Raw genomic sequence first — 122891 nt, 5'->3', positions numbered from 1 at the left:
ATAATCAGACATATTTTTCAGCACGCCCAACTTTAACATATCAGGCATACATATATCAGAGATATCTGTATGTTCAATGTTTTTCAGCATGCTCTTCGAGCGCATTACTTTAATATATCAGACATTTTTCAGCACGCCCTTCCTGTGCATGACTTTAATACACAAGACATATATATCAGAGATATCAGGATGTTTCATATTTTTCTCCGCGCCCTTCGGGCGCCATACTTTAATAAATCAGAGATATATGCAAGAGATATATTGATGTTTGCTAAGTGAAAGTGTACCGTTATGAAATCTATAGTTCATATGGAAAGCATGACAAATTCCTGATACTTTTCTGTTCTCTCTATGAGAATTCAGTATGAGAAAGCAACATGCACAAATATTTCACAATATATATTTGATACAGTGACTTATTTTAGAGATAGAAAAATGACAAGATATCTTTCGTTCTCATTGATGCAACTGTTTTCTTTTGTGTCTCAGGTTTTCTGTAGAATGATGCTTTTTTATGATCAAAATGACAGTCAAAAAAGGCAGTTTTTGTCATTATTAGCTGTGCTTTTATGGTCTCAATGTTATAAGAAAAGGCCATCTCAGACATTGCACACATCAGATTTGGATAAAATGCCTCTCTATGGCTCCTCAGGAAATTTAATTGGATGGCTGGCAAGTCTTAACACCCATCAAAGTTTTTGATTTACTGTTTTTTCCTCTTTGATATTAATGATTGACATCCATTCCTGTACAAGAGTTCAGGACATCTGGTTAAGCATAGAAAGTGTGAAATACATTCACAGCTAATTCAAAATGTACTGTATTCAAACTTTATGATTGACACTTTGAAATTCCTGTCTTACAACTGACATGCCAACAATTTCATTAAAACACAGAATGACTGTTAAAATATAAATGTATGTAAAATATAATATTATATATATATATATATATATATATATATATATATATATATATATATATATATATATATATATATATAATTTATGTCCACCTTTTGTTTTACGTGCCCTCACATGAAATATTTCTCCTCTCAGAAATAAATTTCGCTCTGAAGAAAAGTAAGTTAGACTTTTTCATCCTTCCTTTTTCGTTCTTTCTCGGTTCAGTTTTACCAAATTCTTAAACCACACTCATATGTAGAAAATATATCTTGAAGGAATTAGTTTTGTTGTCTTCAGAAAATAATTTCTCTCCATTGAGAAAAAAGTTTTATTCACTGTATTTCAATTTGCTTCTCTGAGAAAATCTTTTTTCCATAAAGAAATTAATTTTACTCTTGAAAAATATAACTTTTCTTTAAGAATTTAAGTTTTCTGCTCTAAAAACATAAGGTAATGTCATTTAAGTAACTTAGTTTGCGCTCAGCAAAAATCTTAAACTCTTGCTGTGAACAATTTTTACTTCTTTTCGAAATAAAAAACGTTTTTGAGAAACAAATATTTTGTTCAAAGTTAAAATTATTTTTCAAAAGTTAAAGTGTTTTTGTTAAAAGTTTTTAAAAACAGTTTACCCCAAAAATAAAGTTTCCCCTTTCAGAAATAAAAGTTTGCCGTGGAGAAATAAAATTTCTTACAAATATTAAATATATTGCCAAGAAATATGAGTTTATGTTCAAAAGTAATAAATTTCCATGACGTTTAGGGGAGTCTGTTGTCTTGAAAAAATTTTACTTTTGTTTTACAAAATAAAAAATACTTTTGAGAAACATATTTTCTTTATTGTTAAAACTAAAAATACTTTCGAGAAGTTAAAGTTAAGATAAAGTTAAGTTTATTTTTTAAAAGTTAAAGTTTTTTGTTCAAAGTGTTTTAAAACATTTTACTCTAAAAATAAATTTGCCCGTACAAAATTAAAAGTTTGCGGTGGAGAAATAAAATCTCTTACAAATATTAAAGATATTGTCAAGAAAAATTAGAGTTTATATTCAAAAGTAATAGAGTTCCGTGGCGTGTAGGGGCCACCGTATTGAATCGCCTCGGCCTAAATTGAATTTACTAATGAAGCCTGCTTACATAACGTTCGTAATCACGATGCGCGAGTAAGAGTAAAAAGAAGATCTTTAAAGTTCACACCGTAAAATAAACTCTGAAGAAGAATGTCGTTTATTGTGTTTTTGTTCGTTCAGTTTCTTTGGGGTTTTTTTGTATCTTCATGACCAACAAGGAAACTTTGTACATACGTGACTTCGTCGGTGCGATAATGTTTGTCGCAATGGCTGGGAGGCGCAGTTTGTCCTTTTCAAGGCGGAGGGTCCGTGTTTCTGATAATGCACGGATAGATCACAGACTAGGAGGAAACTCTCCTCCTACTTTTCGCATAATCTCATGTAATTATCAATTACGCTCGAAGTCTCCGAGAAGTCTGACACTTGTGAAGCTCACTCGAGACGACTTGACATCAAACGGCGTGCCGCGTTTTTAGTCTGTGTTTTTCCTCCTTCTCTGTGGATAGATGTAGAGGGTGTCAATCACGTGTTCGGCACGTGACTTGGACTGTCACTAATGTCATAGACATCAGGTCTTGTCATCTTCACAAACATTTCTGTCTTTTGTTAAATTTGATGGATGTTTCATTTGCTCATGGGATGACAATCAAGACAATAATCAGCCATCGCGGAAATTTTCACATTAAAGTTGGTACACAGTAAGAAAACATTGTTGAGAATTCAAAGATGCTGTTACTATGAGCTGGGACGATATACACACATTATTCATGTATATTCGTCCGAGGTTCGACCTCAGTCTCCAACTAACTACTTGATTTCGGGGAACATCAAGCTTCCCGGCAAGAGACCTTGGCAAATGACGATGACAATCAGGGTGATATGGTTATTGTTAATTGTTGGCAACTTCATTTTAATTCGGACTGGATAGAATGCTTTCTTCAGAAATGAAATGACAGCAAATTTACAATACTTAAAGGGAGTGGAGAGAGTTAACAACAATGCACGAACATTCCGTTCATCCATCGTGTGCATATAAATCAAGGGAAGGGCCGACAGTTTTTGTTCAATGATGTGTAAAATGACCAGTATTTTAAACCGCAGCACCCATGAATAAATGCACACGAATTCGAAGTACTAGTGATTGTATTTGTACTCTCAAATGTTGATTACGTTCAAGTAGATGAATTTTAAAACATAAAATCATTTTAAACAGTTAACGTTTCTCTTGTTTATCTTCTATTTCATAGAAACTAATTTGAAATTTGGCAGCCCAGGTCAGGTTTTCTTACGATAAATGATCGGACGCGTTACCTTTGAATCTGCGCAGTAGTGAGTTAGTTTCTGTCGGATTTCGGATGAAATCCACATGTATCGCTTTCATCTTGTCACGCCACGGCCACCCCCTGAGTAACCGTACGCTCACACCTTTCATGTGAAAACAGAACACAAATCACCACGTTCAAGCCACTAACACGTTCACACATCGCATACTTGAACCTGTTAAATACATGATCTGAATAAAAGTGAAAAAAGCATTGCTTTGTTTTATATCACTGATATCAGTTATAATTTTTTTGCAGAGTCTTTACCCCATTTTTACAAAATACATTTTGTGCAAATGTACCATACGGAAAACGTACTCTAAAACCAAGTACTGAATCAATGATTATCACTGATACCAAATCTACTGAGAAGACCATAAAACAAATGACAAATTTACTGGCGTAGTCTCTATTAATGCTAAACAGCGACATGTAAAAACCGACAACAAGAAATAATATACAAATGTATTCAGTCTTTACAATAATAGTCCCTCCATGTGCACCCACCAGTCTGGAAACAGCTCCTGTTTCTTTGTTCCGAACTACATTGCGGGTGAAAAATCATCCCGGTCTCTTGCTTCTCATTTACACAGTGCACAGACATGAACAGACAGTGTTGACAGGGCAATAATTTGGAGTTACTGTTGGAGGTGTAGAAAGTCTTCCCGGTGTGGCTGTCCACGGTTGGACATTTGTAAATTAAACTTAGCCGCACCTACGCGGCATCGGACACCGCGGCACCGTGCAAATCGGACATATTTTGTCAATGTTGCGCGCGAGCATAGCTGTTGTTGCTGTTGTTGTTGTTGTCTTAGTTGCAAATGTGTTCCGGGCAAGTGATCTTTACATCGGTAGTCACCCATTAAAATAGTTGTATTGTCGAAGTACTTGCATGCGTTATTTCACAAATGTAATCTAAATTTTCAGACATATTTATGCATAATAATACGAGAACCATGACGTTATTTGCAAACTGCATTGAAATCCAAACTATTTAGCATAGGGACTGACAACTATTTCTGGATCAAGGAGGACTTTTTGTGAAAGCAATCGAAGGAGGTTCGGTACTTTTAATTCATCTGTTCATCTTAATTAATCAGAATAAAAACTGGTATTCCATAGATTCTTCTGTCTGACACAAATGGCTAAGTGGCTGCTTCTTTCATTTCCCTCATTGTTTACCAATGTGTCTCAAAGAAAAACTGATCAGCATCCGTCCCTGCATTTCATTGTATTTTCTTCTACGGGAGTATTGGCTATTAGCAGCCAGCAGCAATCTGTTTAATATCATTAGCATGATAAGTATTCTGCACCTCTGTTGTGTGTTCTATCCAAACACTCAAATGAACCGGTTCTTTTTATCTACAAAACCTCTGTGCGACCATAGAGGGGGATCTTCCCGCCTCTACAGTCTATGGTGCAATGCGACCTTCAAAGAAGACCAGATATGAACTGTAAATGCTCACGTGTTTCATTATATATTGCAGTTATGTATAAATTTGAACATTTGCCACATGTTTGCAACTTCATTGAAAGTATTATGATCAACATAATAAACAATATTCACCACAGATTAACTCTATAGGTCATTAAGTATTAAAATATGTAATTAACTGAAATAAAAATAATTAATTTCTTTGACTGCTATAATTGTATTACCACTTATATAGCAAGTGTAATTGCCTTTGGTCAAGTCCTTCAAACTATATATTCCAAACTCATTAGATATGCAAACTATTAATTAGCTGACATGAAAACTTAAGTGCGAAATGACTTCCAATATTGGTATAACCTGGTATAATCATCAATGTCATAGCATGTTATGCCAACTTTGATCAAATAAATCCAAGTATATATCCCTAATTAGGAAGTTAATTAATATACACACATTAGGAATTGGCTGAAGCAAAAATGCTTAATGCCTTTCAATAATGTTAGCCTACATAATAGTATCTTTAATGTACATAGCAAGTTTCATCAATTTTGGTCATGTAAATTCAAATATATATCCCTAATTTCAAAAATTCATTAAATATGCAAATTAGGAGCTGGATGAAGTAAAAATGCTTAATGACTTTCAATAATGTCGTATCGTAGCATCTTTAATGTACATAGCAAGTTTTGTCAACTTTTGTTAGTCAATACAGATAAATATCCCTGATATGAAAGTTCATTAAATATGCAAATAAGGAATTGGCTAAAGTTCAAATGCTTAATGACTTTCAATAATGTTCTATCATAGTATCTTTAATGTACATAGCCAGTTTCATCAACTTTGGTCTCGTCAATTCAGATAAATACCCCAAATTAGGAAAGTTCATAAAATATGCAAATTAGGAATTGGCTGATGTAAAAATGCTTAATGACATTTAATAATGTTCTATCATAGTATCTTTAATGTACATAGCAAGTTTCATCAATTTTGGTCATGTAACTTCAAATATATATCCTTAATTTCAAAAGTTCATTAAATATGCAAATTAGGATTTGGATGAAGTAAAAATGCTTAATGACTTTCAATAAGGTTAAATCATAGCATCTTCAATATGCATACCAACTTTCGTCAATTTCGATGGAGTAAATTCAGATATATATACTCCTAATTAGGAAATTTCATTAAACATGCAAATTAGTAATTATCTTTCACGTCATCCCTTAATATCTTTTAAAGCTGATATATCTTGGTGTGATCAACATTTGTAGCGAATCTCATCAAATTGTGTGCAGTCGTTGTCAATATATATCAGTTTTTTCTAAAATCATTAATTATGCAAATGAGCAAAAAGTAAGCAAGCCACACACCCACCAAAACTAATCAGTTCTTGCCATTTGCAAACTTGATCTATGTACCAGATTTGATTCTGATCTGATGAGCCGTTTTTGGGATATTGACAGACAGACAGACGGACAGACAGACAGACAGACAGACACACAGACAGACAGACATCGCTGCGACATATGCCCACGTGTGTCAACACGTGAGCAAACGATACCTGAAACGCCGCATTCATCGCCAGAAATTTGGCAGAATGATATATGTTACGCTCCGTTTTTGGCTCACGTGTTGACACACGTGGAGCATATGTCGCAGCATGTCTGTCTGTCTGTGTGTCTGTGTGTCTGTCTGTCTGTCTGTTGGTCCGATATCTCAAAAACGGCTCATCAGATCAGAATCAAATCTGATACATAGATTCAGTTAGCAAATGGCAAGAACTGATTAGTTTTTGGTGGATCTGGCTTGCATACTTTTTGCTCATTTGCATAATTAATGATTTTAGAAAAAACGGATATTCATTAAAAACGACTACACACAATTTGATGAGATTTGCTACAAATGTTGATCACACCAAGATATATCAGTAGTGGGAACCATTAAGGGGTGACATGAAAGATAAATGCTAATTTGCATATTTAATGAACTTTCCTAATTAGGGATATATGTCTGATTTGACTCTATCAAAATCGACCAAACTTGGTATGTATATTAAAGATACTATGATTTAACATTATTGAAAGTCATTAAGCGTTTTAATTGCAGCCAATCCGTAATTTACATATTTAATGAACTTTGCTAATGAGAGATATATATTTAAATTGACTGGACCAAAGTTGATGAAACTTGCTACATGTATTGAAGCTACTATGATACAACATTTTTGAAAGTCATTAAACATTTTTACTTCAGCCAATTCCCAATTTGCATATTTAATAAACTTACCAAATTAGGGATATATATCTGAATTAACTTGATTGTAGTTATCGAAACTTGCTATATACATCAAAGATACTGTGAATATATATTATTGAAAATCAAAAAACATTTTTACTTCAGCCAATTCCTAATTTGCATATTAAATGAATTTTCATAATTAGGGATATTTATCTGAATTGACTTGATCAAAATTGATGAAACTTGCTATGTACATTAAAGACACTATATTACAATATTATTGAAAGTCATTGAGCATTTTCTCTTCAGCCAATTCCTAATTTGCATATTAAACGAACTTTCCTTATTAGAGATATATATCTGAATCAACTTGACCAAAGTTGACAAAACTTGCTACATATATTGCAGATACCATGATACAACATTGTTGAAAATCATTAAGCATTTTTACTTAAGCCAATTCCTAATTTACATATTTAATGACCTTTGCTTATTAGGGATATATACTGGATTTACTTGTTCAAAGTTGGCAAAACATGCTATGTACATTGATGATTATACCAGGTTAAAACAATATCAAAAGTCATTTCACATTTTCATGTCAGCTAATTTAGAATTTGCATGTCTAATGAGCTTTCACAGCTCGGCATATATGGCTTGAAGGACTTGGCCAACGGTAATTACACTTGCTATATAAAGTGGTGATACAATGACAGCAGTAAAAGAACTTTGATATTTTTATTTCAGCTAATTACATATTTGTATACTTCATGACCTAATCGGCGGTGATTATTGTTCATTACGTTGATCATAATATTTTCAATGAAGTTGCAAACATGTGGCAAAGGTTAAAATTTATACATAACTGCAATATATAATGAAACACGTGAGCATTTTCAGTTCATATCTGGTTTTCCTGCATGCTAACAAGTTCAAGTTATTTTGAGAGAGCGATAAGACCCCCCCCCCCCCCCCCCTCCGGATTGGTGATCGACGGAACAAATTAATGAATCGGATTAGGAAGGGAAATTAACAGATACTGACTGTTTTCTTTGAAATACTAAGCTTATAAAGATATAGCCAGGGCACACACGCACAACACAGGTCAGGCAAGGCAAGGCTACTTTATCAAAAAATGTTTGATGCATGACTTTTATTGATCATAGCCTAATTCTAAAATATCGCCTCCAATACCCCGTGATGGCAGTAAAAACAACCACAGATTCTCCGATCGTCGCTTTACAAAGCGCCCCGTGATATCTACAACAAATAATGAGTTGTATCAACGGGGCTTCACCAAGAGATGATCGGAGAGCCGGCGAAAATTCCGCCACAGTTACCTGTTTTCTATTCCGCTCTGGGCCTATGCGCCCCATAGACGTGTGTACCTATGCCTTGGTTCTTCTCGGGCATATGTTAGTCTATGGGGCGCATGGACACAGAGCGGAATAAACACAGGCGTTATGTTGACTGGGTAGTTCGTACAGTGTAGATTATGCTGTGAGTTTATGCCACATTCCGACCACTGTCACCTGTGGTCTATTCCGCTCTGCGTCAATATACGCGCGTCATAGACGTCTATGTGGCGCATATATCATAGGCGTAGGAACCGGGGGGGCGGCCGCCCCCCCCCCATGCTGAAGTTGGGGGGCAAAGGTATACTTTTGCCCCCCCCCCCCAACTTTTACAAATTTACATTGACTACGGCTAGCTGTCCCAACTATTGCTGAGTGCTATGTAGGGAGTTAAACAAACAACTGGAGTTAGGCGCCGTAAAATACATTCTTTGTTTAAATTTGCCGTCTGCGTTCGGGTAGGTTTTTGGACGAAATCTGAAAACAGTTTTTGGACGAAATCTGAAAAACAAACACAGATCGTATGATAGAAAATACGGCGGGATGTGCCCTTCCTTTGTTCGCGATGTCGCAGTAATTTATTTTAATCATAGACCCTCGAGAAAAACGTTTTTCTCGAGGGTCTATGCTTTAAGGTAAAATGCACCTCGAAAGTGAAAGACTTAAACTTTTGCTCAAACTTTCCTCAGTGAAACTTCAAACCATTCTCTTACCAAAGCAAGAATAAAAATCAGGGCTCACCGTGCAAACTTTGGTACTAGAGATACAAATAACTTGTGATTTCTCGATATTTGAAATCCAAAATTGCCGCCATCCCTGTGTTAACTCTGTGGGAAAAAAATAAAATTTTCGATTTTCGAAAAACTAAGACGGTGAAAACTTGTCTTTCACCAAGAGCTTCAAAATGAGCCCCCACAAGTGGTAAGTCAGAAAAAAATTGATAAAATTTGAAGGCCCGAATTTCTGTCGCCGAGGCGCGTTCTACCTTAATGTCGCAAAAACGCAAATGTCGTACGATCGTTTCCATACAAATTAGATTACCTACATCAACCGCTGTACGTCAAGTGTACATGTGCACCTCTTGTTGTAGCGGACTGCAGTGTACCGTAAATGAAGATCAATCGACCGTTTCACAAGTTGATTTCTCCCTTAAAGTTTTCAAATCGGCGGAAGTGCGTAAAATCTTTTGGGTCTCCATACAAGACGGATCGAAAACAATTCTTGACTGGTTTAGCTCGAATAAGAAACGGGACTGAATTTCCATCAGCTTTTCCACGATCCGCGAATGATCACGATGTTGGATCTGCACCGTGGCAAGCAGGTACCAACGGTGAAATGTTCGTTGTTGAATGCTCCAAAAATTCGTACGCGGTGGAAGTTGCCCTTAGGCCACTGAAAAAAAAAATTGTGTGTTTCCTGTAACATGCTCTTCAGAAATAGGGTAGGTAGGTAGGAATTTTTTTTTTGGTAATTTTTTTTTCTCTGCAAAAACGAAAATGGGAAAATTTTAATACTCTTCGACAAGAGTCGAGGCATCGTCATTGTCAACACAAAAGATTACATACACGAGAATGCGAAAGACAATTACGCAACACTCAGTATTATACACAACTAGACAGTGACGACACAGAACAAACAGTAAACAAAGTACACGAACTATTAAACAAAACAAAAGAAAATAGAGGGACTGTGACAAAATGAACGAGAACAAACACATCGACCATAATACTTACAAGTATCTCGATCCAAAAAACATAAAAATCCGTACCCCGCAGTGGTACTTATTGACTAAAATTCACAAACCGTCGCCTGAAAACTCAACGTTTGCAGGGAGACCAATAATTAGTGGCTGCTCCAGTCCCACCAACATAATTTCAGAATTCCTGGATTACTTCATAAAACCACTGGTCCAGCAACAACCGTCATATATAAAAGACACAACAAACTTCATACAAGAAATGGAAAAAATGTCCCCAAACATGCATTTCTTGTAACACTCGACGTGGTATCGATGTACACAAAGACAATTCACGACGAAGCGATTCGACTAGTCAGTGAAACATTAAACTCACAAACCTCGCTTCAAACAAATTACGGCATTAAAAAACCGCCCACGGAAGATTTAATACAAATGCTTTCACTAATTCTAAAGCATAACAGTTTTGAATTTAACAAGCAATACTTCCGCCAAACCCGCGGCTGCAGCATGGGATCGAATTCCTCGCCAGAGATAGCAGACATTGCTTTTCATGAACTTGAAAAGAAAATAATCGTAAACAACCACAACAACATTCACTTCTGGAAGAGATTCAGAGATGATGTCTTTGCAATCTTTCTGGGAACACAAACAAAACTCACTAACTTCATTCAAAAAATCAACACAATGCACCCAACGTTTAAGTTTAACGTTTAACGAAAACTCAACACAAGAAATTACATTCCTAGATGTTGTAGTTTTCAAAGGTGCAAGATACCACAAAGAATATATCCTCGACATCAAAACACATACTAAACTAACAGACACATTCCAATTTCTACATAGAGAATCGTGTCACCAAACAGCAACATTTAATGGCTTTATCAAAGGTGAAATCCTTAGATACGCTCGCACTTGTAACAACAATGACGACTTTACTAAAAAAGTCGCTTTCTTTAGAAACAAACTACTCGACAGAGAATACAAAAACAATGAAATCACGAATATAACAGAAAAAATAAACCACAGTATTCGTAATACACTAACAAACTGTACAAGTACATGTAAAGAAGCAACAAACAAACTCATCTTCAGTACAACATACAGCCCTTACATAAAAACAAAAGATCTTAAGGGAAGTCTTTTGAAACATTGGGCTGAACTGGAGAAGGACTCAACACTAAGGAATCTATTCCCAGAATCACCAATCATTGCTTACAAGAGAAACAAAAACCTAAAAGACGCACTAGTCAAAACAAAATTTACAGAAGTAAAGAAACAAAAAACAAACAAACCAGACCACCAAACGGACTCACAACGAGATCCAAACATTGATATTCTTGCCTCGCTATTCGAAGAGCAAGACCACTAAAATACATTAAAATACATTTTCACAAACACAAACTAAGGAAAGAATCTACATTGCGACTGATGAGAAACCACACTCGGGTTTTGAAACACATGCGTCAAAGGGCCACTCTATCAAATTTGTAACACCATAGGTCCGGCTGCGTCTCGCCATAGGCTTTCCCCACACAAACAAAACATTACCGTAGGCCTACACACTAATCCAAACTTCCCTACAAATATCCGAGACGAAACAAACATTTTCATTAACACAAACAATCGGATAAGAATGTAGGAACACATTTTTGAAACGAATCAAACACAAACTCGACACAAAAACATTTTGGATAGTTAGGTGGGGAGCCTCTTTCATACTTTTTACAATCGCCATAAGCTTTCCCCACACAAACAAAACATTACCGTACACACTAATCCAAACTTCCCTAAATATATCCGAGGCGAAACAAACATTTTCATTAACACAAACAATCGGATAAGAATGTAGGAACAGATTTTTGAAACGAATCAAACACAAACTCCACACAAAAACATTTTGGATAGTTAGTTGGGGAGCCTCTTTCACACTTTTTACATTTTTTCTTGAACGTGATCGCATTTCTCACATGTTACGGAAAACACGCTTGCACTAGCAGTACTACTGACATCGCGATCAGCGCTATTGGAATTCGGCTAAAAAAATAGTTGATACACAAAATTCAGAATAAATAGCCTACAATTAATGGAGCATTTAACTCAACAGAAACAGTGATCAGGATTAGTATTTATTTGACACTTAAAAAAGGAGGATTTGTACTCAAGACTGTTATGATTTGTTCGGCTATACCCACTCTTCTTACTGTAAAAATTGTAATTTTATGGAAGAGATAGTAGTTTCACCTTTTACCAAGATGTTTAGCATTTGTTTTCTGAGTGACAACAATACTTTTTTATACTCAGTAACTTTCCCAGTTTTATATTTGGAATTTTCAGGTTTTACAAGAACACCTCTTTGTTCTAAACTTACCCCAAAATTTACTACTTGTTTTCATTACCTGATCTTCGCCTGCTTTTACTCATGGACTCGTCTTAGCTTGCTCAGAGGTGCTGGTAATCTTCGATTGACTACACGAGATGTTCAGAGTTCGTTGGTACTACACAGACTTTATTTCTCGGTAGACAAGCTTGACAGCTGCCATCGCCCAAGATACGCTTCTCCAATTGTCTGTCCTCCTGCCCTGTCATTTGTATTTTTCTCTCTTGTCCTTTGTATTCCCTTTCCCGTATTATTTTAGAATGGGGTTTTAAACGTTATGTTTAAGGCTTGGTTTGGATCATATGATAGATATGAATTAAAGATGGAAATATACGTCCAATCATAAACATCAATACAGATCTCGATCTTAAATGTCACTTAGACACGTTGCAAAATTGAAGCCATTGCGTAAACGGTGAAGTTCTTATGTTCCTTCATTAGGTGTTGATTCAAATAGATTTTGTTTTCTTCAAAACTTCGTAAACATCGTCATAATACGTAATTTGCATCTTTTACATTTGTCGCAAATATGCTTTGTATTCATAATTGAGATCTTGTTATTTTAAGGCCATCGTCTTGGCTAATGTCGGTCAAAATGCTCAAAAAATCAAATTTTATTTTTCCTTCATTGTCACCCTCGACATGTATACTTTCAAATAAGCTATATCATTCTTCAAAAAATATTAACTAAAATCGAGAAAAATCGCGTTTTTTTCCCACTGACCCCTGGTCAAATTTTATTTACTCAAATTATATATTCAAAACAGGTAAATCGCTATTTTTGGTTGCCTAAAAACTTTGTTGAGTTATGGCATCATGTATGAAGTAGTGACCATTTGCTTGCTTATTGAAGCAGCTTTTTCAGAGGTAAAATATGGCGTTGTGGACATTGTGAGTTTGAGACTAATTGCAGTCTAAAAAAACCAGATCAATGAGTAATCGGGAAGAAATTTGCAACAAATGATTCTGTTTTATATTTTGTGTGGATATTACTGTAAGGCATATGAAGATTTTCATTCAGGTATAGCAATTAAACCAGAAAACAAACCATATTAGACGTTATGGTGTCCATATACATAACAAGTAAAGAATCTCACATGAATTTCATTATCATGCTGATTATAAAATCAATGTTTTTTTGATAATTAACAGTTCATTTTTCACTAAGAAAGCAATTACAACCAGGCTTTTGTAAATAGAATTCTAACTGACAATTTAAACTTGTCCAATACCCTATTTTGAGGTCGTAAACTTTGCATGAAGTATGAGTATCACCTTTATGTTGTAAACATTTCAATCCAATATTCCTAACAATTGTGTTTTGTACTGCATTCGTTTCTTGTGGCAGTAATAACTCTTGAAAGAATGGTTGGAATGCGACTGGAATGCAATGAAACTCAGCCAACATATGTGAAATTAAATACTTTACAAAATAAACCTCAAAAAACAAGGTCATCCAATCATGTCATAGTAGAAACTTGACGGAAAGTTGTGAAATTTATTAATTTTTCAATCTTACCGAGACTATGATTTAATTTATATTGACATCTTATACAGTCATAGATTTAGGTTCATATTGTAATACATATACATCTGAATGCTACAGAAAAAATTCGGTTGTTGTATGACTTTTCGTTCAATAGATATCTTTGCCAGAAATTTCCTCATATTTTCAACCCTGAAATTGTAGCCATGGCAACCGAATATCCGGTTTTCCCCCTGCACTGCATCTTACCATCTACTGCAACAAAAAGATGACAAACTCTGAAAACACGTTTAGTGTTTTAAAATAGCCCCTACATTACTCTTGCCTATGACTACCTAGTGCATAAACCTCCGTCAGAGACAAACTATAGATCTGCGTAACACAACCAGTTGATTACTATCACCACAGAGTAACATAAACAGTTTATGTTACTCTGTGCTATCACACTGTACATGTGGTACACTAGGGCCTATGTACTGGTATAGTGTTTATTGCCATTGTTTATCATGGAATTTTTGTTCAGACTCACAGTCACCTAACTCTAAGTATGCTTGTTGTACTTATACAAATATAACCTTTGTTTCCAAGCATTGCTTTCAACGTGCAAGAGCATAAGAAACACTGCATTGTAAATGTAACAGATGATTTTTCATACTTGTGACCCATAAACCGATGGGAAAGTTAAAGTTTATGCGATTGATCTATGTTGTGTGTTTTTTTTTTGTTTTTTGTTTTTTATTTTGCTGGCTGGCTTGTAGGTTTTTCAAAAATCCAAGAACAGCAAACAAAGAATAAAAACACAAATATTGAGACATTGCCGTATGTGAAAGTAGAGGTGCTTTCATTACATTTTTTACTATTTAGATTGATTTTGGCCTGTTTTAATTATTTTAATTTATTCGTGTCTGATTTAATATTTAATTTATTCATATATGCAAATTTTAGATCGTAATTCATTCATCACCAGAATATAGGTTACCTTTGCCCCCCCCCCCCCCCCCACTTGCCCCCCCCCCCCCCCTCAACCGTGAAGTGCTTCCTACGCCCCTGTAGCCTATATAGACGTAGAGCGGAATAGACCACAGGTGACTGTGGTTCCGACGTATTGATACGTAGCCTTTCCACACTACGTATCAGAACGTCGGAACGTAGCATAAACTACACTTTTACAAACTACCTAGTAAACGCCCGTGGGAATAGACCACAGGTGACTGAGATTCCGCTCTGCGCCTATCGAGTGTTTGCAATGACGGCCTACGGGCGCCCTATGATGATAATACATGCCACACAGCGGCCGGCCGCCAGACTAGAATGTTTCGATGAATTCTAAATCTATCATTTATAATTTCGCAAAAATCTTTGATATCGCTCTTTTTCATATGCAAAACGACTTTCTAATTGATATCAAACCGCGCCGCTTAGGGAACGAGCACAATTAACGGCAGGGGGGCTGGAAGGGAAAGTATGTGGTGCATATATTTTTTACACCCCCCCCCTAACACCAGCAAAAATTTTAGTGGCCCCATCACCGGCAACAAAATTTTTGTGGCCCCCTCCCCGAAAAAGAATGATTACATAGGTACAAAGTTGTAAACATATATATAATCCTTATAACTTTCAATATAAGCTTTAGTGAAAACAACATTCTTGCATTCTTGAAATAAATAATAAACAAATAAATATATAAATAATAAACAAACAAAATAACATATGTTCAAGCTTTACTACTTGTAACACCTAGGCCTACAGCTACTTTTCAGTATGTGTTGTGCTATTTAAATCTCAAAGAATGATGAAATTACCAAATACCTTATAAACAATCTACAAGTTCATTCAGTGCTGTTATAACCAGTTTCAATAATAACCAGTTTCAACCTAGCCTCTGTATCATTACCAACCATTATTATTGTTGACAAATGAAGTCAATTTCCGATAGTAATATTGCTCATTTTACACATAACAACTGCATTGTGAGGTTTAAGACTTGGTATTTCATCATGCTACAAGAAGTTTAACAAGGAACTCCAGCTTCAACAAGATACAAAAATGCTGAAAAATATTCTCTATCTTTCATGGTGTAAAAAATTTTGGTGGCCCACCCCTTACCTTCCCTTGAATTTTCATGGCTCACCCCAAGAACACTCATATTTTTTGGTGCCCCCCCCCCTTTTCTCTTCCGGCCCCCTGCCGTTAATCGTGCTCGGTCCCTTATGGAAATTATCATATACCTACATTCACGCGCCTGTGTAAAGCTATGGGAGAAAGCGCCCTCAGATCCATGCATTTTTTTTTACGTATCACGCCCCGGCCCGGTGCCCAAATATGGGCAATCGCGTGCATTTCTGAACTATCTCAATTCTGGTTACTACGCGCGTTGCTATCCGCAAACGTTCCATTCGTACACAAAGCCAGCGCGAGATTAGGAAAACGTCTGCTCGCTCAGATCGTAGTTGCGCGTGGCGACAGTGGAGCCGCGCCGGTGACATCGGCTTATATTTCTAAATTCTAGTGAAATCCTGTGTATACTAAGTGCGTACCTGTTTAGTATAAATGGATGAAACTGACATCACGCCTTTGTCCTCCATTACACCTCGATTTCAGCCTTGATCTCTGTTGGTCACGTACAGTACGGATGTTGCTTTGCGCGTTCTAGAATTCTGCAGGTAAACAAATGACGTCATTTTGTATGTCAATCCGCGACGGAAAGCGGCCATCGTATTTATGAAAAACTGACACAAATGGTGATAAATACTTGATATCGCACGCATTTTTATCTCCTAAACAATGCTGAATATTTTGTGTAATACATATTTATCATTCCATAAGGTATAGATAAAACCTTTACGGCCCTGATACGGCTTTTTCGGCCCTTGGTCGTACGGCGTACGGGCCCTCGCACGCTCGGGCCCTTCCGCCGTACGACCTCGGGCCGCAAAAGCCGTATCAGGGCCGTAAAGATTAAGACAACGTTTTCGCCCCAAGGTCACGTCTGTCACGAGATATTTCGCGAGATCTCACATTCCAGTATGGCGGCCTTGAAGGTAAGAACATGTACAACTTCAAATGAACGCTTTCAAGTTTACGTAAACCAGTAACTTTGAACTATTTATTCCAAAACAGTACGAAATCAAACTGTAACAGTGCCAGTCAAAGTCTTTGCAATTTCAATGATCTTTTTGATAGATTTATTTGCGTGATTCACACAGTGTTCAAAATGTTCCGAGCGCGACGATCAGCTTACCGCTTAGCGTTCACAAAGTGTACACAAGATAATGAAACCCTTTGACATCCTGTTGTAATTTTCTGAACGCGTTCTGAACGATAGATGTAAGTCGGAATACATATAGGAATATCATCTGTTCGACTTTGCTCACAAGGAACCAGAAAGAGTTTTAATCGCATGTTAACATTAAAGCTCCATAAGCTCTATCTTTTGCCGATTTTTAGCTCATATTTGGTTTTGTATCGAAAAGAGCTTATATGATGAGTCGGTGGCGTCTGTATGTATGTATATTTGTGGGTATGTATGTGCGGATGTATGTCCGTCACACACAAAGGCTCCCATACCGCCAAAGCTACCATCTCAGTATTTGGTGTACAGGTAGATGCAGGGGTTTAGATGTGAATTTGTTCAAATGAACATGTCAGTGTCAAAAATGTGCAAATGAGGTAAGAAAAAGGGAAATCCTGCAAATGTGCAGGAGTGATGGCCAGTGTCTGAGACAGGCTTGAGTCATTTCCTGTCATTGCTTATGAACTGTTACATATTAACAGACCAGCTCAAACCACAGACAGTAGAGGGGGGAAGACTGTCTATGGTCCAACTGAGAGGGAGTAACTGTTTCTGGTATACATGTTGCTACTGTTGACCTCCAGTACCTAAAGTTTCGGACCTTATTTACTTTGTCATTCTTTTTTTTCTGGTTTAGGTATTTCTTGTTGTTTTTCTGGTTGTACTGTGCAGAAATCATTGTCATAACATCAACGTAGAATTTTCCTGCACTGAACAGATAGAAACAATATTTATTGTTGATCTTTGGTACCCATACTGGTATATACCAATTCTGATCAAATTTGAGCGACACTGTATAATTGCGGTACTTTTTTGCTCACGTGTTTACACACGTGAGCATATGTCGCAGCGATGTCTGTCTGTCTGTCTGTCTGTCTGTCTGTCTGTTGGTCCGATATCTCAAAAACGGCTGGTCAGATCAGAATCAAATCTGGTACATATATTCAGTTAGCAAATGGCAAGAACTGATTAGTTTTTGGTGGGTGTTGCTTGCAGACTTTTTACTCATTTGCATAATTAATGGTTTTAGAAAAAATGGATATACATTAAAAACGACAACACACAATTTGATGAGATTTGCTACAAATGTTGATCACACAAAGATATATCAGCAGTGGGAACCATTAAGGGGTTACATGAAAGATAAATGCTAATTTGCATATTTAATGAACTTTCCTAATTAGGGATATATGTCTGATTTGACTCGATCGAAATTGACCAAACTTGGTATGTATATTAAAGATACTATTATTTAACATTATTGAAAGTCATTAAGCGTTTTAACTTTAACCAATTCCTAATTTGCACATCTAATGAACTTTGCTAATTAGGGATATATATTTGAATTGACTGGACTGACGTTGATGAAACTTGCAACATGTATTTGGAGCTACTATGTTACAACATTTTTGAAAGTCTCTAAGCATTTTTACTTCAGCCAATTCCGAATTTGCATATTTAATGAACTTTCCCAATGAGGGATATATATCTGAATAACTTGATTGTAATTTTTGAAACTTGCTATATACATCAAAGATACTGTGATATAACATTATTGAAAGTCAAAAGACATTTTTACTTCAGCCAATTCCTAATTTGCATTTTAAATGAATGTTTATAATTAGGGATATTTATCTGAATTGACTTGATCAAAATTGATGAAACTTGCTATGTACATTAAAGACACTATAATACAATATTATTGAAAGTCATTAAGCATTTTCTCTTCAGCCAATTCCTAATTCGCATATTTAATAAAGTTTCCTAATTAGAGATATATATCTGAATTGACTTGACCAAAGTTGACAAAACTTGCTACATATATTGCAGATACCATGATACAACATTATTGACAATCATTAAGCATTTTTACTTAAGTCAATTCCTAATTTACATATTTAATGAACTTTGCTTATTAGGGATATATACTGGGATTTGCTTGATCAAAGTTGGCAAAACATGCTATGTACATTGATCATTATACCTGGTTAAAACAATATCGAAAGTCATTTCACATTTTCATGTCAGCTAATTTATAATTTGCATATCTAATGAGCTTTCACAGCTCGGCATATATGGCTTGAAGGACTTGGCCAACGGTAATTACACTTGCTATATAAAATGGTGATACAATGACAACAGTCAAAGATCTTTAATATTTTTATTTCAGCTAATTACATATTTGTATACTTCATGCCTTAGAGTTAATCGTCGGTGATTATTGTTCATTACGTTGATCATAATACTTTCAATGAAGTTGCAAACATGTGGCAAAGGTCAAAATTTACACATAACTGCAATATATATAATGAAACACGTGAGCATTTTCAGTTCATATCTGGTTTGTCTTGTGGTTTTCCTACACTTTCTGCATTGAATCCCTAAACTGTAATTTAATGCCAAGTATTTAGCATATCAACACAACCTGTATGAGTATAATCTCCATTGTTATTGTTGAAAATTGTATTCAAGTCCGAACCAGAATTCATTTGTAAACAATAAACAATGATCATTTCACACATACAAGCTGTGTTGACAAAAAGAATACTCAAAATTTCAGCATGACAAACGGATTAGGGTCAGACACTGTAGTAGCTGCAAAATTGTAGCGCTACGGTGAGGCGGTCGGTGATTTTTGGTTTTTGCGACTTTGCTCACCAGTAGTGCTACAATGTCGATGGCCCTGGGGAGTATAATAAGCACATCCCACTGGACTAGGCGTGTTGATGTGAAATGCTACATATGTACTGCATTTGGTCGTACCAATTTATCACTGCTGAAGACTAAACACTATACTACACTTAACCTTGTTGTTTATGGGGTTTGTAATTTGTCAAACACGTCGATCGCTTTCCGAAAACATTTCTTGGAGCAGCCATTACCAACTTCTGGTAATGGCGGCTCCCAGAAACAGAAATGCCCCATGCTAAATGTTTATACATATTCATGAATGGTTTTCCAATGTTATGAATGGGAACAGTGTAGGGCTATGTTAACGTGAACGACGCATTTGTAACTATGTGATGACCTCACCCAAGCATTCAGCAAACTCCACGTATTTGATACCCTGTGGTAAGATGTTAATGTTTTCATGAAGTTTACTGTTTATTATCTCGTGTATACAGATTTTGTATGCCTTTCTTTTGAAATTGTTAGGGTTAATTGTTGATTAAAACTGACATGCAAACCTGGAAGTCAGTAAGTTTTTGAGTTCAGAACTAATTTCACTGCCAGTATGATTGATGTAGATTAGAAAGAGTACATGACGGGATGCTTGCATCTAAAAAACAGTGCACTTTTTGGGCTCTTTCTGCACTGATAATATGCAATCTAAAGTAGTTATATCAGATATAATCAGACATTACATAACGCTTAGTCAACAACTTCAGATACCAGTAACTTGGCCGGTACTACTTTATGCCAAGGTATTGTACAGTGAAGCGGCACAAACTCAGTCTCGTGTAAACCTTGACAACAGTATTATCATTTCAGGACATCGGAATTTGTTCCTACTTTTATTAATTTGAACTAACATATGGCTTGTAGTATATATATAGGTCCTATTCTGTGAAAATTTGGGTACAATGTTCAAAGAAGTTCAAGGCGACCGATTATCTGTAGGAGTGAAGTGTGTAAGGCAGAGATGTCTTCCCTGTACACCCACTTAATCGCTATCTTTGATCACATATTGCAAACAGCTTACGAGATGGCAAATAACTTTAATTAGGAGCTCCATACCCCTTGAAACCAGTATTTCAAGGGGTGAATGTGCATTGAATATGCACTGTTTTTTAGATGGAAACGTCCCCTAATGACTGGTCCAAGAACTGAACCCTTTGGGACAACACTTGTGACGTATTCTCCACTCAGATAATGCTCCATCTATCACTACTCGCTGTTTTGTATTTGTCAATCAAGCTTTGACCCACTGTATATTATTTCCATTTATGCCATGATACTTCATCTTTTCAATCAATCTGGGGCGTGGTACTTTGAAAGTGCAAGGAATATAGATGTGAAGCTTCCACCTAAATTTGGGTCTGATGAGTTTGTGTGAGGAGACTGACAATTGCGAAATGCTTTCTTTTATTTGATGGAAAGGAAAGGTGCTGGTTTTGCAGATGGTCCCGAGGAAGCTACAGGGAATACTTTTGTCAAGTACATCACCAATTTTTTCTTCTCTCTGATGCCCCATATTTCTAAAATTGAATGCAGAGGCTACAAGTTACATTCTGTTTGGTGTTTTCTTTCAAAACAGACACCTTTCAGCAAAACTATGACATTCCATCAGAGCATAGACATTACAAGAAACTTGAAAGAAATGTACAAGAACTTGAGGACAAAAGACCGCTACTGTATACTGTTATAGTGTACCAATTCCTCAAACTGTCCAGATTTAAGTAATTTGATGAGGCTGTCAAGTTGCTGTGCAATGGTATTGACATGTGGACACTTTGAATGCACAAGAAAGAAATCTAAAACTAATAAGAGAAAAGCAAACGTCAAAGAATGACTGTTTATTTTTATCCATTTGTTATGAAAATGCATACAGTGATCATACAGTGTGTCACACTGTGACAGGAGTATTCATGTGGTTTGAGGAAAATTGTCCAATAAAGGCAAACAGATTTTGTGTTAAATTTTCTGTGTGTGTTTTTAGCCGCTTACCCGCGTACCTTTTAGGATTTTGAGTGGACGCAAAACAAAGAATTTACTTACTTTGGCCTTATATTTGCTGTAAAGCTAGCCAAAGAAGTGTAAACAAAGTTGTAGATAAGAAGATCTGGAATCTTTATCACTGGAATGACTGATCACATTCCGATGAAAAGCAAGGAGATAAATGCTCTTTTTATAACTTTCAAATGCAAGTGACAATGTAGTATACTCAAAGGAGCAGTAGACAAAATATTGACATTCAAATGTTATAATTAGTTCCAGAGACCAGCTCTGGAACTGTTAGTTTTTGCTCACTTTCCTTCTTTCTTTCTTTCTTTCTTTCTTTCTTTCTTTCTCTATTTCCGGTATTACTACCATAGAACATGCTATACACAAATTTTACCCTAATTACCCAGAATGCATTGCGACACGCTTATGACGTCATCGCTCAGCTCGGACGGGTTTTACGGGCATTTCTTGTTTGTTTATTTATTTATTTTTTATTTGGCATTGCTCAACTATCATAGTGTGTTCAGTTATTAATAATTCTAGCTTTCTTTCGCTTTGTTTTTTGTTGCTTTTTGATTTTATTTTTCTCTAAATACTCGCCATACGTGGCGCTATACTGTTTCGCCCGAATGCTCATGGGTTGAATGACATTAACAATGGCGGCGTATCGATCGCTTCGCTCGCACTGAGACAGAAAAGTAGGGTTTCCGTAAGTTTACAAGCGCGGCCTGGCACATCGTGTACCTAGACGAGGTGGGTGTGCTCGAAAACGATGATCAATGCAAAATTTGGACTCAAACTCGGCTGTTTTGGCGGAGAAACTGCCCGCCGTATTTCTGAGGAGCCACCAGCGATTTTTCCTATATCAGTCTGCGGGGCTGTACTGTGGTGGGAGGCCGTTTAACGCCGGTAACACACAGCCGTGCCATGCAGAGCTAGGCATTCATAGTGAACGTACTGTCTGTCACGCTCCGGCATGCGTTGGCTGCACGTAAAAGCAACTCAACTTTCCAAGATCAAACAGTCAGTATCTTGTGAAAACAGCGACATAGCAATGAAAATAGTTTTAGTCTGTGTTTTTAATCAAATGAAAATGCATGTGGCTCAATTTCAACGGCCTAGGTCCGATGTTTCCTCTCGTCTGATCATCGTCGTAAATAACTCGCCTCTTTACGGCAACAACTCAGCGCTACCCGTCAAGCGATTGATTTTGCGTAGGTCAGCGGAGCGAAAGTTATTGCTCTGGCTCGCGAGAATGTCGTCTGATAAACATTTCCGTGCGTTGTCGCCCCCATATGTATCTGTTGCGTTTTTACCGTACATGTAGGCATTTGTAATCTGTGTACTGTAATTCCCCGGACTGCCTTGCTTTTAGTTGTATCATGGTGTTTACTGCTATCAGCCCTGAATATTAAAATCCAAAGCACTCTTTCATTCTGCACCTATCTTTGTCACACATTCTCTTGTTTCTTCCGCTGCTCTGGTCTCTGGAACTTCGCTTTTGCTTGCAAATGCTTTCTAGTTATTTCATTATTTTTTGACAGCAAAAGACAGTAGAGGCAAGAGGGACATGAAAGTTGTGCTATTTTTGCAATTTCCTTTGACCCAAACCATGTTGTAATTATAAGTTAGGCTATCCCATTCACATGTTGCAAACACATTATCAAGTTTAAAGCCAGATGTTAGCAATTAATGTCTTTCCTTTTCCTGTAGTGTTGCAGCCAGGAATTTTAAACCAGGGGACACTCTGTCCCACTACCATTTATTCTTGGGACATTTTGCACATTTTTGGGACAACATACGCTAGTTATTAGTAAAATTGTGTATTTATTATAAATTGATTTCACAAAACAAAATTTGAGCTACTGGGACCGTGTCACTATGCTCTAATTTCAGGCAATTTTAGCAGAATACCGTATCTGCATGTCCTTCGTAATCAAATGACAGATTGGTTGTATCTACAGCCCAATTGATATTATGCTGAAAGAGGAGATTTGTTGCAAAATTAAAATGTCAACGTTAACAATATGGCATGGATGCCTGTACATGAAAAGATTGTGAACACAAATCAACATCACCACCAAAAAAGGACCCCGTATTATTCATATTCAGTCAAAGTCATACAGATTAAGGTTTAATTTCTCAGGGAGACACCATTTATATTATGATCACATTCATATTTGGCATACGAAATTACAAATTTGTCCATTTCTTATAATTTTGTCCATTTCTGTAGTACAAAGTTCATATTGTTATAAGGAATACCACAATCAATAGTCCACGCAGTTTGTTACAATTTTTTCACACATAGGGAGATTACAAAATATGACTTAACATACTTTTTTGCAGTATGATCTGATAAAGGAGCTTGGTGTCAGTGTTCTCCAAAGAAAACTTTCATTACATACAACTAATTTGGATATAATTTTACCTAACAATGGTTTTGCACAACAATTCAGGTCAGCGTTGAGACAGCTGAACTGGACTTGACTGATTTGTCTCAGTCTGGATATAGGCAACACTACATGTCACATTTAAATATATGCTCGTTGACTGAATTTATTTTGTCATCCATTCCCATACAGACACTAAACATGCATTTTGTGCCAAGAATGCTATTCACAGTTACCGGAATTACTTGTTGCATTCAAAGTTGGTACTAAGACAGTACATCATTATGTAGACACTGTGTGTGCATTTTTAGTTTTTTGAGGGCACAGTGGGTAAAGAGCAGATTTAAATACAAACCACAGCTTGTTGGAATGAAGGATTGCTATCACATGAAAATTGTGTAAAAAGTTTACATCAAGAATCTTTTTTGCAAAGATTTTGGCCTTTTGTTAATTTCACTCATGTGTGGAATTACTCCATAACCTTATTGATAAAATTAAATCTCTAATAAACCACCCACCACCCATTGTATAATCTCTTGAGTCTGGCTGCTATATACTCATTATATTCAGCTAAGATCACAAGCAGCTACTTCAAGAATAGTTAGGTTTGAACATAAGTATAACAGTCTTCAGAAGTTAATGTACTGTTATATTTGTGAAGAAAATGGATAAAAATTTCGTTGGAGTTACTTTCAAGTACCAATTTCCCCTTCCAAGTTGCCTTTGTATACATGATTGCCAACTCTTCAGACTCAAGGTTACAACAAAATATTAATTTCTCGCCATGTGTTTGCCTCCCTTTGCAGTTTGACAGCATTTCTACAACAGAGGGTTGATTAACAGGTATATAACAGTAAAACTTGACAAGATTGATGTTTGTGAGTTAGTTTACAATCCATTTACACTGACACTGAGAACATGGCATTTGAACTCTTGAGTGAAGGACATACCACTGTACGGCACACAGGAAAACATTGAGCTCTCCCAACAAAAGGTTTTATGTTTTACAACAGCAAGAATGATCATTTTTGGCCTTGTAGTTAATCAATTTCCTGGACAGATTTTTACTGGTATTTATAAGAAACCTTTAAAATATTAAATGTATACTGTCACCTGTACCAATTTTAACACAGTGACCATGGAAAGAAAATCTAACCAATCACAGATTTTAAGGGGGTGGCCACTTGGTGGCCACTAGTAAAAACAGCACCCTCTCATGGTCATTTTGAATACCAAGGAACGCCCCTTTGACCATATATGGGCATATTTAGATTACAGGTGACTGTATTCCTTTAAGGACTAACAGTGATGTCTAGAGTGCATACAGGCCTTGTTCATTGACATATTTCATACTTGAATTTTGATGAGCTCTGAGACGCCAGTAAAGCAAATTTCAATGTGACACTTGCGAACAATGCGTCGCCATTTTGTTTTTCTATCGTGATCATATTGCAATCTTAATATGTCATCCCTTTCAAGCTTTATTTAGAGGGGCAACATTACCCATTTAGTGAAAAAGTAAATTGTTGAGTGTTTCTAAACGGAACACATTGTAATGTTTTGTGATATTCTGAAAATGACAACCCAAAAACGTCATGTCTTTTAACGATCTCATTGCGGCTGTCCACAGTCCCTCTGGGCTGTCATAGGATCGTGTGGTAGTGACATTGATATTGAACATTGTCAGTGTCCTTTTTAAGGTGTGAATCATGTATTTGTTCATATCACTGAGTGTCACAGACAAACCAGTGGTATTTCCAGACCAGTGGACAGAGAGAGGGACTTTGACCACTACTTGCTTCAATTTCTATCCTGGGATTATTTCTCTACTACCGCTGTAAACCTCTACAAAATCTAACCTTGCCAAAACAATTCTCTTGCCAGCTTGCTTAACAGGCACATTCAAGTCCACCCATTCAGTACACTTTGAGCATAATTAAGTGGTCATTAAAGATTATGTGTGGTAGCGCCCTCTATGGCCAATTGTTTATCTTCTGTGTTCTGATTCTGAATGGCCATACACTGTACTACTTGCAGCATGATATATCACCTCTTCTATTGAAAGAGAAAAGGGAAACACTCTTTTATTGATTTGGCAATTCTCTTGACTTAGAAACTGCAGTTACAATCATAATTCTCTTTTCCTGTTGCATACTGACAAATTTATATCTTATGTGACCATGTCATTAACATTTTGTTAATTTTATATTCACAGATCTGACTACGGACAACAGGATGGAAGAAGACCAGATACAAAGCTAAGTATACCTTTCATGTTGTTAGTTCATTTACCATTGACAATGAATAACAACAACTTCAGTTTTTTCTACAGACACGTGTCACCATTGAAGACATGACTTGAATGGAAACTGAAGTTTGCCCTGTAATGATGATTGATTAACTGGTATCATCTTTGAGTTGTGATCATCACAACTCAAAAAGTGTTATTAACCCATTGTTTATATTTATTGACAGGTGCCGCTAATGAAGATTTATGCTGCAGGAGTCCTTTTAACATAATTTCTTTTTTATTTTCAGGTTTCACCGATGAAAACATATAGTGTAATGTTTGCCATTTGATGAGAGTGGCATTCAGTTACTCGTGTTGGCTGGCCACGAGTAATTGGATGTTATTCTCTGTTGTGTACTAATCTTTACAGGTTTCTGTTTTTTACAGATGTGAGCAGGATGACTATTGAAGAAGATAAAACATATAGTGTAATATTTGCCATTTGATGAGAGTGGCATTCAGTTACTCATGTTGGCTGGCCACGAGTAATTGGATGTTATTCTCTGTTGTGTACTAATCTTTACAGGTTTCTGTTTTTTTACAGATGTGAGCAGGATGACTATTGAAGATGCTGTCTGCTGTCCCATTACAAATTTTATGCACAAAATATCATAATAACATATGCTCTTTGTTTCTTTACAGATGTTACCGTGGAAATGCTGACTGGAAGATGGAAGACTGTTATTGACATGTTTGGTTATTTTGGAAATTTGATCAGAGTGATGTTGATTTTCTGGGTGTTGGCTGGCCACCCAGTGAGTCAACATTACTCTGGTGTGTTATTAACTCTTGATTTGTTTTTATTTCTTAGGTGACAACATGGAGGTGCTTATTTTCAAAATTTGATAAGAGTGATGGTGATTTTCTGGGTGTTGGCTGGCCACCTAGTGAGTCAACATTACTCTGATGTGTAATTAACTCTTGATTTGTTTTTATTTCTTAGGTGACAACATGGAGGATCTCGCTGAAGCAGTTATGTTAAGTGGTCTGCAGTTTTACTGATGGAATAATGTATTAATGGATGTTGTTTGTTTGTTTACAGATGCCACTTGGGAAGAATTAACTGATGACAACATTGAAGACCTGATTGAGAGGAGTGCATACACCCAAACAGTTAACTTGATTTCTTTATTTGCCGGTATCATGGTTCAAAACTCTACAGAAGATGATGATATGATTAATCAAATGATTCATTGCATGTATACATCTACTGCTACTAACATGTTTCACTGAAGCATACACTTAATTTTGTTTGTTTGTTTTATTGCAGGAGTACTCTCATATGGCATTGGAATGGACCAGCTACAAATCATACAGAGGTAAGTGGACATACAACAACAAGAAGATGACAGTACATTGGACAATGGACCATCTGAAAGAAGACAGAACTATGGGGAACACATTGGACATCACATCAGATTGGACAGAGGACAATACATTGGACATCACATCACATTGGACAGAGAACAATACATTGGACATCACATCAGATTGGACAGAGGAAAATACATTACATCACATCAGATTGGACAGAGGACAATACATCACATCAGATTAAACAGAGGACAATACATTGGACATCACATCACATTGGACAGAGGACAATACATTGAACATCACATCAGATTGGACAGAGGACAATACATTGGACATCACATCAGATTGGACAGAGGACAATACATCACATCAGATTAAACAGAGGACAATACATTGGACATCACATCACATTGGACAGAGGACAATACATTGGACATCACATCACATTGGACAGAGGACAATACATTTGACATCACATCACATTGGACACAGGACAATACATTGGACATCACATCACATTGGACAGAGGACAATACATTGGACATCACATCAGATTGGACAGAGGACAATACATTGGACATCACATCACATTGGACAGAGGACAATACATTGGACATCACATCAGATTGGACAGAGGACAATACATTGGACATCACATCACATTGGACAGAGGACAATACATTGGACATCACATCAGATTGGACAGAGAACAATACATTGGACATCACATCAGATTGGACAGAGGACAATACATTGGACATCACATCACATTGGACAGAGGACAATACATTGGACATCACATCAGTTGATATTTGTATCCCCATGAAACAGCGCAGTAAACGCATGAAACCACACTGGATGACAAGGAAAGTACTACAATCTGTCAGAAAGAAAATTAAACTGTGGTGCAAATATACCCAGACAAACAATTCAGAAGTGTATGAAGAATACAAAAGACAACAAAGGGAAGTGAAGAAGGAAATCAAGTATGCAAAGATCCAGTATGAAAAGAACCTTGTAGATCATGTAAAGGACAATCCCAAAGCTTTCTTTGCTTATGCCCGTTCTAAACAACGAACCAAGGACACTTTAGGGCCACTAGTTGACAAAAATGGTACAAATCAAAGCTCCAACCAAGAAATTGCTGATACTCTAAATGACTTTTTTGTATCAGTCTTCACAGTGGAAGATACATCACAAATGCCTACAGCAGTCTCCTTATACAATGGTTCTGAACAGGACAAATTACACTTTATAAACATCACTGAAGAAATGGTCTTGAAAAAACTTTTACAGTTGTCACCAGGTAAAGCCGCAGGACCAGATAAAATATCACCAAGAGTTCTACGTACAGCTGCAGCGCAATTAGCAAAACCACTCTCCCTCATTTATACTGAATCCCTGATAACTGGCATTGTACCGGATGACTGGAGGAAAGCAAATGTTACACCTATTTTTAAGAAAGGCAGCAAATCAGAACCAGGTAACTACAGACCAATTAGCCTAACAACAATTTGTGGAAAACTGCTGGAATCTATCATCAGGGACAATATTGTACAGCATCTGGACAGTCATGATCTAATTCTGGGCTCACAGCATGGGTTTTGTCATGGGAAGTCATGCCTCACAAATTTATTAGAATTCCTGGATGAAATTACACAGTACATAGATGAGGGAGTGCCTGTGGATGTAATTTATCTTGATTTTGCAAAGGCCTTTGACAAAGTTCCTCATGCTAGACTCATAAATAAAATGGAAAACCATGGCATTACTGGTTCTGTCCTTCAGTGGGTACAAGCCTGGCTATCAAATCGTCAACAGGCTGGTGCAGCATCAACTTGGAAACCAGTGACAAGTGGAGTGCCACAGGGGTCTGTACTTGGTCCCATACTGTTCCTGATTTTCATCAACGACATTGACTGTGGTTTGATATCTCAAGTTAAGAAATTGGCTGACGACACAAAGCTATATCGCCCAATTTACAATAGAAATGACACTGATACATTACAAAATGATCTGGACAGACTCCAAAAGTGGTCACAGGATTGGCAGATGAGTTTTAATGTCAAGAAATGTAAGTCCATGCATATTGGAGTGAATAATCCATCACGTTTACCAGATGAGCAATATACCACTGCAACATACAGAGGAGGAAAAAGATCTTGGTGTAACAGTGCATTCCAGCCTCAAACCTTCATCACAGTGTATCCAGGCAGCAAAAACAGCAAATAACATGTTGGGCATCATTAAAAGAACAATTACCCACAAATCAACAGACATAATTAAACGTTTGTACAAGCAACTGGTGAGACCAAGATTGGAATATGGTGTGCAAGCATGGTCACCGTGGTTACAAAAGGATATTACCCTACTAGAGAAAGTTCAACGCCGGGCCACAAAATTAGTTCCAGAACTACATAAACTACCATATCAAGAAAGATTACAGCACTTTGGTCTTAAATACTACACTGGAGCAGAGAAGAACCAGGGGAGACATGTTGCAAGTTTTCAAGATTTTAAACGGATACGACTCATGCAATGTATCACTTCAACTGTCATCAAGTACTACACGTGCACACAATTATAAACTGCTGAAACCAACTGTCAGACTAAATATACGAAAATATTTCTTCTCATCTAGGATAGTCAATACATGGAACAGTTTGCCAGCCAACATTGTTAATGCACAGTCTGTCAATGACTTTAAAAACCAGTACGACGCTCTGCCAATATTTGAGAACTAAGGGATTTTCATTATCCTCTGGATACCTTATCCCTCATCTACACTGAACTGAACTGAACTGAACATCAGATTGGACAGAGGACAATACATTGGACATCACATCACATTGGACAGAGGACGATACATTGGACATCACATCAGATTGGACAGAGGACAATACATTGGACATCACATCAGATTGGACAGAGGAGGATACATTGGACATCACATCACATTGGACAGAGGACGATACATTGGACATCACATCAGATTGGACAGAGGAGGATACATTGGACATCACATCAGATTGGACAGAGGATGATACATTGGACACACATCACACAACGGACAGCCTTGGACATCCATGATCACCAGAGAAGAAAGAAGACCAAGAAGAAAGAAGAATTGCTACTAGGAACTTCCAGACCAATGAAGATGCCGGACGTTTGCTTTTTTTGTAGAAATTTATTGACTTGTAATATTTAACTGTAAATGAAAATAAAGGCAACCCTTCTTTAGGGATTTAATTCTTTCTCTTCTAGAATGTTTGGCAATGGTTTTAGGTAAATTTTATATTTAAATTCTTAGGGACCCCAAAACTACCCAAATTAGTTCACAGAAACTAAACCTACGTTATCTGTGATCTGGTGATGCCTGACACCCACTAATGATATTAGCCTTTGTCTTCAGGTCAGTTTCTCAGCATTTTCCTTTCTCAAAATGGAGAAAGGTTTCCTGAGTTTTCTGGACTGCTAATATCGAATTTCGTTTGCTCGGTTACATAATTTAGCTGCCATTTAATACGTTCTGGCCCCAAAAACACATGACAAAAAATGACTCCAAAATTCTTATTGTCACTCATAGGCTTCACAGACTGTACTCGGTGAGAATGTTGATAGGTTAATGCATGAACAGTAATAGCACTGTAATGGCGCCATATAACACCAATATATTGCACCTAGCATTTAGTAGCACAGTTATAGTCACGTAATTTGCATATCAGCATTCTGATCGATTTGTAGACTTACAGAGTCTAGGTGACAGTGTTTCATTTGGCTTAAACAAATCTATCTAGTCAAGCTGTATTTCGTTTCCAAATTTAATCAGTTTGGCATTTATAATCAACATTAAACAGTGATTTCATGCTGTCAGCTTGACAAGAGTGGTTTTTGGCACAGCTTCTGAAGCTGAACGGTTCAACTCCGTTACCACTCCAACTATGATGGCTGTGTAATCATTGCAAATGTTAAGACAACAAAAACACACCTTGATTACAATTGAACACTGGTTATTTATGAATCCAACTGTGCATTTGGATATGAAGTGAAACTAATAAGTCTGATCAAAGTTTAAAATTTGGTAAATTGGTATCAAACTGGAAAGACATATTTATGGCCTTATTCTTCTCTTATAGTATTCAGCAACAGCTGAATATATTCTCCTCTGTACTTTCTCTAACATTCTCTTGGTTTCTGCCAATTGTTCTACTCATGGCACAGCAATGAAGATGTGAAGGTTTCTCAGAATTCAGAACACTGCAGTGAATTAGTTTTGGCATTTTGATATGTAAGCCACTTGATCAGAAAGATACCCACTTTAAAGAAATGTAAAACGTTTTCCAGAGAGGATAAAGTGGAAAATTTGATATTGAATTTTTAAGTAGAATAGAATAAACAGTAGATAATTATTTGTTGGTGTGTATGTTTTTATTTTACAAAAATAGTGCCGAATAAATTAGTGTATCAAAAAATAAGTTAAGGTAGGTGAATTATGACTTCACTTGTCTATAAATAGAGGTTTATTAGTTCCAGAGACCAGCTCTGGAACTGTTAGTTTTTGCTCACTTTCCTTCTTTCTTTCTTTCTTTCTTTCTTTCTTTCTTTCTTTCTCTATTTCCGGTTTTACTACCATAGAACATGCTATACACAAATTTTACCTTAATTACCCATAACGCATTGCGACACGCTTATGACGTCATCGCTCAGCTCGGACGGGTTTTACGGGCATTTCTTGTTTGTTTATTTATTTATTTTTTATTTGGCATTGCTCAACTATCATATTGCGTTCAGTTATAATAATTCTAGCTTTATTTCGCTTTGTTTTTTGTTGCTTTTTGATTTGATTTTTCTCTAAATACTCGCCGTACGTGGCGCTATACTGTTTCGCCCGAATGCTCATGAACAACATGGCGGCGTGTCGATCGCCTCGCTCGCACAGAGACAGAAAAGTAGCCTTTCCCTAAATTTACAAGCGCGGCTGGGCACATCGTGTACCTAGGCGAGGTGGGTGTGCTCGAAAACGATGATCAATGCAAAATTTGGACTCAAAATCGGCTGTTTTGGCGGAGAAACTGCCCGCCGTATTTCTGAGGAGCCACCAGCGGTTTTTCCTATATCAGTCTGCGGGGCTGTGGTGGGAGGACGTTTAAACGCCGGTAACACAGCCCTGCCATGCAGAGCTAGGCATTCATAGTGAACGTACTGTCTGTCATGCACCGGCATGCGTTGGCTGCACGTAAAAGCAACTCAACTTTCCAAGATCAAATGGTCAGTATCTTTGAAAACAGCGACATAGCAATGAAAATTGTTTTAGCCTGTGCTTTTAATCAAATGAAAATGCATGTGGCTCAATTTCAACGGCCTAGGTCCGATGTTTCCTCTCGTCTGATCATCGTCGTAAATGACACGCCTCTTTATGGCAACAACTCAGCGCTACCGTCAAGCGATTGATTTTTGCGTAGGTCAGCGGAGCGAAAATTATTGCTCTGGCTCGCGAGAACGTCGTCTGATAAACATTTCCGTGCGTCGTCGCCCCCGTATGTATCTGTTGCGTTTTTACCGTACTGTGTACTGTAATTCCCCGGACTGCCTTGCTTTTAGTTGTATCATGGTGTTTACTGCTATCAGCCCTGAATATTAAAATCCAAAGCACTCTTTCATTCTGCACCTATCTTTGTCACACATTCTCTTGTTTCTTCCGCTGCTCTGGTCTCTGGAACTTCGCTTTTGCTTGCAAATGCTTTCTAGTTACAGTTTAAGGTAAGTAGATTGGCTCAGCATTGGATGACCCCATTTCAAACTTTGTCAAGTCGCAGCAGCTTCTATTTGCTGCTAGTGTATTTACCCTGTGATTTTTGGGAAAATGTCATTTGTGGATTTTACTATGTCGAATGTGGTCACCAGGTCATGTGACCAATCATAATTTGAAGGTGTAGGTGCCTAAGTAATCATATCACATGATAAGTGTTTTAAGGTAGAATTCACCTCAGGGACAGTAATTCTGAATTAAAAACTTTTACAGTTCTTTTCTGATCTATCACTTGTCGGGCCCACTTAAAGCTCTTGGTGTAAGAAAAATGTTCACTGGCTTAGTTGTGAAAAATTTTTGGTTTTTTCCACAAACTTAACTCAGGGATAGTGGCCATTTTGAATTTCAAATATCGTTAAATCTTGGGTAATTTGTTTCTCTAGTGCCAAAATTTCAACAGTGACCGGGGGGACTTATAGATTGGGTCATGTCTGTCCATCAGTCTGTCCGTGCGTCCGTTCACGCAGATATCTCAGACATGCCCTGGTCAATTTCTTTCAAACTGTGCACAAAGATAGTACCCTACCCAATACAGATGCACGTCAATTTGTTTCACAATGTGATCAAATTTGGCCGTGTAAGAGGACTTTTTAGTGTACACCCCATAGATTCCCATGTATAAAGCAGTTCTCCATAGACTTTCATGTATAAGGCAGTTCTCCATAGACTCCCATGTATAAGGCAGTTCTCCATAGACTCCCAAGTATAAGTCAGTTCTCCATAGACTCCCATGTATAAGGCCAAGAAAAATAAAAATTTAGTTTCTCATCGTATTCATATTGCAAAAAGGATGCAGTGACAGAGTTTTTAGTCCCCACGGATGAAGTCCAGGGGGCTTATAGATTTGGTCATGTCCGTCCAATCGTCCATCCGTGAGTCCATCCGTTCACGCAGATATCTCAGACATTTTGACGAAATGTCACATGACCTCGATGACCTTTGACCTCAAATATACATATTTGTCCATAACTCAGTAACCACAAGTGCAACACCCTTCATATATGGTATGATGGGACACCTTATGATGCCACTTATTGTACCTCGTTAATTATGCACATATCTAATTTTGAGCGAGCCAATAGAGCTAGAGGTCTGATTTTTGGTATATAGGGATAACTTAGCAATACAATTTTTTTGACAAAATGTCACGTGACCTCAATGACCTTTGACCTCAAATATACATATTGGCCCATAACTCTGTAACCACAAGTGCTACACCCTTCATATTTCGTGCACATACTGTACCCCATTAATTATTTGCATATCTAATTCTGAGCAAGCCAATAGAGCTGGATGTCTGATTTTTGGTACACATAGGGATAACTATAGGATAGAAATTTTTTGACTAAATGTCATGTGACCTCGATGACCTTTTACCTAAAATATACGTTTATATCAATAAATAAGTAATCACAAGTGCTATGTCCTTTATATTTAGTAGGATGGGAGACCTTATGACAACACACGCTTTACCTCATTAATTATGCACATATCTAATTCTGGGCAAGTGAATAAGGCTAGAGGTCTGATTTTTGGCATATAGGGATTAATTAGCAATACAATTTTTTTTTGCAAAATGTCACGTGACCTCGATGACCTTTGACCTTGATTATACATTTATATATGCATAACTCAGTAACCACAAGTTCTATACCCTTCAATTTTGATAGGATATTAGACCTTAAGATGTCACATCTTGTACCTCATTTATCATGCACATATGTATTTCTAGGCTGGCCAATACAGCTAGAGGTCTGATCTTCTTTCCTGATTTAGAACCATAACTTAGACATGCCTCATGTGTTTCAAATTGAGAACAAGGACATAGACCTATGTGCCCATGGATCTCAACATATACACTCCAGTGATTCTTCTTAATGACCACATTTCCCTTCCCCATCAAGACTAATACTCCTTTTACAAGTGGGGACTATGTCATTGTCAATGACTTGTTATTCTTGAATTCGAAAGACCGTTGTTCAAAGTTTCATCGAGGAATGTTGAAGTTTTTCAATTTTGAGGCGCAATTACTACCTGAATTTTGAGAAGTTAGTGTGAAGCAGTACTTGAGTGCTGTCTTTTTGAGGAAAAAGTTTCTAAAATGAATGAATAGGAAGTAGAAATCTGGCAATACCAATAGGGGGCCCACCCAGTAGGCATGTCAACCTCATGGCGGCTTGAACACCTCACTGATTATTTACATATGCTAAATTCTTAATTGACTGATGCAATTATGTTTGGAACAAAAAATTGACAATAGATGGTTGATTTATTCAGCAGAGAACTGAAGCTTCCTGTAGCATACTAGTTATATAATATCAATTATGTTTACGATTTCAAAATGTGACAACAGTCGCATCATTGTTCAACATGCTTTACATTGCAGAGATGCAAAAACAGGTAAAGCTGTGGCACACACATGCATGGTCTACACAATAACAACTGGTAAAGTTATAGAATCAACAAATGGTTATTGCTTACACTGACTGCAAACAAATCAAGAACCTTGGTTTCAAAGAATGTGGAAACAAAACTATTATAAACTGATATAAACAAGAGACTTGAAAGTGTTCCCATGTTTCAATATATGTTGCAGTTGTCTGTAAATTGGTATATTTCTTGAAATTACTGTGACAAAATTGCAATTCCATTACAATTGTCATGATCAAAATCAGCAATTTTCATCATCTACAGCAGCTAAAAAGATAAGTATAAACACTAGTAATTAGCAGAAATGAAAATAAAAATGCTAAATTTCTTGCACTGCTGTAATATAATTGCATTGTTATATTGTTTGGCAATTTTTAGTTGTCTATCGTCAAGTCCTACAAGTTAATTTTAAGAGTTCATTTCATATGCAAATTATTGATAGGCTGACTAGAAATTGGAAAATTTTTTATGATCATGTAATTGTATCATCGTTGTACATGGCAATATATATATACTATATATATATATATATATATATATATATATATATATATATATATATATATATATATATATATATATAATGTCTGCGTGTGTATTGTGCAATCACACACGAAAAGACATCCACTTGCCCTTTATCTATGGGTGGGTATAATTATGTCATAATGAAATAAATGAAATCATATATGCATTTATATTATTTATGTGAACATGAAAGTAATATGTAATTACACTATTGTAAAATCATCTGAGGCAAACACTTAAAACAGTGAAATACAAAGCAGGAAAACCTGAATCAACAAAGAAACTTTATTGAGACTCAAAACTGAAAACTCAAGTTTAGAGGTATTACTTCTATGATCCCAGCAATAAAAAAGTCAGCAAGAGAAGGCGTGGCCTCTGGAACACTTTTTTTTCAGGATGGCCTTTTGATGCAAATTTTAGACTCCATCAGATATACTATGGTTCTTTGGTGAAATTTTTGGGAGAGAGACAGAGATTAAATTTAGAGTTCAATGTATCCTTCCTATAGCTGAATCCTAAGGGCACATAATCGTGGCCAGTAAATGTAGTAACCTTTTGCTTTTAAAACTTTTTGTTCAGTTTTAAGGCTTGTTTCTTCCATCAGTCACCTCCCGCATATTCTGGGTAACTGACTGAGATAAACCAAAGGTCAACAGACATTATTTTAGCAACAGTGTTATATTTCCTGACATTTCAAAAGAGTTTCCACATGCATAGAGACTTGTACATCTCATGGACAAAAGAACAGGCTATATTGCTTCACAGATTAAATTTTCGTTTTAATACATACCTCTGATGGGCATAGTTCACAATAAAGAGAAACTGTAAACAGGACTGAGAAACTTAAAGCCCCAATGGCTGAGAATGCGTAGTGAAATGACCTCAATCCTCAGTTTTCATAGAGGTTTCATTGAATAAAACCCATTAAAGACTGATAAAAGTGTATAACGCTGTCATAAGTGTTGAAAGTGGTATATGCTGTCACATAATTTTAGATTTCCTGGCATTTTCAAAAACTAATCATGTGTCAAAGGTAATAAAGATTACAACAGTAAAATGTTGTCCATCATGTGTTGTGTATTCAAGTAAATGGCATCATGTTTGTTTACTTATGATCACAATTATGTATTTCAGGAAATAATGCATTTTTGTACTTTTCTATTGGGGCGTCATTCTATGAGTGTGGCACCCATTTATTATTTAACCTGTTAAAGTGCGTAGGCATAGTCCAAATCAGCAAGCAGTGATACTTCGATGCATTTCCTTCAGTTAGCACATTTACACGAACCAACTTTGGTTTAAAAATAAAATCATGAAAATAATGCTTAAAATTCACAGCTATTGGAGCTTTAAACTTCAATATTGAATACTGCTGTGAATTTTCAAGTGTATTGTAATTAGGACACCCAGAGACAAGGTCAATAGATGGCTTTTAAAGAGGTTTTTTAAAAATTATTCTATGGTAATCAGCTGATCATCTTTGAAATTGTTGTTTTGAGATGTTCAAGGTAGTTACAGATAGACACCTTGAATTCAGATATGTCATCTTTCCTCAGACCATGTGCATTTATTTTATCACAAGAATGTACACTCAGTTCCGGAGGTATAAACATTTGAACATATGTACAAATACTATGTCCCAACTTATTATGATTAAATAAATGGCATTTTAATCGATGTGCAGCAAATACTATGTCCCAACTTATTATGATTAAATAAATGGCATTTTAATCGATGTGCAGCAAAGGACTCTAATCATTTGTTGCTAGGAAAAAAACCCACGAAAATAAGAAGTGCAAAAAATAGTTGTCATATATCACACGTTGAAAAAATGCACAATGGATCAGGTATAGAAAAATAATGCTAGCCCTCATCAATCTTCCAGACCATCCCCCCCCCCCCGATATCGAATGGTGCACCCCTAATGTTGTGATTTTTTATGCAACTCATTCAGACTTTGCATTCATCATTAACTTAGCGATGTAAAATGTGCCCTTCCCCTAGGCCAAGTTTGTAAAATGTGATTCCCCGACTGCCCTCATAATAACTGAACCGGGTCCCTTATCTGGTGCCGAAAATGATTCTTGACTACGGACTAGAATCAGAAACACAATCAGAATCAGATCATGTTTTCGCATGTCACCTTGGACTCGCAGAGCAGTTTTACCTTTCCAAAGTGATTTCGATCCTATGGTTTGAACGTACCGCTGAAAATGTTATCAGCACAACTCTACAGTAGTGCCTATGGACAGTGTCACTTTCACTGCATAGCAGCAGTGACAGTGATAGCTCTGACTCTGACGTAGTTGAAGAAGAGTTTGGGTCATATGACGCTCAGGATAGTGAAACATAGTATGTACACAAGATCACGAAGCCCAGGAGACTTATCAGTTACCAGGGATTTTTGAACTCTGGCATATGAGAATAATCAAATAGTAGAGAAAAAAGATGATGTCAGCGTGCTTGATTTTCAACAAATGTACGATGAAAAGTCACGGTTTTTCTTGAAAATTACTTAAAATCAATATATGCAACCTATTATTTCAAGTTCATAGAAGCACGATTGGAACTAATTTGGGATAATTGGATGTTGAAGTAATGTTGATTTCATCATAGACCCTCGAGAAAAACAGGGTCTATGATTTCATCTACAAATGTAGTCTCATCTGCTTTTATTTTTACGTTACATACTTGTTTTTATGAGTAATTTGCAATATTGCAACATTCAGCTATACGGCACTTACACTTTTGAGAAATTTGAAAAATATGAAAGTCCAATTATCCCAAATTAGTTCCAATCGTGTTTACAGTGAATGAAATGTTAACATCTCGTCGTACAATAACACAAAAGTAAAACTTTTAACAGTAATGACGTCACCAATTTATTAAAAAACTGGATGACGAAATAGAATATTTTTTTATTTACCAAATTTGCCATTATTACACCCATAATTTCTGACATTAAAACTTTTATTTGATGGATTAGTTTAACCTTCCAGTATTTTCAATTTTCTGAACATTTATAAGTGGCATCTAAGTCGTGTGTATGTCGTACTTTTAAAAATATATTTTTTCGGTTGGTCACTGTGCTCAGTATTTCACAATTTGGCAAAATTTAGCGAGAAACTCACAATTTGCATATCTCTCTTGATTGTCAATTTGTGTGCTCTTTAGCTGGTGCCATTGACCTGGTCAGAGTTGATATACTCGAGTTGGCTTAGACTGATAAATCCAAAGTGTCCACTGATGCATTTCAAAATGAATCGATTGTGGCGGCTCTACAACGTGCTGGTAAGAGGTAGTGTCGAACATCTGCGAGCAGAACTATGCAATACATGTTTATTTTTCTCTGCGTGCATTCCTAATAGATTGTAGATATGATAATTTTCGGGGTATCTTGAAATTTTTTGATGATATAGACCGGGTACTAGAAAATGTTTTGAGGGTATTGAGGAGAGGATCTGAAAAAAATAAGATTTAAATCGCGATTTCTCCAGCCACCACCATTTTTGTGAACACAGCCTTAGATCACGGTACAAACCCGTCTTTGCATTTCATGCATGGATAATTTGGACTTGCAGTTTCTGTACGCGACTTTAAAGTGTTTTGCCTTTTCCTTTCTTGACTTTCAAGTCGTGCAGGCTCACAATCATAGACAGGAAACAGGGTAGGCTACTGTTAGCTGTGGGTCCATAGCTGTGGTGTTCTCGGACGGACGGAATTCCTGCCTTTTACGGGCTGATTTTGACTCTTACGATATTTAACTCCGCCACTTAACCAGCCCGTAAAAGGCAGGAATCCCGTCTGAAAACACCACAGCTATGGACCTTTAGCTAGACTACGTATGTTCAAGCAAAATATGTGAGTTCATGTTTCACGCACACCACACGCGCACTGGCAGAGACGAGGCAGTCGATTAGTTATTTGACCACAGAAGAAAAACCCGTAACGGAAAACACACACTTTTAAAAGAATGGTTTATTTTACACAACGCCTAAACATAAAGGAAATTCGTTTTGATAGTTCTCCCAAATTGAGACTTTGCATTACGTCCCCAAAGTAAAATCCAGAGAATGATAAATCAATAAATTAATTTGCTCACTTCAACGATTGGTGTCACGGTGCAGAGAACTTCACCTGTTCCTTTATTATTATCTTGATGCCAAGTGGCGTTATTTCAGAGTCTGACTGTAATGCCTGTCATCAGATGAAGATTCAAGGACACGAATCTATCAAGGTAAGAAAACATTCACCTTTAGTTAAACCTGATAATAACCAAGCAGTCTACGAGGATCACCGCAGGACTGGTGTACTTCTGAGTGCGGCCTCGAGCTTGTGATTAAGTGTTTGGAATTACTAGTAAACCTATCATGTTATCTACGATAACTAATAGAGTTTTTCTGCAGTACACTTAAATATATCAAAGAGGTAAATACAAAGCTCCTTTCTGGGCCCCATTACTTAGACAAGCACAAGATTGTGTCTAAATGATTATTTACGAACTCAAAAAGAATACTATCAGCTCCTGTACCTACGATATGTAACGCTTGTAAATCACCTTTAACGTTGAGAGATACTCTGAAGATACTTGGCTGAATATAGAAACTTGAAATTCTAACGTATTCCGAAATTAAACAAACTGGGAAATGTTAGCACACGGTACTTTTTAAATCCATATGCACTCACTGATCTAATCGCTGAATGCACATCTGTCCGTCAAGTACCAGTAATTGTCCATGAAATTGTGCATCTATCCGGGATCTAGGCTGATTTATCATGTAAACATATTTTGACCCAAGTGGATGTGCAAAATTTAATGGTACCATTTCACTAAATCGAAGTTGAAGTCTGCTTTCGCGAGAAAAGTAAATGTCTACTTTAGGTTTCTAGTTGTTTGTTTCGTGTAACTGTATTTTAGTTAAGCCCAAATTAGATTGACACACTAGCGGAACAACTTGGAGACTAAATGATGTGAAGAGAATACCACAAACTAATGGACATGTAACAATGTACTTGAAATAATAGACCTCTGTGCATGACCATACAGGCTTCTAGCCCCCATCAGAAGTTGCCGCGTATATTTCGATGGGAAATTGTAGATTATGGTCGGGTACAATTGGCTGTGTGCATATATGTTATATATGCCACTCGTCCTGTTTCATAAGTAAGGTCCGTGACAAATGTATCGGTCACAGTGATTGATGTTTATTGTCTTATACAGTCCGCTTATTATAGTGCACTCATTGGCTGGACCCTTATCTTAGGTCTCATTACTATGTAATGTTCAGTTCACGGCACTGTGATTGGCTGCCACATGTCTCTGTGTTAGCCTCGTTCTGTAACGTTCAATGTACTTCCTGGAAACCGTTGTAGTTACCAGTCATTCAGGATTTCTAAGTTCGACCGCGACGTGAAGACAAAGACAGGGGCCCAAAGTTAACTAAAAAACATCTAGTCAGTCAATTTGGTATTTTTAACTTACAGTGCACGCCCGGTGTTCAGCGTTGCCATCTTTTACATTTGTAATCGTAATAATTTGATTTAGCCAGTATAGTAGCGCAAAGTAAGCATTTCCTTGTGAAAATTTGGAAATGTTTGGCCAAGTGATGATATATTGTACAATGTGGAGAGAAGACTGGTACGAAACGATTGCATAACACTAACAATGTGGAAGTGTTCAGAAACCTGAAGTGCATGATTCTAACAATCATAACTGCCTGTATAGCGAAGAAACTGGCGAAATTTTGAATACCGCGTCCCTTACAACTAATGTCACTGGTAAACCATCAATAAAATTGGGACGTTCAATGGCAATACTGCAAGTATCATTGTATTGGACGTGGTGGATTTACTGATATTTTGATTTCCTTTTGAGAAAATATTAATGGCATTCGATTTCAAAACAAGGAAAAGGGGTAAATTAAACAGGCATACTGTTTTGAGTCAGTTGGCGATGATGGAGCAGAAATAGTTCTAAGTGCACAACCTTTTTAAAAAAATGGATTGAAATATCGCGATGAGAATATGAAACATTACAACTTTTATATACTGTCAGCTTAATATAATTGCAACCAACAGCGAACGAATGTTGAAAGGCTCTCCAGCCGCCCGATACTTCAGCAATATGTCCTAGGCTAGCAATGAGCGTACCAACAGTGGTGTACCAATCGTGGTACATCAAATACAACCGGTCTTTTTCGTATCTGGAACAATCAGGGCTCTGGATTTGCATGCGCAAGCTGGCGTAATATCGGCGGTCCGTCATATTGTATAAGTGTTTCAAAACGTATTGTTGAATAGTCGATATGTTCGATATTGTTCAGAATGTTTGTGTGCAGAACAAATTTACAATTGAAGAGACTTGAAGCTTATTAGTTCACACCAGCGACCGTCAAATATCATTTAAAAACCGAATCGTATACTAGCAAGTATTGGGAGCCAAAAAGACACTCGATACTTTAGAGGGCTCTGATAGAAAATTATAGAAAAATTAAAATTTATTTTGTAAGTCAGATTACCCTCGTAAAATAAAGTATAATAATAATTATAAAGGGAAACAACATCCAAATCCAACTAACGAACTGTTTTATCGGTCATTGGTCGATATTTTGAAATTAGGCCTATAGGCGTGTTCAAACGTATATAAACAAAACTGCTCTCTTCAAGCGCAGTAAATTGTCCAACAAATAAACAGCTCATAAATATGTCCTCTCAATCTCTTAGGCAGTACACGTCTATCTCATGTAAGATTCTGGCCATATAATAGCCTCCCTTAACCACGTCATATACATATATCAATCTTTAGACTTACGCAATCAATGTAGCGTTATTCTGATTTGTGTATGACGTTGAACGAAATGTATTATGTTAAGAATATATTGATTTGGCAAAGTGTGTTTACAGGGCAAGCATTCATCAACAAACGCGACTCGTCTCGAATTCGCATCATTCGCAAGAATGCCACCGTGACGGTTCCATTTACGAGCATACTGAGCTCAAAATTTTGTCGAAAAGTCCTCTCTTTAGAACGACGGTGACATTTTTATGAAGATCTCTTGACCGCTGCTAACCTTTTCCTCGCCAGTTATGCATTCTATTGTTCACCCATCATGATGCTGAATTCCTTTTACACCCGCGTCCCCCGTTTAAGGTAGAACGCGCCTTGGGGACAGATATTTGGACTCTCAAACTTTTTTCAAATATTTTCTGATCTACCACTTGGGGGGGGGGGGTTCAGTTTAAAGCTCTTTGTGTAAGAAAGCTTTTCACCGCCTTAGTTTTTCGGAAATCGAAAATTTTATTTTCCCCATAGAGTTTAAGCTTACACAGGATGGCGGCCACTTTGGATTTAAAATAACGGTAAATCTTTGGTTGTTTCTCTAGCACCAAAACTTGCGGAGGAATCACCGATTTTTACTCTTGATTTTGAAAGAAAATGTTAAATATTCCTTGAGGAAAGTTTGAGGAAAGTTTGTCTTTCACTTTCAAGGTGCATTCTACCTTAGCCATTTCTTTTCGCAATGACAGTTAAAATGAAGTTCTATGATTCAAATGATTAAATGCTTTTGATGGATATCTCTTTAACTGAAAGCTCTCGATGTTAATGATATTCGATCTAGAAGTTGTGCATAACATTTAGTTAGTCGATGAATTTGCAATGATTAAACAGTGATTGTTAAAGTCAAGAAAGCTTTCAGGTCTGAGATTCGATAACAGGGACATTAGACATTGTCGATTTAGGTAAACTCGAGGCGCATACTACCTTACAGACAAGACTCACCTAAACTTCAATTTGCAAATGAGTCTATTCTGTATCTCATTATAGATGTTTGTCAGTGTATGGTTTAAAGGTATACAGTCACCTTCAATCTAAATATGCCAATATATGGTCAAAGGGGCAATCCTTGGTATTCAAAATGCCCGTGTGAGGGCGCTGTATTTAAAAAGCGGCCACCCGCTTAAAATCTGTGATTTTTCAGATTTTCTCTTTCCACGGTAACTGTGGCAAAATTGGAACAGGTGACAGTATACCTTTAATCAAAACGTACAGACATATCGCAACACAAGCAACGAATTCAGACTTCAATTAATGTTACAGCACACAGTGGCTTAGTTTCGTTGGAAACGAATGTCAGGAAGATTGTGTCCTGGGTCTATACATAGAAATTTATATTTATTTACATATACGAATGTTGATACTACCACTATACAGATAGATTTTGAGGTACACGTAGTTTTTGACCCAACAACAACAAAATACTAACAATAAAAACTTGTCAAAAATCGATTAAAATGCGTTCAGATTTGAAAAAAATGTCATATATGATTTTGCTTTCCACGCTCAATGAGAAGGATATACATATTTCCCGTATCTTTCGCAGTGTTTCTCTTGGTTTTTAAAACACGGTAACATTTTCGTAAGGAGCATAATATACTCATCAAAACAAGAAACACTCCTCCATAAAACCTGTGAGTCATCATTATAGCCTCATGGAAATAGAAGTTCTATCAGTTTTTACTTTATTTTTTCCGTATTGTTGTTGTGATTGTACAGTACGTTTTCTGATCTACTTGCCAAATCATGACGAAATACCTGGCGCCTTACTTGTCAACGCAACTTGCACGTATTTATTGTTGCCATGGTAACTATGCTGCATGTTTGGAATACTTTTTTTTCTTTTTCAATATATATTTTCGAAGAACAATGTATCAAAGACAATGAAATGTTATCAAAAGTGACCACAATAGGTTAAACTCGGAATTCGAATGGACCACGGTACAAACAAAACCATGTGAACAAACGTGAATAGAAAATGAAAAATACCTGTATTTCTATACGCGTTTGTGCACGTGGATTTGTTTGTACCGCCATCACGTGATGTCTTGGGCGTACTGAATCTGCAGAACACTGTGCGTCCTTTTTTATTCCGGAGTAGAACGGTTGCCTGTCAATATTTGTACATACAAAGATTGGCATTCCTTCCTGATAATCATCATTTTCATCCCATGTTCAGTTTTAACCATTTTCTTTTCGCAATGACAGTTAAAATGAAGTTCTATGATTCAAATAATTTAATGTCTTGATGGATATCTGGATGAGTTTCAACTGAAAGCTCTCGATGTTAAGCCATTCGATCAAGAAGTGCATAACATTTAGGTAGCCCATGAATTTGCAATGATAAAAAGGTGATTGTGAATGTCAAGAAAGCTTTCAGGTTTGAGAGTCGATAACAGTACGACATTAGGCACCGTCGATTTAGGTAAACTAGGGATTGAATCTCCCAGACAACCTCGATTTTCGTTGCATTTTGCCATTTAGCAAACAGACAAAGGACAAATTGCGATGTTTATTACCGTCAACTCGAGAAGATTACAATTTCGAGGAAAAATATTCAAGCATAGTGGTGCTGAACCTTTTAGTTCGAAAACTTTGCTTTACGTAAAGCAAAGTGTTAAATTTCCAAACTTATACAATAATATATAATTCTGTTCACAAATATATCTTTCAATCTACGGAAAGCTGAATATATAACCGATACTTATAATTAACGCGTCCTTTCAAAACATGAAAGTTTAATGCAGCGAAGAAAAGTCAGAAAGCTAAAATTTCAGTGTATGGACAAGTTTGCGACATTTGGACATAAGATCCGTTACGGTTGCAAAAGTCTAAATACCATGTAGAAAAGCCTGTTTGAAAAAACTCGAAGGTCGTGAATAGTATTGATAACAATACAACTGGGTGCGATTCCCTGGAGTACATTGTTTTACAAAACTGTGCTGCATATGTCGAGGAGTCACTATCCTTGTACAATTCAGTTCAAATTCGATTTGTAAGTAAAAACAGTTGCAACTACCTACAACGGCTTTAAAGGGACAAAGTCGGCCATTTTTCATAAATTTTGTTTGATGCAAGATAATACTTGTATTGTTTGACATGTAACATTACATTATAATCGTAAAGAATCGTATAAGTTGTTTGCAATCCGTATAACGAACACTGAACGCGCACCTTTAATGAAAAAAAATATGGCCTCGATATTTGTAAAGGTTTCAATGTATAATCAACAAAATCCATCCCTTTGTACTTGATCGGCTTCAAGGCAGATTCGTGTCAAATCGTCAAACACGACCGCATTAGTTAGGCGTCGGAGGTATGTTGATGTCGGATCATAATGAAAATCGATTTTCAAAGAGTTTACAAAGTCAATTTCGTCACTAACAATTGAAGGCGAGAAGAAGTGGACGCTAAACGTGCACGCCGTATTCCTCACACAAGCCTTATAAAGAATGACCCTTGTTGACCTTCAGTGAAAGTCACTCACCGGTAGTACTGTGAACATCTGTTTATGAAATTTGCATAAGCATTGTTTTACAAACTATGAATTGATTTGATCTGAATAGAGACTGTTTTTGAATTTGCGAGTCTATTTCTCCTCTTTCTTTGGGTGTGTTCACTTCTTGACAACAGCAAAATCATTTCCAAAACATCGAATACAGAGTAATGGTTGTTCAGTTTCTTTGCAATCCCGGGCTACCAGTACTATCTACATACAACCTCTGGTTGAGTCTACTCATCGAAATTAATTTGATATTATTAGACGTCACCATGGTTTATCTTTTCAAATAATTGGATTATATTGCAAATGCGACAAATCAGTCGTTACATCAACATCGAGCAGTAGAACCGGGAAATTATCTTGTTTTCGCAGATTTTATGCTAATGGTTTCCTTGACATTCAAGTAGAGACACGTATGATTATGTCCCGTTATAACTTTCTGATATAATATTTGGCTAAAATATTTCATAAAACATAGAGCGTTAATGTGAAACATCTTGGCCACGAAACATTTGCTTGAAAGACGTAGAATTGTGCGAGCAACAACGTTCTAACAATCGCCGATCATCAAACCCCCGGCTGCAAATTATGATTTTCCCTTACAAGTGTCTAGGGTATGATTATCTCGATATCTGCCCCGAAAGGCCCAAAACGGGGTGAATTTTGAGGTAAAGACAAACGATCAGCAATATTCTGAGTTTTCAAAATTCACGGGCTGATGTAAAGCCTACGAATCGCCGAACAAACTTTGGTTTACTTTTACTCTCATGCCTGACACTATATGTACGATCTAGAAATATCGTTGTTCGAGATTTCCCTTACAAAGTTGATGAAATTCGACTTTTTTATGTCAAAAACTGACCAAAATATCCAGCCGCTGGTGGCGCATTTCCAGGCCGTCGCATAAATTAAAATACAGGCAGTGCCCTTCACAAAACCATCGGCGTGTTCTAACAGTAATTACACGATCCTCGAATTCTACGTTATGCTTTCAAATGTGAGTGGCATTTTTTTACAAAATGGTCATTCTTCATTGATAATCAAATCACGACACGCTAGTTTTATCGTGTTTTTTGGTCAGCAGAAACAAATGTTGCACATGTGGAATGAAAGAGCATGTGTTATATTTACCACAGTGATGACTTTACTTGATTGTTTGGATAGTCGGTTTCATTACAATTAAGCGATATCCCTTGTACTTTAACGAAAGCAGCGAATTTTGCAATGTTGACTCGAAACTTATTTTCTAAATCTTATTTCGAATCAACATCGAGCAGTAGAACCGGGAAATTATCTTGTTTTCGCAGATTTTATGCTAATGGTTTCCTTGACATTCAAGTAGAGACACGTATGATTATATCCCGTTATAACTTTCTGATATAATATTTGGCTAAGATATATTTCATAAAACATGGAGCGTTAATGTGAAACATCTTGGCCACGAGACATTTGCTTAAAATACGTAGAATTGTGAGAGCAACAACGTTCTACTGCTCGATCGCCGATCATCAAACCCCCGGCTGCAAATTATGATTTTCCCTTACAAGTGTCTAGGGTATGATTATCTCGATATCTGCCCCGAAAGGCCCAAAACGGGGTGAATTTTGAGGTAAAGACAAACGATCAGCAATATTCTGAGTTTTCAAAATTCACGGGCTGATGTAAAGCCTACGAATCGCCGAACAAACTTTGGTTTACTTTTACTCTCATGCCTGACACTATATGTACGATCTAGAAATATCGTTGTTCGAGATTTCCCTTACAAAGTTGATGAAATTCGACTTTTTTATGTCAAAAACTGACCAAAATATCCAGCCGCTGGTGGCGCATTTCCAGGCCGTCGCATAAATTAAAATACAGGCAGTGCCCTTCACAAAACCATCGGCGTGTTCTAACAGTAATTACACGATCCTCGAATTCTACGTTATGCTTTCAAATGTGAGTGGCATTTTTTTACAAAATGGTCATTCTTCATTGATAATCAAATCACGACACGCTAGTTTTATCGTGTTTTTTGGTCAGCAGAAACAAATGTTGCACATGTGGAATGAAAGAGCATGTGTTATATTTACCACAGTGATGACTTTTACTTGATTTGGATAGTCGGTTTCATTACAATTAAGCGATATCCCTTGTACTTTAACAAAAGCAGCGAATTTTGCAATGTTGACTCGAAACTTTCGTTCTAAATCTTATTTCGCCCCCCAGCTGTTCGAATGCTGCATCTCTTGCACTTTATAGACTCAGAAGGAGAATTGACAGGTTATCTTCCTTATCTCAAATATCCGGACAAAACTGCAGTGCTTTAACAAATTATTCATTATTAGAAAAACAACCTTGGCTGACATGTAGATTGGTACATTACATTATAATCGTAAAGAATCGTATAAGTTGTTTGCAATCCGTATAATGAACACAGAACGCGCACCTTTAATGAAAAAAAATATAGACTCGATATTTGTAAAGGTTTCAATGTATAATCAACAAAATCCATCCCTTTGTACTTGATCGGCTTCAAGGCAGAGTTCGTGTCAAATCGTCAAACACAACGAGCGCATGATAATATCAGCGGGCTATGGACAACTTACTTTGCTTTCGATATATACTGAAATATGATTTAAGTGCGGCCCTGTAGTAGTCACAAGAGTATTCAAAGTCCTTTTAAACAAATGACCAGAAGTATGTATTTAATTTGATTCATTCGGTGCCGTAAACAGTAGAGCTGGAGGAAAGTTAGGCGTCGGAGGTCTGTTGATGTCGGATCATAATGAAAATCGATTTCCAAAGAGTTTACAAAGTTAATTTCGTCACTAACAATTAGAGGCGAGAAGAAGCGGACGCTAAACATGCATGCTGTATTCCTCACACAAGCCTTACAAAGAATGACCCTTGTTGAACTTCAGTGAAAGTCACTCACCGGTAGTACTGTGAACATCTGTTTATGAAATTTGCATAAGCATTGTTTTACAAAGTATGAATTGATTTGATCTGAATAGAGACTGTTTTTGAATATGCGAGAATATTTCTCCTCTTTCTTTGGGTGCGTTCACTTCTTGACAACAGCAAAATCATTTCCAAAACATCGAATACAGATTAATGGTTGTTCCGATTCTTTGCAATCCCGGGCTACCAGTTCTATCTACATACAACCTCTGGTTGAGTCTACTCATCGAAATTAATTTGATATTATTAGACGTCACCATGGTTTATCTTTTCAAATAATTGGATTATATTGCAAATGCGAAAAATCAGTCGTTACATCAACATCGAGCAGTAGAACCGGGAAATTATCTTGTTTTCGCAGATTTTATGCTAATGGTTTCCTTGACATTCAAGTAGAGACACGTATGATTATGTCCCGTTATAACTTTCTGATATAATATTTGGCTACAATATTTCATAAAACATAGAGCGTTAATGTGAAACAACTTGGCCACGAGACATTTGCTTGAAATACGTAGAATTGTGTGAGCAACAATGTTCTAACAATCGCCGATCATCAAACCCCCGGCTGCAAATTATGATTTTCCCTAACAAGTGTCTAGGGTATGATTATCTCGATATCTGCCTCGAAAGGCCCAAAACGGGGTGAATTTTGAGGTAAAGACAAACGATCAGCAATATTCTGAGTTTTCAAAATTCACGGGCAGATGTGAAGCCTACGAATCGCCGAACAAACTTTGGTTTACTTTTACTCTCATGCCTGACACTATATGTACGTCTAGAAATATCGTTTTTCGAGATTTCCCTTACAAAGTTGATGAAATTCGACTTTTTTATATCAAAAACTGACCAAAATATCCTGCCGCTGGTGGCGCATTTCCAGGCCGTCGCATAAATTAAAATACAGGCAGTGCCCTTCACAAAACCATCGGCGTGTTCTAACACTAACCACACGATCCTCGAATTCTACGTTATGCTTTCAAGTGTGAGTGGCATTTTTTTACAAAATGGTCATTCTTCATTGATTATCAAATCACGACATGCTAGTTTTATCGTGTTTTTTGGTCAGCAGAAACTAATGTTGCATATGAGGAATGAAAGAGCATGTGTTATATTTACCACAGTGATGACTTTTACTTGATTTGGATAGTCGGTTTCATTACAATTAAGCGATATCCCTTGTACTTTAACGAAAGCAGCGAATTTTGCAATGTTGACTCGAAACTTATTTTCTAAATCTTATTTCGCCCCCGTTCGAGTGCTGCATCTCTTGCACTTTATAGACTCAGAAGGAGAATTGACAGGTTATCTTCCTTATCTCAAATATCCGGACAAAACTGCAGTGCTCTTCCAATATATTCATTTTTAGAAAAACAACCTTGGCTGACATGTAGATTGGTACATTACATTATAATCGTAAAGAATCGTATAAGTTGTTTGCAATCCGTATAATAAACGCGCACCTTTAATGAAAAAAAAACAGACTCGATATTTGTCAAGGTTTCAATGTATAATCAACAAAATCCATCCCTTTGTACTTGGTCGCTTCAAGGCAGAGTTAGTGTCTAATCGTCAAACACAACGAGCGCATGATAATATCAGCGGGCTATGGACAACTTACTTTCCTTTCGATATATACTGAAATATGATTTAAGTGTGGACCTGTAGTAGTCACAAGAGTATTCGAAGTCCTGTTAACAAATGACCAGAAGTATGTATTTAATTTGATTCATTCGATGCTGTAAACAGTAGATCTGGAGGAAAGTTAGGCGTCGGAGTCTGTTGATGTCGGATCATAATGAAAATCGACTTTCAAAGAGTTTACAAAGTTAATTTCGTCACTAAGGGACTGGACATAAATTACAGGGGGGGGGGTGGGCCGGTGTTTTTTGAAAATACGCTGCGTAAAAAATAGTGACCCTTCAAAAGTTCATGCACAAAAATTAGTGACCCTCCCCCTTATCCGTGCTTGAAAATAAGTGACCCTCCCCTGTTACTCAATACCCCCAAAAAAAACCGCAATGTGTTAAAGACCCCCTTCTGACTTGCTATACTTTTTAAGTCGCCCTCCCGACAGAAAGGCAAAATGTGGCCGATATAACGCGTTGTCCAAAAATATCAAATCATATGTGTGTTATTCATGTGAATGTACTTTGCTTGAAGTTGCAGGTAAAAAGTGCATGCCCATTACAAAAATGTAATTTTTAGATTTTATCGATAATGTTGATTCACTATACATGTAGTCGACTATAAGAAAACTACGAACATGTATTTTCCAGTATAAAACTAGCTATATCTGTTCATATACAGATGTTCAATAACTGATATAGATATACTTGATTAGCATGGGTTGTTTACAAGTGCACATGTGAACAAGATATTTGATTTTGGAATTTCTGTCAAAATGTTGATCCACTATACATGGGAGTCTATGACAAAACTATACATGGGAGTCTATGACAAAACTGTCAAAAAATTTTCAGAATTAAAAATTTGCACTATTTGTGCATATATGGACCCTGAATAATTGACATAATTGTGCTTGATTAGAAGAAGGTGGTAAAATGTGCATCTGTGTATAATAACTTTGTTTTTGGAATTCCGCATAAAATGTTGATCCACTATACATGGGAGTCTATGACAAAACTGTAAAAAAAAATTTTCAGAATTAAAAATATGCACTATTGTGTGTATATATGACCCTGAATAATTGACATAATTGTGTTTGATTAGAAGAGGGTGGTAACAACGTTCTAACAATCGCCGATCATCAAACCCCCGGCTGCCAATTATGATTTTCCCTTACAAGTGTCTATGATATGATTATCTCGATATCTGGCCCGAAAGGCCCAAAACGGGGTGAATTTTGAGGTAAAGACAAACGATCAGCAATATCCTGAGTTTTCAAAATTCACGGGCTGATGTGAAGCCTACGAATCGCCGAACAAACTTTGGTTTACTTTTACTCTCATGCCTGATACTATATGTACGATCTAGAAATATCGGTTTTCGAGATTTCCCTTACAAAGTTGATGAAATTCGACTTTTTTTTGTCAAAAACTGACCAAAATATCCTGCCGCTGGTGGCGCATTTCCAGGCCGTCGCATAAATTAAAATACAGGCAGTGCCCTTCACAAAACCATCGGCGTGTTCTAACACTAACCACACGATCCTCGAATTCTACGTTATGCTTTCAAATGTGAGTGGCATTTTTTTACAAAATGGTCATTCTTCATTGATAATCAAATCACGACACGCTAGTTTTATCGTGTTTTTTGGTCAGCAGAAACAAATGTTGCACATGTGGAATGAAAGAGCATGTGTTATATTTACCACAGTGATGACTTTTACTTGATTTGGATAGTCGGTTTCATTACAATTAAGCGATATCGCTTGTACTTTAAAGAAATCAGCGAATTTTGCAATGTTGACTCGAAACTTAATTTTCTAAAGCTTATTTCGAATCAACATCGAGCAGTAGAACCGGGAAATTATCTTGTTTTCGCAGTTTTATGCTAATGGTTTCCTTGACATTCAAGTAGAGACACGTATGATTATATCCCGTTATAACTTTCTGATATAATATTTGGCTAAGATATATTTCATAAAACATGGAGCGTTAATGTGAAACATCTTGGCCACGAGACATTTGCTTAAAATACGTAGAATTGTGAGAGCAACAACGTTCTAACAATCGCCGATCATCAAACCCCCCGGCTGCCAATTATGATTTTCCCTTACAAATGTCTATGGTATAATTATCTCGATATATGCCTCGAAAGGCCCAAAACGGGGTGAATTTTGAGGTACAGACAAACGATCAGCAATATTCTGAGTTTTCAAAATTCACGGGCAGATGTGAAGCCTACGAATCGCCGAACAAACTTTGGTTTACTTTTACTCTCATGCCTGATACTATATGTACGATCTAGAAATATCGGTTTTCGAGATTTCCCTTACAAAGTTGATGAAATTCGACTTTTTTTTGTCAAAAACTGACCAAAATATCCTGCCGCTGGTGGCGCATTTCCAGGCCGTCGCATAAATTAAAATACAGGCAGTGCCCTTCACAAAACCATCGGCGTGTTCTAACAGTAATTACACGATCCTCGAATTCTACGTTATGCTTTCAAATGTGAGTGGCATTTTTTTACAAAATGGTCATTCTTCATTGATAATCAAATCACGACACGCTAGTTTTATCGTGTTTTTTGGTCAGCAGAAACAAATGTTGCACATGTGGAATGAAAGAGCATGTGTTATATTTACCACAGTGATGACTTTTACTTGATTTGGATAGTCGGTTTCATTACAATTAAGCGATATCCCTTGTACTTTAACGAAAGCAGCGAATTTTGCAATGTTGACTAGAAACTTACGTTCTAAATCTTATTTCGCCCCCGTTCAAGTGCTGCATCTCTTGCACTTTATAGACTCAGAAGGAGAATTGACAGGTTATCTCCTTATCTCAAATATCCGGACAAAACTGCAGTGCTTGAACAAATTATTCATTATTAGAAAAACAACCAAAGCTGACATGTAGATTGCTACATTACATTATAATCGTAAAGAATCGTATAAGTTGTTTGCAATCCGTATAATGAACACAGAACGCGCACCTTTAATGAAAAAAAATATAGACTCGATATTTGTAAAGGTTTCAATGTATAATCAACAAAATCCATCCCTTTGTACTTGATCGGCTTCAAGGCAGAGTTCGTGTCAAATCGTCAAACACAACGAGCGCATGATAATATCAGCGGGCTATGGACAACTTACTTTGCTCTCGATATATACTGAAATATGATTTAAGTGTGGACCTGTAGTAGTCACAAGAGTATTCAAAGTCCTGTTAAACAAATGACCAGAAGTATGTATTTAATTTGATTCATTCGATGCTGTAAACAGTAGAGCTGGAGGAAAGTTAGGCGTCGGAGGTCTGTTGATGTCGAATCATAATGAAAATCGATTTTCAAAGAGTTTACAAAGTTAATTTCGTCACTAACAATTAGAGGCGAGAAGAAGTGGACGCTAAACATGCATGCTGTATTCCTCACACAAGCCTTACAAAGAATGACCCTTCTTAAACTTCAGTGAAAGTCACTCACCGGTAGTACTGTGAACATCTGTTTATGAAATTTGCATAAGCATTGTTTTACAAACTATGAATTGATTTGATCTCAATAGAGACTGTTTTTTGAATATACGAAAATACTTCTCCTCTTTCTTTGGGTGCGTTCACTTCTTGACAACAGCAAAATCATTTCCAAAACATCGAATACAGAGTAATGGTTGTTCCGTTTCTTCGCAATCCCGGGCTACCAGTTCTATCTACATACAACCTCTGGTAGAGTCTACTCATCGAAATTAATTTGATATTATTAGACGTCACCATGGTTTATCTTTTCAAATAATTGGATTATATTGTGTTACGACCACGGGAAGTCGGCAAGGCAAATGGAAATGGCTGTCTAAAATTGTCTTCAGCAAAGTGGTACAATTCCAAGCGGACCCGCTGGCCGCAACAAAAGATGGTCAAATAAAGAAAACTACACGCAAGCTATACAATATTGAAATTATCTCTACTCTAAGCGTGACCAAGTAACAAAACGTATTAGTGTTAGCTTTTCAATAAATAACAGAAAGTGTCCACAGGCGCGACGACGAGAGCTCTCTGAACATGAAACACGCTGGTCCACAGTGCCAACTCCGTCCGGACGCATCAGTCCAACGAGAACAGCCACGTAGCAGCTCGACGCTCAAGTACAACCATCTTCGTAGAACTCCTACCACTAGGACGTTTCCAAATAACTGTAATGTACTCACAGGAACTCTGGAATCAGAACTTCTTCAGGCGTCAACAGGCACACAAAGTTTCTAGACTGCAGTCACAATTTTGGCACCAGCGGGAAAAAGTCCGTAAAGTCGGCCTCGATCTTCAAAACTGGGAAACTCAGTGGACGTGGACTTCCGACGATCCCAGCACTTGCGGAGAGTCAAAGTGACGTGGCTATGAACACGCTTATATACGACAAAAATACATTATTCATAAACACCTGGTCACGCAAATAAGCAAACGAAAACAAAAGGGATTCAAACTATGTTACCTGGTCACTAGAAAAATTATAGAGGGCGTTTCCCTCGTAACAATTGCAAATGCGAAAAATCAGTCGTTACATCAACATCGAGCAGTAGAACCGGGCAATTATCTTGTTCTCGCAGATTTTATGCTAATGGTTTCCTTGACATTCAAGTAGAGACACGTATGATTATGTCCCGTTATAACTTTCTGATATAATATTTGGCTAAAATATTTCATAAAACATAGAGCGTTAATGTGAAACATCTTGGCCACGAGACATTTGCTTGAAAGACGTAGAATTGTGTGAGCAACAACGTTCTAACAATCGCCGATCATCAAACCCCCCGGCTGCCAATTATGATTTTCCCTAACAAGTGTCTAGGGTATGATTATCTCGATATCTGCCTCGAAAGGCCCAAAACGGGGTGAATTTTGAGGTAAAGACAAACGATCAGCAATATTCTGAGTTTTCAAAATTCACGGGCAGATGTGAAGCCTACGAATCGCCGAACAAACTTTGGTTTACTTTTACTCTCATGCCTGTACGTCTAGAAATATCGGGTTCGAGATTTCCCTTACAAAGTTGATGAAATTCGACTTTTTTATGTCAAAAACTGACCAAAATATCCTGCCGCTGGTGGCGCATTTCAAGGCCGTCGCATAAATTAAAATACAGGCAGTGCCCTTCACAAAACCATCGGCGTGTTCTAACACTAACTACACGATCCTCGAATTCTACGTTATGCTTTCAAGTGTGAGTGGCATTTTTTTACAAAATGGTCATTCTTCATTGATTATCAAATCACGACATGCAAGTTTTATCGTGTTTTTTGGTCAGCAGAAACTAATGTTGCATATGTGGAATGAAAGAGCATGTGTTATATTTACCACAGTAATGACTTTTACTTGATTTGGATAGTCGGTTTCATTACAATTAAGCGATATCCCTTGTACTTTAACGAAAGCAGCGAATTTTGCAATGTTGACTCGAAACTTATTTTCTAAATCTTATTTCTACCCTCAGCTGTTCGAATGCTGCATCTCTTGCACTTTATAGACTCAGAAGGAGAATTGACAGGTTATCTCCCTTATCTCAAATATCCGGACAAAACTGCAGTGCTCTTCCAATATAGGCCTATTCATTATTAGAAAAACAACCTTGGCTGACATATAGATAGTAACATATAGATTGCTACATTACATTATAATCGTAAAGAATCGTATAAGTTGTTTGCAATCCGTATAATGAACACAGAACGCGCACCTTTAATGAAAAAAAATAGACTCGATATTTGTAAAGGTTTCAATGTATAATCAACAAAATCCATCCCTTTGTACTTGATCGGCTTCAAGGCACAGTTAGTGTCTAATCGTCAAACACAACGAGCGCATGATAATACCAGCGGGCTATGGACAACTTACTTTGCTTTCGATATATACTGAAATATGATTTAAGTGTAGTAGTCACAAGAGTATTCAAAGTCCTTTTAAACAAATGACCAGAAGTATGTATTTAATTTGATTCATTCGGTGCCGTAAACAGTAGAGCTGGAGGAAAGTTAGGCGTCGGAGGTCTGTTGATGTCGAATCATAATGAAAATCGATTTTCAAATAGTTTACAAAGTTAATTTCGTCACTAACAATTAGAGGCGAGAAGAAGCGAACGCTAAACATGCATGCTGTATTCCTCACACAAGCCTTACAAAGAATGACCCTTGTTGAACTTCAGTGAAAGACACTCACCGGTAGTACTGTGAACATCTGTTTATGAAATTAGACGTCACCATGGTTTATCTTTTAGAATAATTTGATTATATTCAAATGCGAAAAAATCGTCGTTACATTAACATCGAGCAGTAGAACCGGGAAATTATCTTGTTTTCGCAGATTTTATGCTAATGGTTTCCTTGACATTCAAGTAGAGACACGTATGATTATGTCCCGTTATAACTTTCTGATATATATTTGGCTAAAATATTTCATAAAACATAGAGCGTTAATGTGAAACAACTTGGCCACGAGACATTTGCTTGAAATACGTAGAATTGTGTGAGCAACAATGTTCTAACAATCGCCGATCATCACCCCCCCCCCCGGCTGCAAATTATGATTTTCCCTAACAAGTGTCTAGGGTATGATTATCTCGATATATGCCCGAAAGGCCAAAACGGGGTGAATTTTGAGGTAAAGACAAACGATCAGCAATATTCTGAGTTTTCAAAATTCACGGGCTGATGTAAAGCCTACGAATCGCCGAACAAACTTTGGTTTACTTTTACTCTCATGCCTGACACTATATGTACGATCTTGAAATATCGTTTTCGAGATTTCCCTTACAAAGTTGATGAAATTCGACTTTTTTATGTAAAAAACTGACCAAAATATCCTGCCGCTGGTGGCGCATTTCCAGGCCGTCGCATAAATTAAAATACAGGCAGTGCCCTTCACAAAACCATCGGCGTGTTCTAACACTAACCACACGATCCTCGAATTCTACGTTATGCTTTCAAATGTGAGTGGCATTTTTTCACAAAATGGTCATTCTTCATTCATAATCAAATCACGACACGCTAGTTTTATCGTGTTTTTTTTTTTTGGTCGGCAGAAACTAATGTTGCACATGTGGAATGAAAGAGCATGTGTTATATTTACCACAGTGATGACTTTTACTTGATTTGGATAGTCGGTTTCATTACACTTAAGCGATACCCCTTGTACTTTAACGAAAGCAGCGAATTTTGCAATGTTGACTCGAAACTTATTTTCTAAATCTTATTTCTCCCCCGTTCGAGTGCTGCATCTCTTGCACTTTATAGACTCAGAAGGAGAATTGACAGGTTATCTTCCTTATCTCAAATATCCGGACAAAACTGCAGTGCTCTTCCAATATATTCATTATTAGAAAAACAACCATGGCTGACATATAGATTGCTACATTACATTATAATCGTAAAGAATCGTATAAGTTGTTTGCAATCCGTATAATGAACACAGAACGCGCACCTTTAATGAAAAAAAATAGACTCGATATTTGTAAAGGTTTCAATGTATAATCAACAAAATCCATCCCTTTGTACTTGATCGGTTTCAAGGCAGAGTTAGTGTCTAATCGTCAAACACAACGATCGCATGATAATATCAGCAGGCTATGGACAACTTTGCTCTCGATATATACTGAAATATGATTTAAGTGCGGCCCTGTAGTAGTCACAAGAGTATTCTAAGTCCTTTTAAACAAATGACCAGAAGTATGTATTTAATTTGATTCAGTCGGTGCCGTAAACAGTAGAGCTGGAGGAAAGTTAGGCGTCGGAGGTCTGTTTATGTCGAATCATAATGAAAATCGATTTTCAAATAGTTTACAAAGTTAATTTCGTCACTAACAATTAGAGGCGAGAAGAAGCGAACGCTAAACATGCATGCTGTATTAATTCCTCACACAAGCCTTACAAAGAATGACCCTTGTTGAACTTCAGTGAAAGACACTCACCGGTAGTACTTTGAACATCTGTTTATGAAATTTGCATAAGCATTGTTTTACAAACTATGAATTGATTTGATCTGAATAGAGACTGTCTTTGAATATGCGAGAATATTTCTCCTCTTTCTTTGGGTGCGTTCACTTCTTGACAACAGCAAAATCATTTCCAAAACATCGAATACAGATTAATGGTTGTTCCGATTCTTTGCAATCGCAGGCTACCAGTTCTATCTACATACAACCTCTGGTAGAGTCTACTCATCGAAATCAATTTGATATTATTAGACGTCAGCATGGTTTATCTTTTCAAATAATTTGATTATATTTCAAATGCGAAAAATCAGTCGTTACATCAACATCGACCAGTAGAACCGGAAAATTATCTTGTTTTCGCAGATTTTATGCTAATGGTTTCCTTGACATTCAAGTAGAGACACGTATGATTATGTCCCGTTATAACTTTCTGATATAATATTTGGCTAAAATATTTCATAAAACATAGAGCGTTAATGTGAAACAACTTGGCCACGAGACATTTGCTTGAAATACGTAGAATTGTGTGAGCAACAACGTTCTAACAATCGCCGATCATCAAACCCCCCCGGCTGCAAATTATGATTTTCCCTTACAAGTGTCTAGGGTATGATTATCTCGATATCTGCCCCGAAAGGCCCAAAACGGGGTGAATTTTGAGGTAAAGACAAACGATCAGCAATATTCTGAGTTTTCAAAATTCACGGGCTGATGTAAAGCCTACGAATCGCCGAACAAACTTTGGTTTACTTTTACTCTCATGCCTGACACTATATGTACGATCTAGAAATATCGTTGTTCGAGATTTCCCTTACAAAGTTGATGAAATTCGACTTTTTTATGTCAAAAACTGACCAAAATATCCAGCCGCTGGTGGCGCATTTCCAGGCCGTCGCATAAATTAAAATACAGGCAGTGCCCTTCACAAAACCATCGGCGGGTTCTAACACTAACCACACGATCCTCGAATTCTACGTTATGCTTTGAAATGTGAGTGGCATTTTTTTACAAAATGGTCATTCTTCATTGATAATCAAATCACGACACGCTAGTTTTATCGTGTTTTTTTTTTGGTCGGCAGAAACTAATGTTGCACATGTGGAATGAAAGAGCATATGTTATATTTACCACAGTGATGACTTTCACTTGATTTGGATAGTCGGTTTCATTACAATTAAGCGATACCCCTTGTACTTTAACGAAAGCAGCGAATTTTGCAATGTTGACTCGAAACTTATTTTCTAAATCTTATTTCGCCCCCGTTCGAGTGCTGCATCTCTTGCACTTATAGACTCAGAAGGAGAATTGACAGGTTATCTCCCTTATCTCAAATATCCGGACAAAACTGCAGTGCTCTTCCAATATATTCTTTTTTAGAAAAACAACCTTGGCTGACATGTAGATTGCTACATTACATTATAATCGTAAAGAATCGTATAAGTTGTTTGCAATCCGTATAATAAACGCGCACCTTTAATGAAAAAAAAACATAGACTCGATATTTGTCAAGGTTTCAATGTATAATCAACAAAATCCATCCCTTTGTACTTGATCGGTTTCAAGGCAGAGTTAGTGTCTAATCGTCAAACACAACGAGCGCATGATAATATCAGCAGGCTATGGACAACTTACTTTGCTCTCGATATATACTGAAATATGATTTAAGTGCGGCCCTGTAGTAGTCACAAGAGCATTCGAAGTCCTTTTAAACAAATGACTAGAAGTATGTATTTGATTTGATTCATTCGATGCTGCAAACAGTAGAGCTGGAGGAAAGTTAGGCGTCGGAGGTCTGTTGATGTCGGATCATAATGAAAATCGATTTTCAAAGAGTTTACAAAGTTAATTTCGTCACTAACAATTAGAGGCGACAAGAAGTGGACGCTAAACATGCATGCTGTATTCTCACACACAAGCCTTACAAAGAATGACCCTTGTTGAACTTCAGTGAAAGACACTCACCGGTAGTACTGTGAACATCTGTTTATGAATTTGCATAAGCATTGTTTTACAAACTATGAAATGATTTGATCTGAATAGAGACTGTTTTTGAATTTGCGAGAATATTTCTCCTCTTTCTTTGGTGCGTTTACTTCTTGACAACAGCAAAATCATTTCCAAAACATCGAATACAGATTAATGGTTGTTCCGTTTCTTCGCAATCGCAGGCTACCAGTTCTATCTACATACAACCTCTGGTAGATTCTACTCATCGAAATTAATTTGATATTATTAGACGTCAGCATGGTTTATCTTTTCAAATAATTTGATTATATTTCAAATGCGAAAAATCAGTCGTTACATCAACATCGAGCAGTAGAACCGAAAATTATCTTGTTTTCGCAGATTTTATGCTAATGGTTTCCTTGACATTCAAGTAGAGACACGTATGATTATGTCCCGTTATAACTTTCTGATATAATATTTGGCTACAATATTTCATAAAACATAGAGCGTTAATGTGAAACATCTTGGCCACGAGACATTTGCTTGAAATACGTAGAATTGTGTGACTAACAACGTTCTAACAATCGCCGATCATCACCCCCCCCCCCGGCTGCCAATTATGATTTTCCCTTACAAGTGTCTAGGGTATGATTATCTCGATATATGCCCCGAAAGGCCCAAACGGGATGAATTTTGAGGTAAAGACAAACGATCAGCAATATTCTGAGCTTTCAAAATTCACGGGCTGATGTAAAGCCTACGATCGCCGAACAAACTTTGGTTTACTTTTACTCTCATGCCTGACACTATATGTACGATCTAGAAATATCGTTTTCGAGATTTCCCTTACAAAGTTGATGAAATTCGACTTTTTTATGTCAAAAACTGACCAACATATCCAGCCGCTGGTGGCGCATTTCCAGGCCGTCGCATAAATTAAAATACAGGCAGTGCCCTTCACAAAACCATCGGCGGGTTCTAACAGTAACCACACTATCCTCGAATTCTACGTATGCTTTGAAATGTGAGTGGCATTTTTTTACAAAATGGTCATTCTTCATTGATAATCAAATCACGACACGCTAGTTTTATCGTGTTTTTTTTTTGGTCGGCAGAAACTAATGTTGCACATGTGGAATGAAAGAGCATGTGTTATATTTACCACAGTGATGACTTTTACTTGATTTGGATAGTCGGTTTCATTACACTTAAGCGATACCCCTTGTACTTTAACGAAAGCAGCGAATTTTGCAATGTTGACTCGAAACTTATTTTCTAAATCTTATTTCGCCCCCGTTCGAGTGCTGCATCTCTTGCACTTATAGACTCAGAAGGAGAATTGACAGGTTATCTCCCTTATCTCAAATATCCGGACAAAACTGCAGTGCTCTTCCAATATATTCATTATTAGAAAAACAACCAAGGCTGACATGTAGATTGCTACATTACATTATAATCGTAAAGAATCGTATAAGTTGTTTGCAATCCGTATAATAAACGCGCACCTTTAATGAAAAAAAACAGACTCGATATTTGTCAAGGTTTCAATGTATAATCAACAAAATCCATCCCTTTGTACTTGATCGGCTTCAAGGCAGAGTTAGTGTCTAATCGTCAAACACAACGAGCGCATGATAATATCAGCGGGCTATGGACAACTTACTTTGCTTTCGATATATACTGAAATATGATTTAAGTGCGGCCCTGTAGTAGTCACAAGAGCATTCGAAGTCCTTTTAAACAAATGACTAGAAGTATGTATTTGATTTGATTCATTCGATGCTGCAAACAGTAGAGCTGGAGGAAAGCTAGGCGTCGGAGGTCTGTTGATGTCGGATCATAATGAAAATCGATTTTCAAAGAGTTTACAAAGTTAATTTCGTCACTAACAATTAGAGGCGACAAGAAGTGGACGCTAAACATGCATGCTGTATTCCTCACACAAGCCTTACAAAGAATGACCCTTGTTGAACTTCAGTGAAAGACACTCACCGGTAGTACTGTGAACATCTGTTTATGAAATTTGCATAAGCATTGTTTTACAAACTATGAAATGATTTGATCTGAATAGAGACTGTTTTTGAATTTGCGAGAATATTTCTCCTCTTTCTTTGGGTGCGTTTACTTCTTGACAACAGCAAAATCATTTCCAAAACATCGAATACAGAGTAATGGTTGTTCCGTTTCTTTCCAATCCCGGGCTACCAGTTCTATCTACATACAACCTCTGGTAGAGTCTACTCATCGAAATTAATTTGATATTATTAGACGTCACCATGGTTTATCTTTTCAAATAATTGGATTATATTGCAAATGCGAAAAATCAGTCGTTACATCAACATCGAGCAGTAAAACCGGGAAATTACCTTGTTCTCGCAGATTTTATGCTAATGGTTTCCTTGACATTCAAGTAGAGACACGTATGATTATGTCCCGTTATAACTTTCTGATATAATATTTGGCTAAAATATTTCATAAAACATAGAGCGTTAATGTGAAACATCTTGGCCACGAGACATTTGCTTGAAAGACGTAGAATTGTGTGAGCAACAACGTTCTAACAATCGCCGATCATCAAACCCCCCGGCTGCCAATTATGATTTTCCCTAACAAGTGTCTAGGGTATGATTATCTCGATATATGCCCCGAAAGCCCAAACGGGGTGAATTTTGAGGTAAAGACAAACGATCAGCAATATTCTGAGTTTTCAAAATTCACGGGCTGATGTAAAGCTTACGAATCGCCAAACAAACTTTGGTTTATTTTTACTCTCATGCCTGACACTATATGTACGATCTAGAAATATCGGTTTTCGAGATTTCCCTTACAAAGTTGATGAAATTCGACTTTTTTATGTCAAAAACTGACCAACATATCCAGCCGCTGGTGGCGCATTTCCAGGCCGTCGCATAAATTAAAATACAGGCAGTGCCCTTCATAAAACCATCGGCGGGTTCTAACACAAACCACACGATCCTCGAATTCTACGTTTTGCTTTCAAATGTGAGTGGCATTTTTTCACTAAATGGTCATTCTTCATTGATAATCAAATCACGAAACGCTAGTTTTATTGTGGTTTTTTTTTGGTCGGCAGAAACTAATGTTGCACATGTGGAATGAAAGAGCATATGTTATATTTACCACAGTGATGACTTTTACTTAATTTGGATAGTCGGTTTCATTACAATTAAGCGATACCCCTTGTACTTTAACGAAAGCAGCGAATTTTGTAATGTTGACTCGAAACTTATTTTCTAAATCTTATTTCGCCCCCGTTCGAGTGCTGCATCTCTTGCACTTATAGACTCAGAAGGAGAATTGACAGGTTATCTCCCTTATCTCAAATATCCGGACAAAACTGCAGTGCTCTTCCAATATATTCATTTTAGAAAAACAACCTTGGCTGACATGTAGATTGCTACATTACATTATAATCGTAAAGAATCGTATAAGTTGTTTGCAATCCGTATAATAAACGCGCACCTTTAATGAAAAAAAATATAGACTCGATATTTGTCAAGGTTTCAATGTATAATCAACAAAATCCATCCTTTTGTACTTGATCGGCTTCAAGGCACAGTTAGTGTCTAATCGTCAAACACAACGAGCGCATGATAATATCAGCAGGCTATGGACAACTTACTTTGCTCTCGATATATACTGAAATATGATTTAAGTGCGGCCCTGTAGTAGTCACAAGAGTATTCAAAGTCCTTTTAAACAAATGACCAGAAGTATGTATTTAATTTGATTCATTCGGTGCCGTAAACAGTAGAGCTGGAGGAAAGTTAGGTGTCGGAGGTCTGTTGATGTAGAATCAAAATGAAAATCGATTTTCAAAGAGTTTACAAAGTTAATTTCGTCACTAACAATTAGAGGCGAGAAGAAGCGAACGCTAAACATGCATGCTGTATTCCTCACACAAGCCTTACAAAGAATGACCCTTGTTGAACTTCAGTGAAAGACACTCACCGGTGAACATCTGTTTATGAAATTTGCATAAGCATTGTTTTACAAACTATGAATTGATTTGATCTGAATAGAGACTGTTTTTGAATATGCGAGAATATTTCTCCTCTTTTTTTGGGTGCGTTCACTTCTTGACAACAGCAAAATCATTTCCAAAACATCGAATACAGATTAATGGTTGTTCTTATTCTTTGCAATCGCAGGCTACCAGTTCTATCTACATACAACCTCTGGTTGAGTCTACTCATCGAAATTAATTTGATATTATTAGACGTCAGCATGGTTTATCTTTTAGAATAATTGGATTATATTGCAAATGCGAAAAATCAGTCGTTACATCAACATCGAGCAGTAGAACCGGGAAATTATCTTGTTTTCGCAGATTTTATGCTAATGGTTTCCTTGACATTCAAGTAGAGACACGTATGATTATGTCCCGTTATAACTTTCTGATATAATATTTGGCTAAAATATTTCATAAAACATAGAGCGTTAATGTGAAACATCTTGGCCACGAGACATTTGCTTGAAATACGTAGAATTGTGTGAGCAACAACGTTCTAACAATCGCCGATCATCAACCCCCCGGCTGCAAATTATGATTTTCCCTTACAAGTGTCTAGGGTATGATTATCTCGATATCTGCCTCGAAAGGACCAAAACGGGGTGAATTTTGAGGTAAAGACAAACGATCAGCAATATTCTGAGCTTTCAAAATTCACGGGCTGATGTAAAGCCTACGAATCGCCGAACAAACTTTGGTTTACTTTTACTCTCATGCCTGACACTATATGTACGATCTAGAAATATCGTTTTTCGAGATTTCCCTTACAAAGTTGATGAAATTCGACTTTTTTATGTCGAAAACTGACCAAAATATCCAGCCACTGGTGGCGCATTTCCAGGCCGTCGCATAAATTAAAATACAGTGCCCTTCACAAAACCATCGGCGGGTTCTAACACTAACCACACGATCCTCGAATTCTACGTTATGCTTTCAAATGTGAGTGGCATTTTTTTACAAAATGGTCATTCTTCATTGATAATCAAATCACGACACGCTAGTTTTATCGTGTTTTTTGTCGGCAGAAAGTAATGTTGCACATGTGGAATGAAAGAGCATGTGTTATATTTACCACAGTGATGACTTTTACTTGATTTGGATAGTCGGTTTCATTACAATTAAGCGATACCCCTTGTACTTTAACGAAAGCAGCGAATTTTGCAATGTTGACTCGAAACTTATTTTCTAAATCTTATTTCGCCCCCGTTCGAGTGCTGCATCTCTTGCACTTATAGACTCAGAAGGAGAATTGAGAGGTTATCTTTCTTATCTAAAATATCCGGACAAAGATGCAGTGTTTTTCCAATAGATTCATTATTAGAAAAACAACCAAGGCTGACATGTAGATTGCTACATTACATTATAATCGTAAAGAATCGTATAAGTTGTTTGCAATCCGTATAATCATAGACTTTAAAAACGTTTTTAAAGTCTATGATGTAATGAACACAGAATGCGCACCTGTAATGAAAAAAATATAGGCTCGATATTTGTAAAGGTTTCAATGTATAATCAACAAAATCCAACCCTTTGTACTTGATCGGTTTCAAGGCAGAGTTCGTGTCAAATCGTCAAACACGACCGCATTATAATATCAGCGGGCTATAGACAACTTACTTTCCTTTCGATATATACTGAAATATGATTTAAGTGCGGCCCTGTGGAAGTCACAAGAATATTCGCAGTTGTGTTAGAATTTTTCCTTTACCTGCAGACGGCATTTTGTTCGGAACGTCACTGTGCGCGCGTGGTTAATATGGATACATTTCTGCGCGGAAATCTGCGCAATACGCTAATAATTATCCGATCGTACAACCTTATGCTGAACTATGGTAGGGACTCATACAAATATGCACGGAATTTCAAAAATCCTCTAAAAGTGTCAAAGGGGCTTATGGTTATACACGAGCAGGTGTTTATGTTTAGGTACTTGATGATAACAATAAAACCATGTGTTCATTCTTATTTACTTTTACGTGATCAAACCCACATGAGTGAACCAGGCAGTTTTTTATTATACAAAAACCTTCACTGTTGTCAATGATAAAGAGTTCAGTTTTCCGTAGAAGAACTGAACGTGTGACGGCGCGCATTTAAATACAGCCCTGATTATATTGCAGTCGGTTGTGACGTAACAACACCATCTAGTCTGATCTGAAAACTTTGTATTCACCGCTACATGGTTATGAACAGCTGCAAGACTTACGAGATAAAAAAAATCGGCAAAATAAAAAATCACCTACCTACCCAATTTATTAAAAGTATGTAATCGGAACAACAATTTTGCTAATTAGGCACGGTGTGAAGATTAAAAGGATTGAGCTAAATTGTGAGAATGTTGAACGAAGCCATCGAGACACTGATGGCTGAGAGAAGTTTTACGTACTGATCTTCTCTCTGACTAGGTTTACGAACGTTCAAGGTACAAGGTACAAGGCTTAGCTAGGAATATTAGAATCCTGAGTAGGGAAAATTCATCCTTGATTAGGGGCAACATCAAAAGTTCAATATAATAAATCTAACTTAATTGCTTAAGTTTGGCCTCAGACCCCCCGACCCCCTTCTAACTTAACTCACCTAAATTGGAAAACATTGCGGACTCATACCCTGTACTAATTCTTTCAAACGACGTACCAATGTACCATTGAATTATATGAAAATTGAAAACCATTATAAAGTAACACAAATACGGGTGACTGGATCGGTTTTAGCGTACGAAAAGCAGCCTTGAATCGTAAAATTTGCCAAAAAGACCGTTAAATCGTTTTTGACTGCACAGAAATTAATTTGGCCAAAAACCCCCCACCCCCAAACTTAAGCAATTAAGTTTTTTTTCAAACATCGATCTTTTGACGTTGCCCCTTAGGATACCAAGGAAATTCGAACTGTAGAGAAAGCTTCAATATTTCCAGTACACCTGGGTGTCAAAACTCTACATTTTATAAAATGATGGGTCAGAATTGTGTTTGAGGGAAAAAACGGGGGATAAAGACTACATTAAGTCTGCTTTCACAAATAACGATTAGCGGGGCTGGAGGAATCTCGATTGAAATCTTATTTTTTTTCAGATCCCCCCCCTAAGTACCCTAAAAAAATTTCAAATGCCCCCCTCTATATGGTCAAAATTTTTCAAGTCCCCCCAACTATCACAGGCCCGCATATTTGTAAAGGATGTGAGCGCAGAAAAAATAAACATGTATTGCGCCGTTCTGCTCACAGGTGTTCAACACTACCTGTATTAGCACTTTGTATAGTCATATTCCCAAGGCAAGTTCTTTAAATGCATCAGTGAATTTTTAGATTTATTGGTCTAAAAGCCAACTTGAGTTAATCCAACTCTGGCCAGGTCAATTGCTCCTGTTGAAGAGCACACAAAATCATGCAATCATGAGAGAGTAGGAACATTGTGAATTCTGGCTAATTGCCGTATTGCACAGTGACCTACCAAAAAATTGTTTCAAAATTACAAGACCTATATGAATTAGATGCTACTCAAAATTGACAATACCGGAAGGTTAAAATATTCCATCAAATAAATGTTTTAATCTCTGAAATTTAGGGTGTGACAATTGCAAATTTGGTTAAAAAATAAATAATTCCATTTGGTCACATATTTTTTCTTTTAGTCTTTACTATTAAAAGTTTTACTTCTGTATCATTTTATAATAAGAGTGTGAAAATTTAGAAAATCAAGCATGGTGACCCCATCTTTTTTCTTTAATATTTGATTATTCTCATATGCCAGAATTCAAACATTTCTATGTTTTCTTCCATGTGTTGCTCTCTGGCCTGATCTTGTGTACAAGTGAGTTTCACTGTCATGAGTGTCATTTGACCAAAACTCTTCTTCAACTACCATGTACATCAGAGTCAGAGCTATCTCTGTCACTGTTCAGGTATGCAGTAACAGTGATACTACAGTAGCAGGGTAGTATCTGATAGTGACACTACCCGTAGGCAGTAGCTGTATTAACTTTGATAATTTTGGCAATATTTTTGTTCAGTTTTACAACTGCGTTCTTGTTCTACTCCCTACAGCATGTTGAATTGTCCAGTATTCAGCTTGCTATCACAGCCTAGATCTATGTATGTGTACCATTGCCTTTGTATCACTGACAACTGACTGTCAGTCTGGACTCCATACATATTTATATTTATATACACAGGCTTTGACGACAAACTAAATATTGTGTGTTTGAGCATGCTGTAGGGAGATAGCAAGAAACTGTAGTTGTTATATTGCATAGAAAAATTGCAGAAATCATTAACAGTTGCACCTAAGTTACGAGGCTCAAGTTTGTTTTTTACGGCAAATCACACGTTTAGATTTTTTCGAGATAGAAGTCATGAAATGTGACAAAATGGTTCTAGATTTTGTTAAATTATTACTAACATTACAACATTTTGATGACATAAAAAATGGTATTCATTTTTCATTGAATTACCTACAAAAACTTGGAATTGAATGTAAAACTCAAAGGGACCAAAAATTTTCAAGTCCCCCCTACAGGTAGAGCAAAATTTTCAAGTCCCCCCTCCACTACCCCCAAAATTTTCGAATCCCCCCTGAATTCCTCCAGCCCCCCCCCCCTAACCGTTTTTTGTGAACGCAGCCTAAAATTCCTCTATAGAAAGTGTATATCATTTCAATGACAGCGCCCCTTGGATAGAAATGTTTTCGACACCGGTCGTCCTCAGACAATGTTTGACATTGGTCCAGAAGGCATTATTTTAGTACAGAAAAATGTAAAAATAGTCTATAGGCCTAAGCTCATATCATTCGTATAATTTAAATATGAACATTTTTGATAAATAATATTTCTGTCATCACTGTATACTTATAATTATAAACATCAAACTACACTTGAATCCTGATTGTTATTTACAATTTATGCAAAATTCTCGCGGTTGTGGCACAGATCCTCGGAAATAGGGTCTCCAGTTATAGCATTTGCAATCTCCGTAAACAGCAAATAATAGGAAGGGCGCCATCTGTCATCATACACATGCACAGGCCTTCAAGCAACTTCCACTTTCATCGGTGCAGCTTCTTGATTTCCAAAATTTCTACCCGATTTTGGCAGATTGCTGAGTGAAGCATTGAACCGACCTTGTTTTATACCAACGGTCGTCCGAACTGCCCAAATCGGGTCGAAATTCTTGAAGTCAAGAAGTAACACTGAAGAAAGTGGGAGTTTACTTAAAGGCAAGTGCAGTTGGGTGCTTTATATATTAAGTGAACAAGCATGACTGAAATGAGGTAGTTTTATTAACAATGTTCAAATTTACAATCATGAACGAAATGTCATTAGGGAGATTAAAAGTGTATCAATACTGTAAACAATGTTTACACTGTTGTTACGACTAATAATGTCTTCTAGCCCTAAGATACATGTTGTCATCAGAGCCCGATAGTCTAAAGCAGACTCAAGATAATACACTAATCAACATGCAATCCGGGTGTTAAATTTTTTACCTTAATGGTGGCTTCAAAACTTTACATTTTATACAGAATGACGAGTCAAATCGTGCTTGAGGCAAAAAAGCACGGAACAATAGATTTTATCAAAATTTCCTCAGACGAAAGTACATGAGGCAAAGGGGGGGGGGGGGGGGGGGTTTCAAAACCGCGGTATATATGTTTACCCTGTACCCTTCACGCAATGCCCCCGTTAGAATACCATAGAAGATGCTACCATCACAAAACGAATTTAAAATGGCCTGACAGGAGAACATGGTGACCATGTTAAAGTTCATGTCAGTACAGTGAGATACCTGTAAACTTTGGGTGACTTGTCAGAGCTTTCAAAATACGATACCACAAAGTTTTGGCCCGATAATTCCAATTCCAAATAAACTGAAAATTTACTTGTCTTTACAACTTTTGATGACTGTGACTATTTTCTGTGATTTATTGAGTCTCTCCAACTTTAAACTCTTCAGATGGGTTCAAACTGTCTCGTATCTCCACCCAGGGTAGAGGTACTGTGGTTTAAGTAATCTTTTAATGACAGATGTTTGTGGTTTGATACACAGGGAGAGCCCCTGTAAGCATTAGAAAGAGAGCCATAGTGCTTACCGGGGCCAATATATCGAACCACAAGCGACTGCGATGGATTCCAACATTAAAAGATAGACCATAAGAAATTTAGAACAGCTCACTCATTCCTATTTTGCCTGCACTGCATGTAATGCGATATGTATACATGCTTTACCAATGTAAAAATATCCATACTTTGCTGTTTTGAAGCTGCATTACCAATGTAGTGGAATCTATATGTATTGAGTACAGCATAATTCACGGCAACACAAATCAGGAAGATGCAGAACGAACTTGATAAGGGGTGGCCCAGTTGATTTCGGGGGGGGGGGGGGGGGGGGGGGGGGCTGGAGGAAATCGGTATGATAAAAATTTTTACCCACCCTGGCAGCAATTTTTTCTCTGAGGTTGCTTCGAAGCAATTTTTTCCCTTCCCTTCTGCAGAGACAATTTTTTCCAGCATTTGGCCAGCAACATTTTTTTTAAAATCTTCCGGCCCCCAGAAATGGGCCACCCTTAAGTTGTGCAAATTTGTCTTGAGCAGAAGGGAAGATATTCAGGCATATGTCACTAGTGATGGTATATAGTTTAATACAAAAACAACACAGTGTGTTTCTAAACAACACAGTGAATACGCATTTCAGAGGGGATCTGAAATTCTGTGCAAGGCAGAATTTCAGAGGGGATCTGAAATTCTGTGCAAGGCAGAAGGCTGCTGAAGTTAAAACAGAAGTCTTCTTTAATCAAATCTTGAGTTTTTTCCAATTATTTCTCAGCACCTTATTATCACTGCTCATGACCCTCCCTAAAATCCACACTATATACTTGTTTACAGTCGGTTAGGGTGCACTGTTGCTATGGTTGCGAGAATAACAATGGATTATTCAGAAAACCAAGTTGTAGAGACGTCACCCGACACATTGGAAATGGAAGGGAGGCACCTTAAATACATGCGGAATGTTCTGACACTTGTAGCACATGGACAACTGTCTGACTACTTCCCAATGGCAAATTTAAAGCATCTTCCAATGGCCAATGTAAGGGTCCCCCAATAATTATATCCAAATGAAAACACACATTGAAACACTCTTTGACGATGAAACATGAACACTTTAATTCCTATTTTCTGATATAGTTCTATGATCAATGGTTGTCAAATGATCCAAACCATACTCTGTATGACATTGCCAGAGAGTCATTTGAATATATATTAAGCTGAATCCATAGAAATAATCATAACAAAGTGACAATCAATAAGTGTACATTAAATATCATTATTATTTGGTAAATCGTACGATTGAAGCAATGAGTGTATAGCATTGGAACTGTCAGTCTTTGAAGAAGTCATCTTCAACTGTCAAGGAATTTCAATCCTCCAGCATTCATGGATTTCTCATCCTGTATTGTGTTGATTGGATAATTTTCCTCTTTCTCTCGCCATTCCTAAATTTTACTAAATTAATTGAGAAAAGTGCAAATGTGACTGGTAGTGATTGACAATGAAATGATATTATCATTCTAGAACTGATGAACACACCATAGATGTAAGATGATATCAAATGCCATAAGACAGATATCAGGTGTGAAATGCACAGATGAGTATTACTGGCAACACAAGTCAAAGTCTTTCTTTCATTTATTCTTTCCTAAAGTTCTCTGTTTTTCAGCGTGTTCCACAATTTTTTCTTCCACATGTAGGCCCTTCCTTCTCCTCACACTATCCATGTATTTCCTGGCCTGGTTGTCGGAATCAGCCTTCTCACCAAAGTGTAATAGTTCCTCTTCTGTAGATGGTACCCAGAATGGATCACTAGCTACAATCTATGAACAAAGCAAAAAATTCATGTAAAATCATAATGTGTTTTGAATGCAAAGGGGTGACATTGTACAATAAGGGATGGTACATTAAATGTTGGATGGGGTGGTCAGAATGCCAACACTGTATGATTTGTATAATAAGGGAGGAACCATTAGATTTTGAGTGGGGTGGCCAGAATGCAAGCACCTAAAAGGTTTTCACATCCGAGATTTGACAAAATTATTTCCGAGTTTGTATGGCTAGCATACATTTTTCTAGAATTACCAGTGTACATTCTTATATGGTAGACAGCCATGTTATTGATTTTGCAACAGTAGAATGACTGCAAAAAGATTTAAGTAATCTTGATCTGCAGTTTTGTCTGGATACACCAGTTCTTTCCAAGATCTAATGGTTGATTTTTATGGATGTGGGGACATAACTTTCCAATTCGACATACTCAATTTCAGAATTGGATTTACGACAGCCTCTCCTGTAATAATTATAGTTTTAAACCCTTTAAATTGGTTCAAATTTTGCGCAGATTATCTGCTAACATGACAGCTGTACCATGACAGAATGTCTTGTATCCAATAGTACTTTGTGGCATGTTGCACCACGTTTGAGGGCATGTTACCCGTTACATGTTTGAAATTCGACAATCCATTACTGTGATTGGAAAACTCAAAGTAACCACTTTATATCACTAATGATAAATGCAATGACTACACAGAAACGTACAGACCTCCCAGTGACTGAAGAATAGCTGTGGACTAGCCTGTCCACTTGTTCTTTTCCTGATCTCTTCAGCAAAGCCAAAACTTTCAGCGATTGGTAAGACAGCTTTCACCATAAACACTGCTGTTCCTTCCTTCATTTCTTCTTGTAAAATACGACCATTCCTTTTGCTTATCACAGCATACATTCGACCTGTCACACAACAGACAAACATTTCTCTATTTAAGTTTAAGTGTGCTTCTGAGGTGTGTTTGAGTGCAATTGCAAGTGATTCTAACATGCCAGACTTTTTTAGACAGTCGAACTTGTTGCTTCAACGAAGAGTGTTGATTATTCTTTCCACCACCATGCATTATACAACTCTATTACCATCTATGGTAAAGTTACAACTCTATTTCAAATCATATGGAACTGGTGAAAAATAGAAATTCAATGTATAGTAATAGATAAGACTGGGAGAAAAAGGAACAATTTTTCAATATGTATGAATGTAAAATTAACTTTAGTACAGAATGAATGATATTGACAATGAATGTTATCAGATTCTGAATTCTCTATAGGGATGATTATTCACTAAAAGAGCTTAGATAAAGTTCTGTCCATTGCTTATAAAATCTGACAGAGAATTAAGTTTATGTTTTTGACTACTTGCATCACACTTTAACATTTAAAACACACTAGACTAGCCCAGCTGTAGAGTTTCTGTAGAGATTCTACTTCCACACAAGCCAGTGCGCATGTAACATTTGTACCTGCAAATGCCACAGACTACATGTAGTCTATTGGACACAAATTTATTGTATTAAATGTTCATGAGATGCAATGTAAGGTCAGTAGATAACCTGCACTAGCAGTAAAGTAATTCTGATTGTAAGCATTATCATTTTCCATAGCAATGCAAAACACTATGCAATGCAGGTCAGCAAAGGTTAAATGTACTTTGGTCTGATTGTTTATTGTGTTCTACTTATTTGCATATCACCTCCCTGAAAATATCAGGGACATTTGTGAAGCTTACACCGAGCCTTGTTTTTGATTGTGTCCATAGCTGTGGGCCTGGCCAGACACAAACTTACCTAAAACATCAGCTGTAGCTTGAATGTCACATTTGTACATGGCAGCACAAAGTCTTTGTGGTTGTACTTGAAATGACACTTTGCATGCATCTTTCACCGTAGAAATCATCTGTCCTGAAAACGGTCCAAATCGTTCAACACCCTCTGCATTTCCTGAAGTTGCATTTGTGATTTCATTTTGTCCTGCCTGCGGGGTCTCCCTTGGAGTCTTGTCTTTGGCAGTCACTTTTGATACATTGATGTCCCATCCTTCCATAGCAAAGCACACACCCATCATAGGTTCATCACACATAGGACCTGATAATGTGGCCAACTGAAATCCACTGATGACACTGTTGTCAAATTCTCTCAAAGCGGACGCTGTCCTCTCCACACCTTCCTCAAGGAAGTCCCAGACAGAGGGTCTTTTATAGTCCGCAATTCTGTTTAAGAGGATATTTGGTCCACAATGCCTGGGTCCAAATGACCAGATCTCTCCCATTGTATTCTTCCATTTCTTTCCGGCTTCTTGAAAGGTCCTTTCCAATGTTTTCCGGAATTCCATAATTTTTTCCAACATTGCAGAACTAAGCCTGCCTTCATCCATCTTTCCCCTAGCCACTTTATCTAACACTTTGATCACTTCAGCGTTAATTTCCAACAGTTCTGTTACAGGTTCAGGCAGAGGAATGGCACGCATACATATACTACACTGTCTGTTTGCTGTCTGCATCTTCACCAATCCATCAGGCATTATCTCAGTATCTTCATCAAGTAACTCATCCAGGTTTCGATTTCTCTGTATCTGGTTTTCACAATCAATGACTTCATTTACCATGTCAATGGTTGGGGGCGGTATTATCGTCTCTCTAAATGGAATGATGGGTGCTGAAACACTGATTTCAATTTTAGCAAATCTATAGAAAAGAAATGGAAAACAAATGATGACAAGCTTATGGCAAAATCAATGTCATATATAATTTTGATAAAATCATGCTAAGAAGTTTGAATTGAGTCTACAAATAGGATATTTTCTGGTTATTGTAAGCCAAGCGATATTAATAGAATGTCTAAATATAGAAATAGTTTCATCATCTTGAATATAAATACTGTAATGTGTTAGACTATTTATATCATAGAGCCATACAATTCAAGATTATCACCATTACACATCCATGCTCATGAAACATCCATCACTACAAAGGTATTCATGCCAACAGATTAATCAAGTCTATTACCAGGTTTTGTTTCCTCAAAATATTGAAAGTTTTTTATTTACTTTATACACAATATATCAACAAGTGTGTGAATAGTCACTTACCTATCTCTAAGATCATCCAGACATCTTTGAAGATGCACTTCACCAGCCGCTACTATCACGTGTTCACCTGTTTCTTGAACCAGTGTCTCAACACAAGAATCAGCTTGATTCAGTAATTTCATACCCTTGACTAGAGATGGCATATCAGCTGTAGATATGATAGAAAGTTCAAATTCAAGTCATTTGAACAAACTTTATCCATTCATCGGAATATTCTCACTGCTTCTAGATAATAGGGCATGGATGTGTGGCTTGTAGAACAATACCTTTCTTCAACATTCACTGAAAAATATCACTAACAATGAGAATTGACAAATTGTTTCCACATTTTTACATTTTTGGATATCATCTGATAGAGTTTTGTGTTTTGGACGTACAGTCTGTTGAAAATACGGTGAAAAATGTCTCATACAGAATGTGAATCAAACACTGATTTTTAAATTTTCATTTCCTGAGTATAAATACTCTTTGAACACAGCAAAAAGGACACCTATCACCAGTGTATTGAGTTAAATTGAGACATCATTAACTCAGGAAAGTTTTTGGGGGGCAAGGAAATTTTACCCTGCATGTACAAATAAAAAGAATAGGATCGTATATCATACCTGCATGTGTTGGTTCAACTGCCACTCTAACAATAGCAGCCGCCTCAAATGCCATTTCAGTGAACGGTGGACACACAACTGTGTTGGAAGCAGTGGCCGATTTCAGCACATGATCTTCAAGACCCGAAATTCCAAAGACATTGCCGGCTGGGATTTCCTCCATACTTTCTAACTCTCTTCCCATCAATAAGTAAACCTCATCAATTGTAGTGTGTGCAATGTGTTTTGTGTTTTCCATCTTATCCAGAGTTTCAGTGCTGATAGCTTCTTCGCCCTGAAAAATCAAAGTTTGGACATACATCACTGTGCAAGGAAAGTAATGAACACTATGGTAATGCAAACTGTATACCTAGTTAGCTTTGTTATGGAACACTCAACAATAAATTCCTGCAAATCCATGGTCTTACTACAGTAAAGTATAAGTACTGCATACAATACAGTAGATGTTCAATCAGATTCAAACTCACAACATATGGCACCCAGTCAACTAGCAATGACATCAAAGTCAAAACCATTCAGCTAAATCCCCATCCTTTAAAAAACAATTTCACAACTACAGTTAATATTACAAATGTGGTGTAACTAGCATGACTGTCGCCTTCATTCCTTCTTTAATGGACTGATTCTGTTACTGTAAACAATTTGCTTGAACCAAAATTTGCTGATGTAAACCTTGCAATTTGACATCAGCAATAGGATCACATTTACATAGTAACCAATTGCCATCATACATCAAGACAAAACTGTAGATCATAGTATTTTATCTTAATGTTTGCAAAGTTGTAATCAGACATTATGAATTGAGCCACGCCTTGTACAATAATTTAAAGAGCCAGAAGTCGTAACTTTTCATGGTATTTTTACTATCTTTTTTAAATGTCAATGGCAAGTTCTTGTTCTTCTCCCCATAGCATGTTGAAACATGCACTAATTAACTTGCCAACACAGTGCCTATACATGTAAAAAGTGCACTGTCATTGTTCATATTTGAATTCTAGTTCGCAGAATTTACCTGTCAACAATACCAATACAAACATACATGCTGAGATGACAAGCTAAATGTATCTCAACATGTTTTCAGGAGTTGGAACAAGACTCTGTAACTTACATTACAAAACCAAAAAGTGGGAAAAATCATCAAAAATTAGTTACTAGCCCTTTCATTGAGTCTGACCACAGCTGGGACAAACCAAATTAATACCTTTCACAGCCTTTTCTTTACCTGAAGTATTGCCTTTGATGGATCATGTTTTGGACCAAGAATAAATATCTTCTGTCCTTTCTTCACACAACCACTGAATATCCTGGCAAATGCAATGAAAGTCTCTCCATTTTCATCTTTGACTTTTTCAGCAATTTCTTGAACTTCACCGCTCACTGCTGCTGCTGCTTGATCACCTGAATTCATGAATATTCAAAAGATATATTAACTTCTCATATTTCTTTCAGCAACTTTTCATGTTTCAGTTTTTTGCTGTATTCATTTATTACATTCTTGATGTTTTCACACTGAAATGAGTTTTAACACATAAATCAGGAACGTCCCTCTTCAAAAGTCTGTGTGGTTGTCAGACCTAGTCATAATTATTGATACTAGCTGCAAGAACAATCCTTTCATTTTCAAATCTGAAAATTTCATCTTCAAAGACTGCAGTGCACAGTACCTTTTGAAATACATGTATATGTTTTCTTGGCACTTTGAAGTAAATCTATACATCACAACAAAATGTATGAGGACACTATCACAGTGACATGAAGCATGAATTTTATAAGCAATTAATGTTTGTATATTTTGATAATTCATGTCTTTTGATGGCTGTTCTAGCTATAAGACAAGTTCAAGCACAGAGAATATGTTCTACAATAAAGCATTAATACAATTTCAAGCAGATTAATGGAGTTTACCGGACACAGTAGCACTGCTTTTTTCTTCACTTTTCTCATTGTTGGTATCCATGGAAGCATTAGCAAGTCTTTCTGCATGTTTTTGTCTTGCTAATTCTCTTTTCTGTTGAATTTCTTCATGTGTAAGAGGTCTACATGCCCGGCAATTTGAAACAAACAACACATAGGTGATATCAGTTGAATACATACAATAACACTACATCACGCAGAAGTGTGGAGGTAAAACAGTTTTGTAGTATTTCATGTGTTTCACACATTATTTCAAAAACTTCCCATTCACTACTTCAAGTTTCACACAGTACACCACATTTCTTTTACAGTGTATTACAAGACCATGATAGATTCTGTGACATTACCCAAACACAGTTTCATTCAATAAGCAGTACATGAATTATGTGATTACAGTACATATCAGTTTGACAACTTGGACATTGAAATATGTACAACAGTTTTACTGAACAGAAATTTATGGATCCCGTATATGACAGAGATTGATGTAACTGTATGCACAAAGCCAGTATGAAACTGATAATCATGTTTTCAGAAAGCGTTTGTATCCTCAGTTCAATTATGCAGTCCTTACCGTTGTCTGTTCTGAGGCAATGCTTTCTTGTCAACTTGGAACATCTTGGATATATAAATAATAGTAGGAGCTTCTGAGGATGCACTGCAAGCTTGAAAATCTGTGGCAAGAAGTTATCAATATCTTTTTCATTCGATGTTTCATAAAAATATTATAATTGAGATATAAAATTCATGTCAGAAAGTGTTTGAAAGATTTATCATTCATTTATTTCTGTTGTTGTTTCTGTGAACATGAATACACGTGTTTCCAATATAACAACTTACCGTATTGGAACTAATATTTCAGTGAAAACTGTATGATATAACAGCACCATTGTTTGAAATTTTTTATCATTCAAAGAAAAATTGTGATATTATTATGATTCAAATGATGTAAAATCTTAAGTAATGAAGGGGTAATATCATTGATAGGGAAACCAACATACAATCAAAGAAATGACAAGCGATTTGCCTGGCATGACCTTTAACCTGCATCCTGCCAAGTCAGTGAAATTTAGCTTTTACTTACTTGGTAGGATGACAGATCTGGGCATGGCACAAAAAGGGTTAAATTATTGATAAAAACTTAAGTTCATGTGTTTTCTTTACCTTTTTTCAATTCTTGTGTTTGTGGTGGCAGGGAGTCAAAGCTTCTTCCACCACTGCACATTAATTTCTCAACTCTCTCTTCATTGATATCAAATGGACTGGGAAGTTTGTCTACAACCATGGCTATGCTACAGTCAAGGAAATCAAGATGCCTCACACTGAGAATAATGAATATAGCAACATATGATGTGGCATTTATCAAGCAAATATGGATCAAAGGAGCATCAAAGTCCTGTAGACTTACCACATTCTAATCTCAAATGAATTTGAAATCACAACAAATATCAGAACCGCAGACTTCCAAAATGAAGCCCTTGTCAAATTAATAAAAATAAATTTTGGCGAGTATATGTTCAAATGTCAGACAATTTATGTAGCATGCATCTATTTCTGTCCTTATATTGGTTTGAGATCAAAGAGTGTGATCTCTGTTCCTATTCCTGTGGTGTCATCATTTGCAAATGATTCTTTTCTGTCAACTTGGCCTTTCAGTTACTTTGGTTCAATGCTGTTAAAGGAACGTTCTTTGTATTTCATGCACTGTTCACATACTCCAATGTTCGCTATGCTTCAAACAGATCCAATCATTGATGCTGAGTCTTAATAAGGATACACAGAATAGCTTTTGACAATGGTAACCATTGGTTACAGATAGCTTGAAGATGAATTCTGCCATCATTATGGCGTGCATCACGATTAGAAATCTTCAAATTCAGAGACTTGACAATTTTCTCTATTTTATCAGTATCCCTGTAATGAATGACATAGACAAGTAAGTTAAGCAAAGGGGTCAAAAATAAATGATACAAGCCAAAAATTGAATTTCTCCCTTTTTTCTAAAGGTTTACATATATCAGAGTGAACAGTTTATCATAATTATTCACATGGTAAAACTGCAAGGTAAAATTGTTTCAGCTGTTACAATACAGTATACCATTTCTAAGAATCTCTCTGAATTTCATACCAACAATGATAAATTTGTGTCTTTGTACACTAAATGCTGTCCTTTCATTCAGTATGGTTCACTAAAAGGAGCGGATACACAACTCTAGGCTGTACATATTCAATTTATTGAAATGCATAACTTGCTTGAACATTGGACACATCATCAGTAACAGACATGATTATGAAATGAGAATGTAGACAGACTAAAATCACAGTTTGACTTCACATTAATTGATTAATAAACAATGAAATTTTCAAAATATGGAATCCTTGTATTCTGTCACTAAAACTTCCATACTAACCTTCTTATTTGGACTGCTTCATACACTGACCACAGATTTTCCAAAACAAACTGTACAAACAGTGGTTTCTTTGCTTTGTTCTGAGGGTAAAAACAAAATAGTTCATCAAGTAATATATACCTGAAAATTAGTTACAGATGGATTCACTTTGTAATTTCCAGAGACCTTGACAAAATATGGTTTGAAGTATTTTATGAAAGACAGCCAGAAACACCTTTATCAAACAACTGAAATGCAGGAATTCTACAGTAACAAACATTAATGCCATTATTGCCCAAGAGCTACTGTAACTGCATGTACTTGTATGCCTCAAAACTTGACACAGTTCTGGATCTTTTGAACAACATCATCAATGTTTGAACGAAACTCCACAGATTTCGACCGATGTCTAACAAAGCTGGGAAATGGTAGATGGTTTTTGAGACCATGGACTTACTTGTGCACCTTTCATAATTCTCTTTGTTTTGGTGTTGAGATAGAAATCTCCCCACAGTGTCTTCCTCAGGATGTCTGCTTTGATGTTGAGTTTACTGGCGTACATATCAGCAAAGTGACTGATACTGGGGGATAAAAACAGACTTGAATGAACCAATGATGCACTGTAACACTATAGTTTATACATTCACTTAATTGTTTGTAATGTAACTGTTAGCTGAGATCATATATAAGTGTATGAGAAGTTAATTCACTGAGTATGATTCTAAGTTTTTTTCTGCCATGTGATCACTAATTTTTGTCACTTTGAAACATAACATTGAGAATTACATGGAGGAACAGAAAGATCACTCTCTACTGATTATAAAACTGGATAATTCAACAAACAGAGTTCTTACAGGTACACTTTATCATCTCATCAGGACTGCTTTGTTAAAATTGAAACATTACCTAAATCCCCATCCATCTATGGCACTAGCAAAGATAACATTGCCTTGATCTGGTGAAAAATACAAACTGGAATCGTCTGTTTCTTCTAGTCCAGCACTCCAATCATAAACTTGCTCTCCTGTTGTTTGTTGAGTTGTGTCATCATTACCATTGGATTTCTGATTCAAGGAAAAAGTACAAGCCAACAATGTCACACGATAAACCATTCTCTGAAGCATTACGTTTATGGAATGTTTATGGAACATATCTGGCTTCACAAATAAATATGTTGTTGTTTTTAGTTCAATTGCGGAGTATTTGCATAAAATCAAATGGCACCATGGTCTTGCTATTTTCAGATGAAACCTTGTTCTTTTGATTCATTTGCAATTCATGGTCATGTCTAAATCATTGTTGAAGCATATTCTTCGAGTAAAAATGCAAGACAGTCAAGCCAACAAGTACAAAACAATTATGCCTTGAAAACAAAATTTTGTTGCAGGATCTATTTGCATTGTGTGATGATAGCTGGACTGGACACTGCTATAAATGCTGGCAACAAAATATCACTCATACATAGATTTGCCTTGAATATACAGACTTCATAAAAAGTATATGTAAAAGTAGGTTGTTATACTGTCAATCTACAAATTCACAGGCATAACCATAATAGAGTCTGAGATATAATTATAAACAGTATTCAAAAGTCACATCAAAAATCAATTTTACTAAGCTAATTATTCTCCAAGTAGAGTGAACAGCTATTTTCCACCTATCAATGAAAGTTGTACATTGTGTGATTTCACTTGAGTTGATACTTACACTGGCAGATTTTTCCATGACATCCGATGCAAACAATGCACCAGTGACTGCATTGACTTGCTCTAATATCTGCTGTAGGTGTAAATGTGCTTCCATTGGACTGTACTTCAGTTCTGTTATAAGTCTGTCAATTTTGTTCAGAACCAGTACTGGTTTGATGTTTTCCAGCCAAGCCTGGCGCAGGACTACATGGGTCTGGAACAAAAATACAATAACACTGTGTGGTTTATTTGGTGACTAAAAACAATAAGTGAACTTGTCTGATTTACACAACCATACAAGTGTCAAGTCACAACATCATTAATGTTGACAATTCAGTAAGATAAAATCTTTCACGTCACATTTACAATGTATTTCTGTTAGCAAGCGGTCTGAATACTCTGGACACTTTTTAAGCAATTCTGATGAGTGATATGTATTAAGCTTGAGAGAAATATTTTGCAATATACAGAGCAAAGGTTGATATAAGAAGACATACAGATATGATCATTTTAATACTTTCCACACATCTCAATTTTATATGTCAGTCTCAATTATATACTTGTCAAGAGGTAACAAATTTCTCATCTTTTTTTTGATAAATTTTCTACCTTGCCTAATTTACATTTTGATCAAAAATTTAATCAGATCACTTCTCACCAGCTTACTAAATACTGTAAAGTTTTGAAGAATTGACGCTCTTAATCAGATGAATGAAACTTCTTTCAAGACCCCTGTTGAAGTCTGAATAATTTGCATGTATTAACCTTTTGAACTTGTAGAAACTCACCAATATATGACATTAGAAAGAATATTTACCTGTGGACATACTCCTTCAACAACATCAACTATGATAAGAGCACCATCACACAATCTTACAGCAGTTGATACTTCACTGGAGAAATCTACATGACCAGGAGAATCTATCAGATTTACAAGATAGTCTTTTTGGTCTGAAAAATGAGATTGTACATAAATTTAGTAAGTGGTGCTTCAAAAGGTCAACACTTCATTTACTATAATTCCTCCAATTTGATGTCAATCACCCATAGTTGTTCAAAAATATTATTACATGTCTTTTTACGAGTGTACCTTTTTAGAGGGAAAAAACAAAGATATCTGGCTTCACTAATCATTATGTTGCTAAAATTAATGTTCACTACATTGCCATGGATAGCCGATACATTTCTGCAGAAAAACAATGGATTTGAACTTCCAGAGAGAGCAAAAGACATTGAAACCATCCTGTAGTCACCAAGAAACTTTCAAATGTGAAGACAATCATGGTGATGGAATCTTTCATACAAATGTAGACTCCTATGTTCTAGTACTAGTACTGGGGATATTTGCTAATCAAAATTTTGTTCAACAGCTACGCAGGCCATGATTGCTAAAAAAACACGAAGTCACAATGACAGTATTTTAGCAATATCTACTTATAGTTTTGTGAAACTCAACAGGAAGATCACATTTGCTACTTCATTTCAATCCTTAGTGCTTATTACTTTTTACATACAATGTACACTGACCATAAAATTTATTCTATGAGTTCCATCTAACAGTACTATTTGTTGCTGCAGAATATACTAATCTTTCAAATTGTGAAATCTAGGGCATTGATAGACAGATTGCAGGACCAAAACATCATGGGAAACAGGGAAGTCACAACAACTCAGTCTATGTTCTTCATTGAATGCATGGCTGTATTGGAAGTAAGAGGAATTGTGAAATACACAGATGTGAGGCAATTTGACACAAGTATCTACGAAGGTCATCATTACCTTTGATAAAATGCAATGATATAGCACTTGATTTCATGGTAATGCCTCTTATCTGTTCATCCTCTCTGCTGTCCATATAACGCAGTTTTCCAGCCAGTCTTTGAGATATAATTCCATTACTTGCAATTAAACAATCGGCTATTGTTGTCTTCCCTGGAATGTAGAAGTTTTGATATTTCAAGACATATCACCAATATTGAGAGTAAATATAAACTTTACAAAATCCTCTTTTTGGTTATGATTTAAATACTGTGAAATAAATGAATATGGATGATATATACATGATAGTAGGTATCTCCTGACAACAACTAAAAACACCTAAAAATGATGTCACAGGTACTGAATTGAATAAATGCTATGGGTTGATTAAATTCCAACATGAATGCTACTTAAGTCATAATAATCGACGTCCTTTCATTCGTCAAGAATCAGTGACAAATATGATTTAGTAAACTGTGCAATTTGAGGGAAAGTTCAACGAGCCTGATCATAAAGATAGCATAAAAATTCATGAGAACAATTGTTAAAGTTTCCTGTGTGCAATAAGTTTATTACTTCAAACAACTTGACTATGAAACAATATTCAGATGAAAGAACTCACAACTCTGCAGGCTACTACCAGTAAACCTGTTTCATTGGTCTAGAAATTGGCAAATAGTTGACATATGCCTCGGACAAAATATGTTTTACCACTTATGCCTGAGACAAATCTCTATTTTAATACTACACTAACTTTATTGGATTTGAATCTTCAAACTGTAAACATTGTTATGCAAATATAAAATCTTGCATGAAAAATCTTGTCAAATTCTTTAAAGTTTACTTTTCCTTGTAAAAAGACCTAAAAGGCCAAAATATCCTTACTTGACTTCCTTATTTCAATCAACCATTGTCAGGGCTCCCGCTACCCGATCGCCAATTAGCCAAATGCGAAAGAAAGTTAAAAATGGCTACAAAAATTCCAGTTTGGCGAACATAGTGGCTAATGAATTTTTCCTGCCCAGGTGCCACGCACCTCAACAAAAAACTACAGCTAACAATAAAATGTTGTAAGATGTTGAAATAGTTTACCCTCCTTCCTACAAAGTTGCAATGTATTGAAACAGTTTACTCTCCTTTCTACAAAGTTACAAGTTCCCTGGTACGTGGAGCAGACATTGTTACTGTTCCGTCTGCAGTACATAGAGGGTTTGCTTTACTTCCGTGAGTCCCGTTCGTCCTTCAGTCTATCTAGAAGTTTTACCTACTTTGCTAGAATCAAAATTTGGCCTGCAACTACTCAGTTTGATAGTAAAAACCGTAATTTAAAAGGGAAATTTCACAAACGGAGCAATAATACGAAGGAAGAGGAGAAAAACTGAGGTTTTCTGAAAGGTCAAGTCTAGGTCATCTCATCATGTGATGTCACGGATGAAGAAGTGCACAATTATGGTTCAAAAGAGCCACCTAGGGTGGTCCAATAGGTAAAAGGTAATTTTGGTGTCTTCCAATTTAAATGGCATTCAGCTTGACTGTCAGTTTTAAATTAAATTTATTAAGAGTCATTGCAAAGGGATATTGTCGACAGTAATTGCAGTAAGCATATCCATTGTCAAATCATCACATTTGTGAATTGCAATTTTGCATGTAAACATTAAAGCAACAATTCATTAAAATTGTTAATTCGGTCTTTTTCAAACTGCTATAACTATACAAGAAATTATGTGATTCTGAATTATTTTAATATTTTTGTAGATACCACCAGTTTAATGATGTAGAAGTCAACATCACCAGACATTTCTTTATCATATCAAAATATCACATGAAAATATATCTGTGTTAAAATGTTATCATAATCATTAAAACAATGTATACTCTCAAACAGTGAGTAATTTAAATGAACATATATCATTGTGTTTTGTTTTACACGAGTAATGTTTTGCCAAACCCTTTGGTCTCAAGAAAATACTCATACTCAAAATGCTATTCAGCCTGCTTGATCACAACTATGACATACAAGTAACACCGGGGCAAAATTGTATCTACACTGCCAGTGTGCTACTAAATGCTTTCTCCTGCACCATTTTTTTATTCTTGTGGCTAAAAACATTTTGGTTATGGATGACTGCATAAATTTGGCTCATGAGAAGCTTGTAGCTTATGACAAGCTATCATACTGTGAACACTAAATGAATGCAGCAGAAATGTTCTGTACCTGTGTAATATACGCTTCACTTTGCTACAGCACCAGATTTTAGAATTCAATTGATACCTTATTTTATTTCTGGTGGTAAAAGTTTACCATCTGAAATGAAAAAGTATTTCTATCCTGGAAATGTCATAAAAACACAGATTATTCAATATAAACTGAATAAATATGTCTTTAATGAAAAAACTATCAGGAACATCATACAAAACATCTCGATTTGTAAAATTAGGAACTCCTGAATGCGAAGAAAGCTGTAATTGCCAAGCTTAATTGAGATCATAAAGTGGCTAAAAGTTGCTCAAAGTGGCTACAAGATTTTGATTTGGCTAATCAGTTGGCTAATCATTTTGGTGACTTAGGGGGAGCCTGCATTGTCATCATGAGTTACAATATTTTTATAATGATTTGCGCATATCAAAATGCTATTTTTTGAGTATAAAGATTTGGATGTGTACAAATGACTTATAAACCTGATTATTTTAAGTGATAGATTAAATCCAAGTGCATATTGTCTATGGCAGAAAGGGTACGAAAGATTCTTGTTGCTGAAATGATTTCTGACATCCGAGATAACTTATTGTTGTTTACTTCAACTTACCATGATCAACATGTGCTAGTATACATATATTTCTAATATTGGCCGGGTTGTGTTGCAGAGCTGCAAGCTTTTGTGATGTTGTCGTTCTCATCTTTACTTCCCACCACCAATCTCACAGCTAAATAGTATAGTATATCGGTCTGTAGGATAGGAAGGAAAGTCTTGTTGAATCTGCATATAATGCCTGATGAGATATCGGACAATTGTTCCAACTGTGGAAAAGAAAAATCTGCAAAGTGTGATTGGATGGTATACAAGTAATGAAAAATGATGTACCAACAGTCCCTCGATCATTATCACATGGAACTGTAGAGAGTGTGGTGCACAGAAGTCAAACTACATGCCCCTTTAGAGTTTGGTTGTTTTGACACCTTACTGTAGCTTAATCATGATCACATCATTTTGTCTGCTTTTCATGCAAATTCCATCACTGATGTCCCCTAAAAAACAAGTTAATAAATAAATAATAAAATGTAAAAAAAGAAAATAAACAAAATTAACCGTTTGAAAGAGGTCTAGTAATATGGTTGTGTATATGGGCACGGCCATGCACTGTGGACGTTAAAAACAAATAAGTGACCTGATGTCACTTCTTCACCTGGCTCTGATGAAGTCGTACACTACAGAGCTCTGAGGCCGGTCAATATATCAGCTGTCCACAGCTGTAGTGTTTTGCGTGTGGTGGAGTGATTAAAAGTCGTTAACGTCAAAATCAGCCCGTAAAAGGTAGGAATCCCGTCTGAAAACACCACAGCTATGGACCCACAGCTAATAACATGGATGAAATATGCTGACATGATGAACTGTATTACGTTGGTAATACAGACTCCGCTCGTTTACATAGATTAAACGACAGTCGCACGACATGGACGTCCCATGGACGTGATTCTTGCTGCAGTTTGCAGGTCCACAACTTTCCCCGATGATGTTCTGTGATGGACAAAGGTGGACACACCTTTTCTCACCACACAAACTCGTCGGGAAAGGCTGGCCGGCTACGGATTATAATATATAAATAGATTTGACCATGGTCCATGGACGTAAAAAAGTCAATGATTTGACCATGGTCTTAGAGTTTGGATGAACGCTTGTAAGTGATCGTTGAAAATCGTATACTTCTAACCTGATATTACGATCACGTCATGGGTGCATATGTCTGAAAATGTAGTCACACACGTCTGCAATACTACACATGTCATCGAGTTTCTGAACCTTGCGCAACTTCCTGGTTTTCCGATCGTGATCTCATGTGATCTCAACTTATCTCGCACCCATAGTGAATTTCTATTTTACATCGTTAGATGGCGTGAGTAGCCTCGATGATGTCAATGGATTATGATGTCAATCATTCAGGGAAAACCAATGAAATTGGCTACGCAGAGTACATGTTCCGCCCAAAGGAAAATTAATATTCAGTAGTTTCTTTCAGGCCGCAGCGGGTTGACGTGGCAACAACAACAGCCAAACAAACTAACGCGACACCCTAACCACCATAACACCCATCAACACAGATCGAAAATCCTTCAACTGTTGCTGGGACATCGAGCCGAAATCTAGGCGTCCAAATCTCTCGACCGTCTGCTTCCAGAGGCCTGAATTACAATCTTGGGGCTTCAACAATGACTAAGAGGTGCATTTGTGAAATCTGTACCTGTGGGTAAGTGAAAATTTCAAGGTATTTTTAATCGAAAGAGAACACTTGTGCCCAGACATCAGATGCTTGTGTGTCGTGAGCTTTGGACCCACAGTGACTCGGATTGCAGATTGCTGCCAGGGTTATGTATTCAGTTACCGATCACTTAGACCACCCCGCTAAAATATTTATGAAAATGTTGAAAAATAATTGTAATTAGAATTGAGGATTATATCTGTACCTAAGAAACCACGGATATATGATGGCACAATTATGATTTTAACTTGTCAAATCAAAGATGCAGGACACACATAAATAAGTCAGTAGAGGTGGCTTGAGGACATAGCGGTCTGTGTATTAGTAACAAGAGGACTCGAACAATTTGAGGTCAGATGGTAGCAACTTCCAAGACGAAGAAGGCATTTACTGACGTTTTCCCTCCTTGTATTGTTTCCTTGTGTTTTGCTATGTAAAAAATGACGGCTATATAACGTTTCGTTTGAGAATCCAATTGGTTTGTGTATGCTTGGTGGATTTTAAACAAGGGCCTAGTGTGAATGTTTTAACAGTTGCCGGTAAACAATTTGTCGCATAACAAAACACAACGAGAAACATAATTGCAAAGAATGTAGAAGCAAATAACACACATTTCAACCTCAAAAAATGTGCGTGCAATGTTTGATCATTTTTTGTTTGTGAGACTCTCATTGTCAAGGAGTTAGGATAAGTGATTATCTGTAGATAACATGTTGGTGACAAAGTTTAACATAATCGTGAACAAAGCAAGGACCCTAGACAACGCAGACAAGACGTCTTATCTTTGACATGGTTATTCATTTGACATCAAAGTCCTCCACAACACAGTCCCTGTCACCCACTGTGCACAGAAATCAGGGAATTCAATTTGCTTTCTTAACTTACTGGGTTAAAGGTCGACACTAAATATGTTCATGATATCCTTTTAGTTCTTAGGGGCGAAGTTATCTTTTTCAGTGCAACACAACTTTACCAAAGCATCATAAAAAATAATATTCACTGATTGACAGTTAATGTATACAGCAACCATTTGAGTATAAACAATACCTCCATGCAGCAACCAAACACTTTCTGGGTGACATGCTATCCAGCATCATGTTTAATGTGTTACAGTGTTTTTGAAATTACATGTATTGTGAAATTATCTCCACAGTCACCCATTGTTGAGTCTCTCAGATAACAATGATTTCACAGATACATTGGATAATGTGTCTCATGAAAGGCAGAAATTGTCCAAAATTACTTAGATGCTTACCGGTACTTTGCAAAATAAGTTCACGAATAAATGTTCACCCACAAGGATCTTGAACTTTCAAAAGTGAGAATAGTGGCATACCATACTTATTATTGTAACAATACTGGAAGTAGTGTTGATTAACTTTAACATCGCAACAAAAATTTTGGGTTTTGAAAAAAAAAGCTTTGAGGGAAAAAACAAAGGAACCATGTCAAGTTATGGTCCTTGTCAACCGAGTGTAGGCTTGTTGCTGTCGTATCCAGGAAGCACATGCATGTGTAGCATACATTTAATTGACTGATGATGTGTAATCTGGACTGAGCCATATGTTGGCAACTAACTTGATTTGTGTGGTCAGGAAAATGCTTATTAGTTTTGTGAAGTTTCCCAGTTACTTCAAATTCATTGTCACTGTACTTCAGTAGTTAAACTGTAAGGGAGAAAATATCCCAGAAACAGTATACCTTTATAAAGCAAAACTGAGATAACTCTAAGATTCCACTATTTGATAATCTGATGACATTCAAATGGCCATACAAATGTTTTAGCTCACAAAAATTTATAGTGTACTGTTTGAGCCTAGGAAAAAATACTTCAAACTCAACAAACTTTTGTTGTCAAGTAACTAATCTGAATTACCCTAGTTACACTGTAGTAAAAGTTAAATGCCATTACTGCAGCAGCTAATTAGTATACCGGTAAACCAACAATGAACCTTTTGGGGTTTCTTTCATTTCCACATTTATTGACCTTTGTAAAATCATCAAACCCACAAACTCTTCTCCGATCAATAAAAATAGTGTTCATGTGATTAAATGCAATGATCATTATACTATTCATATTGTGAACTACAGTCAACGTGATATAGCCACTGAGCACTCAAAGTAGAGCTGTGAATAAGATGATGGTGCACAGTTGGTAAATTTATAGATTAATCTATACCCATAACTTGCTATGAATGTTGTCCACATTATCTGTTAATGGTTTTAATTGTTCAGTACCTGTTTCAGAAAGTTTATTTGAGGGCTTCTTCAGGGTCCTCAGAAGATAATAATAGAGTTCTGTTTCTAATGCGTGAAAATGTCTTACAAATAATGCACATGTCGCACAGTAGGGCTAAAATTCTCTAATCAATCATTCTTGCCTTTGTATTCTAGGCGTCATCGATGTCCCCACAGGCCACAGGGTACAATACAGAAGGGATTTGGTCCCTGTCATCTGTCGGAATATGCTAACAAATACAAAGGGTATCCTGGTGCTGCCAGGAGGGATAACTTTAAACCAAAAGAAGAAATGATAAAAGGAGCCGGACCTATGGATGGAACCACAACACACAAGTAATTATTGAATTTCCTGAATTTCTTTTAACACTCATTTTTACCTTATACACAGTGAATATTACATTATTAACTGTGAGATTATCAGATATGTTTACACAAATGGAATGATTATGTCAATGTAATTCTGATGAAACTTACAGAAAATATACTCTCTGATTCAAACCTAAGGTAATCATATGTTCAGGAAGTAAAATATCATATCTGTTTTCGAAGGTCAGGCATTCCTTGAAAGTATTTGTCATTGTAAGTGTCCTTTTTGTACTGGTAGACAATCCCTATTTAAAGTTCAAGGACATCTACATGTTAGTTTTTGGTAATTTTTGGAAAGCATGCCCACATCACTACAACATGTCAGTGAGGTTGCCATGTTACTAATTCAATCCTAATGTCACAGCACTTGACAATTGTACTACCTTGGATTTCGATAAATTCAGCTTAACTTTTGGCACCTGGAGATTTCAAAAAGCCAGTCAAAAATGACAGCCGAGTTATTTTATGTATTGCAAGGTTAGCATGTTGGCTACGCCATAGTTATGCAGAAAGAAGTCTGCTCCACTTGAGAGATTTCTTTTGTCTGCTTGTGCATGTGTGTTTATATTGCAGACCGTGACGTGTTGACTAAAAAATTGAACAAAGAGTACTTTGAGGGTGGGGTGAAGAGTTTCAATGAAATAAGTCCAGTCATGGGTCTCACAAAACACGTACAAGAATTCAGAGAGTCACCTCAGCAAGTGTTCATAAATGTGACACTCAAGATTCATTCACTGCTAATTTGCTATTGACAGATCTACATTGACATTTTACGGTGTACACACCATGTTGCCATGGGAGACTGTTTTTATGTGATCAACATTAATTCACATGTGTTTAATCCAAACACACTATTTCCATAACAGTAATTTGTTTATTTGTGTTATTCTTCCAATGATACTTCATACCGTGGGCTGAAATAATTAAACCTTTCTTCCTCATCACAAGAATTTTTGCAATGAGGCCATTTGAAGAAAATTCTTTGTTTGCCATCCTTGGATTTTTGAAAATCCTACCAGCCAGCCAAGGAAAAAAACAAACACAGACAAAAAACACAGGTGTATTAACATAAGCTCAATTCTTATTTGGTTTCCTTTGGAAAAATAATATTTTTATTTGTAATGGTGTTAACATTGTATTTGTTTTTTGTAATTTTCTGTGAAAACCTACCAGCACACAGATGGCAAACGAAGAATTTTATTTAAAATGCATGAAGCTATCATTCTATTATGAATTTTCTACCCACTCTTTTAAAGGGGGAGGTCATCCTGTTTGTGGCTGTTAGACTTTCTTGTTGATAAATTTGGCTCTTCCAAGAAATATTCAATAAATGTTGAGCAAATGGAAAGAAAAATCAGCATTTTGCTGCCTACCAATTTTGTAGCTTTCAAATCACTGCAAGACTTTGCCAAATAAACTTAGCTTGCATCCCGTTATTTATATGAAGCTGCTATGGTCATGGTTACCAGTTTCAATACAGCCACCATTTTAAAATTTAGGATATGTACAAGGGATTTTGGGATACATTGTGCATAGCAACAAACTCATTATGTATGGTCCCATATGAACAGCCTCACAGCAGGTGACCCCCTCCCTTTAAAATTTAATATCTTTGACACTATATCTTGTAAATGCTTAGTAATGAGTGCACGGTTTCAGCAGTTTATTAAAATATATTTAGACACCAATCAAACTCAGTGAAATCTGTAGACTCAGTAGAAGTTTTCAGTGCTGTAATTTTTCCTACCAAAATTTAAGTGAAACATTTTACCACTTTTTGTGAATTTTTCTGTAAGTTTTTGATAATTTTGGACCAAATGGATATCACATTTCATTGGCTACAGTTTTTTAACAAAATTTTGGAAAAATCTGAGAAAACAAGGGGGCTATATTTTATAAAGGCAACAAAAATTGACTTTGGCGCTCAAGGGGTTAAGAAGTGTATCGACTGAAGGTAATTCATTATTAGCCAGATATTATGCAGCTTGAAATATTTTCAGTCATATTTCCACTCACTAGCGTATTTGTTTAACTTTACAGGAAAGATTTTATACCACATCCATTTGAACGTCCCTATGTCCACCAAGGTGAAGAGTATCAGCCATTACCTGGTGATATGGATATGTTAACATCATACACAAGGGACTATCCAGGGAAAAGAGCTATTCCAGCAAAAAGCGCTAAAAATCTACAAACAAGGAAAGTGCCCCTTGATAAATTTGAAGCAGATCCCACTTACAAAAGTGAGTACACATTTTTCTTACTTTACAATTTGAGGCATTTCTTAAATTCAGAGATATCCAGAATTTCAATTCATGAGAAAATTCATTTCCATCATGCTGTGATAAATGAAATAAGGCTACATTATTATGATTATGGCAATCAAGGACAATGTTTTTGACAAAGTATTGTTGCTTCAGAACTTGATTTCACAAAATTTCACTATTCTTCACTATATCGTCATGTACCTTTTCCTTTCTGTAGAAAAAAACATATAAAGTTAATGAGTAACCACTGAAACTTGATGCTTTCTTTGATAAGTTTAAAAAATTTATTTCCGAAAAATTAGATCTTGTTACATATAAAAACGAGTGCCAAGGTGAAAGCATTACTCGTGTTTCATTTAAAGTTACCAAGTACTTTGTTTTATAATACACAGAAACTTTCCTGGTATTTACTTAACGTTGTACATGCAGCTATACATGCACCTACATGTATCCTATCATATCAACTGTATGGGACTTTGTTTTCAAATTGTACTTTTCTCTTCTTCAGCTGACTACCGAAAGTGGGATATTCCTGCAAGAGACCTTGCAAAGGGCCACCATGTGTATCGTCCTCCATCAGCTCCGTTTGAAGGTCAAACAACTTTCCAAAGAGATTTCCAACCGAAAAGAGTACCTCTGACACAGAGCATGAGACCAAATGAAACGGCAGCACAATCAGATACCCCATTTGATGACAGAACATCACATCGTCTTGCCTACGTAGCTCATCCACACCAACCCCGATTTGTCCGAACGCCGGAAAACTACAAGCAGAATCCAAACCGCTTTGATGGACTCACAACACACAAACGTGACTTTATTGAGAAACAGGCTCCAAAACCAGAGAGCTTCAAACCATCCCAAGCTCCCTTGCATTCAGACCATCCATTTGATGATGGCACTACTTTCAGGAGGGACTACAAAGCATGGGAGGTGCGCCCTCCTCAGGTTCATGTTCCAGATGAATGGGTGAAACCAAAAGGTGATATAGATACGTTGACAACATTTAGGAGAGACTACCCAGCTCATCACATACAACCATCAAAAGCTGCTAGACCACCATCTCGCAGCAAGTTCGAAAGTGGCCCCTTTGATGATCGCACAAACTACAAGACCGATTTCCGTCCTTGGGATTCACGACCAGACATGCGTGGCGATCCTTCTAGGAAACCATATGAGAGACCGTCGGTACCCTTTGAGGGTCTGTCCAACTACCAGATGCACTATGTGCCGAAAGCAGCCCCACCACCAAGAAGCTTTGCCCCCGATAGAGGTGCACAAACTAGCGACACGCCATTCGACGACCGCACTATGTACAAGAGTGAGTACATTCCTAAGGAAGCTGACCTGTGTCCAGCCATTGATCTAAACAGGAGTGGATTTAGATTCAAGGAGATAGATGCCAGGGGTCATGAAGTATGGGGCAAAAATGGATATGCTCAAAGGGCTGTTGTTTCACCTCAAATCTCCATGGAAACAGCTCAATTAGCATAATGAATTGAAATCAATCGAAACACATATTTCAATTGCAGACAAATCTAAATGGGAAAAAATCAAATCCTATTGTTTATTTTGTTCAGTTTTGAAATCTAAAATTGTCCCAGTGAAGAAAGAAATTTTATTTCCCACAAGTCATTTAGACTGTCGTCAACTGTCAATATTGACACATAAGGATTGATAGAACATGGCTGAAACACAGGGAAAAGAAGATTCTGTAAAAAAAAGTCTTGTAATTGTGTAATAAATTGCAGCTAGTGCCCACAAAAGTTTGTGTTAAGCCCTAGATTTAATGGAAAGTAAAGAAAGAATTGCTGAATTCATGAAGATATTGAAGATCCTTCTCTTTTGAGATGGCATTTCTCATGTGCCATGTTTAGGATTCAAAGGTAGCGTGTTTGGCATTGCATTACTTAATTATATTTTCTAAAGTGGACATTGCCAATATTGTAAAATATACTTTCTTTTTTTAATCAACCAAGGATCTTTCTGTATATAATATTGTTATAGTACTGTTTCTGTGTAGATTAATTGAAATGTATTTTTTTGAAAGTAAAAAACATAGACGGTTTTGTCTCATGTTATGTGTCTCACTACCTACCGTGTACTTTCTTGGTGGTCTTCAAGACAGTCTAGAATTTTGAAACTTTTTTATCATGTTATATGTCGACCAAAATGTCATATTTTTGAATTACATTTTGAATCTATTTGTCTGTATCATAAGCATACCTGTATAGTCGTCAAAATGAATGTTTATAAAAATATAGTTACGCAACTCCAAGAAGATAATTTATACTGCATAGATTTAGTTCTTCAATGTCAACAGCATAAAAATGAAATAAACATTATAATCAACTCTATTGAATGTGTCTTGGTTTCTTTCAACTTTTTGGAAGAGCTTGGTTCTGCAATACTTATATTTCCATGGACCCTGAAATTGTGTAATGATAAGGGGTAACAACGGCAAATTGACAAAGCGAAAGTGATTAAACTATTTGTTTTGCGTCCTTGTGTGCATAGATTTTTGGAAGTTTTGATGTAAAAACCACACAGTGTATTTGAAGAGGACTTCAATAACTGCATAGCTTTCCTGCCTCAAAATGTTTGTTTAGAAATTTGTAAAATGTACTTAAATGCCCATATACTTGCAGAAATTTGTATTGAAATTTAGGGGGTGAAAAAAGTTTTTACTTTGATTCTTGAATGAGTACTCACATTACACTGAAACAGTCAAGTTGGTTTTCGAACAATTTTCCCCAGCCTTCAAAATTTTTGAATGAATGCATAAACAAAGAATTTGATCACTCTGGCTTAAGGTAGATCGCGCCTCGGGGACAGAAATTCAGACTCTCAAACTTTTACAAATCGTTTCTGATAAACCACTTGTGCGGGTTCATTTTAAAGCTCTTGGTGTAAGAAAACTTTTCATTGGCTTAGTTTTCCGAAATTCGAAAATTTTATTTTTCTCCATAAAGTTAACACAGGGATGGCGGCCATTTTGAATTTTAAATATCGTAAATCTTGGGTTAAGCTTATTTGTTTCTGTAGTACCAAAATTTGCATGATAACTCCCGATTTTTATTCTTGATTTTGAAAGAGAAAGATTGAAAGATTCCTTTAAGGAAAGTTTGAGCAAAAGTTTAAATCTTTCACTTTCGAGGTACATACAACCTTAATGCAAAAACTTGATGAACATGTTGCTAAATTTATATCATTTCAATTTCAAAGATTGTGTGAAGTACACAAATTTTATATCTAATTGAATAGCGTTTTTTATCTGCAAAACGGACTCAATAAAAACAGTTACACATCAAATATGTACACCGAAAACTAGTAATTGAAAACAGCCCTGCCCCGCCCCTTACATTGCATTCACACATAACTGTTCGTTTACATTGAATTGCAGAGAGAGACTCTGTGATGGACGAATCATAGTTCAATCATAGACAGAGGGGGAGAGGGGGGTGGTGCTGTCAATGCAATGGACTGGACTCAGTGTGATCGAACCAGTCGAGGTCATAGCGCCCTCATTGGCAGAGTGAAAGCATGAAGTGAAGACATGGAATTCATGCGTAAATAAATAATGTCATCAGTAAATACATACAAAAAGATATTTATTTCTACTTCTTTCCAATGCTGACGTTGATGCCGTCCCCTTACACTCTGGACATAGGTATTAGACAACGTTACAACTCACCATCGAATGGGTAGTGTTCTTACTAAATAGTGTTAGGCCTACATCTTATAGGAAACCAATCGAATAAATTATGCAACTAATTCGATTTTGAGGAATATAAAAGAGAACACGCTCGTTTGCCGTCAATATGTTATAGTTTAAAGAAGAAATGAAAGATGGGGTATATGTCTTCAACTACACATCTCGAATTCATAAGTATTCCAAGACTTAGTGTAACTTTGAAAGGAACGCTTTCGAAACGGCCTTTAATTCGAACACAATATGGATGAACAGGCTGATGAAATTTTGATTTTAAACGAATGATCTCGTTATTCTCTTTACCTTTTCTGTCTCCATGTTTTCAGTCACTTCATACGATGTATATTAACTCCTTTCGATCCATCGTACATTGAGTCATAAAACTAGGTATAGGCCTAGTTATGCATGTAACCGAAAATTTGGACCTGAAAGAAAACATACACTAATTTCTGTAAGTTTGAAAGTCCTTAATTTATATGTGCATGTTAAAGCCTTGTTAACTTAGATGTATTTTCATCATGTTTGGTCTGTTTGTAAAATACATTTATTCGTTCTTCTTAAAAATCTGATTAAAATCAAAGCAGACTGAGATGGCGACATTTCCACTTTTAAATTGAACATATAAAGGCCTCGAAACGGTTAACAAGAACAACAAAGAACACGCAAAGGAGGAAACGTCTGATTTTAAACAGATGATTCTACTCAAAAACTCAGAGTAAACTAGCTATAGGTCGACTCGCAAACACAGCTTGTACTTGCGACGATAACTGAATTTTCGTTCGGAAATACGGAAATGGAAAAACAAATTTATATGGGCAATAACGTCACAGATTTGCAAGTATAAGTATTAGAAAAAACCTAGGAAGACAAATAAAATCATAAACTTGTAAGATTGAATAAAAAATATGAATATAATTTCGAAAGTAACAGTTGTTTGCGTCTTTTTTGGTCTGCTTGCTAAAATCCTTTTAATGTTAATAGGAAGGAGTATTTTAGAGGTAGATTAGGATGAATTACAATCGACCAATTGCGTGCCCCTACTGGGTCATGGACGTCTATGCTCATGCGCAGGTTTTCATTCATATTCTAAGTTACATGCCTCAAGATCTGTTTGTAGCATAATGCACTTCTGATTACTATGCATGGGTTTGTCCGGGTGGAACATTAAATTATAGACCTTTAGTAGAGGTTTACGATGCACGTTGACTTTGCCATGGCAGGCTGGTTACACAGGAATTCATTGACGGTTAATATGAACGAAAATGTTGACTTGCCCGGATACGTCAGTTTTGAACAGGAGAGGTGAATGTGAATGTATTGAGAACTCTATAATCATGTTTGCTATTTCTTGAATCACGTACAACGACAATGGAAAGGGTAAGTTAAACAGTCTCACTTTGTACCGCAATATAAGAGTGATACAAGTGTCATATATATTTCTTCACACGTCAATTGACGCATCAATATACACTCTTTTTCGTTTCCTTAAATATGAAGACATGATCATGGACAAATCATGCTTTCTGGGCATGTGGAGGTAAGTTAAACCATATCTTCAAGAAGTTTACCAATCTAATTTCAAATCCGAGTTCGTTTGTTCAGTAATTTTTGTTCAGCAAAAGCAACTTTACAACAACTGTGTTGTGGCTTACTGGTTAATCTCAAGCACTTCGATCTGCAACATTAATCTCTGAAAATGTTAAGATGTTAGCGGGATTACTCTGCGTGGTGTTCAAAACATGATGTAGTTTCTAAATCCGTTTATGAACAAGTTTGTAACTGACACTAACAAAAATATCAAGGTTTTATAGGATAGTTCAGTGACTGTTAACACATTATCCATGTACTAACTAGCCAGTTCGTAGGAGTTTGGTAGGCAAGACAAGAGTACGTTGTCTTGACTTATGGGGTCCACTGTGGCTTAAAGTTACCGCTACAGTTTCATAATCATCGTTTTATTTATGCTATTTGCTATTTTGGAAATGATATGGCAGACACACCAATCAAAAATTAGAAACGTTTACGCGCATTTCAAACTTTATGAAGAAAGTTAACCATAAAATGTGGGTTCTTCTGACCGCAAAAGTTTTACAGAAATGCGTTGACGTGTACTTCTTATTCGGTTGCAAAGCAACAATGACAATTTAAACTTGTCGTAGGTATCATCAAAACTGTGTTTGTTTATGAAATCGTCTTGACCAATTGAAATATAGGGGCAAAAGGATTTAGAAAGTAATTGTAATGCATACGATCACTGGTTCTGTTGTATATCTATTGCGAAGCTCTTACTGAAGAAGTACCTGTTGAGCAGTTAATAGGTTGGTGATGGCCGCCATCTTGAATTTTTATTTGCATTTTCGGGTTCTTGTACACTGATGTGAACTTTGCTTTAATTCTTTTAGTAACAATTTTCTCGATTTTTGCTTTTGAATGAAATGTGTGGAAATGAATTGTGAGTATCAGTCGAGGTGAGTCGATGTTTACAGTGAATCAGATCTATTGGAACCAATGCCAACAGTATAAGTTGGAGTGATTTCCCGCCTTCGTTGTTGACAGTTTTGTAGTTCCGATGTCATCAACAACTTTCTAACAAACATATGCATTTTACAATTTAGACGTAAAAAAACGCGTAAAAAACAGCATAGCATACAACATTTTATATGTGGTCTCTAATAATAGAATCACACAGTCGCACGATAAACAATAGGCTTAATTGAAGTGTCAGACAGTTTCAGTTCCACAAGAATTTGTGTATACAACAAGAACAACGACAACAACAAGACATACTAACTATATTAGAATATCGGATAGCGAAGATTAGGACCAATGTGACTGATTCGAATTACTAGAAAACTAACTTGTAATTAAATAACTGGCGATGTGTTTCTTGCAAACACAGATTAAACAGTGAACATGGAACTATCGGGACATTTATATATTTGTTGCAATCCTCAAGCTTCGGTCACTTTAACGTTTGATATGGTCATTACAGGAGGACTTGTCGAATACCACGCAACTACTCAAATTTGCATATGGAGGCTTCTACTTTAAAATTGACCAGATTTTGCAGGTTGTGATCAAGCTAACCAAGTGCAATTTACCGAAGATATATAATTAATGTGTCATTGGATATAGTCAGCGAATCTTCGATGTCACTTTACTATTGTTACCGTCATAACGTGATACTTCAAAAGTTTCATATCCTGTGTGTAAAAATACTTAGTCACTGATACTGGGAAATTGCTCGGGTAGGTTTCTAACATTTAGCCTATAATTGGGCTATTCATCCTATCGATACTGACATTTCGAGTATTCCGACAATAGCTAGATCTTCGAACCATGATGAAGTGAGCTTCTGGTAAGCATATGAAAATTAAGTTGTGGTTGAGTGTTGTATTTTCGTTTTAGTCCCTGCAGATCACTTTTGGCATTCGTGTCCATAGATTTAGGATCTGACAATTGAAAGTGTCGTTGCGCAGCACTTGAAAGCAGCGTGCAATTGAAAGTACGGTTCACTTTACAAGTATGTACAAGTTTCAATGGTCTGACACCTCTGAAAAGCATTCTATACGACAACACAATTAACTCGCCAACGATTCCCATGCTGACCAATAGCATTGCTCGCTGCTACATGAAAGACCAATGCCGTTGTATGAGTTTAATTCAATTTGTTGCAAGCAGGCACTTGATAGGCCCTTTTGTTCATTACGCGCTCTGCTCTGTGACATGCCTTTCGGACCACGGAACCGTTTCTAAATATCTGAACAAGCGTTTCTCAAAGATTGTATTTTCATTCTGGGTTCCCACAGAAACTGATTCTGAATGTGGTTGATCGGTCATCTTGATCAACAATTTGATGATTGGGCTTGAATCTAAGGAAAGGTCAACTTCTTATGGTCAACTTCAGGCGCTTTAGGTCACTAAAAATGTTACTTTCGGGTTTGATTACAATTTCTTATACTAATAAATCATATAGGCTGCTACGAGATGCAACTAACAATAATTTTGCAGAGTTTTCTCAAAAATGAAAGGACAATGACAGGATGACGGAAATCGAATCGATGTACTTGTAAAATTATGTGGTAGTTTGGTCAATGGCCATTAAGGTGTCCGCACGTCGACAAGAAAATATCCCCTCAAGATGTCTTTGAACTTTACAACGAATTTGTAATGATTCTGTGTCATCATACAATTGAATCAACTGAAAGTAATTTACACGTCTTTTCGTGCGATGTTTTTACGATGAACGTGTCTCACACCTAGCTTCATTAGCATGAATACCAGACAATAGATAGCTTGACACTTTTCACAGTTAACAATACTCAGGTTGCACTGTCTGACACTCATGTAGTGGAGGTTTCATTTAAACTCAGATTCTTAACTGTCCTGTACGAATTCTAAGAGTTATTCGAGTTTACATTCTGCTCGGAGTCGAAGTCAAGTGAATATTCTCAAAATCAAACTTTAAATTCGATTAAGATTGGCCGAGAATTCGTTGAAAACAGACCAAGTCAGTTACGACGCTCGACCTCCATGATTGCCACAGTGACTCTAAAGCTCTTGTTACTATGGACGAAAATCTGTCAACAGAATACATGCAAAAAGGGTCATGTACTGACATTCGTTCATGGAAATCCGGTTGTTTTTTTCATTGTCACAAGTTTAACTGCCTTTTACATCATGTGAAATCGTCCTTCTTGGTGTTCGAAGTATTTTGAAATTGCCTCCAAGATACTGTACCGACCTAGCAGAGGCTGGAGTGTTGAGATGAAAGTCTTGTTGAAACTACAATAAGTCTAATATATACAGAATATTTTTGTACTCATTAAAAATGTCCCTCTATTGAGTTTTAGGAATCCCAGCCAGCAGAAAAATAAGACAGATGAAAGAGAAACGAATTCACCATATTATCGCCCACACCCTGTGATTGATCAATAGTTTTTCCTTTGTGACGGTTGCAACTTTCCAGTTGATTAAGCTGTTGCCTATGCTTAATCCTTGCCTATAGAACTTTTTAAATAAGCAATTTGGTTTTATCATTTGAAAGAGGCCGACACGTTTTTGTAAAACAAAATATCGATATTCAAAATTGCTGTGTGAAATTTGACACATTCCTGGGAGAGAGCCTTTGGGAACGGTTCAGAGAACTAGCGCAATCCTGGTGCGTTAAGAAGAACCTTAATATTTTTGTGTGCATTTAATCTCTGCATACATGTAGACAGCAAAGCTAACAAGGATTATAAACCCTAAAGCGGAAAGTGATACAGGAATACGACACTCCGGGCCACGTATTATCTCTCCTAATCAACACATAAATCATTGTTGTTTGCATAACCGCGCTTACTACTACTTTGTTTATATTTGGAGTCACACACACAGACACAGACAGACAGACAGACAGACAGACAGACAGACAGACAGACAGACACAGACAGACAGACAGACACACACACACTTTAAAGATCCACTTTCCCATCGTTACGTTCAGCTAAGACCCCTTCATCATATGTTAAAGCTGCGTGAAATTATTGCATTAAGACATCGATTTATATATATGCTGTCTTGAACATGTAATTTATTTTGCCACTATATATGAAAATCCTTTCGTTTACCAACCTTTTTTCTCTAAAAACGTAACTTCACAGCAAAATACTGTTGCGTGGAAATAGTCAGTTTGTCAGAGGATGGGGATACTGAATCCATTGTCGAAAAATTCATTGTAGACCAAGTTACATCAATTGCGAGCACTAAACACTGCTAACGTTATATACTTTTGTAAGCTGTAATGAATGAAATGGGAGTGTTCTTCACAGACGTTTGTACAATTACAAATGTTATCATTCATTTTAATAGATTTTAAATAGACATCCTTTTCACTAGCTGTGCTATAACTCATCCATTCATCACAGTATCATTAGGTGTCCTCAAAAGATGCCAAACTGCAAGCCTTTGATTGACATTCGTTGATTTGAATCGATTTTCAGAAGAAAAAAAAACACTCACTAGTACCACAAAGAACCTCCCCTTGGGCGAGTCAATTGTTTCTCTTGTTAACCGTCAGGGTTTGAACTTCGCGCCAATTTAATTGTTGGTCACCTTAAAAGGAGACATCGCCAAGTTTTAGTCGATTTACAACTTCATTTAAATTTCACAAATTTAATTATTACCAGGTCAGCAAATTCATTGACATCATTTAATCGGAATTGTAAACGAAAAGTGAGGAGAAATGAAGCTCAGTTTGGATGTCATTAATCAACCTTTTCAGATGATATCGTGAACTACTAATCATTTAATCAACATTCCTGAGTACGCCAACTAGGTATCTACGTTGTCATATATCTACACCCCATTCGTTTACGGTGATATTTCACGGTTTGAAATTCTCATTGTAATTGTTGAAACTTGCACGGCATCGCTGGAGTGGTTGTTATTTCGTTCCTGTTGAAGCAGCCCCATGCCAAGCGAAGGAGAAATGTAAGTTCCTAGATTAACTTTCAAAATCGACAATTCAGCGTATTACGTGTTTGAAGAAATTCGATGACCACTGTAGGTTATATTTGCATTCGGTAAAGTAAGAAAATGTTTTTTCCCTATTTTCTGAATTGGTATATCGTTTTCAATTAAAAAACCGTTGCTTCCAAAATCTGCCATGGATCGGAAATATTACGAATTAAGCATCGCTGCCAGGAAGAGGTGTCGCTTTAACTGGATCATTACATTCAATTGTTTAATATTTATGAGCAAACTATGGTTTACCACGCTTCATGGATTTGTTTGCATGCAGCGTAACGTGGCAAGTTGCATTGTACATGGTTTCACTAAAACCCTATGATTTTTCAAAGCAATTTCTGACTGGTTAAATTGTGCCCATAACGATCGAGCCACTGAGCATCAATGTCTACTGTACACAGTGATATACTGACAATATAATGTTGTCAATTCGTACCTCGTTTTGTGAACCCTTCTCCTGCTGATAATATGCCAAACAAAGTTTCTGTCAGTAAAAGGTAGTCTTGTCAACCCAGGGAAGTTTCTGTTTCACCATTGGATATTTTTGTCGTTAATTCAAACACTTCGTTTACAAAAATCTAGGATACATTGATCATGATCAGTTTTATGTGTGAATTTAAAGTTTCTCGATCAAATTAATCGCCTTGATATAAGGAACAGCTAATGCGCAAGTTTATTATTCCTGTAAATTAAATCCATATCTGTTTTGAGAAAACAGTGCCCAGAAAAGGCAGTTGATTTAACTGCTTGAAGATAATTTTGTGGTTTCTATCTACACGTCTTCTTACACAAGCAATCATTCCAAATCCAGAACAAATGCTAACAACTTATCGTTGGACGATAATATTGAACGTCAACTTATTGAAGGATTAAAAATCTTAAACCAAGTATATTTTTTAAAATTATGCATACATTCTGACCTAGCATATGAAAGACAGAGTAATATCTATCGATGGATATTTATTTCGTCAATGACTCTAACGAGATAAAATGGCTGGTGCCGATACAGAAAGAAGAGCTTGATTTATCTGTCTGTCTTCAGTATTTGTGGGGTGGGGGCAACAGAAATACAAACGTAAAGAGCAATTTCAATATGCAGGGTGTTGTAAATTTTAATCTCTGCTCTAATTCAGTTAGCAAGCTGAAAGTGACAACATACCCTAAACAGAGAAAGAGAGGCAGACTATAGGACAGATATACATAGATCGCAAATACCTTCCGTCACTTATGTTTGCTACAAGCTGAAATTTTCATAATGATATTCTTTACGCTGAGATACTGATACATGTAAGTCGATCGCGAAGCCTCCTTTCGATGCTAATTGAGAACAAGTCCATACACGCTTGGTAGCTGCTGGCCCTCAAGATGGAAATAACCTCATATGCAGGTCAATGGACTTTCGATACGGTTTCCCCCTCCCCCCAAGTTAATTGGTTTGTTACTTTGAGTGGCTGATGTAAAAATACGCGAAAACATTTGCATTTAGTTGCTACGTAGTCATGAGAAATAATCATCGATTTCGCAAAATGTTTTCGATTCATGCACTCTCTGATTTTTCTTTTTGGGTAACTATACATAATATTCGCTTATACTGTGTACACCGAAACTTTGCCCACAAGGCATCTGAATAACAGTACTGAAAACCTAGAGTTATTGTAGGTGTTGACTCAAAGTTCATGTGGTGTTTGATTGCCTATCACCGTATATGATACTATTTTCATTCATATAACAGGATTCTTAAAAATATACGAAGATGTCAGTTGAACTGAGTTGAACTGCTCTCAAATAAGAAGTAATGCCAGTGGTTGAAATAGCGTTCCATTTCTACTGTTTTAACAGAGAAATAATATATATATATATATATATATATATATATTATATATATATATATATATATATATATATATATATATATATATATATATATATATATATATATATAATATGTGGCATCATTTCGTTCTACTCTTAAACACACCTTTTTAAATCTTCACACTGATGGGAGTTCTTTTGTAGCCATGCGCCTAGAGCTCTGCGAGATTAGGCGCACAATAAATATCCTTTATTATTATATATATATATATATATATATATATATATATATATATATATATATATATATATATATATATATATATATTAAGCATCCCTAAACACACAAAAGCAGCCTTACAAGGCAGGTATAATGACCCGGCACTTTCCCGTACTATACTGTCCAAGCACTCAAGCCGTTCCTTCTTTTTGTATTTTACTTTTTCTGACAGCTGAGAGGAATATTATATTATACCGATCAAGATCAATCGAAATGACCCTGCTGTTGCTGTGACACCTAGATTTATCTTATTTCTTTCTTGTCTATTCAAACCAACCGCCGTGAAAAAACATGTCTTAAAGTGGTTTGGGTTATTTTATCTGCTTTATGTCCTGTGCGTCAGGTGACTTGGTCCAGGTGTACCCTGCTTGGTGTTGTTCACTGTAACACATTTTCCGTTCACAATCATAACCTGAATCTTGTCAAAGCAAACAAAACAAGCTAACGAAAACTGGTGGTATATTTGCGCGACCTATTTTTTCTGTTTTCTCTAAACCAAACAACTTGCATCTTCTGCGGGAACTTACTGCGTAACGCCACATTCACTTCACTGCTTACTACTTTTACTCACTGTAGTAAAAAAAACATCACCTGCAGCGCATGCGTATTGGCATGTTTCAACTTCAAATAGCGCCATCTTTGAAATCTGGTCGAGGGCAGGGCAGGGTTCAGGCAGCTGTGTTGTCGTTCGTCAATGAAAAAAGGTAACGGCATACACAGGTGCATAGCTGCGGTAAGTTGTCACAATTCCTGTCACCTTTAACATTATAATTTAGTTATTTAATCAGAATATTCAATTACCAGTAGTCGAGTGGTATTTGCCTTCCATCTTGACCAGTTTAACGTTCTGAAATTTTCCTTGTAATCTGTGTCAGCAGACGATATCAATATTGAAAGAGGTACATCGTAATTTGTGCTTAGTGTAGACATCAACGACAGAAAGGACGCCCAACCATCTTTCTTTTATGTTCTTTTAATCACATTTAGTATCAGTCAAGTAATGCTTTAAAGTTTTAACGTAGACTTTTCTATGGAACAGTTACATTGGACCCGGGGCCGCAGACGGTAGACACACGCCTGTACTAATAAAACTGTCATAACTTGTGCCAACAAGTGTCAATACCATTATCAGGTCTACTAGAGATCCGATGAGATCTGTTAACAGAGCTTAGAATAGCTGATCGACAAAGATAACAACACTGTTGTATAAAACCGAGTTACTGTTGATCACGCCAAAATCAGTATCGTAACTGTGTAGACACATAACTGGAAAACGATCGAGAGATGCGTACAATAACAGTGAGGGTCAGGTTAAACAATAACTTTGGGTTTTAGATAATGACTTTGTTCAATCTTGCTATCGTTCTAGCTAAGTCTTGTTGTTGCATGTGCAGTGTGGGGGATTAACACTAACACAACGCTATAGCACAATATTTTGAACCATTCCAAATATTTAATTTCCTTGTTAAGAATTTATAGCATGAAGCTCAACTGTATTCTTAGTCCTTGCATATCATAAGAAAATGAAAGAAATCAAGATTTTGACCAGATCTCATTTCTTAACACTCTTTGTAAGAATTATAATGAGCTGTGTGAATACCAAATGTGTTACGTAACCATGAACTCTTGTACAAAGAAGCCACTATTGCACAGTGACTGGTATATTGTTGTGCACTCATGTATATTACAAACAAAGACAATAACCGTGTCATGCACAAAACAAACAAATAAACTCAAGGGTTGTTATCGATCTGAAATCATTATCGCAAGGCTGGTATAGTGATACCCTACAAACTGTCATATGCAAGTAAAATTAAACTGCCAATGGTATGCTCTGTAGCCATCAACTAGCTATTGTAGGTCATCCCCTTTTCAAGTGTTACAACATGCACAAAGTTCTTGTATTGCTGCTGCTATCGTCAAGGAGATATAGTTAATGGGAAGGAAAATTTTGTTTGTGATGCAGTCAGCCTTACTATGACAGTATGTAATAAACCTTTCATCTCTATATTACAGATTCACTAAAAAAGTAAGTTCATAGAGATACAGGATGTAACTAAAGACACATAAGTAACTGTGATCTTCCAACTCATTCAGCTTCCCTTACATGTACTAATACTGTATGAACAAATTTTAGTTCAGTTAATGTGCGGTAGAGTTAAACCAATCTGGTTTCCATGGTCTGGTGCTCTAATTTTTTATCAAGACTTGACATATGCGGTCTGCTCGACCAGTAATCTGGTAAGCTAGTTCATCCACTGATGTGTTTGTATGAAGAAAATATCCAGGATCAAATTACATTGTGGAACTATAGGAGATTTACCTTGATAATGATCCTTTAGTCTACCAAATAAATAATGGATTTCCTTACAAATGTATAATTCATACCCAGATTTACAGATTTCCTTACATGTGAATTTTAATGTCAGCATGGAGAAAAAAGTTCATCAACATTTCAACATGTTCTTTTTCTGGAATAGGTCAACCATGGAGGTACATTGTACAGAACACTTGCAATAAGCATGTCTTTAAATGATATCAAACTCTGGTACCTCCATGGGTCAACCAAGTGATATGAAATTTAAATACCTCACAGGTTTGCAAGATTCAAGCAGCAATTTCATGGTTTTACATTTTAACCAGACAGGTATTCAGGATAGCAGGCTGCAATATTTGTTGTACTAAAGTCTCTCCTTTCTTTCTCAGATTATCAGGAAAGCAGAGGGACTTTGAATGTGTTCCAATGTAATTTGCACCTGTTTCAATTAACCTGTTGACTGTGGTATACGCAAACTTGTATGTTTTGTTAAGGGGCAGGTACTGGTAGTTTATGAGCTTTATATCTAAACAAATTTATTATCATAATCCAATTTTCAAAGGAAGCCATTTAGCAATAACACTATATCAATAGCCATTGCCAACGAGCGCTATGTACAGGAATTGAAAACTCTCAGTTTTAAATCCTTACTACACACACGTAACATCGGACAATGCTGCCTAAAATTTGGATAATTTTGTTGTTGCATAAAGGGCAGTTGTTGCAGCTTGTAGTCTGAGCTGTAAATTCATATGAATTAGAGTGACTTTTAGTAAGTAGCCATTGTAACACTAGCAGCTTTTATTTTTGTCATTTATGCAGAAAATGCGGACAAATATTTATGCATATTGATGAGAGCAAAAATGACGTCATTTGAGATCAGTGCTATACTACTGAAACTCAGTCAAAATATTGGCGGATACAATGACATAAGAAAAACCAGCAGATGTTTTACAGGCCACTTTGTTCAATTTAATTGTTGTCTGCAACTCTTTATTGCTGTTGTGAAGCAAAGAATGTTCTCCTTTAGCACTAGGGTCAAAACAATCTAAAACTTTTTAAAACATGGTCGCAGACCGTAGAAAAGTTGTTATAAATACAAAATATCAGAAATGAAGGCATCCATGTGAAGCTCCTGTCTGTTGTTTGATTAATTGGTACTTGTTACTGAATAAGTAAAAAAAAGTGAAAAATTTTTTTGCACCAGTAAGGTAGAACGTGCTTAGGGGACAGAAATTTGGCCTTTCCAATTTTATCAATTCTCTTCTGACCTACCACTTGTAGGGGCTCATTTTGCTGTAATGCTCTTGGTGAAAGAAAGTTTTCACCGTCTTAGTTTCTCGAAAATCAAAAATTTCATTTTTCCCCACACAGTTAATATAGGGATGGCGGCCACTTTTAATTTCAAATATTGGGAAATCATAGGTAATTTGTCTCTCTAGAACCAAAGGTTGCAAGGTGACCCCTGAATTTTATTCTTGCTTTGTTAAGATAATGATCAGAAGTTTCATTTAGGAAAGTTTGAGCAAAAGTGTGTTTCACTTTTAAGGCGCATATTACCTCAATGATGTCTTTTGATACAAAATGTTAAGAGATATTCAAATCCACCCAATCATAAAATGAAATGTTTTCATAACTTATTGTATGTCAGCGCATCACCATATGATCACAGAATATATAAAGGCAGGTATGTTCAATTTGTGACTCATCTAAGTTTCTCCTTTGAAGCATTAGTTTTGAAAAACTTATCACATTTTGCAGTGGGCTTGAGGAGGAAAGAGTGATTGTGTTAGTGATTACTTAATAAATGCCTTATGGACTTGATTTATGGATTCTGATGATGATATCTGGTCAGCCTGTGATTGAAATGCCCTGTCTATATTCCACATTAGGTTGAACAGAGAGCAAATTTATATAATAGGTTAAACTTCAATACCCCATAAAGAACTTGCTGAATTTGAGTGTATTACTACAGTGTCATGGGTTATCATCTTTTAACAACTTATCTCTTTTCAAATTTACTATATCATGCAATCATGTACTTGGCTTCATTTATCAGTGAAAACTGTACATCTAGGGCTGTGATCATAAATAATAGATTTAGGAAGATCAGGTGATTGGGTTAAGATCCCAAAAATTTTTCCAGTGTCAGTCACCTTGGAAAGTGCCTCTTTTTTTTTGAAAGTGTCTCTTTCAAAATACTGGGAGGAGAAGGGCGCCCCCAAGCGAGAGATCTTCCAGTCTACCATCTGACAGACATGGTAACAATTTTACAGTCTCATCACCCCTTTCCTGTTCCATTTAACATAAGTAGTCTTTGCTTGCCATTTCAAAGTTCATGTTCACAAATCATAATAAAAAAGTCATGATTACTGGCATATTATGTAATCACATGTTTGTCTAGGATACAGAATTTTTCACCAAACTCAATTGATTTGTAATTTTTAGAATATAACAATTATTCTATTACATAATGAAAACAACTTAATTCTCAATTGAATTTCAGCAGACTAACCAACTTTACAGGTTCCAAGAGCACAATGCCATATACCGGGTACCATTGTACATATAAAGACTAGTTGACAGAAATTAGGGCCGATGAAAATTTTTTTCAAGTCAAAATGAAAAAAATACAATGATATGTGAGTGCAGCTGAGTTGCATATAATGAATAACAGAGATTGTACTTCTAGAGTTGCTGTGCCAATTCAACGAGGCATCAACAGAATTAATTGTACAACCCTTTCCGAGTACCTTTATTTTCAGATCTGTGTTCTCAAAAATATAGTATAGTTGATAAAAATATAGTATAAAGTTGATGTACGTCCCTCCTGATGAGAAGTCATCTTCCTAAGTAAGAAGATATCATTATTGCGGAATGGCTAGGGTTCTGACATCATGATTTTAGGATGGTTCATTGGTTGTGAGTTTAGACCTGAGCAAGATTCACGCTCCTGTACTCTAATGCCACTGGAGCAGAATGCATTTACTGCTTTGTGAGTGCGCCCTCAGTGGTAAACATCGCTTTTGCTAGATATGCTATGTGCCAGTTATGTGTAAACCAGACTGTCCAAGGTCCAATTTGTCAAAATGAAATGGGTTATTCCAGGTGGAGGCTTACTTATGTCAACCCAATTGTTTTCTGCCACACATGCATAATTTATACTATTTGCATTTATTCAGCACCACTCCATAAAGTTCAGTGACTTAAAACAAACAATGAGAGACTAAAAAATTGCTGACGACGTTGAATTGACTATTCTTGCAATCTCATGAATAGGCATGATACAACTTCATAGTGCATGACAAATGTATAGATTGAGTGAATGTTGCTAATTTTTGTGTGTGCAATCACTGTCCATTTTCTGGTTATAGTACATCAGAAAGAAATTTTTAGAATTGATATATGCTCTGTGGCAATGAATTTTTTTCATCATGGGTGACCAAGAAAGCCAAAGCTGTTTCACTCAAAACAGTCTATCATTGAAAAAATATAATTTCTGTATTTTAACTATGAAGCAAACGGTTACCCTGTCTGATTGAATGTTGCATATCCGATGTAATCAACAAGACATTTTGACTAGAGCTTGTGTGGTTATTTACATGGTGTTATGAGTGTTAAAACTTTTTGTTGTTGCCAACATTATTTACCAGATCTTCCCCATTCTTCTCACAGCTTAAGGTAGTATTTTCCTTGAAAGTGAAAGACTTAGCTTTTCCTCAAAATTTCTTCAATGAAACTTTTAACCATACTCTTACCAAATCAAGAATAAAGATCAGGGGTCACCATGCAAATTTTAGTACTAGAGAAACAAATTACTGTACCTTACATTTACTGATATTTAAAAGTCTAAATGGTTGCCACCCCTGTATTAACACTATAACAGGACTTTAAAAAGACTAGGACAATGATTCTGACAATGAAAATTTTTCTTACTCCAAGAGCATGGAAATGAGCCCCATAAGTGGTAGATCAGACAAGAAGTGTAAAAATTTGAGAGTCTGAAAATCTGTCCTTGAGTCAGCTACTCAATGTTATCTTTCAGTGGCAGCTTTGAACCTGAAAGACTTAACAATTCTTTGATGCAAAACAATCATGCATGGTGTTACCAATATTTCACAAATCCTCAACTTCGATATACTGGTGCACTTTGTTGCCAGAATCTCAACATTTTCTTATTTGTGTCAGTGTTACTATACAGAATATAAATGCCACAGAAAAAGGACATTGAATTTGCTGAATAGCTTTTAATATATGTTCAATTCTTATCATTTTGAAGTATTGCCAAGAATAATTTGGTCAAGGCTACTCATTTCAATGAGATGGTTTTGATACTGTATGGTGACAGGGAAATTATAATCAGAAGGTCGTATATACGCATAGCTGATCGCTTGTCTATTATATCATATTTTTGGGCATCAGAATGACTAAAGGATACTTAAAACTTGTACTTGGTAGTTCAGTTTACCAATCAAATGTCTGTAGCATTGGTTATCATTGAACCTTATTGCTGTGATCTACATCGTAACACAACCATGGGGCTACTGATTACAATGTGCCTCCTTTAAGCTACTGTACCACAGAACATGAAATTGTTTATGCTGCAAAATCAAGTTTGTACAGTCTTATATTGGAAAACTTTTAACATTCTTAGCTTACAACCATAGAGCATTTCGAGCACTACCAAGGATATGTAGCTGTTATTATAATGCTTTGCCACTGCTTGTCTTACCATCAGCTCCCATACATATGATAACTTTTCACATATAACGAGAATATAAGAAGGATAATATATTATAATATATAAGAAGAGTACTTGTACATGTAATGCTTATTGGCATAGCATGTCTTTATTCGTGAGTGGTTAGTAAGATAAACCATTGGCACAGATTTGGAGCAATTTAAGAAACAGTAATTCTCATTCGCTATTGAACTTTTATATTGATTTATAATAGATACAGTCAAACCTGTCATAGTGGTCACCCTTACAGAGCGGGTCACTCTCTATAGTGGTCACTTTGTGGCAGTCCAGTGGCATTTTACATGTTAAAGGCCCTCTATAGAACAGCCACCTCTCTTATGTGGTCAGGGTCACATGGAATTGCTCCATTTTGGTACAAAACCTGTATATAATGGTCAATATATCTGACTCTCAAGGACCTCTATCAAAAAATGCTCAGACTGGCAAGCACGAAATAAGTCTACTTTTACTGATTTTACATTCTGCATTACAAGCTTTCAGAAACTAAATAGCTGTTCTATGTTTTTAACAGATTTATGTTATGGAATTTTATAATTGCTTTTATCTTTCCCTAAATTCACCACTTAGCGCACCACCTGCACAGAAAGTAATGCCACACCCACCCTCTATAGAAAGGCCACCTCCATATAGTGGTCACTTTTTCTCGGTCCATTGAGTGACCACTATACACAGGTTTGACTGTATAAACCCTGACAGCAATTCAATGACAGTTTAATAATGATTCATCGTGCACTGCCAATGTTGTGTTTGACAATTTAATATCCTCCACACTTTAACAGTTACTGACTGGTAGTTCAATATATCTTGGAGGTCTTTTCTGGCTCCATGAATTACATTATCATTCCTTTTCTGTCATTATTGTACATGTAATAGCAAATCCTGACCATTGACATGAAAGCAGGCTGGGTCAAAATGGTACAAGTATTTTGCTGTTCTCTTTTTTAGCTCCGCTGTCAGCGACGCGGAGCTTATCAAATAGGTTGATTTTCCGTCGTTGTCCGTCGTCGTCCGTCGTCGTCTGTCGAAGTCCGTCGTCGTCGTCGTCCGTCATCGTCGTCCGTCAAGAATTGCCTTCTCCTCTGAAACCGCAAGTCCAATTGCTTTGAAATTTTATATGCAGTTCACTTTGGGTAACCTTACTTAAGTTTGTTCAAATCGTGGTGAAATTTGCATATTTGTATTTTTGGGTCATTTTTTGCTGTTTTTGGTAAAAAAATCTACTTCTCTGAAACCGCCTGTCCGATTTCTTTGCAATTTGATATGCAGTTTACTTAGGGTGACCTCATTTAGATTTGTTCAAATCTTGGTGAAATTTGCATATTTGTATTTTTAAGGCAATTTTTGTCATTTTTGGTAAAAAAATCTTTAAAAATCTTCTTCTTCAAAACTACCAGTCAGATAGCTTTGATATTTGGTACATATGTCCTTAGGGATGATCTATTTCAGATTTGTTCAAATTGTGCAGAAATATGCAAATTTGCATTTTTAAGGCAATTTTTGCCATTTTTGGTCAAAAAATGTATTTCTCAAAAGGTGCTGGTCTGATAGTTTTGAAATTTGGTATACAGGTTTCTACAGATGAGCTAAGTAATATATATTGAAATTATGGTGAAATCTGTAATTTTGTATTTTTGGGGCAATTTTTGCCATTTTTGGTTAAAAAATGTGTATTTCCAAAACTACTCATTTGATAGCTTTGAAATTTGGTATACAAGTTTCTACAGATCACTTTAATGATATTTATTGAAATTATGATGAAATCTGCAATTTTGTAATTTTGGGGCAATTTTTGCCATTTTTGGTCAAAAAATGTGTATTTCCAAAACTACTCATCTGATAGCTTTGAAATTTGGTATACAGGTTTCTATAGATTAACTAAATGATATTTCTTGAAATGATGATGAAATCTGCAATTTTTATTTTTGGGGGCAATTGTTGCCATTTTTGGTCAGAAAATTTTATTCTCAAAAAACTACTCATCAGATAGCTTTCGTTGACATGTTCTTAGGGATGATCCAATGTGATATATTCAAAGTATGATGAAATCTTCAATTGTGTATTTTTGCAGTTCTCTGGCCACTGCATTGAGCTATCAAAGATTTCCACCTTCTTCATCAACATGTGTCAAAAATAGTTATTCTCTACATAAACACAGCGGAGCTATATCGGCCGCTAGGTCGCTTGTTATATATTATGTATAGAATTACATTAAGAGTAGAAAATTTCAACACAATTGTAAAACAAATTTCTTTATTTCATGGCATAACAAGTAACATTTCAGTTTCATTTGGGATTTGTAAGGTTCACACATGCTAGAAAAGCACGCCAGTAACTGAAACCTGCAAGAATACTGTGTTTACCATAACTGTAAAAATGTAGACATAACATTGTACAGGTTGTATAGCATTGGAAGAAAGTATTCAAGTTAAATCCATTTTGTTGGTCATTAGGTACATACTGAGTGGTACGTACAATAAACCACACCAAACGACAGTTTACCACAAGATTTTGACCACTTCATGACTTATATGCATGAGTGATAGTGAGTGCATATACCAGGTACATGTATGAAGTGAACTGGTCAAAACTGAGTGGTATTCCTGTTGCTGAGGTGGTTTGCTATTATATCATAACAGAATAAGCTACACCATGGTTTACTACTTTTAAAATGTTGGCGTGAGCTTGTACAGAAAATGACACAGACTTCAATAAAATACCATGGGATAATCAGGAGATTTATAATAATTGCTAAAGTAAAAAATCCTTGTTCTACTGAAACCCTTCAAAGTTTATTGTCAGCATCATTGCATCGTAGTTGGAGGCAATTCTTTGCAAGACGCAAGCTTTGTTCAGAAACACCTCAAAATTACTGATGTCTGACAAGGGTATCTGGATGTTCACTGTAAAATATGACAGCTTACATACTGGTATTATTGTAAATGTCACTAGGACATATGAATATTGGCATGAGTATACAATAAAACCCACACCCTTGAACTGTTATTGCTGTATCATTCAGTTTGTGAAAACTATTTACAGTGTTTTGATGTCAAATACACTATACAGTTTGCACATTTTACTTTACTATCCAATTTCCTGAGTGTTCTCCGTAAGTTTTTGTAAGTCTCATGGCTTGATATCAAAATGAAAAGTGAATTTTATTCAAACAGCAAAAACAGAAACTTATTGAGCAGTTTCAGTTAGTGAATTACTTCATAGTTTCTTGCACTTCTGTCTTTGTTCTGAACTGACAGTGTGAAAGGAGTCTAGCTTCATTTTCTTGTATGCTTGAACAGTCCACATGCTATTCATACCATGGATATAAGGTGAATACAAGAAAGAGCAGTAACATGGCCTTGGACACGATGTGAATTCATTGATGACCTCCTTGTGTAAAACTTGATTAGATCCATTGAAATCCCATTGAAATCGGGTGAGAGTGGAGACCAAAAATTGTACCCAAGTAAATTGGATTTGTAGGGCTGAGAGTGTTAGCCTAGCCTGGGCATACCTGCCATTCAAACCCAGCTTTTATATGGAACAATAACACAGACACCATGGTATTGTGGGTCAATAACTGAACTGCCTCCATACACAAAGTTAATGAGATAACGAGTTGTCGTATCAAAATGGCCATTTCTAAGCACATTGTTAGAAATGCGGTACAACTTGTGAAGCATTGATGCACTGCAAAATCTCTTTCAATATTTACCTTTTGGAGTTTCAAAATTCATTACACATAACAGGTTATTGCACAGTGTAAAACAATTGTAGAAAGTTGAAGAATTGAAGAAAGTATGGTATATCTTGCCATACAGAAAGTTTTAGTTTATTAATTAAAGTTGTAAACCATGATAACATGATATAATAGAAGTTGAAAGCAGCTTTGTGAATTGTTTTCATGATGTTGAAAAGTTTCTTTTTCACCACAGAGAACCAATGAGACTGCAGCATATCGGGCGGCCAATTTAACGTCACCAAGATTCTAAACTGAAGCCCAGACCAAGACTGGCTGCAGGTTCTGTACAAGTATGGGCTCTGAGCTGAGCTGAGGTGAACTACACAGTCTCGACTCAACTGTAACATTATCGATCTTCTAAACTGCACAGTAAGTTGCAAACATCTGTACAGTAATTATCAGCTTAGAATGGACAGACAATTTCTATCTTGCAGTGTGATTCTTTACAAACAGGGGATTAGAAGGCACTTGTTAACGGATTACTTACAAAAAGGGATGATTTACTAAGTAGTTGCCTTCCTACAAAGTTTGTTAAAGTTGATCCGATAGCGTGGACTAATTTATAACATATGCAATTTTAATATAATGGTATCAGACTTGTAACCTTGATAAAATACTCACAAGTCCTGTTATAATCATGTTATCTTTGCTCAATGAAAAGTTGAATACTTTGAAGAGCTTTTTAGATGTATTTACTTTTGTTCTATCTAATGAATCTCTTGTCCTTCTGATTGATTTTTTTGACTTATTGATTTCAGGAGTTGTCAGTTCAGCAAACGGAGTGGCTGGTCAGACATACTTGCAAGTTTGGTCAATCAGTGTCATGTTTGATAGCTGGAAGAGTAAACACTACTGACAGGTAACACACTTAATTTTCATTCCATAAACCATCGACAGTGGTCCCTCATCTGTCTGTGCATTAACTTTGTGTATTTCTTTAACACAGAGGAACACTTGTGATTTTAAAATTGCTAGAGTACCTGGTAAAGCATAGTTTGGAACAAGTTCTGGTCTCACAGTGCTGATCATTCAATTGGAACCAGTTACTGTAAAATAGGAGGAACTTAAAATGCCTGAATTTCTGGTCAGTTTTGGTTTAATTAACCTTTTGATGCAGAAAAATTGTAGTAAAGGGGTTTTATTAAGGATGGGTCCGAGTTCGACTAAGTAAAGATTTGAAGTCTTTTTTATATTTTAATGCCAGTAATTTTGATGTGGAGGTGTATGCATTGTGCCTCCAAGTTGGGGATCAAAAGTCTTTTCAAATCAGTTCAAAATGAAAAAAGAAAGACATGATTTGCCTACATGTCGGTTAGTCATATTATACAAGATATTTTTTACTCATTTTTTCATATTATTAGGTTATACTAGATTTTATGTTATTGGAAGTCCAACGTTGGCTGTAAAGTAGTTACCAATGTGAAACTTACAATGCTCCAAAGTTTATAAAGGTTGAATATTTCCTTTCAAGTAACTGTTATTTGCAGTGGTAGCAGTATTATTAGTAGTTAGTAGTGGTAGTAGTATTGTTGTTGAATAGTTACATGAGTATGAAATTCAGAATGCTTTCCTGATGAGAAACAAAACTCAGGGACATTTGGTGGAAGACATTCAGACACTAGATGTTGGTGAATAATTGTAACAGTTGCCACTTAAAATGTAATTTGCATATCAAGTCTGAACAGAACAGTGCGTCAGTTGAGTTTCAGATTTTTTCCTCTGTACTATATGTTAGTATGCATACAATGAAATTATTCAAGCACAGCTCAAAAACATTCTTGTCAGCAATATCATTATGAGGATTAAAAACCTTTTAGAGTGCCACAAGTATGTCTATGTTTGATTTGAACTATATGTATTTAACTGCCGAGGTACTGAAAAATCTATAGTCATGGAAGACGCAAAACTGATTGTTTTCTAAAAATGCGAATTGAAATTATTATACAGTTACATTGCCATCTTAAATTATATTGTTTCCAAGTCTAAAGTTTGTTCTGTTTTTAAATTAGGCAAAGTTGCCACTTTGTGTTTTTGTAAATGATTTGCAAAACCACATTACTATTTTTCCCAACATTCAAGTGCTTAATCCTTGTCAAACAATGCTTCTTGAACAGTTAGTGGTGAGTGGTCAGTTTTTTTGTCCTCCACTTTTGAGTCAGTTCTTGTCTATCAATGTCTCTTTACAGACCTATGCCGTCCGTTTCCTATCACATTGAACTTTGCGTTATCTCTGCCGAACAAGGTGTAGCATATTTATTCTTAAAATTATTACAGTGTGACAGCGTTTTACTGATTGCCGCGGTGTTGTCTCCAAACTGTGTGGCTGTTTGTTGTTAGAGGGATTAACTTGTCTAAAATAGTACCAACAAATACTTGTGTTGTTGTTTACCGATGGATTAGCTGTACTGTTCGCTGGGTTGACGGTCATTCACAAGTGTACACACACCCCACCAAACATGAACAGTAGTGCATTTGAAAAATCAAACAGGCTTATTAGACAGTTTGAAACCCAAGCAGAGTGGTCGTCTGATAGGAAGCTCTGCATTTACGAAAGGTTCCAGGACTTCACACAATCCAGGGTAAGAATGCAAACTGAACACTTTGTCTAAAATATGGTGGCATGATAATGGCACGGTCCTGTTTAAAATGCAGTATATCTTTATGGATTTTACTAAGTGTATTCTGCAGACTGCAATTTTTTATTCAATTTTGTAAGAATTTGTGACCGTATTATCTCAAGAACTCATTTTTATCAGTAAGAGCTTTTTACCAGGTATCGCTATCTATTGGGCTGACTGATTTCTGCAACAGGTGCATGCCAGATGTGAACATATTCTTCATTATACCGCTAGGTGCAATCTTGAATTTAATCTTCATAATCCTTTAGAATCATTTTGAGGCCAGTCTATTTCATCACTTCTTCTACTGTAATTGAAATACTTGATTCTTATTGGATGTTTCACAGCGACAAGTCATTTTTTTGCGTTGCATGGAAGGAAACTTATCGTAAACAAATATGCAAATCGAATTAGATGTGTTTGTATTGTACATCGGATTTCTCTGATGCTTTCTATTTAACAACTGATACAGTAACCAAATTTTGGAAGGAAAACTGGCATTTTTGCTCTTTTTGGTGTGGTAAATTCATTTTTTTTGCATTCGTCTCATCGCAGTATCCGATAATGTTTGGACTTTGACCCACGTACACCTCGTGAAGCCGAAATTCACGGGTTCGCGTGCGCGTATCGCTCTTAGGATAAGCGATAACAAGAAATCCAAGTAGATAACTGTTCACAAGTGTGTGCAGAGGATTACGAAGATATTCACGTGGCTACAGCCTGAGCTCGTTGCCAATATCATAGGATTGTGTGTACATTTCACGGAAACATGCGCATTGTTTAATGGCTTTACGTAGTTTTGTATTATTGATATTTTCAAGATTGAAAGTTTGAATAGTACGGTTTTGTATGAAATTGATGCATAACGGTCCACACAAAGTTGAGCGTTTGGATTTTTGAATTCTGAGATACTTTTCCTCGTATTTACGTTAAACGTGGTGTTGGTGACATTTCCAATCAGAACTGAATTCCGAAGTTGCCCGGAGCGTACCAGCAGCGGTCTGCACCATGATATGATATCAGATATGAGAGATCATCTATGAAAACGGGCATTGTTACCGTGACAATCGGCGAAATACAAAATCAGAAATTCTACATCCTTAATGCTAACAAATTATTTGAATATGAAGATTATTTGCTTAATGTGTTGATATATGTGAAACTGAACATGCCTGAAGCAGATACGCGCTTGTATCAAATTCCACATATTGATAGAACCGTTAAATTTTAAATTCCTCTGTAAAATTAAAATTATGATGGCTTGCTCAGAATTGTAAATTTGATCTTATTGTGATACATCCTTAATTATTTCCAATATCCACTTCATATTTGTTATGTTGTTTTGTTACTAATCATTTATGGAAAAAGTCTTACTTTAACGCTTTCTGTGTTGACGAAAGGTTTTCACAAATCAAACACTTAGTATTTGGTGCGAATGGAATCACTGCTGTCCCTTCATGCATTGCAACCAAAATTTGTATAACAAAGTATATTAGATACAAATTTTCACATTCCTGGTACAGTAAAAATTATTTTTAATAAGAGTTAGTTTTTACACATTGCAGTATTTTTGCAGTAATATGAAGTCATTTTTGTGTTTACTATGTACGAGGAAAATTTTAGTGTGAGGTGAGCTTTAAGAGAGTGTTGATCTGAATACAAGTACAACATGTTGAGTCTTGTCAACCATTGAATACTTCACATTTATGGTTCGACCAAGGAGATTGTTTAAATTGATAAAAAATTAACATTTATCAGAATAGCTACCGGTATATGGATCAGATGTTTGGCTATGACTTGCACGTTGTGTGCCTGAGCCTGATCATGAAGCATGGAGAAGTTACAATGCAATCATGTTTGCATAGACATTATTATGAACTCAATGTGCAGTGTATAAATCTGGTTTATATGTGTACCAGTGTACCGGTAGTATTTATTGCAATATTGATTGAACTGATGTTCTTCATTTGAATATAGTGACTCCAATTGCAATTTAATGATAGTTTAAGTCAGTTGTTCTCGTAATATGAGCCAATTTTCTACAAATTTTAAAATCTTGCTGGCTCTTATGTTATATTCAGTGTGCCTGCTAGCTAAATTAACTCACTACCAATTCAAGAATGTTCTCCCTGGTACCAGACAATTATATACATTTCATGTATTGGTAAGGGCTGATGCACATCATGTCTAGAAATTCCTAAAATTAACTTAAAAAGATTTTGAGTTAGGGGAAATGTCAGTTGTGTCATATTCTACAAGGATGACGTTTCTGACCTGTCGTTTTCCAAATGAAACAGTTGATATTAATTATTCACATCATTTTTGTCTCAGTGTTCACATTAAGTACCGGTACACCTGTACTATGTGCATTTGAAGTTATTTCAAATTACATTTTAAATATAAATTTGTTTGCATGTGCATCTTTCAGTGAATGATCAAACATACAGATTGTATATATTAATTTTGTGTCAAAAAGTTGATTAGTACCTAAATTACCAGTACCATGACAACATATAATCTGATTGTGTAATTAAAACTATAATAACACTTATAAGGAATATTTTGATGGTAAATAATTTCATGGGGACAGGAACAAGCTTGTCTTTATGTGAATTTGTACTTCGTTAAGAGATATAGGTATTTGAAATACCTTCATGATGGTGATCATTTTAACCCTCCACCACCATGGTTTGGCCCAATCCCATTGTTTCCTACAGCAAGGATAGACCTCCACACAGGGAAACAGGGATGACAGGATTAGGTCACTGCCAATGGCATGTACGTGTTGTTTGTCTGTTTATAATCAATTTGTTCAGAGATAAAGCAAATAAAAACCTGCCCCTTTAAGTTCTATGACATTTAGCTGCATTCTGATGAATTTGAAATGTTTTTTACTGTATTCAAGTTTGTTTCCATCTGTACCTTGCCTTTAAGTATTTCCAGTTGTCAGTTATAGAGTGTTGCTGAGTGCAGTAACCAGGCTAAGGAATGACTACCATGGAAAATAGAATAAATGTAGAGTAGTATT

At 36.4% G+C, this 122891-nt stretch overlaps 2 protein-coding genes and 2 long non-coding RNA genes across 4 annotated transcripts; 2 read left to right on the top strand and 2 right to left on the bottom strand.

Annotated features, from left to right (window-relative positions):
* Positions 1 to 70703: 70703 nt before the first annotated feature.
* On the bottom strand, positions 70704 to 71070 carry LOC139120999 (uncharacterized). Its single transcript, XR_011549191.1, has 2 exons — positions 70933 to 71070; positions 70704 to 70839 (listed from the first exon to the last, which is right to left on the bottom strand). It is a non-coding gene; the product is annotated as an uncharacterized lncRNA (long non-coding RNA).
* A 1515-nt stretch (positions 71071 to 72585) lies between these two features.
* Positions 72586 to 88834, bottom strand: LOC139121971 (elongation factor-like GTPase 1). The gene is made up of 18 exons (XM_070687308.1): positions 88694 to 88834; positions 87571 to 87710; positions 84785 to 84937; positions 83823 to 83956; positions 83025 to 83219; positions 82224 to 82381; positions 81775 to 81898; positions 81339 to 81418; positions 80705 to 80841; positions 80092 to 80214; positions 79502 to 79601; positions 78919 to 79049; positions 78236 to 78411; positions 77014 to 77287; positions 76409 to 76556; positions 75109 to 76004; positions 74040 to 74224; positions 72586 to 73317 (listed from the first exon to the last, which is right to left on the bottom strand). The coding sequence occupies exons 2-18, from the start codon at positions 87659 to 87661 to the stop codon at positions 73129 to 73131; spliced, it is 3294 nt and encodes a 1097-aa protein (XP_070543409.1). The 5' UTR covers positions 87662 to 87710; positions 88694 to 88834; the 3' UTR covers positions 72586 to 73128.
* Positions 88835 to 88997: 163 nt separating this feature from the next.
* On the top strand, positions 88998 to 96470 carry LOC139121972 (stabilizer of axonemal microtubules 2-like). The gene is made up of 4 exons (XM_070687309.1): positions 88998 to 89227; positions 91634 to 91813; positions 93887 to 94089; positions 94622 to 96470. Exons 1-4 carry the CDS (start codon positions 89190 to 89192, stop codon positions 95605 to 95607), a joined length of 1407 nt encoding a protein of 468 aa, XP_070543410.1. The 5' UTR covers positions 88998 to 89189; the 3' UTR covers positions 95608 to 96470.
* Positions 96471 to 98950: 2480 nt separating this feature from the next.
* Positions 98951 to 118714, top strand: LOC139121970 (uncharacterized). Its single transcript, XR_011549374.1, has 4 exons — positions 98951 to 99202; positions 117439 to 117614; positions 118004 to 118104; positions 118607 to 118714. It is a non-coding gene; the product is annotated as an uncharacterized lncRNA (long non-coding RNA).
* The last annotated feature ends 4177 nt before the right edge of the window (positions 118715 to 122891 follow it).

This window comes from Ptychodera flava, chromosome 21 (assembly GCF_041260155.1).
Source record: "Ptychodera flava strain L36383 chromosome 21, AS_Pfla_20210202, whole genome shotgun sequence".
Classification (NCBI taxonomy): Eukaryota; Metazoa; Hemichordata; class Enteropneusta; family Ptychoderidae; genus Ptychodera; species Ptychodera flava.
Note: the sequence above shows the minus strand (reverse complement) of the source record. Positions and strands in the feature narration are given on the sequence as shown.

Bases quoted from the DNA above. Each gene is read 5' to 3' on its own strand.
- LOC139121972 (XM_070687309.1), top strand. From the start codon at position 89,190: ATGACTAAGAGGTGCATTTGTGAAATCTGTACCTGTGG. The intron at 91,814-93,886 runs GTAATTATTGAA...TTAACTTTACAG, and splicing joins GATGGAACCACAACACACAA to GAAAGATTTTATACCACATC. The intron at 94,090-94,621 runs GTGAGTACACAT...TCTCTTCTTCAG, and splicing joins AGCAGATCCCACTTACAAAA to CTGACTACCGAAAGTGGGAT.
- LOC139121971 (XM_070687308.1), bottom strand. From the start codon at position 87,661: ATGAGAACGACAACATCACAAAAGCTTGCAGCTCTGCAACACAACCCG. The intron at 84,938-87,570 runs GTAAGTTGAAGT...TCTACATTCCAG, and splicing joins ACTAGCACATGTTGATCATG to GGAAGACAACAATAGCCGAT. The intron at 74,225-75,108 runs GTAAGTTTGTGT...GTTGTGTGACAG, and splicing joins AGCTACAGCTGATGTTTTAG to GTCGAATGTATGCTGTGATA.